Raw genomic sequence first — 144,179 nt, 5'->3', positions numbered from 1 at the left:
GACATGATGCCCTTGTTAATGGCATTGTGGCTTAGTCGGAATCATCATCTTGCATTGATCATGACCTGAATTAGATATTAATAAAATTGAGAATGGAAATGGGGAATGTGCCAAAGAGACAACAACCCGACCATAGAGCAGACAACAGCAGAAGGTCACCAACAGGTCTTCAATGCAACGAGAAATTCCTGCTCCCGGAGGTGTCCTTAAATTAAATCTATACAATAAAGTTTAAGATAAAAGACAAATCCCAGTCCGTGATAGATGTAGATACAAAACAATTTCAAAGATGTATAGTGTACATACAATGTAAAGACTATTTCCTCTTGTAATAGTATAAAAAACATTTGACGATTTTACACTTAACACAAGTATTCCCGGTCCCCCCAAAAAATCACCTATCTAAAACTTTCAAAGAATTGTTTACACTTCAAAAATAGGCAATTCCATATTTTTCATATGTTTTATAAGAGGAAGTGATAATTTCTTTGATTGTATTTATTAACTCGTAAAAGCACTTATATTTTAGAAGTAGAACACACACAAGAAGCTGAGACGAAACGATATTTTCCGTGTTTCTTGTGTAGTTAAGGTTACCAATATAGTGTCTAGCTAATTATTCTTGCGATGCAAAGTTTATGCAATTTTTTGTTTGTAGACATTCAAAAACAACAACATTGCACCCGCTATCCAATTTACCCATAACAGTTACGATTCTTTTCCGTGACGTTAATTAGATACACAACTACAGAACTATTATTGAATGTCAGAAGTTTCAACTGTTCCTAATATATTTAATATTTAAGATTTTCTGAAAGTTAATTAAATGGTGGTTGGTGTTAGCAATGAAGAATAGATAAAAATGGTCCAAAGAGGCGATACACAGAAAATACACATGAAAAAAATGAATGGAAAAACACGCCAAATAACTCAAATGATAAAAAAATTAAAGACCCTAATGAACGGTAAATATTCCATCAATTTTTAAATTGTGTTTTAAATTAATTATTTTTTTCTAGTTTGATTCTTATATAACTATATGATCTTTCATCTTATTTATTCATAGTTGATTATTTATGAACATTGTTTATGAATTTCAAAATAACCAGGAAGAATTTTAATGAATGGATGTTCAGAAAAAAAGATTATTGATAAAATTATATTTATCTCTAATCAGATCATTTATGTCGATACATGTTTATATAATGATACGATTGCGTGAGTTGTGACATTTGCCGGTTTTGGTATAACATTAGTTGTTTTTGTTATGAAGGAAAAATTCCATGTTTAAAAACTGTGAATACATTATATAGGTCCTCCAATATGTAAATACACTAAGTGAAAATTAATCATCAAAAATAAATTGAATTATTATTAAATAAAGTACTACAAGAAACACCTTAAGAAATGTTATGTGCTTATTTGCAACTCTATCTTTCAGTGAGAATAAACGAGTTTCAAAAATCAGAATTAAATTGCAAGTATATTATCTGTTGTCGCTGCGAAGTAATGCATTCATTTTATGTCGATTTAAAGTACGGTTTCATATCTTTGACACATACATCTAAAGTTGTGTGAATAAGTGTGAGAAGATAACAAAGGAATGAAAGGGAAAATAACAAAAATCTAAAATGTGGCAAAAACAAGAAATATTCAACATCAATATACAAAATACTACATACAAGACCGGACTGGAACGTTCTGATTTTTACGGAAATGTAGTTTACTGAGCCTTGAAATTTAACAACGACACAGTAAGCATCTACCTGTCCCAATTCAGGAGGTTGTAGTTTATTGCGGTACATCATATTAATCAGGCCTTTAGTTTTTCTCGTTTGAATTGTTTTACATTTGTCATTTTGGTACCTTTTATAGCTTATTAAACAGTATGAGTTTTACTTCTTGTTGAAGGCGTTACGATGACCTATATTTGATAATTTCTGATACATTTGGTATCTTGCGAAGAGATATGTCATTGAATAATCATTCCACATCTTCTTTGGTTTATATTTGATTCTTAATTCGTTTGAAATCTTTATTCATTAATGAAGACACCTTGAGCTGCAATTCCTCATGCAAGTGAAAACTAAACGTTAATCTTTATTTGCTTGACACCTACTACATTATGGACACAAATTACAAGTAACCGGACAAAACATAGCTAAGCCTGTATCGCAGGCTTCAATATCGCAATTGAGACGTGGGTCATCAATACAAGGTTCTGTTGTAGTTGTCATTGATGTTGTAGCTGTAGTTGTTGTAGCTGTAGTTGTTGTAGCTGTAGTTGTTGTAGCTGTAGTTGTTGTAGCTGTAGTTGTTGTTGCTGCTGAAAAGATAAATGTTTTAGATTACAAATATGCTTCAGACTTGCACCTGTCCTAATTCATGAATCCGGTGTTCAGTTTTTGTCGTTTGTTGGTGTGATTCAAAAGTGTTTCTCGTTTTTCATTTGTTTGTATATTGATTAGACCGTTGGTTTTCCCGTTATAATCGTTAACACTTGTATTTTTTGGGACCCTTTATAGTTTGCTGTTAGGTGTAAGCCAAGGCTCTGTATTGAAGACCATGTATTTGACCTATAATGAATTGATTTTTTGAATTGTGACTTGGATGGAGAGTTGTCTCTTTGGCACTCATACCACATTTCCCTATATCTATCTAACATGTTTAATGTCCTTTTTTTCAAAACAGGGGTTTGCTTAAAATTTTAGTTTTATCAAATAGATCCTTCGAAAACTATCAGTATTACAGTAATTTAAAATTTGACGTTTGAGAAAACAACGTTTTTTTTTAATCATTAGGATGATACGCTTGCCATCTTGGACTACATGTCGTTCTTTAGTAGCTTTAAGATAGGTGTCTCACTATCAATCATACCACATCTTCTAATTATTTTTTTCTTATATCTACCTCCACCTCCACCTTCAACTCCACCGGACTGATTAAGAACCGCTGAAAAAATTACAGACTATAAATAGAGCATTTAATATTATACATGTTATATACAGAAGAAAAACATTAAAACGATTGAAATGTTATAAATCGGTTAATAATTGCTGCTTTACATTACATCCCTTTACACATCATAAAGACAACATTTTTTTTTAACAAAATGCATGTTGACCTATATAAATCATTTGAATATTAAATAGTTGGGTTGATATGCCATCTCCTTTCATGTATAATTGAAGTATAAATTCAAGTGGCATTGATCGCGTAAGCATAATCCTTTAAGGGGATGGAGATGTTTTATAAAAGTTACAAAATAAACATCCTCCTTTGAACATAAGGGAAAACAAAAAATATAATCGTTTTAATTGACCAACATTTTGTTCTAAATCTTTAACTCGCAGGTATATCTGAAACACACTATTAACAATTCTACCTCCCTGAATGCATCCGATAGTGGATACACCGTAAATTGATATCAAATATTACTTGTGACATGTGTGAACACACAAGTATAATTGGCCATTTCAGAATCTTATGCATCATGGGTAGTATTTTCAAAAGTGTACACCAAAATGTCCTGATTGGTTAAAAATGTCATAAACAATTGAAATTTAACCAATGACGTGACCTTATTTTCATTTTGGGGTACGAACAATGAAATTACCCATGATGCTTTAAATTATGAAACGGCCAATTATCAAAGTACGATACACTGTTCAAATTATAAATGACACTTATTTGCGAGCAACAAATATAGGAATGTACCAGTACTCTATATTCGAGTATAAAATTTGATATGATTTGAATTAAAGGTGAACTCTTGACACACATGGCTCTGGCAAGATTTTAACACACAATCTTGAATACTTCTTTGACATACTACTGTAATGTAATTTCAATATGAATAAAGCCTGTCGAGGATTTGAGTCACAAGATGTTAAATTGCATTTCAAGTACATTTCGGAATTAAAAGATTTGTTATATGAAACTGGATAGATGACGTTTTATTGTAAAACTAAAGCTGTAAAAATGTATGTTGTAAACACTCACCTCTTGACGACTGGAACAAGACAACTTGAAATAATAAATAAAAGAAACATTGATTATTAAACGTGCATAAAAAAATAATCAAATGGCATTAATTCAAACAACAGGTAACATAAAACATAAGTTTTTACATTTTTTAAATAGGACTGGAAATTTTTCTGTCTTATCTTATTCATTTGAGAAAGAAAAATATTTCAGAATTTCAACCTACATTTAACAATGAATGAATTTTTAGACCATTTCACTTTATTGAAAAGTGTTAAAAATGAAAAAGTTTTGAAAGTGTAAAAAGCTTTTAAAATTTCGCTACTTGTAAATTGTTTATACTCGTGTATTTATTCTTACTACGAGACCTAATTTGTGGTTGTTTTAACCATATCTTCATACTGTATGTTCGTTAAACATCGACGACAAATATTTGATCATTTTGGTTCAACTGACTGTTTTTTTTTTATATATTATTGATGAAATCTTACTATAAATCAGTAAGTCATGATTATATAATATTTGTTTGAAAATTTATTATCATAAAAACAGAAATAATGCAATATAATTATGGTCAACAACAATAAGGTCACAATATCATATCTCAAGTCCAGAATCTACGTACATGTAACGTAACGAATCTATACAACATTATAGTTGCTGAAATGAGACAAACTGTTTAGAATACATCGTGTGAGTAAGATTTCAATAAGGGAGTTCGCTGCTCAGATTCAAAATAAATAGCTTTCCATAACACTAGTATATATTGACAGGGGATTAATTGAGGAATCAAAAAAGCAACAAAAAAAACACCATAGGGGTCAATGTGCTTGTTTTTTTTAGACATTAGCCATTGGAATTTTGGCGGGTAAACATTCTCTCTTAATTTTTCATTGCTATATCATTGATAAGTTAAAGTTTTTAAAAACCATTAAACAATAAATGGAATTTTATAACACTTTTACAAATGGCTCATAATTATACATGTACAAGATTTATAAAAGAAAAAATGGTGGTCCACGGGCATATTTTTAAGGCATTCTAATGGGTAAAACAAGAGGATTTAGAAAATCTTACAAAAGTTTATAAACATATCTCTGCAGGTACCATATATAATGTAATACGTCAGACGCGCGCTGCGTCCACATAAGACTCATCAGTGACGATCAGATCAAAATAAATATAAAGCCAAACAGGTACACTGTTAAAGAGCATTACGAACCCATAATTCCTAAAAGCTGTTATTAATACGGCTTTGATAATCTATGCCTGGGATAAGAAAATCTTATTATAACATATCTGTATACAATATAAATTATATAATTGATATAGGAATATGTGGTATGAGTTCCAATGAGACAACTCTCCATCCAAATAACAATTGATTAAAGTAAACCATAATAGGTCAATGTACGGCCTTCAACACGCAGCCGTGGCTCACACCGAACAACAAGCTATAAAGGGCCTTAAAAATACTAGTATAAAAACATTAAAACATGAAAACCAACTGTCTAATCTATATAAAAAACGAGAAACGAGAAATACGTATAAATTACATAAACAAACGACAACTACATTAGATTACTGACAGGTACACACATTTGTAGCGGGATTAAACGTTTTAATGGTACCAATCCTTCTCCCTTTTTCTAAAACAATAGTATAACATCACAACATAGAAAACATGTTAAAACATCAATTGGAAGGCTTAACTCAATCAAAAAATGTAAATTAACACACAATGAAGGAATACATTTGATCTGTGATACCTGAATGCAAATACATAGTTAAAAAAAATTATTAGGGACAATGTGTACTAAAAATATATAATTGAAGTTTATGTTTACATATAAAAAAACCCTGTACATATCCTTTACTACTGTAATGATGAATCCTTATTTCACGAACATATGTGATCTGGAAGAATAAACAGTTTGTTCTCCGTGAAAGACACCAGTCAAGTGACAAGTGGGTATCAGCTTATACGTCGAGGTTATTTTAAGATATTAATGTGTCCTAACTTTAAAATGTATGTTAATCTGCTGAATTCAAGGACAATTGTGCATAAATAAATATTAAGTCAACATCAATGAAACAGCAACCCAAAACGGCTACGGCAAAATACAATTTACAACGACGATGCATTTATGTTATATGGCAAACCTGTTATATTATAAAAAATAATCAGTTTTTAATAAAATGTGCGCGAAAAAAAAATTCTCGAAAAAAAATTAGAATTTTTTTTTTAGAAAAAACCCGCAGCGTAATATTTATGTTTAAATAATGATATATTTCTATTATTTATAATTTACATAATTTCTCAGAAATAATACATTGCAAGGATACTAATTATAATAACTAAAATAACTTACACAGTATTGCCAATATCTCTACAAAATTGACGTATTTGTCTTGTTGTATTTGTTGCTGAAGTAGTCCAGTATCGCTAAATAATGGACTGGTCAGGACGGGGTACGGGTAATAAACCTTAGTATATCGCAATGGACATCCACCAGCACGACCGCGACCGACACTTTCTATTGAATCTGCATTAACCAAAACTGTTGCAACAATACTTAAAAGAACAAGTAACAGTAGATATTTCATGTTGGTAATGAATCCCTGGTTAAATAACATTGCCAGACTTAGACATTGTCGGAATCGTGCCTGTATTCGATTACCTACTGCAATAAGTCATTTCAAAAGGCCATGCCTGTTTTTTTTTTCTCTATTTGTTGTTGTTTCTTATGTTATTTTATTATTCGTTTTGCGCTGTAAAAAACCCTGATTGCGTAAAAGTAAAAAAAAACCACACACACACAATATTAATACACCACCATAAACTAATTATAAATAATCATGCATTTTAATTCAATTCTACACGGTATTTGTTCGTGAATTTTATCGAACAAACTACACACTTATATCAGTTAAATTTGAATTAAACTGTGATGTAAATATTTATATGAATTAATATCTTATATCCCTCAGCATCAGTTTTGTTCCAAAACAATTTTCACAAATTTTTGTTTTGATTTTTTTTTATCTTTAGTTATCTACCTGCGAAAGAAAGCAAAACAGAAAAAAACACAACTTTGGCCTTAAATTAGAAGTGTGAAATAATCAATACCATTTACCGTGTACCACTTCAGGACAACTAGTGTCTGATGTTGTGTAATCGATGGTAACCGATATATGTAAAGTTAACACGGGAACGTTGGTTGTCAAATAATAATCAGTAATACGAATATTTCGTATAAGTTTAAAGTATTTCAAATGACAATTAACACTTAGACTATAGCCATACAGTAGAACAGTAAATGAACAAAAGACAAGTAAATCAGAAACATGCATGGATCACGCAAAAACATGCAGGGGCGACACTGAAGTAATGGGAGTTTGCTTCTTGCAAGAAATTGGCCGTGAAAACAATTTGATATGAAGACAAGCCTTTGTTTCAACTTTGTTTTAAAATTTCCAACAAAAGGCTGTTACGGCCCAGATCAATGTTCTTAAGCATCACATATTTTTCTTTCATCTTATTGTTAGCTTTCTTAAATAAATATTTACATATTATAGACTATATTTTTTATTATTTCTTTTTTGTTCAATTTCAGTTTAAAATTCTTTTTTTTTACCATATTGGACTTCTTATTGTGTATTGAATTGAAACACGAACGCGGACCTCGATGAGAACACCTGGATTGAAAGTTTGCAAATGTTCCGACCAATGAAATTCGTTTTACTATGTAACACGAACTTCAACGAAAGCACCTAGATGAAATATTGTGTATTGAATTGAAAAATGAACGCGGACCTCGATGAGAACACCTGGATTGAAAGTTTGCAAACGAACGACCAATGACATTCATTTTGATATGTAACGCGAACTTCAACGAAAGCACCTCGATAAATTATTTTTTTGTACGACAATTAGTTTTTAATTTGGACATTACCGCTAAAATATAGTTAATAAAAATTATATCAGAGCAACAGTGCATAATTGTTACTTTTCCATTCTTGTTTATTTTAATAATGTTTATGTTGATTTCAATTTGGTAGGTAGAATTATATAATATGCCCTAAACGTAAATAAAATGCATTAGAAGTAAGAGAATGTCGACTTAGAGCAAGTCAAGGTCGTAAAACTTAAATCAACCAACCCATCGTTATCGCAGACTAAAATTTATCTCATATATACCGAATATATTTTTATTTATAGCAAGACTTTTTGTACGTCACGGTGAACGACAGCACAATAATCCCTTTACAGAATCGGAACCACAATTCACAATTACCGTAATGTGCTGCTTGTCCGCAATTAACGCTCGTTTCGCGTCAGTGACCGATATTACAATTTGACACAGTTTTAAAAGTTTTTTGAGCTGTTCCTTTATTTGCGATGTTGTACAAGACTTAACTGTTTATTAAATTCAACAAATGTTAACATTATGTTCATTCATTTTATTATTTAACACAACAATGTTTTTATTACAAGCTATTTCATATATCAATATACAGCTAGGGAATATTTGTTGTTGACCGAAACTATAAGATACATCGATTTAAACTATGTGAAAAATAAATAATTTTTGTAAGATACTTTAATTTCCGTGTCTATATTTAATTAACGAGTACACTATAGTAAGACAGAAAAAGAGAAACGGAAATATACAGGAATACCTAAAGTTTGTAAGTCATTGCAATGGACCATACGTTACTTACATTCACAAGTTTTCATAGCACTCAGCAAGTTTTGAAACGAATATGTGAGATAAAGATCTACTGCATTCGGGCAAATTAAAAATATGTTAAACATCTAACTATTTTATTTTTAACAGATTCACAAGTTTTGAATATTTTAAACCGTGCACCAATATTTTATTGTTTTTATTTAAATTCCTTATATATTACGTGTATTGATCATTCATTTGTTTAAATTGTGAAGTATATTACTTTAATAAGAATACACGCATTTATATATATAAGTCGATAAAGTTTGAAACAAATAAACTAAAGATACATCGATGATGTTTTGCTTGAGTGATTTACCTGTTAAAATCTCGGGTCGCAACACGGTTTAAAACGAATTGATACCAGTTTGAAATAGTTTAACGGGGGCGTGGCCTATTTGTTTGACGTAACTTACCGCCAACTTGAATTAAATTGAACGACCGCAAGCGAAGCTATTTGACTGGCATTAAAATGATTTGATATGCATTTAAATAAATTAAAAATGATTTTTAATTTTTGTCAATCTTTATCAAATGACAATTAATTTCATTTAAACAGCGTTAACACGTTTTTGTCCGATCAAGTTAAATTCGGGTTACTAGTGATTGCACATACAAAAAAAAATCAGAATGTGAATCGTCGATTTTAAGATATAATTCTGATTATCATGTTAGTTTAAACATAATGTAGTGGATTGGGAAACAACTTGTGCAACTTATATTAATCCCTTTCCACTTTGCGGTGCGAGTGCTGCCTTGTAGCGGCATTAGCCTACTCTTTTTCAAAATCTACAAGAGTGTCTTTAACGTGCAAGAGATATGGCTCTCTCTTAACACGAGTCAGCCTTTTATCGTCCCCTTCCGACGGACTATCATCGTTTCCGCAAGACCAAACTCGCAAATGGTATCAAGGGAGAGCCGAAAATTGAGTTCCTGAAATTTTCATCCCGAACGGGAATCGAACCAGGAACATTTGTGTTGGTAGTCCGATGCACTAACCTCTACACCACGGCTCTCATTATGGAAAAACGGTCATGTTAGTACGGGCGGCGTATATATCGTTCATGACCGAAAGGTTGAAATCTTTTTAAACAGGTGGACACGTTACAAAACGCTTTTCATCATCTTTCAAAAATTGGTGAAAACAAGACAAATAGAAATCTCATAAAAAACACCCAATTAATTCCCGTGAAAAAATCAATATTATTTTGGTAAACTGGGATCAATCTCAACATTCTTGACATAGACATATGCACATGCAGGGCTCTAAATTCTGTTGATACCTGTATCGGGCCACTACCTGCCATTGTGCAATGTTATGTATTTCGCTGACTGTTTATGATGTCTTTTCACTAAATCCATATGTGTGGCTTGAAGTGTTGTTGTTGATATATTAGTATAAACAATAATATTGGCCTTGGACTGTGTCAGTCTATTATTTGGATGTATAAAGACCTGTCTAAATCCACTCTGTCTTTTGTGTTGTATGTATTTCGATGTATGTCCGTTCTTTTGTTGTGCTGTTACAACCCTGTTACAGGTTAGGAAAGGGTTGGCGCCGACAGACGAGTCAGACCATACCACATAATGTATGAGCCTGTAATTTGTTAATGTGTATCATATTTAATTTTCGTTTATCTGTTAATATATCTGACCGGTCGTTTTCTCGTTTATGCCACTTTTTAGCATTTTGGGTTCTCAATGTTCTTCAACTTTGTGCTTGTTTTTGCTTCATAACCATTTGACCTGAGTGTCACTGATGAGTCTTATGTAGACAAAACGCACGTTTGACGTATCAAATAACAAGCCTGGCATATCTCTAATACCTTTGATAACTATTTACACCACTGGCTCGATGTCACTGCTGGTGGATGTTTATTTCCCGAAGATATCTATAGTCCAGTAGTCAGAACTTCGGTGTTAACATGAGTAACAATTATATGGTAATTTTGATAAATTTATCGTTTGCTAAAGTATGAATTATTCGAAAAACTAAAGATTTTCTTTTCTTATCCTTGTCATAGACTACCTGAATCGTATTTGGCTAATTTTTGGACTATAGAGACTTCAACACTCTACTGTTTACATGTTTTTGTCTTTCCAACTATTTCTATCTGAGCGTCACAGATGAGTCTTATGTAGACAAAACGCTAGACTGACGTATCAAATTATAATCCTGGTATCTTTGATAACTATTGAATTGTTTATCATTTGACATTTGAAAGCATAAAACGATGCAGTGTAGGCATTGAGCGTTGTTTCGGGACGGACAGTGACCTTAAGTTTGTAATTCCTGTGACAGTTGTTTCTCTTGTTGAGAGTTGTCTCATTTGCATTCATACCACATTTTCCCTTTTTATATTAACATCTAAGAATGAACTCGACGTATCACCTGCATATAACTTGTATTCTCATTTTATCAAATCTTCATACTTCTAGAACACCGAGGTTTATGACCTGATAATACATCATTATAACTATACATGATTATTAAAGTCGTGTATTGTTTGGCGAAGTCAAGTGACTCATTCAACATATGCATTTTAGTAATCAATTATAGTATTTTGCAATTAAACAGGTTAATAATCCTTTCTGCTAATCAAGTTGGCATAAACTATTATCAATCTTCCACACTTATTAAAGATAATGAATTAAACTTAAGGGAATACGATGCATTTGTGATCCCATATTGACATTTTACGTAAAGGCTATTATTTGCCTGATTATATCAAATATCTAATATAACAAATATACCTTCATTTCTTAGTTTTCGATTAAAATGACTATCCACATTTTATATATCTGCTCAAAACTCGGATGTGTGGACGTATAGTTTCTTTTCGAAAGAAATACATAATTTAAAAAAAAAAAAAGAAAAAAAAAACACAAGCTGTATACGTATTTGTTAAACTATTTGTAAATTCTGTTTAATATAAATTTGTGCAATTTTGTTTTTCAAATATTTCATACTAATGTGGTAAAAAAACGTCATTTTTTGCTGCATATTTATCAAATTAAAAACAAATACACTATTTACGTTTTTATGAAAATTGGCATACGTAATCTTCTAACGTACATGTAATCAAACTAAATGGCATTATATAACAGAGGGTCCATGAATTCGTTTTCAAATTAGATAAGTTTGAATGATAAAAATCAGTAGAAAACTGAATCTGTACCCGATAAGTCATAGTTTGATGTCGAGAAATAAAAATTTACGTTATCAACGTCATTATACCTCCCTTGTAACTGTATCGTATGCCCTTAATATAGGAAGTTGCAAATGAGAACGTTCAACATTTACATGGTTTACAAGTCCTGAAAAGTCAAAGTATAACACATGCTTATCGTTATCTTTTGTTTGTTTAAAATATATAATTATCACAGATTTTCTAAAAATGCTTTAACATTACATCATATGAATATGCAACATGAATTCCAAATTTTAATTCACAACAACTTATATCATCAAGAAAATCAATAAATACTTATTTGTACTACATAGTTAAACCCATCAACTTGATTACAATTAACCTACTTTGATAAAACATATAAGCTGTTATGATGTCATTAATTCAATATATATTGAAAGGTTAAGTCAAAGCAAACAACAATTTGGATTTTCTTGCTTTTGCTGAACGACATACAAATTCATCTACTTCTAAAGCCTCATCAAAATACTGATATGCATTGGTAATATCTCCTGATATTTCATAACATACTCCAAGTATTGTTTTTGAATCAGATAGTTCATCACTTGAAACAAAACAGTCATCTTCTACTGCTAAAAGTAAATCATTTAATGCCTTTTTCCTGTTAAAAATATCACCAAGATGTTGATGACATAAAAATCTAAGACAAAACGAAATAACAACTGGTGGTTTGTCAATGTCACCGTCCTCCACCTCAAGCTTTAATTCTTCTGGTATTAACGATGAATACCTCATATAACGAGTATTGTTAACAGTTGCTAATTTCATTCTATCAATAAATGTTAATTTGGAATGTACATTTTGTCTGTAACTATTTATGTCTTCTTCCTTATAGAAATCACGATTTAATTGCACCATATCATGTGTACATCTTGGCAGAACATACTCCGTCAGTTTGAGTGTTACATTGTACTGTCCTGTCACATAATAATACGACGCGTACAACAACCAACCCGATACAGCATCTTTCCTAATACCGTCCTTTAAATGTCTATGATAAAGTTTGTGTATGGTGTTACCTTTACATTTTGTATTCGGTGGCGGTAGCATTTGTGCTGTATATTGACTGATCAATCCATAATAATAATCAAATGTATCTGTGATAAATTTAGGCGATGCAAACATTTTCAAAGATTTGACATATTGCAGTGACTTATAACAGCTATGCATGTTTCTTGATGGGATAGGAACTTCACATGCTTTTTAAAAAAAGAAATCTAAAATGATGAACGATTTCTCTCTGTTTGTACTTGATAAACTATGATTTACACTCTCAGCTGGAAATACATTATTCATTAGTCCATCCATTCCACCATCTTTATACTATTCAGAACACTTAGAAGTTTCTTGTTATTACTTTGGTCAACCTTCCCTAGACATATTATGTTTAGGAATAAAATAGTTAGGACAGAAACAGTTGTTTATCCATAATACTAATTTATCAAGACAGAGAAAAAAGCAGTAGAACAATTTGTGTAATTTAAATATTTCAAACTCAACTTCCTCGGAGACCCAGAACAAAGCCGTTTTCAAAAAGTAGGAACACAATGAATCTTTGACGCCATCGTTGGTGTTAATTATACGCTTTAATGTTAATTTGAGTAGACCGTAACATAAGATTTGAGTAAAATTAAATGAATGAACAAGTTGTTTTTCCGCCACAGAGAAAGATAATCTCCATAATAAGTTGTTTTCTGAAGTAGTCCTTGGTCCTATAGGTACTAAAAGACATCCATTATTCACTATTTTGTCAATAACCACATTAGGGGGCCATTGATGTCGAAGACGCGTTACCCACTGAATCGCAATGTAAGGTAAACTTTTACTCTGTAGACAGATTGCCATATCAAAATTTTGATCTGTATCTGAAAAACATGGACCGTGTGATGATATCTGATTTGCTCGAATAAGTTGCCTTATGTTATGAAGAAATCGCTCCACTGAAACATATTCACCGTTTGAAGTACGTTCACAACATTCAGATAGTATGATATAAGTATCTTCTTCACTCTCTACTATCAATCTAAGTCGAGTAAATCCTGGATAATCTTTATCTGGCTCCATAACCAGTGTAGTATGTTGTATTTGGTGCTTGATATTCCGTACATTTTGAATAACGTCTACGTTATCTAAACATAACATTTTATCTACGTCACTACCAGGTAAATCCATTCCTTCTGCCAAGCTTCCGCTTGATATTTGCGTTGTTTTAGTTTCAATTTAATTTTGTATTATATCTATTACGATTAGTAACCGTTGTCTAGTGCGAATATTTATTTCAGATCCAATTGTACAAACTAGACGTTTGTAACAGTAATTGTCCCTCTGAGCATTTCCTGGCCAAGGCAATATATCTTTAAAATATGAATTTATTCATTATCCTAAACATTGTTATAATGTCTTTACAAAATTGATTAGTTTTTTTTTAAATTACATGTCTTCCACTGTTTTTCATTGGTTTATTGTTGTCGAATACTCCTGATCGTTCATTTGTTGTCTCGAGCATTAATGATATTGAGAAAATTATAAATAGTGCTCAGTTGCTCAGATACGCAAAATAATACGTTATATATTATTCTTAAGCTTAATCAAAAGTAATTTATGTGAATTTAATTATGTACACACATTTTCAACAGGTACAATTACTCAGACACAAGTTATCAAGGTGTTATCAGGGGCCTCGGTGGTCTTAGTAGTTACTGCTGTAATCATTAGCCAGTCAACCTTTTTAACTACACTCGTGCCAGTGCACTCGACTTCAATCTTAATTGAATAAGATTGTCAGTTAACATATCTCAGGGCACTCTGGCTTCCTCCGCCAATTAAAACTGGCCGCTACAAGATAGACCAAAAAGCAGTGCTAAAAAGTGGCGTTAACCACCCCCACCCGAACCCCCCACCCCCCACACCAAAAAAAATCAAAGGTCTTATATACGCCTTTTCTATTGATCATAACCATTTTACGTTGCTCATTGCATACATATAATCCCAATATAAGTTTTACGAACAAAAACAAATCTAGGTATAATATGTACACAATTTTAACTCGAATAAAAGTTAGACAACAGTTGTGTGGTGCCACTGTTTATCTATTCTTAAAATGCAATTCAAGTTTACAAATAAGAGCAGATACTTGGAAGAACTAGTATAACATTAAAACAGAATGCTGTGTAGTATTATGTGTTCTTGTTCGTCTCTTTGTTGTTTCTCGTTTATGTACATGGCGTTATCTGCTTATCTTTATGATTTAATGTTCGATTTTATCTAAGTATCTTTTTGATTATTAAGACTTTTTTTTTAAATTGCTTTATAACACCATCCTTACCTTCATTATAGTATACACAATCCTGTAAGTATTCAAGATATTCATTTGAACATTTGTCAGGATATCTAAGGTTCAATATCCACTGTTCGTGAGTCTTTCGTCTGTCTAAGCAATCTTTATAGATTTGTTCAAACTGTCTGATTGTCAGACCGAAAACGTCATTTGATATAACAATCCATCTGTCTAAAGACTTGGAAATAGACGGAGTGTATCTACGCCTTCCTCTGTAAGGGAAACTTTTAACACCATATTTTTGCAGGTACATATTTTTTTTCATTCCATACATATTTTTATCTTTGTCATATTCTTGGTTTCTGGGATTTGGGTCCATGGTTAATCTAAAGAAATACATTATTGAATATATTTATACTTTAATCATGTCCAAAAGTATTTTACGCAAGTTTCACATCATGGTTTGTGTTTAGTTTCACAAATGCCAGTCTTTAAAACAAAAAACTTGACAAACTTGTTAATAAAAGATTATCATATTTGACAATTTTCCTCTATTACAGGTAACTTTTTAAACCATGAATTAGATACAACTAACAAACTATTTTTAGTGTTTAAGATCTTACCCAACTTATAAAAATGCGTATGAAAATAATAATGTGTCAAAACGATTTTAATAAGATTGTGAGATCTTTTGATACATATAAAGTAATTTGATTAGTTCAGTGTCAGGCTATTCCGAAATGCAATGTTTTCTAATTTTGGATTCGCAAATCGAGTGATGCATTTCTATTACATTTTTTTGTTTTAATTTCGTGTCGTCAAATGCAGCCTCTCATGTGAGTGAAAGTGCTTTAGTTTAAGTTTTTCAATATATTCTTCGATATACGGCATTTAAAGAATATCTACTAATTGATAATGCCTCCAACCTAAACAATACAGGTACAATATATATATATATATATAAAAACAATATCTGGAACTTTCACTAACAATTGCTTATGCGTTATGAAACATTTAAATTCACATTCTATTAATAGTAAAATATTTTTTTCTAATGAAGAAAATAGTTGATTTGACCTATTTTTATAGCTAGCAAAACCTCCCACTCGCATTACAGTCGCATATAATTGCATCATATTGAAACCAATGTTTGAATAAAACAATTAAACATAATACGATAACGGGTCAGAAATAGTTGTATTGCAGTCAGCATTGTGTTTAAATCCCTATCACTATAAAATAAAACTATTATGGCAACGGAGTAAAAAATCAATGCATATAGACAAAGCACATATTTGGTAAAAACGAAATACAAGAGTATGGAAATTCCTATAGAACGATGACGCAACATGGTTTCCACTTGCAATTGGGGATCTGACTATATGACTTTATTTTCAACGCAACTTTGAATGTTCAACTTGATCTGCTATTAGGTTTTAACTTTTTGTTAAGCGACACGTATTCGTTTACAAAGTCAATATGATTGGGTCATTGTGTTTAAACATGACCTCGTCAATCACCGGAAACATATTTCAATAGTATTTAAAATTTACACAAGGTCACACAAGTTCACATAAGGTCAAATGGAATAGAATATATTCCCGATCATACATATTTTAGTAATATTGTGAATTTATACAAGGTAACACAAGGACAAATAAGGTCAAACAGAATAGAATTTAATCCCGACTTTACAAAATTCAACAATACCTATATCTAAATAAACGTCGACTATTAAATGGGGACACAATGACATAAAGGGTTAACCCTGCGCTCATAGTTATTTTTATCCGGTTATAATCAATTGTCATAATGCAGCCATTGTCAGTCGGTCTTTGACGACTTCCTTGGAAGTAAACCAATATTGAAACATTACGAAATATGGTCCTACTTTTAAAAAATCAGTTGCGTTTAATACGACTTACCACTGTTATGACAGACTAATTAGCTCATCCATTTCAAAACATTACATTTAAAAATACCTCTTTAGGGATTTCCACTTTCGATATTTCAATTAGCTGTGTACACATGTGACTTATTTATAAATTTGGTCCTGGTATCTATGATGAGTTTATTTATAAGGTCGTTTGAATTTAAATTTACTACAGGTTTTTAACAGGTCGAGAACTCTAGATTTTCTGACGTCAGAATATATTTGCATAGTAATTTCCAAAACACAAGGACAATATGGCCTTGAAAAACTGACCAATCGACTCAATGAACTACAATGCATTGTGGGCTACTACAAGTAAACTACTACGTAAAACACGTGGAATTAGTGGGAAAACAGTCAACTAATACATTGTCTGGGACTCTCATTACCAAAGTTTTTATTTTGCAAATATATTTAATGTAAAATATATAACGTAATTTTCAATTTGCATGCTCAGATTAAAAAAAGTATTGTTTATTGGCCTCACGATTCGACTTTCTTTTTCGCCTTGCAAAAGTAGTTGAACCGGTGTTGTGCATTGTTGTGAATTGAACCGACATTTATTTCACGACGTGACACTATGAAATATCAAATGAAGTGACCACTGTCCAGTAAGAAAATCATTTGAGCTCTTTTAAACCTGTATAATGTCATTCCAAAATCATTTCTGCCTAAAAAAACACGGAAACTTTTATTGAAACACTTGTTTCTGTACTGAATATGTATTTTTTTTTTATCAGGACCTGAACTAATAGTAAGAACATCACGATATTCAGTATGCTAAAAAAAATATGTGTTATGAAAGCGGCAGGGGCGGATCCAGCCTTTTTAAAAAAAGGGGGTGTAACCCTGGACAAAAGGGGAGAGGTTCAAACTACATGTCCCCATCCTAATGCATTGATCGTTCTAAAAAGGGGTCCATCTCCCGGAACCCCCGCCCTTTTGGATCCGCCACTGAGCGGGTACGGTATATAGCTCAATACATATTTTATAGTTTCATCCATCGATAATATCCGTTTGTTGCTAATTTTATCACAAAATATACCTAAGAGGTTTTTTTTTGTTGTTCGGCTGCTGTCCTGTTGACATATGTAAAAAATCTCCAATTTTAAAAGTCTCTGGATCATAGTGGGTGCCATATTACCTATTATTTTTTTCTTTCTAAAACGTGCTTTGTATATAAAAATAAGAAGATGAAATATGAGTGCCAAATGAGACATCTTTCCAAAAAAGACATAATTTAGTTAAGTAAGCAGTCATAGGTTCAATGCTGAAAAGTAAGCTATTAATGACCCAAAAATTACTTGTGTAAAACAATCCAAGCAAAAAAAAAAACAAAAAAAACCCGGCCCAATTAAATATATAAAAGTACAAGAAATCTATTCCATCAAAAAAAATATATTGTATTTCAGTGGTTGTTGTTTGTTTATGTGTTACATATTTGCTTTTCGTTCATTTTTTTTTATAATTAAGGCCGTTAGTTTTCTCGTTTGAATTTTTTTACATTGTCATACCGGGGCCTTTTATAGCTGACTATGCGGTATAAGCTTTGCTCATTGTTGATGACTGTACTATTAATGTTAATTTATGTGTCTTTTTGGTCTCTTGTGGACAGCTGTCTCATTGGCAATCATACCACATCTTTTTTATTATAGATCCAACGCCGCAATTTTAACAAAACATATCAAAATTTCCACCTTGTCGAACATACATATTGATAAAATCATTACAGCTTATTTCCTAATGCATGTAGAGCAACACTTTGGTTAGCTTGCTTTCTTTGTTTGTATATTGTACAAAATATAAAATATACAAGTTAAATTATGCCAGCCCTGTATTCATATATTTAAAAAATATGTCAATCTTATTTTCAAAGCTTGTATAAACAACTATGCAAACAAAGCAAGCAAGCCAACCAAAGTTTTACTTCGCAGGTATGAGAAATCAGCTGTAATATTTTTATTCAGTTTGGCAAATGTCCGAGCCCGTTAAAAAACTAACATACTGAAACTACAGTTGCTGACTTCACTACCTTCAAAACAAAGGGAACAGTTTGGAAGTCCCATATACTGAAATGTGACAAAAAAAATACTTATAGATTTTGTTAACACTGCCATGTATGTAAATATTTCTTCGCCTTTTTTACGAACACAAAATTCAAGGATCCCACATTTGCCGCTTTAATTATTTATACGAACATTTCTGTACTCGTGAATATCAGCATCGGCTGTTATCGACGGCTTACTTAACACTTTTGAGTTTGTCTCATGGCTAATTGTGTTTTTTCGCTGTTGTTTCGTTGTTGTCTCACTCTGGTAGACAAATACATGAAATCTCTGTTCCATCATCAAACATGTTAATGGCTATATATCGGGTAATTCAAACCTTTTTTTCTTCGCATAGAAACAACTCTTCTTTAATCTGAGCATGGAAGTAATACTTTATTTCACGAACTATGAATGAGGATACATAAAATGAAAAACTAAGCGAAATTGTGAATCCCGCATTGCACGAAAAAATGTGTTGTATTTCAGTAAATAACACGTGTTCTTGGTTGATTGTAAACACGTAGTAGTCCATCATGCATTGTGACTCATTTAGTGGATTGGTCAAAAACCTAGGTAAAAATGAATTGCGTCACATGTAAATAAACAATTACATGTGCGAGAACATAAGTATGCTAATTTATGCATTTCCATATAAGGTAGTGGTCCTGACCTGTTTAATCAAGTATGAATCTAAACATAGTAACCTATAAATTGTAAAGTATGTTTAAATGAACATATGTTATCATAGTTTATGACTTTATTCATTATAGGTTGAAAAATACAGGCAAAGTTTAGATGTTTATGAAGTGTACTATATTTTGACTTTAGTGGAACCTTAACCGAAACACAGTAGTTGACAAGTTATTTATGAAAATAAGTGTGTGTATGTTTGCTTGTGTTCATATTTGTACGTGCTGTGAATTATTTTATACAGCGTAGAAAGTTGACGTTTTGGATAAAAATGGGTACACATATCTTGTCATTTTTGTTAAGCTGATTGAATACATGAATTGTATGCTTACAAAGTAAATAGCTATTGCATAATTCCGTAATATAGGATTTCCCCTGCCTTTTTGTTTATAATCATGTTTATGATTAATCCAGAAATATATAAGTTTTTTTACTTTCTCTAATTTGTATACGATTCATCCAATTCCTGACCTAAAGTCTTTATCTATTTTTAGAATTCAACTATAACATCCAGTTCTCTGCTTTCTTCTGGACTTGTTTCTTTAATGACATCACGAAAACATACCTGGTGACTTTACAGAGGGCAAACTAGGCCGACGTGGATACCAGTGGATTATAAGATGTATCCAATCGAGATAAAAAAAATATCAGCTTTTAATTCCGAGCGTCGATGAGGATTCATAAATTTATGATTTAACTATCATGATTGGATAAATCAGATAATCCACCAGTAGTTATGTAAGAGTAATCTGTTCCTCTAATGATCAAAACATTATTTCATTTTTTTTGTTAACCGAAAATCCCATTCGAGTGCCTCTAACATTCCAGAAAATTTGAAATTTCATTAATCGTATTTTGATTGAACCAGTGAGCTGATCCTTAAACTCATTCAATAATCTTTTGAGACCACCGGTAGCACACGTTGATTATTTGGTTATAAAAATAGGTTCGAAAACTTATAAATTGACACAGAATTAGAACACGGGGAAACACGGTGATTTATGATGATTTATGGAATCAACGTATCTATTTATTTTAACAATACATAATTTGTTTTCAGCAGTTTCATTCACTTATCATACCAAAATCTGTACCAATTTGTCTTTGACACGTTTTTTTTTAATCATACGTTTTCAAGGGGATAAGGATTGTACAGGGCGTTTGTAACCAATTTTTCACACGACACGAGCAAACAGAATTTATTGCACATCATTATATTTTGCCCCTCATTTCTATTTAGTGTTCACTTTGTCCATCCGTTTGTCTGTTAATGTGTCTTGTAAATAAAACTTCATGCTAAAAAGCGATTAGCGATGCGTATAAAACCTTATAATCCTGATTCCAAATATTATAATTATGTATCACCATAAAAGTGTTATGAGAGGATGCATGCGTGAGTGGACTTCAACTTCGTACTGCATTTGGCCTTTTTAATATTTTTTTATTCGAGCGTCTTTTATAGACGAAACGCGCGTCTGGCGTATATATAACATTTTAATCCTGGTATATATTATGTATATGATGAGTTTATTCTTCACTACAGCTTACTTGTGTCAAATTCATTTTACTTTGACTAAATGAATTATGTTAACACTTAAATAGATATAGAAAGATGTGGTGTGAGTGCATAGCGCATTTTGAAATTAACGACATTTGATTCTGGATTATATAATATTTCGACAGGTAACCTACTATGTTGTTAGAAATCCTAGTACTTGATCAAGGAATTTAAAAGGAAAAAGGAAAATAAAAAAAAGTAAAAATATAATTGGTTTAATTTTAGGGGAAACTGCTTTCCGATAATATTGTAATGTATAGAAAACATAAGTCAGGCCATTTTCCTCCCAATATTGTATCATTTGTACGTTTGATTTTACTTTAAGTTGCTCTTACTTGACCGATAATGTCCTTCAAAAGGAAAGGTAACTGTCGAAAAAGTTTTAAAAAGGCAAAAAGGCCGGTGATATAAATCAGGACTATTCCTACTGTGTAAAGGGATATAATAAAGTTTTAGTTCAATATCGTAAAATGAAGTAATACTAGAAGCCGTTCGTAAAACATTGGTTTATTAGTCAAGTTAAAAGACAACCTTTCAGCACAGTTTTTAAATAGTGCAAACAAAATTCAATCATATATTTTCTTTTAAATTCTAAGCAACGAAACAAAGTAGATTAACAAAATAAAAATAATCAGCTAAATTAAAAACAAGCCAAAAATAGTTAAAATTGAACAATCTAGGGACTGAACCTTTCTATTATAATATTATAATTGCTTTTTATGGCCCTTATTGTATTGCTCCTTTTTGTAGTTTAAATGTGTGGCTTATTCATTCTAAAATATCGAAAATTTATAGTGGTATCAAATGACTTTTTTTGAAAGGTGGTAAAAGACATTTTGACAACTCTTAAAATTAAGATTATACTATAACCATTTGTTAAAGATTTACTCCTTTTGATATGTTTGTAAATAATTATTATCTGTCATAATAGACATGTTCACATAAGCTAATACTGATACCGTTACTGAAACCGAACCCGAAATCGAAACTAAAACAAAAAATAGTAGTGAGGAAATGGTAAATGTTTATAATGTTCAATCAACCCAACACTTTAACTCAGATATATGGTTTGACATTTGAATAAACAAGATGGATTTTTGCTTAAATTCAATTAACGAAAGCAAAGTTAAGTTCAACGAGTATGTAATACACTAACATGACTAATGCATGTAATATACAATTAAGATGGTGATAACAATTTATATATGATGAACATTAGGGATAAAGAAAGTTTCGTCGAACGGAAGAACTGTTCAACATAGTTCTACCATATGAGCAATATCGCTCCGACTATATATAGTATTGACGATAAACTTTAATTTACAATTGACGAAGACGAATACTTATAAAGGCAAACATTTTATTTAAGTATAATCGTGGGCCTACTGTTTATCTGTATCCGAAGAGAAGGATACGATAAGCTTTTGTGTTTTCGGTAAAACTATTTTCAACTGTTTGATAAACATTTTTTTTAATTTCTGTCTCCAATTTATGTTCTCTCCTTTATCTGCAAGCCCGTTTGATGGTCCCTCTAGGTGTGCTAGGTTTCATTGATGTGTTAAATACATCTCCATGCTCCATCCTCTCTTTCTTTTTCTTTTTGATAAAATAAATTTGCAAAACAAAAACCAGGCATTGTTTTACAGTAAACATCGTTATATAAACTGTATTCATACGCAAGTCATAAAGACACATGAAAGAAAATAAGAAACATCAAATATGGTTTTCTCAAGTCATAACAATGACGCGACGATTTACAGATTTATAGATTCGATCGATTCACACGAGATGTAACCGTTTTCCCGTAAATGTATCGTACTTGGAGACACAATATATCCATCTGAACATTATATTGCAACACTATTAACTGTTCCGCAATCAAAATCTGCGATCAACGGAAATTTTCTAATGTAAAGATTCGTACAAGAAGAGTTTATTTAGAATGATTGAAAATTTATAAAATAAATTATTTAAAAAATTCGGAACGATATTGCACCTATTATACAGGTATAGAACTAAGAGTAGCTCTTTCACTATCATGACGAAACCTGCTTTGTGATTAATGTACAACATAGATGGTTAGTATCAACTTCTGAAATTGTATACTACATGCATTAGTGTATATAATATTGGTTGAATTTAACTTTGCTTTTTTCACGGTGTATATTCATAACGCTTCCTTTCCGATAGAATCGGCGTTTTTGCTTCCTTTCCGATACTTGAACGCTTCCTTTCTGAGTGCCAATGACGACATCGCACAGGATCACGATATTAAAATGAATAATGCTGCCGTCAAGAGGTAAGTTAAATAAAATTATGTAGCAAACGGAACATTTGAATGTTTTGTCTACATTTATACCAAGTTGATTTCATTAAGAAAATAATATAAAACAGTTAAAACCGTTCCAAAATCTCAGCGTCGTTGACGATGACAGATAAAAAATACATTTGTTTGCCCAGAAACTATTTTAAAAAGCATGCAGCATATTGATTTGCAAGCTTTTCATTATATTTTAACTTACCAAATGGTTTTATCTTGTCCAGCTAACCTGAAACATCCGTATAACTCTTTTTTTTTAAATCAAGGAAACACTTCCTTTTCGACAAATCAGTCCCAGCGTCAATTTTGGAAACGTTTACTTTCGGAGTCTAAGGAAACGACGCCTTTCATAATCACGTATAAAATAAAAATTTAGCCGTACGCGCAGGCTAAGAAATAAGCACGACTTTAGCTCATTGTTTTTACGATATAAAAAGTATAAGATATGGACTTTATGACAATGAGACAACATTTCATTAAAATAGAACATGATAAAATGTCACCGTAAATGATCATATTTTCGGCGAGGGCTGCATCTCCAATATCCTTTCTTATAGATAAGCAACATTGTTAGGCACAACTTTGTATTTTGGCATTATTTAAAGAACAAGGGCAGATTATCAATGAAACCTATCACGTGGCATTTCATAGTAAGAGTAAAAGACTAATCGATCCCCGGGGTCTGAATAATGTGTTAGATGTAAGGTGACATGTCTATTATTCGAACTTGTACCTTGTGAGATAGCACGTTGAAATTACAGCCTAGTACAAAGCGGGGTTCAGATTGATTTCTCATTATCATGTTTTCTACCTGAATATCCATCTGACTTAGTTTAGTTTAAAAATGTTTATTCATAGTGGACTGGGAAACAAGCTATTGCAACATATATTAATCCCTCTACACTTTGCATCATACTTGCCACTGGACGTTAAATAACCCTCCATCAATCGTCATCTTGAGACTCTCATTGAAGGTCTAATCAAAAAGTTAAAAAACGTGTTTAATGCTGAAAACCATAAAAAAAAAAAAATACTCAATGCCAGAGGTACATTTTAGAAAATTCAAATCCAATTTAAGTTAAATCATGATAGAGCCAATTCTACATATATTTCACAGCAGTCCATTTTACATAGTCATTTAAGAATACATATAAATAAGTAGATATGATATTAGTGCCAATAAGACAACTCTCCATTCAAGTCACAATTTATAAAAAGTTATTTATAATGGGTCAAAGCCATGGTAAAAAAACAGGGGGTCGGCCTATTCCAGGGCTTCTAGAGAAAAAAAACGAGGGTGTCATTGGCTATGTCTAAATCGGTCTTGTAGAGGGGAAAGAACCCCGCTTCTTTAGTACAAGGTATTGGAGGGCGCATTGTTCGAAAATCTGTAACAAGAGCTCAAAATTTAAAGAAATGGTTAAACAAATCCTAGAGTAAAGGTATCCATGGCCCGCGCTGTGTTAAAAAAACTGAAACTAGAGCTCAAAATTTGAAAAACTGGCAAAAAAACAGAGGGTGGGCTTATTCCTGGTCTTCTAGAGAAAAAAAAGGAGGGGTGTCATGGGTTATGACTATATAGGTCTTGTAGAGGAGAAAGAGGCGTTTTCATCGCATGCATGGAAAGGTTAGAAATCTTATAATATAAACAAAATGAAAACTCCGAACTTATATTAAACGGTCAAGTGTTCTTGCATTCATGACTTTTATTATTGATAAACTTGTTGTACTCGTCGACGCTGTTGTTGTGTAAACTCGTATGCTTTCTGTAATCGATTATAGACATTAGCAAATCTTATTTTGGATACTTGTTTATAATCTTTGTTCCGTCATCTATCAATTCTTTCAAGAATATTAGTATTTCATTAGTACATTGGCATAAAAGGACACTACCATTCAATTGATGTGACTATTTCCTGTGTACATTATCGAAAAGGACGTGTTTTCTGACTCGGAAAGGAAGCAAAAACGGCGATTTTATCGGAAAGGAAGCGTTATGAATATACACCGTGAAAAAAGCAAAATTAAATTCAACCAATATTATATACACTAATGCATGTAGTATACAATTTCAGAAGTTGATACTACCCATCTATGTTGTACATCAATAACAAAGCATGTTTTGTCATAGTGAAAGAGCTCCACTTAGTTCTACAATAGGTGCAATATCGTTCCGATTTTTTTTAATAAAGAGAACCTTTTATTTTATAAATTTTCAATCAATCTAAATAAACTCTTCTTGTACGAATCTTTACATTGAAAAAATTCCGTTGCTCGGAGATTTTGATTGCGGAACAGTTAATAGTGTTGCAATATAATGTTCAGATGGATATATTATGTCTCCAAGTACGATACATTTACGGGAAAACGGTTACATCTCGTGTGAATCGATCGAATCTATAAATCTGTAAATCGTCGCGTCATTGTTATGACTTGAGAACACCATATTTGATGTTTCTTATTTTCTTTCATGTGTCTTTATGACTTGCGTATGAATACAGTTTATATAACGATGTCCACTGTAAAACAATGCCTGGTTTTTGTTCTGCAAATTTATTCTATGGGAGGTGACATCAAAAAGAAAAAGAAAGTGGAATGGAAGATGGAGATTTATTTAAAACATCAATGGAACCTAGCACACCTAGAGGGACCATCAAACGGTCTTCCAGATAAAGAAGCGAAAATAAATTAGAGAGATAAATTAAAAGGAATGTTTATCAAACAGTTGAAAATAGTGTTACCGAAAACACAAAAGCTTATCGTATCCTTCTCGTCGGATACAGATAAACAACAAGCACACGATTGTACTCAAATTAAATGTTTGTCTTTATAAGTATTCGTCTTCGTCAATTGTAAATTAAAGTTTATCGTTATACTATATATTCAGATATAGTCGGAGCGATATTGCACATATGGTAGAACTATGTTGAACAGTTCTTTCTTTCAACGAAACTTTCTTCATCCCTAATGTTCCTCATATATACATCGGTATCACCATCTTTATTGTATATTACATGCATTAGTGTATTGCATTCTCGTTGAATTTAACTTTACTTTTTTTAATTGAATTGAATCAAAACGCCATATTGTGTATTCAAATGTCAAACCATACAGCTGAGTTAAAGTGTTGGGTTGATTGAACATTATACACATTTACCATTTACCTCACTACTATTTTTTGTTTCAGTTTCGGTTTCGGTTTCGGTTTCAGTTTCGGTATCGGTATCGGTATCGGTATCGGCTTATGGTGAACATGTTCATTATGATAGCTAATAATTATTCACAAATACATCAATAGGAGTTTATCTTTTACAAATGTTTAAAGTATAATTTTAAGAGTTGTCAAAATGTCTTTTACCACCTTTCAAAAAAGTCATTTGATACATCTATACATTTTCGATATTTTAAAATGAATAAGCTACACATTTCAACTATAAAAAAGAGCAATACAGTAAGGGCCATTACAAGCAATTATAATAGAAAGCTTCAGTCTCTAGATTGTTCAATTTTAACTCTTCTTTGCCTTGTTTTCAATTTAGCTGATTATTTTTATTTTGTTAATCTACTTTTTTCTGCTGATTAGAACTTAAAAGAAAATAATTATATGATTGAATTTAGTTTGCACTATTTATTAACAGTGCTGAATATTTATTTTGTAAGCTTACAACTCATATATCCAATCAGCCAAACATAATAGCCTATATGTGTGTATCGAATTTTACACAATAATTCATTTTTGCAGAGATGTAAGATAATGTACAGCACGTAAAACATGTACAAGTATGAACACACTCACACATTCACACAAATATTCTCATTCATAAATCAATAGCTTGTTAACAATTGTGTTTCGGTTAATTGAGTTCTATTATTTGGTACAATTCATATGTTACTATATTTAGATTCATTAAAAGGATCTAGTAATTTAAATTTAAACGACCTTATAAATGCGTCGTAGGTGTACAGAACACATTTTAATATCGAAAGTGGAAATTCCTAAAGAAGTATATTCAAGTGTACAGTTTTGAAAGGATTGCGCTAATTAGTCGTTCATAACAGTGGTGAGTTGTATTCAACACAAATGATTTGTTTAGAGTAGGACAATAATTCTTAATGTTTTAATATTTGTTTACCCCAGGTAGTTCTTTCAAGACCGACTAACAATGGCTGTATTTTGACAATTGATTAAAACCGGGTAAAAATAATTATGACTGCAGGGTTAACCCTTCATGTTATTGTTTTCACACTTAACAGTCGATGTTTATTTAGATACAGGTATCGGTGAAATTGGTAAGATCGGGATTATATTCTTTTCTGTTTGACCTTATGTGACCTTGTGTTAATTCACAATTTTATAAAAGTATGTATAATTTGGTATGATCGGAATTATATTCTCTTCCGTTTGACCTTATGTGAATTTATGTGACCTTATGTTAATTCACAATATTATCGAAATATTTTGTATTTGGTATGATCGGGATTATATTCTATTCTGTGTTACCTTATGTGAACTTGTGTGGTGATCTTTTGTAAATTCACATTATTACTCAAATATGTTTCCAGTGATTGACGAGGTTATGTTTAAACAATATTAAAATCCTATTATATAAATCCTTTTTAACTTTGTAAATAAATACGTGTAGATTAACACATGGTGTAAACTTAATAGCAAACAGAATTGAATTTTCAAAGATGCGTTAAAAATAGACATATAGTCAGACCCCAATTAAATCTATGGTTGAAACCAGTTAAATTCTTGTTTCTTGTATTTTTGAAGCATTAGTTCGAAATAAATCACAAACCAAATCCGTTTCATGGAGTTTTTAATGTCAACTGTCAAAATGGATCAAAGATATCAAACTGGGAATTGCATCAATGACAAATCTATAGCATATCATGAACGAATATGGGAAAAGGAAACATATAAGTTAAATATAACTCGAAAACCCTGTCTAAACAAGCATAAAACAAGTAACCACCAGAAAAGAAGTCAACTTGAAAATATATAAATAACACAAAGCTGAAATGGTGATTTACATGTTTTATACCGAATGTGCTATCAGTATTGTCTTTACTGTTAAATTTAAATTAAACTAATTACATGTGACATCTTACATCTTACATATAGCAACGTTACAGTTTTTTGATGAAAAGAACATAGTGGAATCAAGATAATTTCTTTCTATTTTGATAGTCTACGAAATATTATGTACTAAGGGCAAATGAAAGACTTCCCTTATTAAAGCATGTTTTCAACTTATGTATTTATGATTGGTCGGAAGGCGATGTGACATTTGTACGGTATACTGCCATTTTTTCTTTACATAGATTTGCTTATCTACCTCTAACATCGTTTTTTCCTGGATCCAATCACACGATGAATGTCAAAATGCAAGTGTTTGTTTGATTTTACTTATAAAACGCAAAACAAACGGTATTTGTTTCATGACGTCATCGCTCTATGACTTCCTTTTTTTTTGTGAAAGTGAAGGTTTTAAGACAAAGAAGTATCCTTACCTCAAACTATATTTTTTTCTAAAGAATAAAAAACGTGAACAAGTTTTACAATTCTATAAAACTGTTCATGGTAGTGAAAAGTTGACGATCTAGAGTTTAGTAAAAAAAATCATCGGATGATATCAAGACTCTGTTGGTCAACTTTAAAAGTAATACAGGATGGTTTGAAAGCACATATTTAATGAACTCAACGTCATATGTTTTTTATAATCTTAATAGCTTGCAATTATAAATTATTACTATTACTGTTTGGTCTATTATTGGTAATATCCATTTGACGAGACTCGGTTCTTAAACATCACCACTGATCACGTTGTTGCATTATCGTTCTATAGCAAATTCCATACTCTTGTATTTTGATTTTGCTAAATATGTGCTTTGTCATTATGCATTTATGTTTTTCTCTGTTGACATAATAGTTTTTGTTTATAGTGATAAGAATTTTAACACAATGCTGACTGCATCTGACACGTTAACTTACGACATGACTAATTATGTTCAATTGTTTCGTTCAAACATTCGTGACAATATGGTGGAATTGTATGCGACTGTAATGCGAGTGGGAAGTTCTGCTAACTATAGAAATAGGTTAAATCAACTATTTTCTTCATTAGAAAAAAACAATCAACAAGTCATCCATTCGATTGGTATGTTTGAGTTTTAGATTTTAATTTGCTATTTGAATATAAACACTTTCCTTTTGTAATAAATCTGGGAGTTCGGTATTTTTTTTCATTTTACTTTTAATCTGTTAATCGAAAGTGCATTTCAATCTGTTTCATAAGGCATACGCAATTGTTAGGGATAGTTCTAGAAAGGTTGTTGTTTTTTCTATATAAGGTGCCTGTTTTGTTTAGTTTGGAGGCATTAACAATAAGAATGTATTCTTTAAACGCCGTAAATCGAAGAATATAATGAAAACACTTAAACTAAAGCACTTTCACTCACATGAGAGGCTGCGTTTGACGGCACGAAACTAAAATATTTTTTTTTTATTGAAATCACTGGATATGCGAATCACAAATTAGAAAACATTGGATTTATGAACAGCCTGACCCTGGAAATGAACTAATCAAATAACTTTATGTGTATCAAAATATCTCATAATCTTATTAAAATCGTTATGACACATTTTTTTCATACGCATTTTTATAAGTTGGGTAAGATCTTCAACACTAAAGTAGTTTGATAGTTGTATCTAACACAAGGTTTAAAAAGTTACCCGTAATAGAGGAAAATTGTCAAATATGCTTATCTGTTATTAAGTTTGTCATGTTTTTTGTTTTAGAGACTGGCATTTGTGAAATTAAACACAAACTATGACATTAAACTTGCGGAAAATAATTTTGGACATGATTAAAGTATAAATGTATTCAATGATTTATTTCTTTAGATCAACCATGGACCCAAATCCCAACAACCAAGAATATGACAGAGATAGGAATATGTATGGAATGAACAAAATTATGTACCTGCAAAAATATGGTGTTAAAAGTTTCCCTTACCGAGGAAGGCGTAGATACACTCCGTCAATTTCCCAGTCTTTAGAAGGAGGGATTGTTATATCAAATGACGTTTTCGGGCTGACAATCAGACAGTTTGAACGAATCTATAAAATTTGCTTAGAAAGACGAAAGACTCATGAGCAGTCGATACTAAACCTTAGATATCCTGACAAATCTTCAAATGAATATCTGGAATACTTACAGGATTGTGTATACTACAATGAAGGTAAGAATGGTGTTGAAAACAAACTTATTATGAAAGTCTTTTAATAATTTATTAAATACTTAGATAATACTCGAACATTATAATATTAAGACAAACAGACAACCCGATAGTCCGGCGGCTACAAGCATATTTCAGACGAATTGTGCACATCCTGCTACAAGTATGGAATTTGACATAGACTTTCCTCAACTGTTGAAGGCCGTACTTTAACCTATAATGGTTTAATTTTTAAATTGTTATTTGGATGGAGAGTTGTCTCATTGGCACTCACACCACATCTTCCTATATCTCTTTCATTTCAGATAGGGAGGCATTTGAAACAAATGTCTCACTTCCGGTAAAATCCAAAATGGCGGACGTCATACTTAAAACAACCCAATATCGAAGGCTAGTGTGTAAACATGTGTTAGTATCATGTTACTATCCTTATATTTGGTAAAAACATTTCTTTTTTACTACTTTTGGATAAATTAAATAGACAAGATGTCTTCAGAAACCCCTCTTCCGGTTAAAATCCAAGATGGCGGACATTGTAGTTAATTAAATAAGCTTATTTTTAAGGGAGGGTAATTGAAATATGTTTTAAACGTATTGCTACTATCATTTCATTGTGCAGGAACCTTTCTTTGGTGCTTTTGATAGATACAATGTATAAGACATATGTCTTAAAAACCCTTACTTCCGGTAATATAAAAAATGGCGGACATGGAAATATTAATTTATTATTCAAATATTCAACTTTTTTTTAAAATGTATAGAAAATGATTTTATTTTGTTCTGGTTATTAAACTTTTGGCTCTTAGTTATCTAAAAAAAAACACTGATTCTAGCATGGTTTGACAGTATAGATATAAGGTTGACACTTCCGATATAAATATGACGTAAATTGAGTCCTCAATCTATTATTTCGATGTAGAGTTTTTTGTGCTGGTCATTTAACTTTTGGCTTTAAGTTATCCCAAAAACCACGTATTCTATCATGTTGTAAATGTTTAAATATAAAGTTGACACTTCCGGTATAAATATAACGTAAATTTCAAAGATGAGTTCTCAATCCATTTCTTCGATGTAGAGTTTTGGATAGATTGATTAAAACGAAATAAAATCACTATAGTACTAAAACATATTTAAAATTACTACAATTTTCGACCAAAAATAACGATCACTACAACATGCACACATAGCAGTGCACGGGATACCCGATTTTCCACATTAAAAACGTACAAACCTCTGACAAAATGATGAGGCCTCAAAAAGAGTTTTTAAAAAGTTATCCTCTTTATTGCACGGAGTGGGTAGCATAACAGCCAATCCCAAACTCGTCTCCCTAAACACCTACCTAAGTATATTGTATGATTTACATGCTGAAAAAGACTAGACCAAGTTGAGGGAATAGCATAAAAAAGCCTTTCCGTTTGCGCAAATAGTTATTTTCTTGCTTCGTTAACCATGTTATACCCATCGGTTAAGTTTGTGCGATCTTACAGTAAAACCCCGGTGATTTGGTCTGATTAATGATCATTCTTTATGTTAAATTTACATCTTCAAATGCAATCAATGTAGTTTTTTTCCCTTTCAAGCAAAGAGGGAACCATATCACAACAGGTAAAGGCTTGAATAACAATTAGTGTGTCAGGTCACTCAGATCACTCATTGCCTAGTGCATTTGAAAAGCTATTAATAGATATTAATCAAAAGTCTGTTGCCCTCCCAAACACAATCCGTAGTTCGTCTATCCCTTTGTCACGGAGTAGCGAAACAGTAGTGACAGCATTATCATTAACTACTGTTCGAATCATGACTCGTTTATTGTATATATTGTACTGTATTGTATTGTATTGTATTGTTTAAGTTCGTGTTTCACTCCATCAGACACATGCAGCATGATTTAAGGATCTGCCTCTAATTGTGAATTGGTGATGAACTTTAAATACATCACGTGGTGGATAAGATAGAATATCTTGACCATTTGCTGCTATAACTACCATACGCATCCAAGACTTCATTCACCCGTATTTCAGTTACAAGGTAGTTTATTGAGATAAGGACTTAATACCCAATCTGCATACTCGTTAGGCCGCAATTCACAATCGGAGAGCTGATTTCCAACATTTACACAGACTGTGGTATTGTTTTTCACATCCATAAATTCCAAAAACACATATTATTCTTGCCTTTTTTACCCAATCTGTTTCCCTTTTTTTTCGATCTTACAACAAAACCACGTATCGTTTTCAATGACATTAAACTTATCAAATCCATATGGTGATGTTGGCTGGTCAATCATCAATAATGATTCTAAATGCTATAGTCACATCTTCAAACTCCATTCATGTCACCAACGCAGTTCCTTTTCCAGCAAACGTGTTATCTTTTAACGCCTAGTGCATTTGAAAGGTTATTGATTGACATATATCTATTGCTTTTTCCCCTTCCAAATGCAAACCAAAGTTTGGTTTGCCCCTGTGTCACGGAATAGCGAAAGAGCAATGACATCAGTATCGACTGTTTGAGTCATGACTCAGTCAAGTCTGTGTTTCACTGCATCAGACAAATCGATCTTGATTCTAGTGTAAGTCTCTTCGTGTAAACATGGTGCTAAACTTGAAACATCATCAAGTGGTTAATAACACTGAACATCCTGAGCATTTGTTGCTTCAATTATCTTGTACTCAAAATTGTATTGTAGAGCAAGCTGCTGAGAATGAACACTTAAAAGTTCTTTCTCGCTGCCGTCATCTCTCAGAAAACTTTGCCAATCTTGAGAATGTGTTTAATCCTTGATTGGTCTGTATATTCCCTTTCACCTAAATGTTATTTTTGCTTCTTTTAGCAGCTTTTAAACTACCAGTATATGTTCACTTCCGACACTACGTCCACTGTTGTTACAGTTTCAAGGTGTTTCATAACGATTATGATGATTGGGTATTATGTCCTTACCTTAATCATACCTTGAAACTGTAACAAGAGTGGATGAATACTTTAATGATAATGGTAGTTGTAGCAAGAAATGCTCAGGATATTCTATCTTATCCACCACGTGATGTATTTTAAGTGTAGCACCATGTTCACATAAAGAGACTGACAATTAAATTATGGCGCTTGTGTCTGATGCAGTGAAACACGAACTTAAACGAGAAATGATTAACAGTCACTGATGTTGCTGTCAATATTATTTCGCTATTCCGTGACATTGGGGCAGACGAACTATGGATTGTGTTTCAGGAGGCAAAAATCTTAAGATTAATGTCTACCAATGGCCTTTCAAATGCAATAGACAATGAGTTATCACACACACTTATTTCTGATCCATACCTTTACCGGTTGTGATACGGTTCTTTTTTTGCTTGAAAAGGGAAAAAAAATGCGTGGGAGACACTGATAGTATTTGAAGATGTGACTTTAACATAAAGAATGATGATTGATCAGACTAAATCACCGGGGTTTTACTGTAAGATCGAACAAACTTATCAGATGAAGCTAACATGATTAACGAAGCAAGAAAGTCATGTTTTGCAAAAAAGGGAAAGTTAATTATAAGTGAGGCTATTCCCACGACTTGGTCTAGTCTTTTGAAGCATGTAAAACGTGCAATATACTAATGCAGGTGTTTTGTTAGACGAGCTTGATATTGACTCTTATGCTACCTAGTCCAGTCACTTTTTAGGGAGGCCTGTGGGTTTTTTTCTGTCGTTTCTCGGGCTACCTGTCGTTTTTTCCGCGAAATTTGCCCTTTCGAGGCATTTTTCTTCCTTTCAAATTCCGGCGAATTCATAATATCCCATGAATAGTTAACTTTGTAAACTGTAAAATTAAGTGACTAATTAAGTAAAATGAATATATTCATATTTTAAAGATATATTGCCATGGCCAGGAAATACACTGAAGGACAAATACTTTTACGAACATCTAGTTGATACAATTGGAACTGAAATGCATATTCATACTAGACAACGACTATTAATGATAGAAGATATGATTCAAAATTCATTTGCATCTAATGTAAGGCAAATATCAAGTGGAAGTTTGGCAGATGGACTGGATTTACAAGGTAGTGACGTGGATATCATGTACATCATCGTAAACTTAGACGTAATTCAAAATGTATGGGGTATCAAACACCCAATACAACATACTACACTAGTAATGGAGTTAGATGACGACCATCCAGGATTTACAAGACTTAAATTGATAGCAAATAGTGAAGACGAGATTGGTATCACAATATCTGAAAGCTGTGAAAGTACTACTAATGGCGAATATGTATCAGTAAAGGCATTTCTATATAACATAAAACAACATTTAGTAGGTTTACATCAGCTATCTTATCACGGTCCCTGTTTATCAGATGTAGATCAGAATTTTGATATGGCATTTTGCATACGAAGTAAAAGATTGCCTCATAGTGCAATTCTGTGGGTAAGACGTCATCGAAAACAATGGCCCCCCAATGTGGTTATTGAAAAAATAGTAGAATATGGATGTCTTTTAGTACCTATAGGACCAAGGACTACTTCATATAATGACTTATTATGGAGAATTTCTTTCTCTGTGGCAGAAACACAACTAGTACATTCATTTAATTTTACTCAACTTTTATGTTACGGTCTACTGAAATTGACATTGAGGCGTATCATTAACACACACGATGGTGTCAAAGATTTATTGTGTTCTTACTTTATGAAAACAGCTTTGTTCTGGGTCTCCGAGGAAGTCGATATTGAAACATTTAGATTGCTTAAATTGTTTTACTGTTTTTTTCTTTGTCTTGACAAATTAGAAATTTGGATAAACAACTGTTACTGTCCGAACTTTTTTGTTCCTAATCATAACATGTTTCTAGGAAAAGTTGACCAAAATAACAATAAAATGCTTCTGGGAATACTGGATAGTATAAAGTGTGGTGGAATTGATGGATTGATAGATAATTTATTTCCGGCTGAGAGTGGAAATCGTTTGTTAAGTACAAAGAAGGAAACCTCGTGTAATACATGTACGTTAGATTTCTTTTTTTACAAAACATGTAGTCTTTCAGGACCAATAACAAACGAGCATCTTCCTTATAAGTTACTAACAAATGTCGAATCTCTCAAAATAGTTGAAACGTCTCAATTTATCACTGATATATGTAATTATTATTATGGCATAATCAGTCAACATACAGTACAAATGCTACCGCCACCAACTAAAATAGGTAAAACTAACAAAATACAAAAACTTTATCATAGACATTTATATGACGGTCTAAGAACAGATGCTGTATCGGGTTGGTTGTTGTACGCGTCTTTTTATTATGTGACAGGACAGTTCAATATAACACTCAAACTGATCGAGTATGTTCTGTCGAGATTTAATCATGGTATGGCGTATTTAGACTGTGATATCTACAATGGAGAAGAAATGGATAGTTACAGACAACACGTACATTTCAAATTAACATTTACGGAAAGAATGAAATTAGCAACCGTTGGCCATATTCATTATATAAGGCATTCATCGTTAATACCAGAAGAACTTAAGCTTGAAGTTGAAGACGATGAAATTGAAATACCACCAGTTGTTCTATCGTACTGTCTACGATTTTTATGTCATCATAATCTTGGTGATATTTGCAACAGACAAAAGGCATTAGATGATTTACTTTTAGCAGTTGAAGACAACTGCTTTGTTTCAATACATGAAGTATCTGAGTCAAAAACAATACTCGGAGTATGTTATGAGATATCAGGAGATAAGATCAATGCCTATCAGTGTTATGATGAGGCTCTAGAAGATGATGCATATGTATGTCTTTCAGCAAAAGCAAGAAAATCAAAATTGTTGTTAGCTTTCACATAAACTTTTAGTATAATATAGCCAAATAGATCACACCGTGTGTTTATATTTACCATTAACATAAAGCATCATTATTATTTGAAATAAATTATGTACTATCAGCTACTAAGGTACAACCTGTATGTTTGACCAAAGGAGGACTCTATGGGTAAGTCATTGAAGTTATACAGTAATGTGAGACTTAATTGTGTATGTCAAAATTCATTAATAATTTGGAATACATTATAACAGAATTTTTAAGTGTTATACTATATTTAATTCTTACACTATGTTAAAATAGGAATGATTGTAAAAGATTGTAAATGAGACAACTATCAAAATAAAACCAAGTTAAATATGACTACTATTAGTATACCTCAACAAATATATGTGACTGTACGACCATCTATGAGCATAACTAATACCGCTATAAAATGCCCCGAAAAGAGTAAAATATAAATGAAAAACAGCAACAAACAATAACCATCAAATGGACTTCTTCGTTTAATATTTTATTTAGATAATTTCTTAAGTTTATTTCATAAGCCGACCAAATTGCGTTTCGTACAGCATGAACACATTGTCATTTGACAAATTCTTTGTAATTGTGGGACACATTTTTATTAAATCCTGTTAGTTCTGACCATAAAAGAATTATTTTAACTTTCCAACTTAGAACTCTCGGTTAAATAACTTCCTTGTGAGCAGCAAATAATGCAACATAGAAATAGGGTGGGTGAAGTCATCTCTTTTGTCGAACAGATTTGTCTTCAATCGTCCCTCTAACAATTTTGAGTTTCCAGTTTAGTTGGATATCATCATCTGTATTGCGGAAGTAAGGTTAAAATAAACAGTTAATGATAAGGAATATATATAGCCTGGCTTCTGCATAAATCCCCTTTTCTCTGTTGAGCATCGAGGTAGGGTCCCATGATATGGATTAACGTGTGCACTAACATTTCGATGATACAGGGTAGCATATTTTGCCCTATAACACACTTGTCTTCCTTTCATATAAGACTTCAATATCCCAAAAAAGGTCGTTAACCAAATCCAAGTAGTTAACAGGTTTTTTTTATATTTAAGATCGTTTCAATTGATGATAATTCTTTTCAAACGGTCTTGTACAATTTACAAAACATCTGTTGCGATTACTGCGGGAATCATAAGACTGATAATTTTACACAAATACATCTGGTCATACTTCTATGAGATCAAACCTCAAAATGTTTTTAAAGTATATTTTGTGAGATTGCTTGTCACTATATGTAAATTGTAGGAGTTATATGACTTTGGCCAGTGGTGTGCGTTTTGTTTGTTTGCTCTTCTTTTATCCACTGCTTTCATTACTTTTATGAATATATAAAAAAATTGTCGTCGCTATATTCTTCAATTTATTTTATACATTTTTCTTTTTGTTTTTATATATTGATTGTTATGTACATTTTGAACGTTCAATACCAAACTGTCATATTTATAAAGAAAAGGCAGGACACATAGACAATAACCAAACAACTTCCAATTTGATTTAGAGGAATGTATATAATGGTTCTACATGTAAGATATGTCACATGTGGATTTTTCCAGATTATAGTTCTAACCATGGCGGATTTTGTGACGTCTATAGAGCGTACCACCCTTGTAACAAGAAACATCATATCAACGTTTCAATTCTGAGTTGTGTACCACTCTGCGTATGGCGTTTTGTTGTACATGAATACACAGCGTTATACACAACTCAGTAGTTTATTGTACAACTAAACGCACAGCTCCTTATGTGGAACTTAGATTTTAGATAAAAATATTCAAATGTCATAATGTGTTTTTTGCACCAACCAAGTATTGTGCAAATGAAGGGGAATATACTTGTACAATACTGTCAAAGCACAAAAATGTAATATAGAATGCACATACCTATTGAATGAATCGTTTGGGGTTTTTTTTGTTTTTTTTAATAAAAGCTTTTTTTTTCCAGTTAAATTCTAGATCAATGTCTCCAATTTTAAGATACATATAAATGCTAAATCTCGGATTGAACATGTTGTACCTAAATGAAGCTGAACTTGTTTTGAAATATCCGCTCAATCGAAATGAAGACTAGATACTAGTATTCCTCTTATTTAATTTGCACATAAGTTGACTTGTTGTAGGATAAACGCATCCAGTAGTAATGGTGTATTGTAAGTAATTGATCTGTTCTAATGTTTTGATATTATGACCTTAACACCTTGTTTTTAACTAGTATGTGAAAAGTTAAATATTTGACACACCATTACTCAAACAATTCCCACTTATTGCACATGAATTTGCTAAATACGTAAAAAAAAAATTAGGGTTGTTTAGGACAATAAAATAACAACGGCAACGATTTATTCAAATATTGGAAACAATATTAGCATCTTACAAAGATTTACTAACAAGTACTATATAAATGTCATTTTTTTTTTCTTTCTTGGATTTATATAAAATTATCTGAATATGTTTCATAATAAGTAATACCTTATATGACGATTTGTAAAATAGTATAAAGTGAAAAATTGAGAAGTGCTGCCACTATTCTTTTTATTATTTAAATACCTATAAGAAAATGTAGTATTTTTAACATGATAAGTAAATACAGAGAAAATGGGATAAGTATATGTCTGTGTAATTCTAAGATTAATTATCATATTCAGGATTTGCCACTGGACGTTAAACAGCCGTACAAGCATTCATTCAACGGCAGATTTAGCATATTTGATACCACAACAGATATTTTTTCTCCAGTTAACGGCGAAAAAAAGCACGCGTCATATACATTTTACATGTATTGATGGCTTGGGCTATGTTATGTTGAAATAAGTTCACCCATAGGAATTTCAAATTAAGTAATGGTTTACTTAAGTTGGAACATGATAGAACATAATATGGGGTGTCATTCCATTGTACACATTAGTATGTGTGCCAACAAAAGTAAGGGAATAGCGCTTTTATTGCTGTTTTTTTTTTTATCTCAGAGTCACAGTAAGGTATTCGTCAGTGAACAAAACCTATCATCTCACTGACACCTTAGACGGTTCCTGCACCAGTTTAGTGGCATTGATAGCACAGATGATAACGGATGTGTTCCTAATGTCGTAACTTCAATCTCGTACTCCTTTCCGGAATGTGACTAATCGAAAATGATTTGTTACCGGGCTTTTAATAACATAAGCAACACATCGGATGCCATATGTGGAGGAGGAACTGCTTACCCTTTCGGAGCTTCAGAGAACACCCCCGTTTTTGGCGGGGTTCGCTTTGGCCAGACTTTTTTTTTAATTTTGTGTTTTTTGTACTTTTTTTTAATATTGTTCTTTTTTGTCTTTTTTTTTTTGTTTGGCCTTGGCGTTTTCTTTTTATTTTTAACATATTAGTTTTGTTATTCCTCTGGTATCTTTCGCCCTACTTTTTGTAGACTGACAATCACGCTACAACTACGATACAATGGAAGGTTTTATGTTGGTTTTTTTTTAGGTTTTTTTTGTGGGGTTTAGTATGTTTTACGAAAGAACAAACTCGTCTAAGCGTTAAAGTGACAATCGCACACAAATTATGAATAAACCACAAGTTACTAAACACTTATTCATATTGATTCAAATTGCATTGCTTGAGTGCATGAATTTAATCTTACAAAGGGCTCACATGTCTTAGTTTGATATGCACCAAATTATTATATGCGGTTTCATATATCCATTCATTTCGTTAAATGATTTATTCACACATTTATATTCCGAATTTGTTCATTTACCTTTCAATTTTATACACCTACATTACCTGCGATTGAACGCGAACCAGAGAAAGGAAACACCACTTTGGCCTAAACGTAAAAGTGTTAAATAAACCAAACTACTTACCTTTTACTACTTCGGGACATGAAGTTTATGTAGTTATGTAACCGGTGTTGATATCCTAGGTGTACATACACTTAAGGAACATTGAAATAAAATTGATGAAACATAGAGGTGTTTTATGTAAATAGTTATCAAAGGTACCAGGCTTTTAATGTGTTATGCCAGACACTCGTTTCGTCTACGTAAGTCAGGAACATTCAGATCAAAGTAGTTTTTAAGCCAAACCCGTTAATATGAAGAGCATTTAAACTAATATACATATCTTTAATTTGTTTTTCAAAAATTTTGATTTTTAAATGGATACTAGTATATAATAATATCAGATCGATTGTTTAAAGAAGTATATGTCTCATAAATGATAAGTGTGCACAGTAATAAAAATCTAAATTAAAACATCTAATACAGTTAGTTATAAAAACAAATCAAACTTGACGGGAATAAAATGGATGGCAAAAGCATATTCTTTACGACGAACTTAACATAAAGGTTTAAAAGTTCTGACAAGATCAAATCATACACAGTGTATGTACTGGTTCACTATACTTTAATACTCTAAGTTATGCACATCTTTGTGTGTAGGTTTATGACAGATAATGACCATTTACCATTATATCTAAAAGAGTTGATCTTGTACATCTGCTTAAAGTATAATTTTCATTTCAAGAATTGTCAAAATATCGGAATTTTCGGAAAAGGTCATTTTAACATGTTCTATTCAACTTGAAAATTTTAATTCATAAAAATAGATAAATTCCAACTTTCAACTCATAAAAGGGAGCAATAAAATTATTTCAATTAGAAAGCTTCAGTTCTTAGATTGCTTAATTTCAACTCAATTTTTCCTTGTTTTCAAGTAAGCTAATTATTTTATTTTGTAAACCTACTTTGTTCCATTGCTTACAAGTTAAAGGAAATATAGTTTAATTTATTTTGTAGTATATGAAAATTGTGCTGAAAGATTCCGTAAACTTTACCCACAAACGAATGTATAACGAACGACTTCTAGTATTACTTCATTTTGCAATATATCAGTACATGCACTTGCACGGTCATTTGATTATCTCCCCTTATTCAGTGGTAATTTGTGTAAACATACTGTATTTACTCAAACAATGTCAAAGTAAAATGAATTTGACACACGTAAGATATAGCTACGTAGTCCGCCCATTACATGCATGCTTACGATACAATTGTATGGCGATACATAATTATAACATTCGTAATTGGGATTATAAGTCTTTATACGCATCTCTAATCTCTTGTTAATGTGCAGTTTTATTTACAAGACACATTAACAGGCAAAATGACGACCATAATGAACACTGTGTGCAAAAAATTCTGTTTGAGCGTGTCATGTGAGGAAATGGTCAAAAACGCATGTACAATTATATTCCCCTTTCAAAACGTATGATTTAAACAAAACCTGTTAAGGACAATTGGTTCAGATTTTGCCATGAAATAATTGATCAAAATGCTCTAAAAAAAATCAGTACTGTTGGTTGAAAAAGCTAGATGAATTGATCTGATAAATCACTATAAATCACTGTGTTTCATCGTTTTTTAAATTATGTGTCATGTTAACCCTTTTCGAAACCATTGTATAAAACAAAATCAACGTGTGGTTGCCGGTGATCTTAAAAGACATTTGAATGAGTTTGAAGGTCATAATATTTATCAGCTCACTAGTCGAATCAAAATATGCTTACAGCTAGATCTTAATGGAAATGAAAAAATTCTGGAATGTGGAATGCACTCGAGTTTGTGTGTTCAGTCATTACTCTTTGATGTAGCACTTTCTAAACTGGGACACAAGGGTGTTGTTGGGTTTTTGTCAACATGTGATTTTATATTGTATCTTTGGTAACGTCGGCCTATTTATCCCTTCTTAAATTCATCAGGCATGGTCGCTTTTTTTCGTGACGTCACAATAGGAAAATTTAGAGGAAAACAAGAAAACTTGACGTCATAATTGAATTAAATAGAAAAAAATACACACGTCAGAAAAAGAATAAATCAAGTACAAATAAGAGAAAGTGCTCTATATAGAATCATCTTTCTGGCTTACTCATAAAAATGCTGATCCCAACTTATGACAGAAAAAGTCCTATAGCACGGAATATACAATCGACCTTTACTTGGTAAGCGACCAATTCATTCATCAAAACAGCTAAACAAAATAGCCGAAATATGTGTACTTATTGTTATTACACCATTCGTTACCAAATGTATGACAATGTAAAATAATTAAGAGCGCGTACACATATGAACACACACACTAATACACACAAATATTCACATTAACAATTTGCAAAGTAATGTGTTACGGCTATACGAGTTGTATTTTAGTATACTTTAAAGTTGACTATATTTTAAGATTCATACTTTATCAAAAGGATCGAGTCATTTAAATTTAAACGCCAATATAATGCGTCATAGGTTTACAAAATAAATTTTGATATCAGAAGTGGAAATACCTGAAGAAGTACTTTTAAGTGTTCAGTTTTCAAATGATAGAAATGTAAGTTGAATTAAACACTAACACATTTTAGAATATAGGGCATTGATTCATCATGATATATATACATTTAAGTTTTTTTTCAGCGATTAAGTTTACGACCAACTAAAATGACTTTATAATGACAATTTGTTAAATATAAAAACGTAGTTATGACTGCAAGATTTGTCGGTTTTGAACTTTTTATCAATACATTTGTGATACGAAAAAGGTAAGAACTCAAACAAAGAGTTGATCTGTTAGGGGTTTCATATACTTTTCGGATGACAGGATATGGTACACATATGTTCTGATTTGTTTAAACAAAATCCGGTGTGTTTTATTTCTGGTCTTCGCACTATAACCACGTTTGGGGAAACCCGGACCATCAGATCTATTATCTTTCACTTCCTGTTACTGTTTTAAAATGTTTGCAAGGGATATTTAAAACATTTTTTCAATAAACAAACTGGTCAGTAAAATTTGTGATTTAGCTGATTAAACAAATAAGATCAGAATCTTTACACGATGAAATGAGCAAATTTCGTCCTTTTTAGTTATATGAATATAGGAATTGATGCTGTCAACACCAGCAACGTCTTTTATCACAAGGAGGTAGCATCTAAAATTCAACCCTATTTTCAAAATCAGTCTGATTCTAATGTATCCTAAAGTTACACAGAAACCATTGCACCGAAATAAGATAACTATATACAAGTATTGATTGGCCTTGATTTAGAAGAATACATAAAAAAGCAAACTCTGACATATGACTGTTCCTAATTACAATCGTCTTATATGTAAAGCCCATGCGGTCATATGCATGTTTTTACAGGGGATCGATACAAAGTTCAACATGTACGTGTCGGAAAGCTGATACATCGTGATCCTAAATTATGAAAACCCTTACACATCTATTGGAACCATAACTTCAAAATAATTACGATACATGTTGAGGAATATGTCAGGGCCTTGGTTAAACGAGAAGCTGTTGAACTGGACATTTTGTCAGAATGGGTCAAAACAATCAGGTCTCTGATAAAAAGTCGAATTCATAAGTTGAAAAAACTGTGTGAATGATCGATCAAAGTCTATTTTGTCTTGTAAAAGAATAGGAAATAAATGAGTACTCAGGTAATCCCATATACAACACATATCATTTGACAAGTCATTCGTGGCTTCAACGAACATTACATTAATGGGCAAATCTGTGAACTTACTTTGTTAATATAGGTACCTTAGTTTAAAACATTTCCGTAGACACAACGGTACATTACCGGTCCATCTGCAGGTCCTAAACAGAACGAATTGGTCATTGTCAGATGGATTTCAACATATTTTGTCTACAGTGAAAGAAGGTCTTCAGACATGTCAGAAATACTGTGAAACTATTTCATTGCGTATTGGTATTAACCACATATGGATTCTAAAAAATGTCTTCATAACGTCAGGATAATATGAAATGTCAATCCTTTTTTGAAATAATTATATCAAACCTTTTGAATAATCAACCCTGTATACCACCATTCCCAATTTAAAATTGATAAAAATGGAAATAATCAACAATGCTTTTTTAATATATGAATGATAGCATAACTAAATGTTAGGTACCGATTTATTTACTGCCTGAGAATTCAATCATTCTACAAAAAGCCATAATTTAGAAAACACAAGTAACGTTAACATTCTTGGGTTTCAAATGTTTGTCTATGCACTTGTTCGATAGGTAGGTTGTGGGTTAATAATTAAAAAAACCTAAACCTTTCGTTTAATAAACTATGCATTTTGATATGCCAAATAAGGCATATTGTTGTATATCTGTATGTTGAATCCGTTTATATTTATATATATATTCCTCAAACCTAATTTAGGTATATTACATGTTGGAGAACCCTAAAATCGAAACAATTGGTACCTGATATAAACATAATGACAATATGAAACATAAAAATGAAGACAATATTGTCAACTGTAGAAAAAAATAGTTTTGACTCACCACATTATGTTAGGGCAGAAAATGGCCGTCGAACTGCATCATAGTAAAATTAAAACTGCATAGATATATGTATGGGAGATTTATTTCGTGAAACTATTTATTTCCAATGGCTGAAAATTTGAATAAAACTGTTTATTTATGTATGTGCGATTTATCTCATAACTTTTTGATTTTCTTTGATGGAGCGTTTCTCATGAACCGATATGATAGTGACGACCATCTAGCTCTTTTTAATACTGTGAAAGTACTTTTATTCGTTGGGTACCAATTTTCGTGGTTTTCGTGGATGACCTTATCAACGAAATTAAGTGTCCAACAAAATAAAACAACCATTGTCTAAATCAAGCCATGGAAAGATCCCCATCGCCAGCGGTAGTTTTGACTACGATATGATATAGAGAAAATATTGAATAACGCCAAATCTAAAAAGACTTAAATAGCATTCACAGAATTACAACGGCATGCAGGACTATACCCATTCAATCTTTATTAACCTAAACTGTACAACTTTCGATATTTTAATTCTCATAAAAAAATATTTTTGATCGATGAAAGTCCGATTTCCGGTATTGAAATGCTAATATGATAAAGTGTTCATTTTATATCCTCATAGTTCTCGTACATATGGAAAATAATAATTTCATGCTGGGCTTGATTTTGATAAGAATTATTTGACAATGCAAGATATGTTTATAGCGTATGTTTATTTTACTGTTTTCTTTAAATGACATGTGTATGGCCTAATTAACACCTTTGATGGTCTTAAATCTGTTGATCAATTTCGCATGGGTTAATAAGTGTTATCACAACGATTAACACGGGTCAATGTTTACTTTGCAATTTCCTTCAATCCATACTATTTGTAACCTTCATTTCTAAAGGCTTTAATTTTTCTATAATTTTTTTTGTAGAAAACTAAAATCCACGAATGTAAAAACCCACGAACATGTAAATATTGCTCAAACCACGAAAATTGATACCCACGAATTAAAGTACTTTCACAGAAACACTTATATGCCATTAAATTACGAGTCTAAGCTAGGATGCCGAATTCAGCAATTTTACTTTCTTAATTCCTATAGTTAACATTCCAATGTCTGTGCCATTGGCAAGTCAACCAGGTATTTTCATTCAAAATTCAGATGCAATAATTGACTGCTTGCCGCAAATTTGGCGGATATTCCTTCGAAAATGCGTCATGTTTATCAAAGAATGTATTTCGTTTTCAACTCTTAAACAAAATTGACCATGACGATGATCAAAGAATGATTGCCGCTTTTCACCTTAACTTAACAAGCCCTGCATTAACATAGTTTAATTCACTAGAAGCAAACGCACATGGACGCAATTTCTTACAAATTTTTTTTATGAAAAGTACATAGAGGTAAATTGGCAAAGTCGTGTTCCTTGAGTCTGAAAAGTAAAAAAAAAGTTAAAAATTAATGACCCGCAGTTTAACAATATTTTATTGATATCTAAAAAAAAAGTCGATGAACCACAATCACAAAAAACTAGCTCGTAAAGTTCTACTTAAATCAAGAGATTTTTCTTTATTCGATGGCTTGCGTTTTCACACTGGAGCCGCAAGATTTAAGCGAATACAGCAATTTTGTCAGTATCAGCTTGCATTTCCGGTAATATCAGTTAAAACAATTATTTCGCTTTACCACAATTCACCACTTAGAGGCCATGGAGGGATTCAACATACAGTAGATTTGATAACCGAACATTATTATTTTTAAAATTAAGCAGGAAAAGTGTCCGACTTCATAAAATCGTGTCATGCTGGTCAGTGTCGTAACATGACTACAAGAAAAATGAAGAAAGACTAAAGTCAGAATTGTTGCCTTTCAGGTTCCAATTTGTCTTTTTCAAGTTTGGAAATTTAACTTATCGGTCCTATTCCAGTGTCCAAGTCAGGCAACAGTTACGTGTGTACTGCAGTCGATATTTCAGTACGTTTATTTTTACAAAGCCTATACCAAACTTTTACCCAATTACTGTTTTGCATGCACTTTATAAAATCATTACCCAGCTTGGTGTTTATGATACTATTATTAGCGATCATGGATCCGAGATGATAGGAAAATACACAAAAGAAATATGAAGACTTGTATATATCAAACAACAATACACACTAAGTTTAATCATCACTGTTTGGGAACTTGCAAACGCTTACAAAGAACCTTAGCAGAGAGAAAGTGTGTATGGTAGGGAATGTATACCGTGAAAGTTGGCGCAATAGTAGATTTTCTTTTCGCATGGTGTAAGCTATAAATTGTGTTCATTATAAGGTGTATTTAACCATAAGTCAGGAGCAGGGACTCCACTGAATCTAATTTCGTACTGTATAAATATACCACTTTTTAACAAGCACACTAAGATTCAGTAAAATGATATGCTATACTTTTTAAGATTTTGCTGCATCATACTTATGTTGAAGTTAAAGAATAACTAGAATTTAGGCATATGTTTGTTAATATATATGTTTGTGGAATATATCTTAAACAAAATTTGATTTTTTTGGGTACAAATTCAACATTTTTGAAAACGCATTTCAGGACAGCAAAATATCGGTAATGTAAACAATCAAACGCCTATTCTTGTAACTTAACTTGTCAATCTTATGTAAATCTGGAGCAATGACACGCAAGGCTTAACGTCGAATTTTCATCAAATTGGAAAGATCTAAAAACATAGAAAAAAATTGCTAGTTGTATTTCATGAACAGTGATGAATGGTTTGAAATGTAACCTGTCATGTCGGAACGTTGTGAATTTATACCAGTCTATGATTTACCTGTTCCTTGTTTAGAGATTGCGACTTTAAACAACGAACAGTGATGTTAAACTACAAAAAAGACTACCTAATAACGGTTAATAACGTTTTGTCATAATAAAGGTGTTTTTAATGGTTTCTATTCTTAGATTCATCATGAACACGAATCACAAAAACTAAATGACGAAAATGAGAATATGTTTGAAATGAGAAAAATTATATATCTGCAAAAATACGATGTTTGACGTTTTCCTTACAATGGCAGGCGCAGATACACACCATCAATGTCCGAGTCTTTAGACGGAGGGATTGTTATCTCAAATGATGTTTTCGGGCTGACAATAAAACAGTTTGAGCAAATGTATAAAGAATGTTTAGATAGAAGGAACAAAAGAGAACAGTGTATACTAAACCTAAGATATCCTGATAAATCTTCAAATGAATATCTGGAATACGTACAGAACTGTATATACTACAATAAAGGTACGAAATATGTTATTATTAAAACAAGAAAGTCTTAATTGGTGGAAATATACCAAGACTGAAATCAAAAGCTATACATTAAGCCAATTACACACTATACCATGACCAAAGTGAGAAACAACAGAGAGAAACACAAAATACTACAGATTAAATTAATGAAAGTGAAATGTTCACCTTACTGGCAAACTAATTAAACTTGAATGAAAAAGTTCACTATACATCAAAGTCCATGTTCCTCATGGCAAAACAATTTGGTAATAAGTCGCATCCGGTTATACACAATTTAGGATCAGCGAATGGGATGTTGTAAATTGATAACATTGTATATAAAGAAAAAGAGAGGCGACAGATACCAAAAGAACGTTTAAACTCATATGTCGAAACTAGTAGGACAACGCCATGGTTCTTCTCAAAGTTTCATGTTTCTTATTAAATCAGAAATGTTTATCTAAGATTACGATTTTAGTTGAGAAAGACGCTATTCAATCTAATACTTAGTTTTTTAGTATTCGGTAATTAAGAATATCAATAAACGTACAGTGTAGACAAACTAAACATTTCGATATAATTGCACATTAAATGTTATGATTGGTGATTAAATTTTTAATCAGATGTCAAAATATGTATGCATACATCAAGAATCTAAATTGACATAAGAAGAAGAATAATTTGGGTATGTGCAATTGAAGCAGCAAACACACACCACACACATAAAGCAAAAATCATAATAAACGTGCGGTCTTCTTTAATATACAGCGTCTGCTTTATATAGCAACCTCTTATTTGATGAGTGCTGTGAGAAAGGTCACTGAAATCAACGAACCAAACATTTTAAGAAATTATCACGAATCGATCGTCTGCAATTATGTGTCTTTGCCTCGTGTACAGTGTAATTGCGGTCAGGGATATTTTGATACATTAACAGTTATCTGTTATGTAAATTTATTGAGGCTATACTTTTCTCTATGTGATATCTTTACTGATGTGGATTTGCATGGTTTGCAACAGGAGATTCTTTCCTGTTGGCCCATCCAGTGTCGGTTCGGAGTTCATGCGCGTTAAAGGGCACGTGCTTTTTTAAAATAAAAATCTATACACAAAATTTGAAAAAAGCGGTACAGTACTGTTGATTTTCTTTCTAAATTGTGTATAGATATAGGAAGATGTGGTGTGAGTGCCAATGAGACAACTCTCCATCCAAATGACAATTTTAAAAAAAGTAAACCATTAGAGGTCAATGTACAGCCTTCAACACTGAGTCTTGGCTCACACCGAACAACAAGCTATAAAGGGCCCCAAATACATATATCTTAGTATACACATAACTTCAATAAATTTCAACGACGTTAATTATATTCAATAAATCATCATTAATAAAAAAAATATATGAAAATAACTTTCTGAATTGGATATAATAGATATGAAAATATATGGTATGAGTGCCAATGAGAAATCTCTCCACCGATGTCACAATTTGTAAAAAGTAAATCATTGTAGGTTAAAGTACGGCATGCAACACAGAGCTGTGACTTACACCGAACAGCAAGATATAAAGGGCACAATAAATAAGAATGGTATCAAAAATCAAATGGAATATATATTTATCAACAAGAAATATATTGAAGTTTATTGTATATAAAAACGATGTGAATTATAATACTAAAATATAATAAGATGTGGTATGAATGCAAATGAGACAACTCTCCACCAGAGACAAAATTACATAGAAGTTAACAACTACAGGTCAATGACTTCAACAATGTGCAAAGCCCACACCGCATAGTCTAGTCAAATGAAGTCTAAACAAATGAATCAATGGCTATTGTTCAATATGTGTGATCATAATTACATAATTAAACATGTTAAATGCATATAAATTACTTTTCCTTATGCTCAAAAGTACCATAAAATGCAGTGCAGTTAGTGTATCTGAGCAAATGATCATAATCCAAGAATAATTCAACCATCATGAGACAACAATGGACAGTGTGTGGAGTTTGACAAAAAATGAACCAATTAATTTGCAAAAAGATAAACATTTTAAAAAGGAAGGCATGTAACTCTTTCACACATTTGACTTTACAGACATTATGGTTATGGTGGTCTTTTTGAAAATGTTTTACATCTTACCCGTTATTCTATTGATTTTGTATTTACATAGTGTCATAGATCAAATGTATTCGTTCAGTATACATGTATGTTCACTTGTGTTAATATATCTTTTGATTGAGTTAAGCCATGTCAATTGATATTTTATAGTGTTCAGGTAAGGGTGAAGCTGGGTACTTATCAAAACATTCAAACCCGCTGCATTTGTTTGTACCTAACCCATGTCAGGAACCTTATGTTCAGTGGTTGGCGTTTGTTGTTGTCGTTCATAAGTTTTTTCTCGTTTCTGGTTTTTAACATAGATACGACCGTTAGTTTTCCAGTTGAAATTGTTTTACCGTAGTCTTTTTTTTTTTCTTTTTTTTTTCTTTTTTTTTTGGGGGGGGAGAGGGGAGGGGGTTCTTTGTAGCTAGCTGTTCGGTGTGAGCCAACTTTCAATGTTAAAATCCGTACTTTGACCTATAATGGTTTACTTTTACAAATTGTGACTTGGATGGAGAGTTGTCACATTGACACGCATACCACATCTTCTTGTATCTATTATGTCAGCGTTTAGTAAAATGTAGAAATTCATTATTTAAAGACAGATTGCTTTGGCCGGGAAATGCTCTCAAGGACAAATACTTATACACACACCTAGTTTATACAATTGGTACAGAAATCGATATTCGCAAGATATATGTATTTGGGGCCCTTTATAGCTTGTTGTTCGGTGTGAGCCAAGACTTATCATATCTGATATGATGTGGAATTTGGTAGATAATAATAAGACACAAATACCAAGCGGAAGTTTGGCAGAAGGACAGGATCTACCAGGTAGTGACTTAGATATAATGTATCTCATCAATGGCGTAAACGTAATTCAAAATAGATGGAATAGCAAACATCCACAACAACATGTACAACATACTACACTGGTTATGGAGTTAGATAACGAGCATCCAGGATTTACTAATCTTCGATTGATCGTAGAGATTGACACAGAAGCCGAAACTAAATTCTTGATATCTGAATGCTGTGAAAGTAACAGAAATGGTAAATATTTATCAGCGAAGTTATTTCTGGATAAATTCGAGCATTGTTTTGCGGGTTTTTCAATATCTCCACACAGCCCCTGTATAACAGATAGTGGTAATAATTACGATTTAGCAATGTGTCTACGAAGTGAATACTTCCCGTATAGCGCAATTTCGTGGCCAAAACGTCATAGACACCAATGGCCTCCCAATGTTGTAATTGACAAAATAAAAAAAACACGGATGTCTTCTAGTACCAATAGGACCAAGGTGTATTTTAGATAATAACTTATTATGGAGATTGTCTTTCTCAATGGCTGAAAAACAACTTGTATATTCATTTAATTACACTCAGTTTTTATGTTATGGTCTTCTAAAATTAACATTACGGCGTATCATAAATATAAATGTTGATGTCAAAGATTTATTATGTTCTTACTTTCTTAAAACTGCGTTATTTTGGGTCTGAGAGGAACAGGATATTGAGATTTTTCAATTAGTTAGATTGTTTTATTGTTTTTCTCTCTGTCTTGATAAATTGATATTATGGATAAAGAACTGTTACTGTCCGAACTATTTTATACCTAGCCATAACATGTGTCTAGGAAAAATTGACCAACATAACAATAAAAAACTTCATAGTGTACTGGATAGTATAAAATGTGGTGGAATTGATGGATTGATTAAACATTTATTTCCGAATGAGAGTGTACACGACAATCATCGGTTATTAGGTTCGAAGAATGAAACTTCGTTCATTGTTTTAGATTTTTTATTTTTAAAGGATTTGTGGAAGTATCAAACCTGCAACAAACATTTTTCGGTGTTATGAATTGCTGCAATTTGTAGAATCTTTACAAAAGTCGGAATCGTCTAAATTTATCATTGATTCAATTAGACATTATAAGGGCAGACGCAGTACAATGTCTACCACCACCAACAATGATAAGTCATACTAGCAACATTCAAAAGCTTTATTATAGACATTTACAAGACGGTATTAGGACAGATGCTGTGTCGGGTTGGTTGTTGTACGCGTCCTATTATTATGTGACAGGACAGTACAATGTTACATTCAGACTAACCGAGTATGTTTTGTCGAGATGTAAAAATGGTATGGTAAAAATAGGCTGTGATATCTATAAGGAAGAACAAATAAATAGCTATAGACAAAATGTACATTCCAAAATAACATTTAAGGATAGGATAAAACTAACAACTTTTGACAGTGTTTGTTATATAAAGCATTCATTTTTAATACCAGAAGAACCTTCAAGATCTAGTTCACATTTACAAGCCAACAAGAACTCTTCGGTCAGAAAACAACATGCTTTTAGTCAAACCAATAGTAAGAACAAAAACATACGGAGAGAGACGGTTTGATAGAGCGGCCGCCGTTTTATGGAATGACTTGCCAACAGAATTGCGAAACACTGAATCTGTGAATGCTTTCAAGAAAAACATAAAAACTTATTTATTCAGACAGGCTTTTCCACATAATTAATACTCGGACAGTTGTAGACTTTTATACGATCTGAGATTATATTTTTATGTATTATTGCATTTTTATTACCTTTACACTTTTTAATTTATTTATTTTTTAAGACATTTTTCATACCTATTTTTTCCTTTTTATTTCCTTTACTCTTTTTATTTTTGGACATAAAGCTATAAGTCATTTTTTTTAAACTGAAGCACTCCTGTTGATTTGCTTTTAATACTTTTTTTTCAAAATTAGCTAATATTGTTTAAATTTTTTTGATGAATAAGTTTTAATTTTCATATATTTAGTCGTATATTTTTTTTTACGGTTTCTATTTTTATTTGATTTTTAAATTTGTTTATATGTACTTGTTTTATTGTTTTTATGCATTGTAAAGCGCTTAGAGTAAATGTTTATTTAGATAAGCGCTATATAAGCACTGTAAATAATAATAATAATAATAATAACTACAGCTTGTGGTGAAAGAAGAAATCTTTTCTATTCCCCGAGTTTTTCTGTCGTGTTGTCTTAGGTTTTTATGTCATCATCATCATCTTGGTGATATTTCCAACAGACAACAGGCATGGAATGATTCATTTCTAACAGTTAAACACAAATATTTTGTTTCATCACCAGAAGTATCTGATTCACTGACAATACTTTTAGTTTGTTATGAGATAGCAGTCGAAAAGGACAAAGCCTACCAGTGATATGCTGAGACTCTGCAACCTAAATGAATAGTATCTTCTACAGTAGAAAGCAAGAAAATAATTTTTTTTTTCAGGTTTAACATAACATCTTAATATAACGATAATAAAGGAATTCACACTTTATTGTTTAGAAATTACTTAAAATTTAAGCATAATAAATATTTGAAAACTGTAATGTAATTTCAGCTATTAAGATCTCAAGGACAAAATCTCAGGACTCAGGACAGTTTTATCATTGAAGTAATAAAGTGTTCTAAGGCTTAATTGTGTACGGATTATTCATTTAGCATAATATAAAACACAATATTTAAATTTTATGCTACACATACATAATATTGACACTATTACGGAATAAAATGATTTGATATAATTGTCAATGAGACAACTATCAACACCAAACACAAAATGTATACGTAATCAACTATGTCACCGTACGACCTTTATCAATGATCATAATCAATGCCACAAATTAAAGCTATATAAAGCCCCAATCACGTAAATTTGAACGTAAAAAAAACAACGACATAAATTATATTCAAAACAATGGACGAAAAACATAAATGACTGAAAACAACCAACGCTGACCAATGAAGTTAAGAACAGGCACGTATAGAATGTAGCAGGTTTATACATATTTTCGATCGAGAGCTGAATACTCTCCATTACCTAGAACAGTCGTTTAACTGCAGAAAATAAGAAAAAAATGAGAAAAATGAGAAAAAAAAGGACTCGTCACAAAAAAAGCTTACGACACAAATTGCGATCTGAGTGTTCTCACAATCACTTAAATCCAGTTGAAAATACTAATAACAGCATAACGTTTCCTCAGAATAAAATGTCAAGTTATGCACATCAAATGGATTAAGTCCAAACGTAATCTTGCAAAAACATGACCCTTGCATTGCCACAGTTAGAATATCGAAATGATGTTTGAACTTCAGTGCTCATAAATCTATAACAGGAATACAGTTTCATTAATTTCAGTTTATTTTTCATCTTCATTTTTTAAAATAATTATTTTGGGGTAACTCCCAAAATGGGGAGACCAAAAAAAACAACAAATTCCTGATTTTTTTTCTTCAAATTTGCCAGCAATTCATTTAATGTTTTGCAATTTGTATTTAATTTTTCTTTCTTTTCAATTTGTACCTTTTGAAATATTTGGCTTTCAAAAATACGTCAAAAGTTGGAGAGTTGCAAAGTCCTGAACGGAACATCTCATTCAGGAAGATTTCCTTCCGAATTGTAATAATTAATGGTCAAAATTGTGATGTCTCTTGTGTTGATTGGCCTACTTTTTTTCTCTTCTGCCTACAATGAAGAAAAAACATACTTGTTAATGTGCCGATTAAATGTAAATTCTATCATTTACATTGTGAGGACAAGATAAAAAAAGTGATGGTAGGTGGTCATCGTACGTTTAAAATTTCCCGAAGAAATGGGCTTAATGGTACATGTAGGTCTGTACTAATCTTTAACTCTTTTAATAACTACTGGTCAAATTATCATTGTTTTGTATCTTTTATTAAAAAAAAGAAATTAAAGTTGTGTTAAAGTCACAAACAATCTCTCATGTTGTTTCTTAAGGTAGTTCAGGGGTATAGAAAAAAAAGATAGAGTCTTCTTTCGGAACTCAAAATTTGTAGCATGGTTATTGCAAAAACAGGAACAAAAAATGGGGATCAACGGCCATCAAAGAGAGTGTTTTACCTTTGAAAATGAGTGCAAATAGGCTATATGGGTATAATGTGGCCTTTCTGGATAGTTGTCTCATTGGCAATCATACCACATCTTCTTTTAAATATATATGGAAAATGGACATGAAACCTCTTTGGTTGATTTTTTCAAGCAAACAAAATGACAGAAGTTGCTCATTTTTTTCATACTGAAAAGCTTGATGTCTCTAATTTATGAAATTGTAATACAATTTGGGGGTCACCTGTCATCCAAGAGAATTTTTCTCCGCTGTTGCCATGGTAACCAACCAATATAAATATCGGTTGGCATTACATTTTCTGACTAGTCTAATAGGATCTACATATCAGCCAACTGTGGTTACAGAGAATGAGTATTAATGTAACAAATGCAGAAATACGTAAATATGTAACAACCAGTACTGTTGTAGAAACCCTACAGTTTTACAATTCGTTTTACTAGTATCAGTATAGAAATGATACAAGGCAATTATCATTTAAGGGATATATATGTTTGGTGCATTGTTATCTTGTGTAAACAGGATCAGCATATACATGTACTTACCCTTCATGTAGAGAATTTCAGAGAGAATATGTTGATAAGGGTATTATTTCTGGTTATCTTGCTTGCTAACTGAACCGTGAAATAGTTGTTAGGTTCTAGGTAAGAGTAGACTAGTCCGACAGTCCAAAAGAGGGAAGTACACTTTACTTAGTAAAAACTAGAAAGCAAACTAACCAAAATTATTACGTTGAACTGCATACTCATTGAAATCGGCTGTAAAGCGTCCAAATGTATTGCACCAGAGGCATTCGACAATTCATGACTCTTTAGTGAAACTGGAGACCAAATTATTTTAAATCTCAAACCCTTACCAAACCTGAGTTATGCATAAAGAAGCCTATTTAAAACGTCTAAGTGCGAATAAATTAGAAAGCCCAATTACTAAATTCAAAGCCAGAAACGGAATGGGAGCTATGCATGCGGAAGACACATTCTTAAAACTAAAATAAAACATTTTTAAATGTATTAGTTTAATACCATTAAATTCAATGAGAACTATACCCGGAAGTTCGTAACATTATCGTAGTACTGGTAACTCGGTTTGTGATACCGATAAGTACTCATAGTCCTAAAGCCGAACTGTTGCAAAACCCCCGTTTTATAGGGCTTGTTATTGCTAATATTTTACTTTTTTTGGTCTCGCTACATTGAAGACCTGTTGGTGACCTTCTGTTGTTGTTTTTTATTTGGTCGGGTTGTTGTCTCTTTGACATATTCCCCATTTCCATTCTCAATTTTATTATTAAGATTTGAACATATTGTTTATTTTTGCCATGGTGTTGTTAGTAATTTTTAACAGTCTCATTGATTTTTTCTGCCATATCTTGTTTTTATTACAATTAGTCCCTTTTCATGTTGATTTTTTGGGTGTGTTTTTCAGTTTATAACACACCATAAACCAAAGTTATAATCAATAGGTTTAGACTATCAGAAAAAAAAGTGTGGAAAACCTATCCAACGGACATACTGACAACATGTAACTGATATTCAATATTGATTGAAAGACTGACTTTTTGGGAAAATAAGGATTTTGTGTTATGCAATGTTTAACGGGAAATATTTTTGCTTTCTAAAAGACTCTTTTTCGAGAGAATCAAAAACTGTAAAAAGAGATACTAATCACTGAGGTTCGAAGAAGCCTGAACCCTGATGAATATATATTTCTTAGCTATGGAAAGCCATAATCTAACCCTATTTAACATCCTTAAGTTCATTAGTTCTCAAACTTCGTGAAATTATTTAATAACTCCTGTCAAATATGACGAATATGAAAAAAATATCAATTCAAGAGAAGCGGGCGGTGGGAAGTCGTCCTTTCTCTGACTTTTCTCTGAAATATGATAACATCATGTAATTATACCATCATGATTATAAACAATACTATCTAAGAAGGTTGTTCTGCATGTACATTTGAAAACAATTACTTGAATTTTTTGGGGTTCAATTTCCCTTTGATTAACGTCAATTCGTGTCGATAGATATCAAAAGAACATACATCTTCATAAGTCAAGATTTAACTAACAACGTAATGTCTATAAAAGAAAACCAATAGTCAACCCAACTGTTTACAATGTAGATCCGGTTATGTCAAAATCTGTAGGTAACATTCGGCGGAAGGGGACGGGATTGTGCTTACGACGACTGGGGCATATGCATCGTCATCTGTGAAATATACGTTTTTATAACGGTCTCGGAATGGCATCCGTAAAATTTACTTTTTCAGCTTCACCACTAGGAATTCTCGGATGTGTAGCTTCCATGAACGCAGCAAGCTTTTATCGGGGAATTATGTTATGATATGTGATAAAAGCCCTGGCATATCCTTGAGGGTATATCGTGTCAACTGGACAAATGTTTTAAATACGACAAATAACATTTCCTAACTGAAGGAAGGCGGGAGATGACAATTCATCCTTCCTCTAACATTTCTTTGAAATATGATAATATAATGAAATAACTTCAACATGATCATTAACAATCCTTTGAAAGAAATTTTGTCTTGTGGCCATCGAAATGATCCAACACTGACACACCGCGTCGTCATGGAATGACTAAAACTGGTTGTATTCAAGAAGTTCAAACACATCAAACGAATAGATAATAACTGTCACATTTTGGCTTCAAAAAGACACTTTCTTATGTAGAAAATGGTGGATTGAACCTGTTTGTATAGCTAGCTAAACATTTCACTTGTTTGACAGTCGCTTCAAATTCAATTATATTGACAAGAATACGTGAACAAAACAAACAGACTTAATCGAATTAGTGTCATCGTCAGTGTAAATCAAATGTTTGTGATTGATGCATGACTTCACTTTTTAGCATTTTATTTATCATTATTATTTAGTTTTAGGCGTGCTATGATTTTCTTATAATTGTTACTATATATATATTTGTGACACAACAGTAAAACGAAAAGATACGAATTGTTCATGTTTCCTGATTGTTAGTATGCATGTAAAGCGATGCATTGTCCTTTTATTCCATTAACAGTTTCAATCAATAAGTACATTTGAGCTACACTTATTTTTATTTAACAGCCAATATTTTGGTTACATCTTATTTTTTTTTGTTTTTAAATACGATTTTGTAATAACTGGAACATATTCTAAAATTATTAATTCAACACAGTACTTAAAGAGTGTCACTTACTGGTTACGTCCTGCACGTTTTAAAGTAGAATATAACAATCTATGTTTGTGTGTGAGAGGAAAAATTCAAAAACATTCAAAAACATAAAAATTACTTAACACATCGCATACGTGTAGTATAGATTCTTTTGATTTTTCGAGTTTTTGTTCTTACTTCAGGCCAGTAAAATATAGCGAACAATAAATCAGTTACATGTTCAAACATGCTATATCGTCAAATACAAAATAACAAAACGAACCTATGGTATTGATAATTGATAGGTTGGAAGGTGATGAACACGTTAAACAAACAAAAACAAAAATGTTGACTTTTTAAATAAAACAAAACCCGAAAATGTGTTTAAATCTTAAAATCTTGAGAGTTGTAAAACATCATGTTCATTAAGTTAGAAACAATGTTACCCTAAAACATCACGTACAGTATTATCGATTCATAGAGAAGTTATACGCTGGATGAATGTTTTTAAACTCGCTTTTTTGTAATAATAATATTTCACAATAGTAAAGTTTTCGATAAATATTTGATTCACGTTTCAAGACAAAAGATTAATGTGTTAAAGATATTGTTAAAGTGATGCCCTTAATTATTATCCAGAAAAAAGGGTTTCGATTTAACACTTGTCGAGACATTTTTATCAGATATTCCCAAAGGTAAATCATGTAAAACAACAACACTTCACTAACGAACGTATATTTCAATAATAGTTGGATGAATTTCAACTATGTTTTGGTTATAATTTCTTAGAATTATAAAACGATGACGTACTAAAACTTTAGCTAAAGACAGGTAAAGTATAATGAACACAGTACAAGCAGCTAAAACATCTGTTCAATGTCACGCAAATGTGTGATTAATAATACTATTCATACCAGGTAAACCTATGAAAATGTTGTAATTTGACAATAAAACTACTCCAAAATGACCCAAAATGTATTGTTGTGTTGTTTCTTTGTTTTTGCGTCGGTCGGTCTTCACAGATGCATTAACGAATGCAAAGGTAGGTGCCATAATCTTTAGTTAATTTTTGCTTCATATATTTTATTTATACTAAAGGACAATTTATCAAAATAATAACATGCAAAAAGTAAAATCACAAAAATACTGAACTCAGAGGAAAATCAAATCGGAAAGTCCATAATCACATGACAAAATCAAATGTCAAAACACATCAAAACAGTATGGACAAGAACTGTCATATTCCTGACTTGGTACAGGCATTTTCAAATGTAGAAAAATGGTGGAATAAACCTGGTTTTATAGCACTAAACCTCTTACTTTGTTGACAGTCTCATCAAATTCCTTTATATTTACAATGATGGGTGAACTAAACAGACTATAAATACAATAGTCAAAATATGGGTACAGCAGTCATCAAGGTGTAACAATTTTAAAAGGAACAATTTGACAGAACACAAAACACATCTATCTATAAAAACATTCATTGATTCGTAACAACTCCTACATATAAAATTATAGATATTCTAGACCTTCGAAATACCTTTACTTACCTGAATTCTACTGTGAAAAAAAATCTTGAACATGATCAGCAAAAAAATAAATTAGGTTCATATTATGTAACAATTATCCAAAATTGAAATAAATTGATTTTTTTCATGTCTCACCTATTGTTTTATCTTTTAGAAAAAGTCAAACCTGCCTTTTTCGTTACGTTAAAAGATAATCAAAATCTTTCTACCAACACAGTGGTGAGGTTTACACGCGTGAAGACCAACATTGGATATGGATACAATTCAAGAACCGGGATATTTGTAGCACCAAAGGATGGAGTATATGAATTGAATGCAAGTTTCATAACCGCCGGTGATAACTGGCTTAAATTACATTTGATCAAAGATGGTGAATTTATCGCCGGAGGACATGCTCCTAAAAGCCACGCGTCAACAGGGACTATAAATGTTATAATTAGACTACGAAAGGGGGATGAAGTATACCTGCGACATCCTACTAATTTCGGAATAATCTGTGGAGGTGATTACTCAATGTTTTCTGGACATATGTTGTAAATAAGTAGTGTTTGTTAAATCATAAAAATAATCATAGTACTTGATTCATGTTTTTGTATTTATAAACATGAATAAACCATATATAATAAAAGTATATTTGAACTAATTTGACTTTTTGTTATTGGTAATTAGACTGTACTACATCTCCTATCCTCTATATATTTAGAAGTTAAAATTACAACAGAAGGTTTTACACATCAAATGTGTGTAAAAACAGAACTGAGTTGCAATATTGGGGTTGATCAACAACATGCCCAATGACGTAGAGTTTAGAAAATATAGCTTATCGCATGACCTTCAACAATGATCTTAACTCATATCTCAACCCCATACAACCCATTGTCATGATGTAAAACATTTCTTACTAGTATATGTCGGCGCGGTTAATGTAAACAACATCAAACAAATATGATATACAGCAACACATAAAAACCATTGACTACTACCGTGTAGACACATATATAAGCGGATATACGAATAATTGATCACTTTATGGTAAAAGCATGAAACTTGGCACAATGAACGGTTAAGGGGTATAAACAAAATTGATATATAGATTCACGCAAAATCCAACGTAAAACCAAAATGGCCGCCAAATTAGAGATGGCTGACATAAGGTACAGGAATTACAACATCAAACCCTGATGAAGTCTTACAATATACGAGAGTTCAGAATTTGATGAATTACATGTAACACATGTCAATAATATTTTTCACCTGTATGAAATATACAATTGCTCAAAATGACGTCTAAATTCAAAATGGCACCGTAAAAATGTCAAAGTTTAAAGGTACTTATAAATAGTCACTATCAATATTGAATGAAAAATTAAAATTTTTGTGAAACTGTTCATGACAAAATGCATGAGATGTTTACATCGGTCTACAGTATATACAATTTAATCATGTTATTAAAATGGCGCCGTGGAAAATGTAAAAAAAAGTTGGGTAATACTGTTGTATAAATGGATACACAAATAACACAATGAATAAGCAATAACATTGAGAATGGAAATGGGGAATGTGTCAAAGAGACAACAACCCGTCTTTTTTTTATGGACACCAATACCAACGAATGTATTATTAATTATGTAAGAGATGACAAAAACTATCTTACAGTAATGAAATTGACAATACCGTACAAAATGGCGTCTCAGACTAGCAATACATTTTCAGTTTAGTTTATATTTACATGACTTCCAAAAATATATCGATGAAAAATATGCTTTAATAAAATTAACGGTATCAATTTTCTTGCACCAGATGCGCATTTCGACAATATATGTCTCTTCAGTAATGCTCGAGGCCAAAATATTTGAAATCCAAAGCTTATATAAAAGATGAAGAGCTATAATTCAAAAGGTCCAAAAAGGATAGCCAAATCCGTGAAAGGAATCAGAGCTTTGCCTGAGGGAGATACATTCCTTAATTTATAATAATATATAATATTTTGTAACAGCAAATTTTAATAACACAAAAAATCCGTATGTTCATGCCAGTACCGAAGTACTGGCTACTGGGCTGGTGATACCCTCGGGGACTAATAGTCCACCAGCAGAGGCATCAACCCAGTGATAGTAATAAAATTAACGGTATCAATTTTAAAGCTTACAAAGATACAAAACACGTATAATATTTGATTACAATCCCTTAAATTGACAATCATACCTCATCTCGCTATGTTTATTCCTTGTGTAAATAGAGTCCAGATGTCTGTGTACTGAATACAATTGTTCCTGTGGCTCATTTTGCAGGCACAAAAACATCATTATGATGTTAAGTCGAACGCCATCACTACCTTGCAAGGACAATAATGCGTTAGGCGACGGTCAATTCAATGGACAAAGTATTTCTCACAGCAACAGTACTATACCGTCAAGAGTATGTGTTATAGTGAATGAAAAAACATGAATCAACAAAAAAAACAACGGAAAAATGAATAAAATTAAGTTCTTAGCCACAAATTAAACACCAACAGACGACTTCTTGTATACCAGTTGCATATTACCGATTTATAAGATGGAAACTCCTAATTATGCTACTGGCTGTCAATGCTGTCGGTAAATTTGTTTTGTCATATTCCAGAAATCATGTCTTACTTGGCTGTTCATGGCTTTTAAAATACGACATCCCTGGAATGTGCCCTAATAGCTAGAGTGGCGAAACATACCAGTGGAACATTGGTAGTTAAAACATTCGGAACGCCTCCGCTTTCGTCTGTGAAACGGATATTCCAAAAGCGGCCTACAAGGCTCATTAGTGTAAAAGAACAGATTGTGAGTAGTAGTATATATACCGTCAATACGTATTTATGCCCGAAATGATAATGAATTGAAACCCAATATGTTGTGCTTTCAGTTCAAAAGTCGAATTTTTGGTTCAATAATATTTCATCGAGAAAAAGAAACGGATGACTATTATGTTTTTTTTTGTATATACAATGTATGTACATTATACTTTGTAATAAAAATTACAAAATTACAGCTGATAATCCTGCAAACAATTGGTTGTTTTGTCTTTATTAAACAATGAACTGAAAATGTTGAAATAAACTCAAGACACGATTAACAATTTGACAAATCTATAAAATTATAAATGAAAAAGGATTTAAAGTCTGATAAGTATATACAACTATGAAATAAGAAGTACAATCATTTTAATTCAAATATAACGATAAAATGTTAAATTCAATTATTTTTTTGAAAAGAATTATGTACTATTTTGTGGAAATTTCAAATAACCAGTAATATATTATTTGTTTCAATACAGATTTAACGATAAGTTGAAATATATTTCCTACAAGGTTATTTGCTTCGTTGCATGGTAATATAATGAAACGATGTCGTGAGTTGTAACATCTGTCTGTTTATAATATGACATGTATTTCATTGTATAAGTTTCATAGGAAAGAATATCTACACGTATATCCTTGCTAAAAAGCTGATTTTTGTTCAATAGTTCTTCTACATTAAAATATAACAGATACCGATTAATTTGGGCCTAGGGGGAGGTTCGGACTTCTTTTTATCTGGCGAAAATGTGGTTGATTATTTTGGGAATACTGAGGCATGACTGAAACGAACCCCCTCTTCGGCATTCAGTGCACCACCACCTTTAAAGAAGATATTTTGATCCTCCACTGTATGCATAAACAATAAGTGTAAATTCATCAGGAATATTTATCCGGCCAATACAATGCGCATGTCCCTTTACATGTATTTGTACGTGTACTATTATCTTCCTCATAACCAGATCTGGAACCAGAGGGTCGCAAATTTAACATAAGTATAGATTCAAAATGCAAAGTTAAATTGTTTGGCCCTTTTAAGTTGTGTTGCCCTATTAAATTGTGAGGCCCTAACCTTATTATAATTAATGCTAGTTAAATTTATAAAAATAAATTGGGCACGGGCACATATAAATTTGACTTTCTAATAATTAAAATCTGATATTTAAAATGAGTGTTCAGTTGCTTTAACACATGCTTCATTATAAATCAATTATTTTCTGTTTTGAATTGTTTAGACCCAAATCTATCTGGTTTAAAATATGCCATTTAAATATTAAAATAATCACCCAAAGTCTATTTAAAAAGATGGCCATATTGTTTATACTTAAAATTATATGGGTTTGACACTAAGTAACCTGGTTTGAAATTCCTTTAGTCTTGTGTCATGTCAAATTTTATTGAATTCGATCGAAATTCTCTACCATCCTTCGATATTTTTATTCACATATACTATCCATAGGTGTCAGAGGCTTCAAATAATTAAAAGAGGAAAGAACTTAATGATTGAATCATGCATTTAAAGGTACAGTAATTGTTCTAGTTTAAAAAAAAAGTACAAACGAGGGACGGAAGATACCAGATGGACAGTTAAACTCCTAAATCGGAAATGAACTGACAATAAAATGGCTAAAAATTAAAAAGACAAACAGACAAACAATAGTACACATGACACAACAAAGAAAACTAAAGAACAAACAACACGAATCCCACCAAAAATTAGGGATGATCTCAGGTGCTCCGAAAGGGTAAGCAGATCCTGCGCCACATGTGAAAGCTATCGTGTTGCATAAGAGATAATAAATCTGGTAAATAATCTAATTCAGTAGGTCACATTTATGAATAGTAGGGGATTGTAGTTACGACGTAAGTAACATATCCGATATCATTGTGAAACGGTTATTTCATAACAGTCAACTAACTCGTGATGGCGTCCGTAAAATTTCAAAGAGATGATTTCAACTTCACAATTTAGAACTTGTAATTTAATAGCTTTCGTGTGAGCAACAACCCTTTGTCGAGAAAATCATGATAGGATACGCAAGCACGAGAATCTCGTACCAATTTGGAGATATGCACTACATGAGGGGGTCGGACTGACAACAGGTTATGGTTGATCCAAATCCTTCTTTTTCTCCGTAAATCGCAGCTGTGCTGTCTCCTTTATTTCGCATTTCCAATTTTTACAAACTACATCCCAAATTCCATATTTTTGTAACCGCTTTATCCGCCCATGTCCAAAGATTAATTTTTGAAATATTAGTAATTTTTTTAAGTAAGACAAGTTTTTGCTAAGGCCTTCTACCACTACTCTTGCTTCAATAATTATCCACCATTTATACAGCTACATGTAGAACTAGTCGCACTTAGTAAACTTTTATTCCTCCGCTCTTTCTTAGATATTTCATGTATCTATGTCCAAAGTTCTGAAAGCTTACAAATTTAACTAAATATTGATATCGCTGTTTTCAGTCATGGTCTCAACATCAGTGATCTGATTACATGCGACTCCCTGGTGCTACTGAATATGATATTACAATTACTACCACCTGCATATAAATGATATGCGCATTTCAATTGCAAGACAAATAGTCCTATCCCTATTCGTCCAGCAAGGCGGACACATAGCCACTCCATTAAATAAAATATTAAAGAGAATACATTTGGAATGTAATTGAAGTAAATAGTGTGTGCGTGTATTTCGTATTACGTCTTACCGAGAATACATGTACATGTGTTACATCTTAAAAGAAGGGGGGGGGGGGGGGGGGGGGGCAATAGAGGATCTGTTAACATGTTACCAACACATCGATTTTGGCAAAAACAGTTAACAAACATTCTGATTTTTTTTTTCGGGAATGCGTTTGTTTGCATTGTATCACTGTCGCGTAATTTGTCATTTCTGTTATATTCTTTTAGCTTTGCCATATAAGCGTGAGATTTGACTGGCCATACATCAGGTTTAATCCACCATTCTATCTAATAATGTCCTGTACCAAGTCAGGAATATGGAATTGTTATTAAATAGTCCGTGTTTATGGATGTTAGCGTTTGTTGTGTTATAGTTCAGTGTTAATGTTGTTTTCTTTTATAGTAAATGTGTTTTTCTCGGTTTTAGTTTGTAACCCGTAACCCTCAATCGATTCATAACTTTTGAACAGCGATATACTACTGTTGCCTTAATTTCTCAGTGTCATCAACAATGTTTCACTCTGGAATAACAATGACTGAGTGATAATGATAAACGAAACAAAAAACAGTGAAACTAGTACTCTATTGGATACATTCAAACTGCAATTCCATGTATTTTTTCAACATCATAGAATAAAAAAAATAGTGGCGAGTGTGTACTTATGGTAAAAAATGTATAGCCAATCTTTGGTCCCCATTTGGATAATTTGTTTCATAGGAGAAGCTCATATTGGTCATTTTTTTCAGGTGAGCTACAATCTCGTGTTACTAAGTCAAGAGCCTCCTCGGTTGTATTCTAATGTATTCAATGCGTTTCTATGGGTGGACAATGGTATTCTACTGCTGCCATTATTAATCAAAGTGTCATCAACAGTAATGAGTCACTCCGAAATATCAGTAACTAAGTGATTATGATTATCCAAAAACCAATAATACTAGTACTCTGTTGGATACGTTCAAACGGTCGTAACTACAATTCCATGTGTTTTTTGTAGACATCAACGAATTAAATTTAGCAGTGATTATTTTGTAAGGGTGAAATAAGTTTTATGGAAAATCGCTGATAGTCTCTGTTAGTTAAGCACACGTTTTCTAGCCACGTTCATGACGTTTCGGTTTAGAACTAATGCTGTTAAATTAGTATACTCCATTTAGGGAGGAAAAAGAAAACACACACATGATGTAAAACACTAGTTCAAGGCTAAAGAAAACCAAACTACCAAGTGCAGTTTCTTATCAGTAACAAATACTGATTTTGCTTCTAAGAAGTGGGAGAAGATAACAAACATGAACTTTTTTTTTAAATTTGTCAAAATCGACAAATATTGATCGACAATATACAAAATGGAAAACAAAACAAAACCCGTATTAAACATCAATAAGCAAAACATTACAGACAAAACAGAGGATGAAATGTTCTTTTATTCCAAATTTTAATTGAATTATACAGTAATGATAACACGTTGAGCTGCATTTCCTCATACAAGTGAAAATTTAACGTTAATCTTTATTTGCAAGACACTTACTACATTATGGACACAAATTACAAGTAACCGGACAAAATGTAGCTAATTCTGTACCACACGCTTCAATATCGCAATTGAGACGTGGGTCATCAATACAAGGTTCTGTTGTAGTTGTCATTGTTGTTGTAGCTGCAGTTGTTGTAGCTGTGGTTGTTGTTGCTGCTGAAAAGATACATGTTTCAGATTACAAATATGCCTTAGACTTGCACGTGTTCTAATTCATGAAGCCAGTGTTCATTTTTTGTCGTATGTTGGAGTGGTTTAAAATTGTTTCTTGTTTCCAATTTTTGGAATATATTGATTAGACCGTTTGTTTTCCCGTTTGATTGGTTAACACTGGTATTATTTGGGTGCCCTTTATATATTGCTGTTCGGTGTGAGCCAAGACGCCGTATTGAAGACCATACATTGACCTATATTAATTTTTCTTCATAAATTGTGACTCGATTGAGAGTTGTTCATGTTGTTACATTAGCACTCATACCACATTTTCCTGTATCTATCTAACATGTTTAATGTCATTCTTTTTCAAAACAGGGGTTTGCTTAAAATCTATCGAATCAATCCTTTGAAAAACTATCATGCATTTTAAATTTGACTTTTGAGAAAACAACAAGTTTTTTTTAATCATTAGGATAATACGCTTGCCATCTTGGACCACATACTGTCGCCCTGTAGTTGCTTAAATATTGGTGTCTCACTAACAATCATACCACATCTTATAATGATTATTTTCCCATATCTACCTCCTTCTCCGCCTTCAACTCCACCGGACTGATTTAAGACAACTGAAAAAAAATGACAATGAAGCATTCAATGTTATATACTGAGGAAAACATTTGTTATTTACTGAAGAAAAATATAATATTATATACTGAAGCAAAAACATTATAACGGTTGAAATGCAATCAGATATCGAAACTTAATATACATATCATAGTAAAATTAGCAATCACTTGTTCTATTGAGGTACATCGATAAACTACTGATGCCTCAATTCAAAGTATTCAATTTATAAAACATTTTCGTCGTTTTAACAGGAATAAACTCAACACAGATACAGACTTGGGGTATTTGTAATTGTAATCGTTAATCAGCTGTAATTGATAATAATTTTTCAAGTAATCATTGTAATCATTAATCAGCCAAAAAATCTGATTACATGTAAATTAATTTAACCAATTACTTTTCAAAATGCCCTGTAATCCTGAATACTTTATGATTACATTCTGATTGCAATGGAAAAAAAACTTGAACTGTGTTTATGGTAAATAAATTATCCTTTTTGTTATTCTTATTTTATAACTGATTAGCAAGTTAAGAAAGTTTGGTTTAATTTATAAATCATGTTGATTTGATTTGTATAATTTAGAAAAAAATATAAACTGTTAAAGATTTTAAGATGTAAATATACATATTTGGAAAAAAACTGTTATATTTAAGTTATATATTTTTCTTTAACCCTGCATTATAATCTTTTGTTAATATTGTGATTTTTGTCAACTCTGAAATGACAGGTAGGAAACCAATTAAAGTTTGTTTTTATTACAATTTCAAATTAAGTATAGCTGTAGGACAATACATATATGATTAAAGATTAATCAGATATGTGAAATTTTATCTAATTAGCACAAACTAAATTAAAAGTAAGCCAAATATCTTGTTTATAATAAGTAATGTACTTGGACTGGACATGTAAAATGCATTGATTTATAGTACATGTATTTTGTTTACAATCTGTTTAAACAATTATATTCAAATTTTACATAGTTTTTATCTGGTAACTATATTTTCATCCATATTTTAACTTCCACAAACTGCACCTTGAAATACATAAAAAAATATATAGTTTGGAGGAGGTCATAAGGAAAACAGCGAACTCTTTATAAAGCCATATTCAATTGAAGTCAAAATAATTCAGAGATCAATGATGATAAAGTGTAATGGGTGACACATTGTTCCTGTATGCATGTCGTGAACTTTTGTGGTTTATTAAATAGATGAAGTTTAAAGTTATCATTTTGAAATATATAAAACAAAATCCTTTCTAAAAAATGCTATGGTTATATTTAACGTTAATTCATTCACATCATTTAAAATGTCTGTTTTTCTTAGTTCATTGTAATCAGATGTAATCATGATTACTTTGCCAATGTAATCATTAATTTAATCAGAGACTTTCAGAAATAATGTAATCATTAAATTAAAATTTGATTTAATCGTACAAATGACAAAGTAATTGTAATTTAATCAATTACATTGAAAGTAATCGGACCCATCTCTGCACGGATACCAGGCTTTAAATTTTGTATGCCAGACGCAAGTGTAATCTACAAAAGACTAATCAATGCCGCTCAATTAAAACAAAATCAAAAGGCTATCTCCTTTTCCATATGATTGAAGTATTTGATATTGAAGCGGCCATTACACACTTATCCACATTTTGCCAGGTAACTTGTAATACATGTCCATAATTTAGTAAGTGTCTTGGAAATAAAGATAAACGTATTGTTTACAATTATTTGAAAATAATTTATATATTTTTATTCAAGTGTCATTCATATTGATCGCGTGGCAGTATACTTTAAGAGGATGAAGATGTTTATAAAATATATAATTGTATTAATTCACCAACATTTTGTTCTAAATTTTTAACAGGCAGGTATATCCAAAATACGCTGTTAAGAATTGCACATCCATATACGCATCTGTTAGTGGTATTACGTACATGGGGGAAATGTACTTGCCTCCCAGAGACCCATATGTATATTTGCTTAATAGCAACAAAAACACACATAGTTCCATAGAACGTTTATTTCAAAGAGAAAGATGACATCAGATGACAAATATGCACCATCATCATACAAAGGTACGTACCGAACTCTCACGACTAAACTACAAAACATATACGACCATACAATACATATACATAACAGTGAATACATCATGAATTGAAAGCAAATGTTAACTGTGAACACACAAACGTGTTGTCGAAGTACAATCAACCGTTTAAATTATTAATGACAATTTTTTGTAAGCAACAAATATAAGAATGTACCGTACATGTGAAATTTTTGTGTCGAAATATTTTGAAGGTGTTCACTCGAAATGCATGCGTTTAGTTTTGGTGTGTGTAATTTTGCTTCGTTCAATTAACATGATTAATAGATTTACTTAGAAATAATTGTAGTGATCAATATCATTTATATCTGCCTTTATTTACCAATTTAATGACAAAATATCATGAGTTTCTCAAACAGGAGAACAGACAAAGTTAACTGAGTGAAGGAATCGGACACTGATGCAATTGTAAATAATTTAGTATATCATGGTTCAAATCTGAAATCTTAAACATTAATTTTTTTTTAGCAAATATCACATAACATGAGTTGTAATGTAATCATCTCTATTGCAGTACATTTTAATATATTGCCGATCAAGTTGTAGCATGCTTATCGTTATGCCTCTGGCAGTACATGTTAATAAGTTGAAGATAAAGAATAACAGGAGTTTTGCTATTTTAATTACCAATACCAGCTTTTAATCAGCAAGTTTATCATGTCATATTTCTGACTTGTGTAAATTAGGGAGGGGGGATTCTTAATAAACATCTATATTGTGTTTTCTAAACAATTTCAGATAATTGACAATTTCATTTAAATCATGTAGTGTTGTCGTCAATTTATTGCAGGCATTGTTTGCAGATTTGGCTATATGTATAGAATTGTAGGACAAATACAAAAGATAAAATAACATGCATTATTTTCCTCAACAAATAACATTAATGTTTGCTTTAATTTTGTGTATTTAATTTTGGCAATTTCATTAGAAGCAACAAACAAACCGATTTTTTTTTAACCTAAATAACCCAATTTACGGTATATTCGAGTACACAATTTGATATTATTTGAATTGAAGATAAACACATGCAAAACATGGCTTTTGCAAGAATTTAGCAAACAGTTATCATGAATGCTTCCTCTGCTTACTACTGTAATGTAATTTCAATATGAATGAGGCCTTTCGTTATTTGAATCAAAAGATGTTGAATTGCACTTCAAGTACATTTTTAAATTAAAAGTATTGTTATATGAAACTGGAAAGATGATGTACTACATAATATATTTGTAAACACTCACTTCGAGACGCTTGGAATAATATAACTGGAAATAAAAAAAAAGAAACATTGATTATTAAACATGCAGAAAAATAGTGTTTACCTCCTTAAATTAGGACTGGGACAATTTCTGTCTTATCTTGTTTATTTGAGAAAAAAATAATTTCAGAAATTCCACATACATTTAACAATTAATGTATTTTTAAACTATTTTACTTTATCAAAAAGTATTAAAAATGAAAAAGTTTTGAAAGTGTAAAAAGCTATTAGAATTTCGTTTCTTGTAAATTGTATTTACTCGTGTATTTATTCTTACTACGAGACCTAATTTGTGGTTGTTTAACCCATATCTTCCTACTATATGTTCGTTAAACATCGACGACAAATATTTGATTAGTTTGGTTCAACTGACTGTTTTTTGATATTTTATTGAAGAATTATTACTATAAATCAGTAAGTCATGATTATATAATATTTGTTTGAAAAATTATTATGATAAAAAAGTGTCGATATAATTATGTTTAACAACAAAAAGATCAAAATATCATATCTCAAGTGTAAAATCTACGTACATGTAATGTAACGAACATACAACATTATAGTTGCTGAAATGAGACAAACTGTTTAAAAGACATCGTGTGAGTATGATTTCAATAAGGAAGTTCTCTGCTCAGATTCAAAATAAATAGCTTTCAATGACACTAGTATATATTGTCAGGGGATTATTTGAGGAATTAAAAATGAAAAAAAAAAGTTGTGGTCAATATGCTTGTTTTTGTTTTTTTTAGATTTTAGCCGTTGGAATTTTGACGGGTAAACATTCTCTCTAGATTTTTCATAGTTTTATCATTGATAAGATAAAGTTAAAAAAAACAAGAAGATAGATTTTATAACACTTTTACAAATGGTTCATAATTATACATGTACAAGATTAATAAAAGAAAGAATTGTGGTCCATGTGCATATTTTTTGAAGGCATTCGAATGGGTAAAACATCAGGATTTCGATTATCTGACAAAAAATCAGTAACATAACTCTGCAGGTATCGTTTATAATGTAATACTTCCGACTCACGCTGCGTCCACATAAGGCTAATCAGTGACGCTCAGATCAAAATAAATATAAAGACAAACAGGTACACTGTTAAAGAGCATTACGAACCCATAATTCCTAAAAGTTGTTATAAATACGGCTAAAATAATCTATGCCAGGAATAAGAAAATCTTATTATAACATATCTGTATACAATATAAATTAAGTAATGGATATAAGAAGATGTGGTATGATTGCCAATGAGACAACTCTTCATCCAAATAACAATTGAGAAAAGTAAACTATTATAGGTAAACTTTCGGCCTTCAACACGGAGCCGTGACTCACACCGAACAACAAGATATAAAGGGCACAAAAAATACTAGTATAAAACTATTGAAACATGAAACCATTATAATGTCTAAAAAACGAGAAACGGATATACGTATACATTACATAATCAAACGACAACTACTGTATATCAAATTCCTGACAGGTGCAAGCATTTGTATCGGGATTAAATATTCTAAACCTAATCTATTACCAAACCTTTTCCTTTTTTCTGAAACAAAAGTAAGACATCACAACATAGAAAAACACACGTTAAAACATCAATTGGAAAGCTTGACTCAATACAAAATGTAAATTAACACACTATGCAGAAATAAATTTGATCTGCGATACCTGAATGCAAATGTATAGTTAATACAAATTATTAGGAACAATGTGCACTAAAATTATATAATGAAAGTTTACATGTATTTTTGAAATATAAAAAATGTACAGATCCTTTAGTTCTGTAATGATAAATCCTCATTTCACTAACATACTAGGTGATCTGAAAGAATAAACAGTTTGTTCTCCGTGAAAGACACCAGTCAAGTAACAAGTGGGTGTCAACTTATTTTAATATACTAATGTGTCCTAATTTTAGAATTTATATCCAATTGCTGAATTTAAAGACGATTGTGGATAAATTAAATATTAAGTCAACATCGATGAAACAACAAACCAAAAACGGCTACGGAAAAATACAATTTACAACGACGTTGCATTTATGTTATAATTTATGCAAAACCTGTTATATTATAAAGAATAATCAGTTTTTAATAAAAATGTGTGCGAGACAATATTTATGTTCAAATAATGATAATTATCTATTATTTATAATTTACATCATTTCTCAGAAATAATACATTACATTGACTTGATTGATACTACTAATAATAACTAACATAACTTACACAGCATTGCCAATATCTCAACAAAATTGACGTTTTTGTCTTGTTGTATTTGTTGCTGACGTGGTCCTATATCTCTAAATAATGGGCTGGTCAGAACTGGGTACGGGTAATAAACCTTAGTATATCGCAACGAAAATCCGCCAGCACCATCGCGACCGACTCTTTCTATTGAATCTGCATTAACCAAAACTGTTGCAACAATACTTAAAAAAGCAAGTAGCTGTAGGTATATCATGTTGGTAATGAATTCCTGGTTAAATAAAATTTTCAGACTTAGACAGTGTCGGAATCGTGCTTGTATTCGGTTATCTACTGCAATAAGCCATTTCAAAAGGCCATGCCACTTTTTTTCTCTATTTGTTGTTGTTTTGATGTTATTTTATTAATCGTTTTGCGCTGTAAAAAACCCTGATTGCGTAGAAGAAAAAAAACACACACACGGAAAATATTAATACACCACCATAAACTAATCATAAATAATCATGCATGTTAATTCAATTCAACACCGTATTTGTTCGTGAATTTTATCGAACAAACTACACACTTATATCAGTTAAATTTGAATAAAACTATGATGGAAATATTTATATGAATTAATATCCTATATCCCTCAGCATCATTTTTGTTCCAAAACAATTTTCACAAATTTTTGTTTTGATTTTGTTTTACCTCTATTTATCTACCTGCGAGTGAAAGCAAAACAGAAAAAAACACAACTTTGGCCTTAAATTAGAAGTTTGAAATAATCAATACCATTTACCTTGTACCACTTCAGGACAACTAGTGTCTTGTTTTGTGTAATCGATAATGACCGATATATGTAAAGTTAACACGGCAACGTTGGTTGTCAAATAATAATCCGTAATACGAATATTTCGTATTTAACGTTACATTTATATTTTGCAAATACAGACAATTTCATTTTTAAATGGAATACTAAAGAATGTTGGACCTATTGTTCAGGGAAGATTATGTTCTTTAAATGATAAATGTGCACAATCAAAACCTTTTATGTAAAAATAACAAAACATGGTCTGCATGTTCACAGTATAAATCAAACTTCAGGGAAACAATTAAAATAAAATAATCATTTAAGACTTTGTTTTCAAATATTGAATTTTGACTTCAACTTAAAAACATATTTTTCTCGCAAGATCCAATTATACGCAACATATTTACACACAGTGCATGATTTTAATCCACTTAGTTATGTCAATCTTATGTTAAGGTACATGAAAAATAATCATCATTTACAATTATATCATAGGAATCAGTGGTGTTCATCTGCAAAATATATGTTCGCCAGTTTTAACAATACCAAAATATCTTAACTCTTAGTAAGGGAGCAATACACAAATTTAGATCAGAGTAAATGAATTAGAAAGGTTCATTTCTTTTATTGCTTAATTTTAGCTGAATTTTCCCATGCTTTAGATTTAGCTGCTTGTTTTATTTTTATCAACCTACTTTCTTCAATTGCTTAATTCCCTACGAAAACAACACTTATTTTGTGCTAAACAAAATTGTTCAGAAACGATGAATTTAAAATGAGACTAAACCTACGGACGAATGTTATTATGAAAGACTACCCTTTAATCTTGAAAAATAACAGGGTTTATTTAAAAATAAATGGAGTGGACACATATAAGTCATTTACAGAATAGTCTAATATCCTGCATACTCATTATAATATATAAATATAACATTTGGAATCGGGCTTATATGTAGTTATACGCATATGCGGGTGCTAGTTACGTTGTACATTATTTTTCTAATCAAATTGAGCATCGGGTGTGAACAAATGAAGAAACGTCAAAAGTTGCACTTACAGCAGTACTAGATTTTTCAGATAATTTTAAAAACAAATTTATAAAACTATTAACTGATTACCAAGATATAGCTTACATCCATTGTATCTGAAATTTGCAGTATGACACAGGATTTGCATTATCTACTGACGGAGATCTTTATTTATATATATATATATATATATATAAAGAACACTTTCTGTGTTTGACGATTTATACAAAATTGTCCATCACTTGATAAAATATGGAGATCTTTTAGTATATATCGATTTGCTTACAGAACAAGTGATAAACTCCCAGGTATAATTCAAAGTTAGTTGGTCCTTTCATGTTTGATAAGTGATAATAACTGGATCGTGTGTCATCTGTATCTTAAATTGCTCACACTGTTAAGTATATTCAATTATGTAAAACCGACGGTATATTGATAATCCCGAAGTGGAAATCGGCATTATTTTGGCCGTTGCTAGTGTCTGCTGACACCGACAAGTGTGTTAGTTAAGTGTACGATTTTGTTGAGTATGGAACTTCTTACTTATTCAACAGAGGATCTGCTGAGAGTTCGGTTTATGATAAAAACAGGTTCATTTCAATTGTGCGTGCATTGAAACTTGATGGCAAATATTTATGAATGAATTTTCAGTGAAAATGTCCTTTTTCGAACCATGCCGCACTTTGTTTTTATATAGTGACTATATATTGTAAAGCATATATGTGCTTTATTTGCGGACCTGACAATTTGTGTCACGGACCTGGCGAACTTTTGCATATAAGAATGAGCGATATTAGTTTTCATAATACGCACGTTGGACAAGTTGGAATTACAGTTCATAATCATGATAATAGCAAAACCGATTTATACAGACAAGATAGTATAGTAATGATACCAAGAACGAAAATGCCGACTTGTCTTGTTAATTTTGTAAAACATCATTGTGACATGGCAGGGCGAAAGATTAGTGCATTGGAATACAATTTTAACGAAAATGCCAAAAACAAATAAGTGAAAGACAGTATTGAAAAAAAGGCTTTCCATTTCGAAAAACCGTGGCATCTGATATGCATTATTCCGCCTTTTGTCTCGACTGGATGCTGCAAACCTACATCCCATAGAATATTTGTGTCATTTTGCCTTGTATAAAAAACAAAAGCTTTATGTTCGGTTAAAGCCGTGGAAAAGAATGAAAATATAATAAGAAGGTCGTCCTCCTTCAGTCGTACTGGATTCATGATTACTTATTTACGGAACATAAATGACTGCTATACTACCCTACAGAATGACGATTTTGGAAATGCTGTAAAACTTTAAATAGAGCAGGAATTAATATAGCACTACCTTCTATCTGGGAAATGACGTCAGAAAGGCGTGTACAATTGACGATCTTTTCCGGTGAAAGACATGATTTAAGAAATGACGTGTTTCTTTTGAAAATCTTTTCTATTCTACATATTTTGGTACACTCTAATTTTTATATTTTAATTTTATTGTTCATTTTAACCGTTCTTTATTTTTTGCACAATATTCTCTACTCTCCAAAATCTCGTTGAATACTATACATTTTTTCCCGTGCCTGAGGGAGATATGAAGATTTGTTCACCCAAGAATATTCATATTTTACGAGGGTTGCCCGATGGACATATGTATTTGTGTTTTTTGTCTATCTGATGAGTTAAGCATTTTTCAACTGATTTTTATAAGTCATTCTTATGTTGTACTGTTATACCACTCTCCCAGGTAAGAAGAGGGTTGGGATCCCGCTAACATGTTTAACCCCGCCACATTATTTATGTATGTGCCTGTCCCAAGTCAGGAGCCTGTAATTCAGTGGTTGTCGTTTGTTTATGTGTTACATATTTGTTTTTCGTTCATTTTTTTACATAAAAAAGGTCGTTAGTTTTCTCGTTCGAATTGTTTTACATTGTCTCATCGCGGCCTGTTATAGCTGACTATGCGGTATGGGCTTTGCTCATTGTTGAAGGCCGTACGGTGACCTATAGTTGTTAATGTTTGTGTCATTTGTTTTTTGTTGTTGATAGTTGTCTCATTGGCAATCATATCACATCTTCTTTTTTTATATATGATTTATCGAGGGTGAGCAAATCTTTATACAGTATCTCCCTAAGTCTAGGAAAATGAATGTTTTATTCCACTGCCTATGATTTGTTTACTACCTGAACTTATAAAAATACAATTTTTGTTTCAAATCCACTTGTTTTTATAATTAAACTCGATATACACACAGATAAACAGTATTGATCAAAACTTAATTATTTGAATTTAGACTTTTAGCTTGAACGTCTATAAATAAATTTGTGCACGATAATCATTTTTGCTATCGATATTAAAAAAAGAAGTTCAAAACGTTACATTAACCGCGCGTAACGTCGCACGATGTTGTCCTGACATTCCAGAGGGGAATATGATACTTCGAGGGAAATATGATACTCAGAGGGGAGTATGCAGATTTGTTTAATGTTACCTGGGAAAGTCTCAACCAATCAAATATTGATAAAACTATTAACATGTATAAACAGTGGAATAATATATATATTTAGCAACACTGGGCTATATCTATGTGTAATTAAGTGACAAAATAAGATTTGTAATAACAAGATTATTATCAGCAAAAGCAATAGTGCATTTATAATGTTTTTCTAATTCCTATCGAAATAGATATCAAATTTGAAAAAAATATCAAATCGGAAGGTTAAAGGGTTCATTAATTACGTCAATTTTACATAACAGTTATGTGCCCACCAGAATACGGGGAAAGTATTAAAATGTTAAAACCGAAACGTCAGAGATTCTAAAGTGAGAGGAATACGTTGATAATGTAATAGTTGTAAATATCAGCGGCATGCTGAGATCTGCAATATAAACATGAATGTTTTTTAATTGTCTGATAAATTATAAAGTCGAATTGGTAATGCATCTGGTCACGTGTCAGTTCATAAAGCAATGAATGATGATTGGTTGCAAGGTCTAGGAGGGTTTTCTCTACTTCCCTTACTATGGTTTTCTATTGGATAACTGATATCTGATAGGTTTGTGAGTTAATACAGGCTTGCTAAAGAATCAAGATTACATCAATAAATGAATTACATGCTGCCTTTTGGTGATTTCCTTTAATCTGTAAGCATGGCTAAAGAGAGCAAAAAAGTCAAACAAAAAAGGCGATCACGAAAAAGATCTTCTTTCAGAAAAAAAGAAAGATAAGGATTCACTCTCTCGAAAGGAAAACATCAATTGAAAAGGCACATGAATATGTTCAAATTTTCACGACTGAAAAAAAAACCATAGACGATGAAATTTTGTTACTCAGAAAAGGACATACCATCTCCCTTGACGAAATTTTCAAAACTTAGTATTAATTCAGATTTCAATACACTCGCAAGACATGTAAATATAAATTTTGACAAGGGTGATTTAAAACGTCATTCCTTTTTAAAAAATTACGCATTTGAACCGGAACTTAAACTTAAACAATGCAATTGAGACATATCAAAACTAATATTGAGATACATAATTCAACATTACAAAAAGCACGCCATTATCTCACTACGCTTGAAAAAATGGAATGTATTGCTTGAATCGAAACAATTTTTTTTTTCGAAAAGCAGATAAAATAAATCCACAGTGATTAAAAAATAAAATATAAATGAAAGACTGAGGAAACTGAGTAGTTACACTCTCTTCATAGAAATTACAAACTGATATATTGGAGACAATCCAAAAATCAACTATTTTATCTTTGAAATGCATAGAAAAGGGGTCATGTATGAAAACACATTTCCATATTTTTCTGCCTAAATTGTACAAACTGGATCCTGAACAAATAGAAAGGGTGCAACAGAATACTACGAGGCATGAAAATGTCAGAATTCAAGGGGGCCACTTGTTTCATTAGCTGGTACTATCTTAGAGAGAATAGGGAAGTATTTGGAGAAATTCATGCCTCCAGCAGTAGTACAACAAGAAACACGTTTAAGGAACATAGATATTACTGAGAAATTGCAGGCACACATGTTTTGTTCTTCCTTGGCCTGGATTTTAAATCCTGCTGCTGATAATTCGTGACACCGAATCGCATTGCAATATGCTCGACGCTCTATACCACTCGACCTTCTACCCTGTACAGTAAAAAAGCTTGTTGTGGCCAGATGCTACATTTCCTCGTCAGTTTTTATCTAGTGTCGAAACACACTGAGTAAATGACATATACACGTATATCAGTTTAGCTACATGGTGTGCTAGTGACCTAATATACGATATATACGGGGTCAGTATATTCCATATGGAGTGAGAGCGATTATGTCAGTAGCTCACTGTGTATCGAAATTATCTTACCGACTATCTTTAAGTGTAGTATATACGAAGTCTTCCATACTTAGTATTTAGAACGTACCATTTTTCTACACAAAAAAAAAACCGACAACAATACCAACTGGTTAGCTTTACATTTGTTTTATGAATTTAATCATTACATCTATCATTTCTTTTTTTCGTCTGTTGATTTAACGGACGCCATCACTAAATTGGTCGACCGTTATGGAATAACCGTTTCACAGATGAAATCAGATACTTATGTTTTGCATATAATGATAATAATAAAAACAAGTCTGATGAGGGTTTTCCGTTTTACCACTGATAAGATTTTCCGATAGCGTCAAAGAATAACACAACAAAATATGCAATTCTGAATAAAATGGAAACGTTATATGATTTCAACAGCGAGATTAAAAATTTTGAAATATAACTCATGCAAAGATTTAAATTATAATAATCATGATAATACGATAAGGTCTTATCAATACATGAATTGGTACAAAAATAAATCAATGTAAAACAGATTATCAAATTTCTGCTATATCCTAATTATACTAATGATAATATTGAGTTATCTCCCTTACAATTTTTTTAAGACACCAGTTGTTATCTCCCATGTCTAAATTGTCAAGGCGAGTCTAAGAAAGATAACTCAAATTTGTCACAAGATGTAAGTATAATTATGCTGTTTCATAATATTATGGAATTTCCTATTTGCCTCGACTGATATACTCGAAGCTCGAATCCTCATATGGAATTTACTGACCCCATATATATGTTATATATATATATCGTATTAGGTCACTAGCACACTATGTAACGAATTAATCTTACCGACTATCGTAACATGTGGTATTTAGACTAGTGTCCTATAAAAGTGGACAAGTCTTCAATGTTGTAAGTATTATGAACCAACTACTATAGGTCTATTCATAAACACATGCCAACACTAACAAATTGTTACCTTTAAATGTGTTTTATGGAATTTATTTCAATCGTTCATTTTCCATTTAATCGTTTGTTAAAAACCTTTTTAAAAAAATGTTCTCAACGCCATGTTGTTTGTATAAAGGGACTTACCACCATTACTAACCTAATATGGAACCCTCCTAACCTAATATTTAAAATACACGGTCCCAACGCGGTTGCTCTTAACCAATCATATTCTTAGAAATATTAAGGAGGTAATATAATGTTTAATACATTTCTTCCGTTTCAGATAATATGCATTCCAATCGTTAAAAAATGACTATTTAAACACCAAAAGCAACATCGTGAAGAACTGCAACGCAAGTCTTCAGTGGAAAATGTTGTGTATAGAACTGTTTATGACATTTAAAATGCCAAGGCCCACTGAAACTTATTCCATTTGTAGAATGAAATAGAAAGACCCAGTATGGATACAAATATCATGAATATCTCGTTTAAGGAGCAATGCCTGAACACAATCTTTTATTCAAAAAGATTGTTTTCTGATACAGGCGTGCCAAGGAGTTTGGAGCCTGCTAGTCTTATAAAGGTGTCCTGCGTACAAGGAAACCATTGAAATAAGGGTTCCAAGTGGAAGAATTAAATTCACCCCTTTAAAATTTTACGGAGCCCATAACATTGATAACAGTAAGATTACTGTTACTGTTCGCTGCCGATTAACAGATGACCACTGATTTTTTCCAATTGTCGTTTCCTTAATTTCTGCTCCTTTTTACTGGATTGTACATCATGGAATGAGAACTACATGCATCACCGGGTGTATGAAAGCACAAGCTACTCAACGGTGCCACATTCCAGAGTTCTTTACTTAAGTGTTCCCCATCTTTATTTTTCCATTAAGTGTTTTGAGCAATGCTAGTATTGTCATTTGACAGAGTATTTGATGAAATTAATAACATTTGATATTAAAAAAGTCCCCAGTCAATATCTTCACGCCTGAAGAAAAAAAAGTGTTTAAACATTGTTGTAGTTATTGGTTTTGGTAGGCGGCTTACTTATGTAGTAATTGCGCCTTAAATTCATATAACATAAATATTATGTATATATACATGATATACTTTCAGTCCTTAATCTATGTTTAGTATTACGTTTTGGCGAGTAATTATATGAAACTTTGACGAACATGGTTGACTGAGTTACTAAGTAGAGAGACGATAAAAAAAAACACCACATAACAGAAGGTACATGTAATAGGAAAATGAAAAAAAAGCAAATGTAAGTTCCTAATGAGATGTACATTATGTAAGGGATATAAGCCGATAACAGTCCATTATGTAAAGTATTGGATAAGTCTGATGCCGCAGTCCGAAGACCTGTTCAATATTTTACAGAATGGACTGTTAGAGGCTTATATCTTACTTAAAACATTGTAAAACACGTCGAAAAAGGCAGAACAAAAGAAAAAGCAAGCAAAGATTTGTTTTTATCAAGTATGAAAATTGTTTTGTGAATAAATTTCTTTACATTAAAATATACCCTACAGTACATATTGGCCCCGTTAAATAGTAGCTCAACCAACAAAAAAAAAACGAAAAGAAAGTACAGCTGAAGGTAAATAAACAAAAAAGAAAGTACAGCTGAAGGTAAATAAACAAAAAGAAAGTACAGCTGAAGGTAAACAACATGTATTACAACATGACGAATAATCTTAGGGGATACGTATCATGATGTTTGCATGCGCAAGGACAACTCATATTTTCCGCTCATAGTTTCTGTGATAATCCTTAAATACGGTATGTGTTTCAAAATGGATAAAGTGATGAAAGTATATTTCAGTGTAAAAATTAAGAAAGATATGTCGTTATTAGTGATTGTGTTTTTTCAAACTTTGGATTAAAATCAAATGTGTCGACAATAGACACTATTTATTAGCACAAACACATTTACATTAAATGGTTATGGCATACAAAATGAAGACAATAAATTGACAATAGTTAAATTGTTTATAATTATATTAGAGTGACAGTGGTATTCACAGCGAACAAGAAAAAGACTATAAATATCAACAGTTAACACATTATTAATGTTCATGAACAATTAAAAAAAAGAACACACACAAAAATTAGGTTGCATATTAAAAGAAATACAAGTTTTACAGATGTTCTCAATAAAAAACAATAATTAATATACTTTATGGTGATTTTTATAATGACTGGTAGACTGCTTTTTAAAAGTGCAGTCAAATGCTTCAGTGTTATAGCAGACTGCAATTTAATAGAATTGAAATTAAGATTTTTATTTATATTTTGTATATACATTGTAGGTATCCCTCAATGATTTATAGCATGGACAGGTTGAGAAGAAATGGTATTCATCCTCAATTTCTTGTCTGTTACAGGATATTCAGAATCTATTCAGATACATTCTTTCAGTGTGGATTACAAAGCAGCTAATAATGGCACGTTAGATATATATATATATATATATTATATTTCAAAATGTATTCCTCTTCTATTACTTTCTACTTTCTTCTGTTTTTTTTTGTTTTTCTAGGTCAATGAGAAATAAAAGAATAGCATATGAAGACAGGTTCTTGTTGAGCCATATCGAGTGCACCGCAGTCTATTTTATTTCAAATATATAATTAATATAAACAAATTAAGAGATAAAAACATGCGATCAGTTATATTCTTTTGTTTGAATTTTCAAAAGACTGTTATTGTTTACCCAAACGGTACCACCTGAATACCCCCCTTTTTCTGTTTTTTTTTTCGTTTTACACGGTCATGTCGCTCTTTTTTCGTTTATTTGTGTATTGTGTTTTTAAATGCTACCGAAACGTAATTTTGTCTCAATTTTCTTTTGAAAAAAAAAATATTTTATAAAACAATCACTGCTTACAAAGTGTGAATCGGACACACGATTGGTTTGCTTGACCAGATAAAATGCGGTAATGTCTTTTCTATTCTGCTTCTCATATTCATCGTCGTCCATAAGTGAAGTGCTGCAGGATACGGTTTATGTTGTTCATGGCCCTTGTTTTGCGGTATGATCTATCAAATTTTAGAAGCATTACTTTATTACTTTTTTTTTTCATTTTCAGGTAGCACAATACAAAATTTTATTTACTTCCTATCTCTAACCTTTGAAACGCTGTAACTTTCTTATGAATTTATAGAAAATAATAAAAGAGGTATATATATATAGACAAAAGATTAATCTTATAAATAAATGCAATAGTTTTATTATGCAATCATCATGTAATCAATTATTATGTAATTAGTAGCAAAATCTGGGTAAGTTCACTTGAATGAATTTAGCTCTATCATCTCTTTAACTATACAGACATATTTAATGAAATCTTAATCAACACATCAAAGGCTTCAAAAGGGTGTCTCAGATTGTCTCTATGGTATTCCATTCTCTCATGAATCTCTAATTAGTGTAAACATCCTAACCACATAAAAGGAGATAATGTTTAATTAGGCGTAAAATTTGTTCCATACATTCTATCTGAAATCTGAGACACGATTTTGTAGATAATGGCCATAGGAACAACATATAATAAAATCAACCCTCTAGGGATACCTATGCAGAAGCTAATTTCATTTGAAAGTGGAAATTTGGTGAAAAATATTTTAGACACAGTTAACATTATAAGTGGTTACAAAATTGTTGCATAATACTAACATTGCATTAATTTGAAAGAGTAATCTGTTAGCTATCTACAACTACCACTTTTATAAATTTTCAAGCATTATTAGGAAAGTTACAGCATTTTCAAACTTAGGAGTTGGAGTCATAATTGAATTAGTCCTTACAGAGACAACCCAAAAAAAATGAGACAAATGGCTGTTTTATAAGTATTGGAAGTGTTTACACTCAATTTGAAAATGATTTTTTTTCCTCAAGAAACCGTTTTCATGGGTCACAAACTTATGGTATAGGAAGGAGACTTTAATAAAATGTTTTTTTTTTAACTGTCATTTGTTCTTTGGTTGTATTTTTGTGTACATAATGACAAAATTGGGGTAATTAATATGTTTTTTTTTTTATTTCAGTGATTGAACTATCATTTACCTGTAGGAATCAGTTATGCTAACTTTAGCGGTCCTATATTTTTAAGAAAGAGGAGGGCTATTCTTAAAAATATTGGACAGCTAAAGGTGACATAATGGTTTCTTACAGGTAAATGATAGTCCAATCACTGAAATAAAGAACGGGTAAAATAATAGAATGACGTCACAACAATGTTTTAATAATTGGTATCATAAAATTGTTTAGAAAATTTATCTTGTTGTTCACCTTTGTGTAGTCTGTGATATTCTTATAAAATTAGAGGCTCTCAAGAGCCTGCGTCGCTCACCTTGGTCTATGTGCATATTACACAATGGACACAAAATGATTCATGACAAAATTGAGTTTTGGAGATGTTGATGTGTTTGTTGATCTTAATTTACTGAACATTCTTGTTGCTACAATTAAAACATAATGCCCGTATGAGGGACAATAAATCACTGTGATACCCTATTGGTTTCTAAATTAGTTTATTAAACAATCTGTCTCCTTCTTATATTTTTCAGCAAAATAAAGTAAAAAACAGTGACTCAATGATATTGCCTTTTAAATTTTCTTTTCATTCCAATGAGTAATATCAGTGCAAATATGTTTTAAGAAAACACCACTCCACTGTCAATAAAACTTGTCGTGCTTGTAAGGACAATTTAATTGTGATGACAGATTGTTGCAAGTGAGATTTTAAATATCCTTTGCCTTTATCTAGCTCAGAAAATAATGGTTTTGTAATCCTTTTTTTCTGTACACAGTTCATTATACAGGTCTCTTTAGTCTTCTTGTATTTTTAAGCACAATAAAGTCGAAACAGTGACTCAAAAATGTCAAAGATATTGTCTTTTCAATTTTCTTAATTTCATTTCGTCAAACTTGTCATGCTTGTAAAGACAATTTAATTTGTGATCATTGCAATTCTTGCAAGTTCGATTTAAATTTCATTTGCCTTTATCTAGCTCAAAATCTTTTTTTTGTAATCCTTTTTTCTGTACACAGTTTCTTAAACAGATATTTCTCCTTCTTATATTTTTCAGGCAATTAAAGTGTAAAACAGTTACTCAAAGTTTTGAAATATATTGTCTTTTCAATTTTCTTTACTTTTCTTTAGTTCCAAAAAGTATTAAAGATAAATTGGAAAAAGTTTCCCATTGTTTTTAGAAAACCAAATTCTACTGTTAATAAAACTTGTCAGGCTTATTTTATTTGGGATGATTGTTGTAAGTGAGATAAGTGGGAACAAGTTTTTAAGAAAACACCGTTCCACGATCAAAATGGTCAATTAAACCTACCATTTGTGATGATTGTTGCAAGTGCGATTGAAATTTCCTTTACCTTTATCAGCTCAGAATATAATGGTTTTTAATCCTTTTTTTCTGTACACATCCTAACCAGAATAATAGATCCAGAAGTTAATTCCTATGTTCTGCTTTCATTATATCAAATATTTGAGTGTATTGTATATATGCGAACTCATATTTTCGATATCTTGAGATTTTTAAACTTTAAAGAGTATTAAAGATTACACGTTTTATATACAAACAGGTCTATTATAGAGGTATTCAAAATAACTCTTGAAATAACATTTTGGACTAGTTGATTTTTCATTTCTTTAGCCTGTTTAGGTCTGAAATTCACTATTTTATTGAAAAACGCGCATATGTGAACAACAACGGCTTGCCATGATATGAGTATGAACTCTATTATTCTAAAATTAAAAGGTCAACGCAGTTTCGTTTACTTACACTGTTACAGTATAACACGTACAATGTATTAATCACAGACATGCAAATGTTTAAATTGGGATCATGATATATGACCATATATGATAATAAGATAAGATAAGATAACAGAAGATATAAGATATTATATGTTCGAAATTAGATTACCAATATTCCAAGTCATTCAATGATGCCAATGACCGAAGGCGAAAGGCTAAATAATCGGACCCCATATGCATGGAAATGAGATATGTTAGCATGCGGCTCTGAAATCTCTGATACCGAGTATGCCAAACGTTCATATATATACTGTAAACCAACTTATTTTCGCGACTTTCGCGAGTAGAAAAAAAAACGCGAATATAAATCGTCTCGAAAATGTATAGCTTGGATCTTTCATTATTAAACTACATCAGGTAAATTACAAAATCGCGAAATTAAATTGGCGTGAAGTGGACAAGAAAGGCTGTAACGCGAAATAAAGTATCCGTGAAAATAAGTTGGTTTACAGTAATTATTTAAAACGAAATGATACTTTTTCTTATGTTCTATTTTACGAAAGATATCAGAGACATTAATTGTCATCCTGCTTTTTTTTTTGACAAAGTGTCTCTCAAATTCTTGTCCTGCCTTTTTTGAATAAATTTCATTCTAGCCCAATAACAAATCAAATTGTATAGCTCCCTTATATATAATCTTATTATGAAATCTAGGAAGTTATTCACTTACATTCTGCCAACACTTAAAGTAGGAACTATTTCTAGGATTTGTAATGACTGTGTGGTAAATAATTTGTGAGGTGGTGTTTGATTTGCATGTTCCTACGAATAATGTAATTTAAATATAATTAAACACGATGCATGGATCCGTTTTCGCGTGTTCCTAGAGGCTAGGTTCCAGGTGTTCAAACATGGCAACACGGCTCTCAGTTCCTTTTGTTCGTGTTCATTGAGGCTGGGTTGGACCGTCCATACCTGGAGGGGTTGGGGGTTACGAACGGGGTCTTTTTTTTAGTACAGGATTTCTTATTTAACCGCTTGAGAAACAGTCTAGAACCTAGGTCTAGAACAGCATCTACTTTATACGGTATAGAACAGGGTATATATTTTCTGAGCGTGTCTAGAACAGGTTATGTTTTTTTCAATATTTCTGTTTAAAATAGGGCATTTTTTTCAATGTTTTCTGGTTAGAACAGGGTATGATTTGGAAAGTGATGCGGCACAGTTATACCCGAAATGATAGTCAGTAACCCCGGGGGTACTTAGTGTTTAAACACGGGAACTAGGCTCTCTGTTCCTTTTTTTCGCTTGTTCCTAGAGGTTTGGTCCAACGTGTTTAAATAAAGGAATTAGGCTCTCAAGTCCCTTTTCGCTTGTTCCTAGAAGATAATTCCCATTCGTTTGAACAGAAGAACTAAGCTCTCTATTCATTTGCCCCTTTTTCATAGAGGTTAGGTCCAACGTGTTTAAACAAAGGAACAATGCTCTCGAGTTCTTTTTTGCTTGTTCCTAGATTCCCATGTGTTTAAACATAATCATTAGTCTTTCAATTTTTTTTTCGCGTGTTCATAGAGGATAAGTTCCGCGTGTTTAAAACGGAGTAATTAGACTCTCAAGTCCTTCTTGGCTTGTTCATATAGGTGTCTGTTTGTTCATTCAAATAACTGTTCAGGATGTTTAGCATATATTACTGTTAATGTCTGCAAGTTAGTAGTTTACCTTGTGTTCAGTTTCTCAAATAGCTACCTTTCTGTTCATATCAATAACCATGCATGGGGAGTTAAATTGTTCAACATTTGTTACTGTTAATGTCTGCGAGTCATTGTATGACATTATGTCCAGTTTCTCATATATCCACTTGATTGTTGATACAAAATACCACAGAGAAATGTTCAGCATTTATTACTGTTGATGTTTGTGTTTCAGTATATGACTGTTTATCCAGTGTATAGCCATTTGTTTGTTTGTACCAATACTCACGGGGAATTGTTGGTTGTACGGGATGTACTGTAAATTTTTCATGTTTATTGTGACATCTGGTCGGAAGGAGGACGTTACATCTAATGCCTCATGAAGAGAAAAGTGTCATGCTCTCTGCACTTGATAAACACACCACTGTATGAGGGGTCTTTATGTAGCTTTTTGAAAGGCAAAAGTTTCTGTCACTATCCAGTTTACCCACACAGTACAAGTGGTAGTTGAAATTTACCGCCCTTCATCCCCACTCAGCCCTATTACAGGACATACCTATTGTGTGTATTGTGGATTTGTTCTTGTCCTGAACATTCATGAACTGTCCGCCACTGGAAATTAAGGTACCAACAATCAATTAATTTCAAGGTTAAGAGCCATGATACTGTCATCATTGTTAAAATACCTGTTTATGTAAATACATGCTAAAAAAATGTCTTTCTTTGTAATTTTATGTTTTGTCAAGAATGCAAAGTTTTTATCTTTTTAAGTATTCTAAAAAAAAATTAATTTCCTGCAAAGCCTAAATTTAATTTTTTTAGAAGCTTAAGTTTTAGCTTTTGTTCAAAAAAGGAACCAGATAAAATTTGAGCTCTCTAAGTTATTAATTAATTCAAGCTGAAAAAGTACCACATGATTCATTTTATTATATTTTTGGATTGATGGAGATTGTACAGCAGAATAAAATAGATTGCTCATTTGGGATTATCTCTTGTCCTTAGTTTAAACATATTTATTGATAGTGGATTGGGAAACAAGTTTTGCAACTTATATTAATCCCTTTCCACTTTGCGGGTGCGAGTGCTGCCCTGTAGCCTGCTCTTTTTCGAAATCTACAAGGGTGTCTTTAACGTTCAAGAGATATGACTCTCTCTTAACACGGGTCAGCCATTTATCGTTCCCTTCCGACGGACTATCATCGTTTCCTCAAGACCATACTCGCAAATGGTGCCAAGGGAGAGCCGAAATTTTCATCCCAGACGGGAATCGAACCAGGAACCTTTGTGTTAGAAGTCCGATGCACTAACCACTACACAACGGCTCTCTTGTCCTTGATATATATTTAAAAAATGTAGAGACATTTTTGTGTGAGCTTTTTCATCAATGTTTGGATGGAAGTAATATAAAAGAATAAAGATTTTTTTAGCTTTTTACAAAATTCTTTAAACAAACTAGAAAAGGGACGATTTTTCGTTCCTTATTGTTAATTTTTCATTTTTAGATGGTGATGTTCCTTTGGCACCATCTTACGGTGTTTATATTTCACAGCTAGTTCGCTATGCCCGTGTCTGTTGTGATGGTTTGATTTTAACGAACGTAATCTATGTATTACTGGTAAATTGTTTAACCAGGGATATTACTTAAAACCTTTACTAAATTTTCCATAGATATAAAGATTTGGTTTTGAAGTTTGGTTGTACCTTATTTCAAACGGGATAGCACATCCTCATTTTTACGGAAATGTTGTTAACTGTACCCGGACATTTATAAATAATCCTTGTAAACTCATCGCTCCTGTAAAAAAAACTTATTCTAAAGGGTTACCGATTCAACTCTGTAATAAGATCATTGAATATTGTTTTTATTAATATATATATATTGATTTTGTTATCAGTAAATTAAAAGCAAAGTAAATATTACTAGTATGTATATACATATACACATTCATGGATCTACAATCTGTCGATACCTGTAACTTCGCATTGCACAAGGTCATGTTTTTTCTCTGACTGTTTGTGACGTCTTTACACTAAATCCATTGGATGTTTGATGTATACGGATTGATAGTTTAGTCTTAGATGTATGATTTTTTATTAGTTGTTAGTGGCTTTGAACTAGCTCTTAGGTAACTGCGAGTACTCTCAGATCTGTCCATTGTGTCTTTTTGTTGTCGGGATGTACAAGTACCCGGCCAAGTCCACTTGTATTTTTGTCCAAGTTAAGCTTTTTTCAACTGATTTTTATAGTTCGTTCTAATGTTGTACTGTTATACCACTGTCCCGCTAGCATGTTAAACTCGCCACCTTATTTATGTATGTGTCTGACCCAAGTCAGCAGTCTGTAATTCAGTGGTTGTCGATTGTTTATGTGTTACATATTTGTTTTTTGTTCATTTTTTAAAATTTTTTGTATATACAAATAAGGCCGTTAGTTGTCTCGTTTGAATTGGTTTACATTGTCATATCGGGTCCTTTTACTATGCGGTATCGGCTTTGCTCATTGTTGAAGGTCGTACGGTAACCTATAGTTGTTAATGTCTGTGCTATTTTGGTCTCTTGTGGACAGATTCCATTGGCAATCATACTACATCTTCTTTTTTATACTATTGAAAAAATCAGACAGTCTCAAAATATCAATCCACACTTGAATATTCCTTTATAAAAAGCTTTCAATGTTTTGGTCCTCAATGATCTTTAGTCACATTTTTTAAAATTATTTAACCAAAATCGTTATACCAACTAAAAAGTAACAAGTGAAATACACATCTTCGAACGAAAACAGATGACGACTATATTTTTTAAACTATAAAAAAAACATATAAAGGAAAAGAAAACACACGTAACTGAACAATCGTCCTCAACATTAACATTGCTCAGACTTTATTATAATGTGAAATGCATTACTTAATAAATTTCAAGCTTCATCAGAGTATAAATTCATAACAATACTCATGTCTGCCACGCCTTTTCTTGTAATTTTAATTATGATTCATGTATCGACCTGTCAGTGAATACATCCAAAAGTTCAAATGTAAGTGTAAACACTTGATGGTAATGAATAATAACATTCATGATCTTTCAAATTAAAATACAAATAAGTCCATGGTGTTTGGTTACCAATGAATCACCTGTCCATAAAGACAAACACAGATTTGAAAAAAATCACGGTCGCAACACAACCTTAAACAATGGAGACAACTCGTGCAGTATAGTTAGCCATGAACGACTAAAAATATGTCAAACTGTTAAGCATTTCAAAATATGAAACTACAGACGAGAACGCTAACCAACAGACATTTATGGTTGTTCATGATTATACAAAACAAGACTAAGTAAATCCAACAAAAGACAAATTACCATTTATAAAATTAAACATGATTTTTAGGAAAAGCATGAGTGATAACCACTGCACCTTCAGACTTAGCATATGTAATATTTCAAGGACCCTCACTGGGTACATTTTAAGCAGTAAAAAGTACTAGGCAACTAAGTTTAAAAACAATTAATATATGCTGATAAAATAAATGTGCCTTTTAAATACAAATTGTTTTTTTTAATTAATAATTTCTCTATCACAACACTGCACAAATAAAACAAAAAAGAACCCTCAACAAAATACTATTACTATAGTAAATTTAGTTTGAGGTCCTTTGGTTTGCTGTATTTTTATTTCCAAAGTCTTAAATTAAATTACCGATAAACGATACAATATATTTATCCAAAGTCGTTGTTTTATATATATGTTTTACTTCTAAATATAGCAAGGATACAAAGGCGCAAGTTCAGTGCTGGCATACCTAGGTATTTAAATCAATTCTTAGTATTAATACAATACGATAAGGTAAAACATGATGTCATTTGTCTACTTTAAAGTTCAAACACACTATGTTATTATCATCTTTGTCATATTCAAGGTTAAATTGTTTATTTCTGTACTTTTAAACTGACAAATATTAAGACAGAATAAGATTTAACTTGAACATTTTAAATGACAATAATTTTGGGGTTCACATTCTGTATAATTATGTTTTACATGTTTTATGCGTATTCCATTGAAACTAGTATCGAAGTTGAAATCATATTTTGGTAAATTTGGCGGACGCCATAACGTAATAGTTGACCGTTATTGAATATCTGTCCAAAATTGACGACGGCTATGTTCCAATTGTCTACGATTCCTTTCCCTTTTCTACTGAATGTGATTTTTCGAATTTATATATATAACCGGTTGTGTACTTACATTAGCAATTCGATGGGTGGCACAAGTGAGACAGGATATGTTTATCTTCCCAGAGCACATACGATCACGTCCAGGTTTTGTATTTTGATTTTTGTTTTTTGTGTTCTGTTGTTTCTGTTGTTTTTGTTGTTTGTCTGTCATTTTGTTTTCCTTTTTAAGCACGGCGTTGACAGTTTATTTTCCACTTATGAATTGGAATGATTCTTTGCAATTGGTATTCTTCTATATATGTTGTTGTTGTCACCTTTCACTATATTGCAGTATATATATGCTTAAACCCTCCCAAATATATTCAGGTGTTTTATTTTTGTGCTCTCCAACTTTCTTTTATAAATAAGTTAAATTTTAGATACCTATATGTTTGGTTATAAAAAACATCCACCAGGATATAGCATGTATAGTATTAGTTACAAAAAATGTTCCATCTATAATGTCCTATAATCATAATAATGTATGTATTTTTTCATCAACAATTTAAATATGTGATGGGCTGAGATTGCTTTTAACCCTATTTTCTCAGTACATCCAAATGGCATATGCTGATATCATAGTATTGTGGAAAATTGCAGGTGTTTAATTTCCTCTAATAAGTTAGTTCTCACTCAACCGATATTGACTGATTGACGGAAAGGTAACCTGTTGTAAAATTATTTAATATGGATTCAAAAGTTGGTAATATGAAAATAGTCTATTCAAACTGGAAAAAACAAAGGTTTCCATAGTTGAACTTCATATGGTCCCCAGTAAATGGATGTTGGTATTGTTTGGAATTGTTTAGCTGTCTCATTGATGTTAACCAAACATTAGTTTTATTTATCAATAATAGACTTTTGACGAGGTCAATACATAATACTGGAATTAAGATTATATTGATCGAGGACAGAGTCCGAGTGTCAATATATTCTAGCAGTTTCATATATTACGTATTGACTGAGTGAAAGTCCTTGATTTTTATATATAACATATGTAAATAATGTATTAGGAAAATGGTGTTATATCTTTAATTCTATTATATTTTGCAAAAATATTAACAGGTTATTGTAAAAACACAACATTCTTGTTGCACAAGCTTTGTTGTACTCTTTGCGTCTGCATTTAACATAAAATTCTTGAAATCGCCTGATACAATGTTCGAGTGCTGGGGCGCTTCATCCATGGTTTTTATGTGTTACGTCATGGGGGTCATAAATCTAAAGGTAGTAATATTTCTTTTATACTGACTCTCAATATACCTATAAATAGAAACATAGTGTCAATATACTTAAAATCAAGGCTTCAGATACATAAAATAACAGATACAACACGGGATCTGTTTATCCAATGAAAACAGTAGAATGCTACACCATATAATTATGTAATATTAATTTATATCGTTATTTTCCAACAAATAATACACTTTTCTGATACAGGTTTGTAGATGTGTGTTGTTAAGTAAACCACCGATGCTCTTGTCATCCACGCATTAGGTAAAGCGTTTAAGGATCATGAAAGTCGTAAAATAACATAAACCCCGTGGATAAAGTTTTAGTATCGCGAGTTATTAATATTGATCCAATAATTCAATGAGATTAAACTAAAGCAATGCAAATTGAAATTATAAAAAAAATATTATAAGTCAAATGTACATTGTATAAAACATCAGTCAATGTACAAATTTAACAAACTCTGAAGGGTAAAATAGTTTTCATATCAGTTGTACTACGAATATCACAATGCCTTAATATCACTGTTTAGTTCAAGCATCATTGTAAATATAACGGAATTTGACGAGACTGTCATCAAAGTGAGAGGGTTAGCGCTTTAAAACCATGTTTAATCCACCATTTTCTACATTTGAAAATGCCTGTACCAAGTCAGGAGTATGACAGTTCTTGTCAATTCGTTTTTGATGTGTTTTGTTATTTGTTTTTGCCATGTGATTATGGACTTTCCGAATTGATTTTCCTCTAAGTTCAGTATTTTTGGGATTTTACTTTTGGCTAATGTTTGACAGTTTTTTGCTTCAAATGACATTCGACACATTAATTGACCACCACAATTTTGGTTAATTTTGGGATTATAAATCCATATGTAAATGTATCCTTTTCTAATGCAATTGTTTAAATAACGGAATGTACGTTCAAATTGCAGTTAAACAAGATACATTTTTTGAAAACTGGTAAAATAAGTAAAAACTTGAAGGTTGTTAAAAAAATTGTTTGAAACACCTCGAATTTATTCTAATATCCAGATATTAGATCGTAAATATTAGTTTCAAGACAAAATGGTGTTTTTTAGGGTCAGACTTATGCTTTTTCTATTGTAATACACGTAAGTCGGTCAGATGTGTATATTTAGAGTAAGGTCGTTTGTTTGGATTGGAAATACCACTTTATCAACTTTAGTCACAATGTCATTCTAAGAACTCGTTGTTTTTTAATTACATTTTACTTCTAAAAATAACACAAGTACACATAGTTACTATATAACCAAGTATCACTTATAGATTGCACACAGCAAGGTAAGACATACAGCTTATTTGTAAAATGTAAATTTAACACCATAATATACAATTCATTTTTATTTTAAGGATATACCAAGTTAAGAGCTACACTGATGACGATAATGCAGATATAATTTGTTTACCCATGTAGTATTCTAGGTTAACCTATATATTACATAAGAATATTGTTGTAGATAACAATTCATATTTTGAGTGTATATAAAGTTCCTGATGCCTGTTGTACCGTTTAATGATTTATTTATATATATTTATATATATGTTAGCGGCAATAAGTGAAATTAGGCATTAATCTTAAATCCTAGGCAATAAGCTAACGCCTAAACATTAAGTTATTGCCTGAAATTTTCAGGCATTAAGCTTATTTCCTGAAATTTGATGATGATTATTCATCCTATTGCCGAACATAATTTTAGGCCATAAGTAAACTCTGGATATGCATATTTGGTGATTATATTACATGTATGAATATACATCCATTTGACAGATCTTCGAATTTAGTATACTTAGTTTATTTAAAAGAAATTTTAGAAGTGAAAAACAGAATTAAGTTAAACTTTTTTCATGTTTTTGTGGCATTACAAAATATTAAAAAGATTTAAAAAAAAAAGTGATTGTATGCAATTAAAAAAGGGGAAAGTTTCTATAAAATAATCATAATATTTATTTGTAAATTTGTACACTTCACTAGTCGAGCTGATTGAACTGGTCAAAAGTAGACACAATTAAGATATTATATTTTGCTCACAACATTTTCCAGTTTTTTGTATTGGATAAGTAAATGTTCTTTGTTAATAGTTCCACAACTTGTGATAACAAAATGATTCTACCACAAATTTCCATTCATTTTTTTATATTTTAAAATAATTATTTGATGCGTTTAAATATAAATAACATATTTTATTAGTGTTTTTTTGTACCGATCTCTTTGGGAGAGTTATCTCATTGGCAATTATACCACATCTTCTTTTTATATTTAGGATGAAACTGGGCTTTGTAGTTTTGTATTGGTAAAATTCTTTTTTTGTTTCTTCTGCTCATACATGTATTCAAACGTATGTTAATTGCAGTAATAAACTAAAATAGTTGAAGTACTCAGTATTTATATGAAAGATGCACGAGATTTGACTTTGAAGTTTTAAGTATGAAACCGTGACAATTCAAATTCAGCTCCCTCAAAGCATATAATGATTTTACCGATTATATATTTAATTTGAAATATTTACAATTAGTTTGTGCAATTTTTATTTAAAACGTAGTTATAATTTTAGACTTATGTTTTGTTTCAAAGAGTTTAAATTAAAATATCAAAACTATTTTATTACCTTTAATTCAAAACTAATAGTTATTTTCTAATAATTAATCTTTTTGTTTAATGAAAGTTGTTGTTGAAATTTGATACAATATTTAAAATTTTTTATTTGTTATTTTCTTTTACGCCAATACTTGGGACAGCCGTTAGGACATCCTAGCTAAGATAACCCTCAAATAGCTTCGATGCGCATGCTGACACATGTCGTAAGTCGGTCCTAATTTTATCACAATTTCTGTCCTAAGAATATCTTATAGGACCGACCTCAATAGGACAGTTTCGATAAACATGCCACAGTTCTTATAATGTTAGTATGTAACAAATACATTTTTCTAGCCAAATGTCACAAAACAGCAACTACTTTGGATTCGTTTTTGAGCATGATAATAAAAAAATGCCTCTTAGTAAATTATTCGCTAAAGATGTATATTCACTTTTTATCGATCGGGGAAGTATTTCTCCTATTTCACAACAAAGGTGGGAAGAAAGTTTTAATATAGAAATTAGTGACGAAAAGTGGAACAATATTTATTCACTAGCTTTTAAATGTACTATAGAAAACAAACTACAAGCTTTCCAATATAAAGTGTTACACAGAATAGTCTCACATAATTATCTCCTTGAAAAATTTCAACTTTCATTAACTAATGAATGTGCCAGTTGTAAAGAAATAGAAACTATAGAGCATACATTTTTTGAATGTATAGATATTAAACAATTTTGGAGAGAATTTTCTAATTGGTGGCATTTAGTTTTTGCAGTAAAAATTATTTTTGAATAAAGACAGTGTCATTTTTGGTATATTGAATTCTGATAACTTAGTTTTAAATTATTGTATTCTACAGGCAAAGTATTTCATTAATTATAATTAGACAGACTGTTTATATCTGTGCAAGCATTTCTTAAATGTTTGAAAGACGTCTGGAGATATTAGAATATTTATATCTTTCTAAAGACAAACACGAGTCATTTGTCGACAGATGGGGGATTTATGGAAGTTATTTAACTAAATTTATTCTTGATATGATCATGTATATTTAATGTATTCCAAAGTATCCTTTAAATGTATCATATACTGAGTATTCACATCATTTACTTGTATATTGTTACTATGTCTTATTGGAAAAATATCAATAGTATGACAATGCCATGAATATAATGTCAATCACTTATGTGTTGTAAAAATGCATGTATGCAGTGTAGTTTGAACAACAAAAAGATCAATAAAAAAAACCCTAAAAAAACAAATACATTTTTATTTAAATGAATAAATTTCCTGTATCTTCTTTTATCTGCATTTATATTTCAGGCATTAAGCTTAATGCCTGCACACATTTTGCAGGATTTAAGCTTAAATCCTAGAATGTAAGACTAATGCCTAGCATCATTTAGGCAATAGACTCACTGCCTAGGCGTTAGCTTATTGCCTAGGATTTAAGCTTAATGCCTCATTTCACTTATTGCTGCTAACATATATAAGTATAATGATATTGGAGGGTTTCTCATTTAAGTTAATACTTTGCTTGCTTTAATAAAATGTAACTGTTAAAACAAAATGGAACACAAATGTTAATAGAAAGTAGATCTTAAAATTAATGTAAACTTTAATTCATATTTGACCATGTTATAATTTAAACTTTAAGTCATTTAGCATATACCATGTATACGTGTAAATATCATCACGTATACCATGTTATTAGAATACTGTTCTCGATTATACACTACTGGTATGATAAAACCCTTTTTAAAAGCAAGAAAAGAATGTTTAAACAAAATTATTAAAGGATTATTTCGTGTACCGAATACAAAAATATTGTAAAATACCTTATTTTCAATTGTTTGATGTAAAATACTGTTTGTATCCTAGTGCTTAGTATTGTTTTTTTAGAACAATTCTATGGCATTGAAGCATAATTATACACAATACCTTTCGACGAACTCGATATTCAAGGTATTCACTATTTGGATTTTAATTCTAAAAATAAATCATAAGTGCAATGTTAAAGGATAAATTTGCTGAATTAACAGGTATTGCTTTGACCTTCTTAATATAATTATTATGTGACAGCACGGACAAAGTAAGACAAGCTGTTCTTTTAAAAAAAATACTTTTATACCATCAATCTTTAAATAGTAATCTGAGATATCTTATATGTTGATACAAAAAAAAAGATCAGTATATAACTAAAGAAAATTTGAATAGTAAACTCACCATATATAATCGTTAAATCCAATGCATAATAATTATATTTAGACGACACACATCAAAACTATACCCGATAACGCCCATGTGAAAAACAGCACATATTGTGCCCATTATTAATGGAAACATGGATCATACCGATAACGGAGTTGATTCCGGAAAAAAATAGTACTATGAAAAAGAGAACAAGAAACACAATATAATCATAATAATGTATGTGTTATCACAATATTTTATCAAATATATTTTGTGAAATGACTTATGTTATGAATACTAATATTATGAAGAAATAATATCTTACCAAATAGTGCTTCCCTTAACTATTAGGCAAGCTAGCATGAGGGATACTAAGTCAAAGCTGTACACTTAGTAAATTGTAACAGCAAATATGCAATAAAGATATTGTTACGTTAAAAAAACAAAAATTATGTTGATACAAAAAATATCTTAAAAAAACAAAAATTATGTTGATACAAAAAATATCTTAAAAAAAAAAAAAAATATTTGAAACCAATCATTTACTTTACAGGAAGACGATATATTCTAAAAAACGAAATATATGTGTGTCTAACGCATATCTTTACTGTTCATCTTCATATTGTTTTGTTTTATATTGCAATTGTAATTTAAGATGTTCATCAAATGATTGGATAACACGGTGAATATGTCATTTTCAAGGTATGCCGGCAAATGATGCTTTTGCATATGCAAAACTTATTTATGTTATATGCAAAACTTATTTATATTATTAAACGATTTAATTGATTGTATAAAGAGTATCAACTTCTAGACACACCATGCTGGAAGTTATGTACAAATAGTGAAACGTAAAATGTACAATACAGAAATTCGCTAAATGCACCATTTTATGCTCTATGAGATTTTTTATAACATCAGTCATACATTATGCAACTTATCGCAACAACTATTGTGTTATAGATGTATTCTTCTTGAAAGATTGGGTAACTCTTTTTTCTGTCTAGGTTCCTGAAATCTTATTGTTACTTGATTAGAAGGGAAAACCTGATATTATCAAGATTCTTCCTTTGTACATTGTAGTTGATAGAAAACAGGCACCATTCTTATGTTTGTTTTACAGTCAGGGTATAATTATTCTTTTTATTTAAAAAAAAACAGTACTTAGATGTATATCATGTCGGTTCTCATCTAGATCTGTTTCGTTTGTAAAGATAGTGTAAAATTCAAATGTTATATAAACAAAGTTGAAAAAGTTGTATGTTGTCAAGATAAGACGTATTCCATCACGGGTTTATTTCTTAAAAACCTAGATGATAACCTCTTCCATAGGTAAGTCTAGAAAGTAAAGAACCCACAAGAACTTTAATTTTTCTTTAAAAGTCGTATACATTTCTGCATATTCTGATTCGTTTCATGTAATGTATTATTTCTGTTGTAAAACTTTTAAAAACTATATTTGATTTAAACATGCTGATGGGTTCCTTCATTAAGTTCGACAGTACTATTGTGAATCCTATCTCGATAAAAGTAAACAGTAATTCGATGTGTTAAAATTTCCTGTATTATTTGTTTTTATAAAAGTTAGTTTCTTTCTTGTCTATTTCTATTATCGCCATGAATATAATCGTTACTTTCTTTTACGTGTTAATTTTTAAAGTCGCTCTCAAACTCTTTCTTACGTACCTTAGTTACTAGTGATAATATTTAACAATCAGATAAAGGAACTTGGTAAATCTCAAACATGACAGGACATTATGGTTAGAATAAAAGACAAAAACTATTAATTAAAGCACAGTATTGCTAAAACTCAAAGAAAAGATACAAACTAAAATTGAGACAAGATGAGGTAAAGAGTACTTCTTATAACCGCGTTTCGAACGCGGTTGATCCTGATTGTTACTCAGTTCCTGTTCCTAAAAGTTTCCTTGTTGGAAGTATACTTCCGATGAAAAGTTGAATCCGAAATGTCTGAATTGTTGCAATGCAGACAAGTCTGGTTCAAACATAAATGGTTCAGATTGAAAAAAAAAATCCTATTTTAACTCTACATAACTTCTATTAAAAAGTAAAAGTTATCCTATTATGTGTGTTTTTAACAGCAGCGGTATTTTTTTTAAATATCTACTTCAGCTTTACTTTATCTTATATTTTATGTCATTTCTATAGGTAACCAATCGATATCAAGTTAAACGAAGTAATTTTCAAATAACTGTGATATGGATAGTCTACAAGTATTAGTTCTTTTTGCAGTAAGTATGATTTTCTCATGGTTATTTAACCATCATAGGTTATTTTATTTCATGATTGATTGCAAAAAAAAAAATTGCTGGTGTAGGTTATCCTTCTACTAATTCCGGTAGCCCAGTAAATGTGATGAACACTTTCAACTATACTCCTGAATGTAGATGCACGCATTACCAATATACGCCACCTACTCTCAATGATGTCTGTGTCAATGACCTGCTGCCCTTTACACAAAAAGTGTTTGGTATTTAGTACATTAGCTCGAAGCTTTATTCATTATCCCTGTCAAAACTTTATGTTCTTTACAACTGATATTTGGAAACCACGGTCATAAACCATCAATCAAACAAATACACTATTACAGCTACCAGTTCGAATATTGAAAGTCGCAGACTTTAAAACTAGTTCGTTTTTGAAAAATTGTAAAGGAATAAAGGTCTTTTTTTTAAATTCTCCTTTGCCAATGCACTAAAAGACTTAATTCTATCAACTTTGGAAATATCCTTCATTGTACACCAGTTCACTGGAAAATATCTAACCATCTTAAAGATCAGTCTTCACCGTTTTTTTCTTAAATATATAAGATATTGTCTTTGAAATTTTCAATTACAAACACCTGTTGCAAGATGTCAATAATGACGATGTCAAAACCATATTAACTCTCTGTGCACCTATTTTTGTAAAGTTGATATTTACTTCATACATTTGTCATTTGAGACTGAACTTCTTATTAACAACGAAAAAAAAACCACGTAACTGAACCTTACTATTTGCTATATTGATGATGATCTCTCCCTAAATATTAAAAATGTGATGACTATGTCATGTATGTGGAACGCATCTTTTTCACCAAATTTGAGATAACGAATACAAGGGAAACAGTTTAAAACATAGGTGTCCATCAATATAATACAATTGAGAATAGGGAATATGAAAACTAATACATTTTGATCAGTGTATCGTGACTAATTCATTGTGAATATATAGACAATAACTGTTTAATGTCCTTAAATATCAGCTGTACGAGGATAAGAAACAGGTGTAATGCGAACACAACTGTTCGCTCGCAACAACATGAACAAACAGAGGCAGGATTCCTGTAAACTATATATCGCTTCGTGTTATCTGTACTCTTATAATAGTATAGCAGAAAAGTCGATTGCAGGATAAATATAAACAGACAATCATTAAATACTAATAATGATAATACTACAAAAACTTGTATATTGCACTCCTTATTTCTGTTATTGGCAATGCTAAATATTTTATATCAATGGTTTTTTTTTTTTAGATATTATTCACCGATGTAATATTGGATGAGAGCCCATCGGATAGTGAATTGGAAAACCAATGTGTTCAACAAACCAATAACCATGAGTCGTGTGATTCTAAGGATCAGAAAGACGCTTCGCAGTTAGGTAATAAAGGTACATGATGTTCTCAATTATAACAACACATATTGTAGAGCTAGTTAAACGTACATGTATGAAAGAAGTGCATGCTCAAGGTGATGGGGCTTTCTTCACGGCTTCACTGGGTATCTAAGACGTAAATTGAAATAGTATTATATTTTTAAAATCAATTTAAATTTGAACTCTGTATTAATTTATTGCAGCTTTAATCCTGATGTGTATAAAACACAAAAACACTTTAAGAATATATAATCATCTACAACAATACATATGATAACAGAAGAAAAAAAAACAACGATTTAAACCAAAACTCATGTCTTTCTCAACCAAAGTTATACAATTTAGATAATAAAACGTAAAAACTTAAAATGACAGATTATGTGTAAGACCATTATCAAGTAATGAAGCAAATATTTCTACATTATTTGACAATGCTCAGCAAAATACTATTATTCAAAAGGATTAACAAATAACACGGCGGAAAACATCAGACATTATAGCAGGTTCAAAATAATATCTAGCACTGTTACGGGTTAAATTTGTATTTCACTTTACATCTGTCTGTCTAAGAAAGTAGCTGATGGTAAATATCAACAAATTATAAATTTATACCATATAGAGGTAATACATCTGTTTACAGTTGTCCTCATTTCACTGATTAATGTCAAAATCCGTACTGTTAGTGAGATGTTAAAATAGCATAAAATCCATGCCCATATTTTCGTTGCGAAATCACTAACATCACTTACATCCCTACCGTTCATTGTCACGGTGGCTCATTTAATAAATTAGTTATTTTAAACCAACCAAAGGAGGATAAAACAAAGAGGAAGTGCTCGCTTTAGCTTGCAAGCACAACAGCTGTCAACCAGCTCTCATTTTAATACAACAATGAGACTGCTTTGAATGGATTGAACAATAAATAACCTAGTTTGCCTTCTATGCTCTCAAAGCCAATACACAATGACGGACGTGTATTGTTCGTTCTGCATCTTTATCAAACGCTAGAATCAAAACTGGTCGATTGCCCAATTAAGTTCTTTTTGGTGGAGTAAATTCACAGCCAAAATTTCCGATATGTTTCGTTAAGGCATGCTCAGTTTGATTTGTAGGTCTTTGGACACAAGCTCATTAAAATATTTTCATCGTTTTGAGGTTTTTTTTATGCAAATGTGTTACAAGTGATAATTTTTTTTAATTGTTTAATTTTTAATGTACAAGTTATAACTGAATTACTTAATAGAAAAACGAGGGGACACATGCTCTTCTTATTTGATTTATATGTATATTTGCCTGTAACTTAACCGACCTTCTTGTTTAACTGTGATTAAGTGAATTTTGATTATTTTCGTCAAAATTGCATTGTCTGCATTATTTTTTTATCTAAATCCATGGCCATACATACATTTAGTCTTAGATACATGATTATTTTAATAAGTTGTCAGTAGCTTTGAACTGGCTGTCAGTAACTGTCTTTTTGTAATTGGGATGTACAAGTACCCGGCAACGTCCACTTGTATTTGTATCATTTGTATGTTTATCCATCTGATGAACTAAACCTTTTTTAACGGATTTTTAAAGTTCGTTCTTATATTGTACTGTTACACCACTGTCCCAGGTTAGCAGGAGGGTTGGGATCCCGCTAACATGTTTAACCCCGCCACATTTTGTATGCAAAAGTCTGTCCCAAGTCAGGAGCCTGTAATTCAGTGGTTTTCGTTTGTGTATGTGTTAAATATTGGTTTTTCGTTCATTTTTTGTACATAAGTTATGCCATTAGTTTTCTTATTTGAATTCGTTTACGTTTTCATTTCGGGTCTTTTTAAATTTGACTATGCGGTATGGGCTTTGCTCATTGTTGAAGTCCGTGCGGTGACCTATAGTTGTTAATTTCTGTGTAATTTGGACTCCTGTGGAGAGTTGTTTTGGTCTCTTGTTGAGAATTGTCTCATTTGCAATCATACCACATTTACTTTTTTTTATATACACGTACTCATATTGAGGACGCATGTAATTCGGTAAATGACATAATATATGTTGCATAAAATTAAAATATTCCGTAATTAGTATGACTATGTCAAACACAGTACCACCCCTTGGTCGCGAGCGCTGATACTCTTACATTTCCCAATACAATGTAACATTCAAAAAGACTAAAAAGGTTATATATAGTTTTTTTTAATATAGATAGGTCTATGCATGTGGAAACAAAGATCAGGAATGAGATAATGATAAATTATAAATGCATTTTTTTTAAACAAATAAGGCCGTTAGTTTTCTCGTTAGAATTGTTTTACATTGTCTTATCGGACCTTTTATAGCTGACTATGCGGTATGGGCTTTGCTGTTGAAGGCCGTACGGTCATCTATAGTGGTTAATGTCTGTGTCATTTTGGTCTCTTGTGGACAGTTGTCTCATTGGCAATCATACCACATCTTCTTTTTTTATATTAGCTGTATTAAGAGTCAGCATAATACATTAAGTATACAGGTATATAACTAAAACATTTTATAAGCTCTAACTAGTTTTCAACCAAAATATAAAGCATAACAGTACAATATTAATACGTATGAAAACGTTGGTTTCTATCAAGTATTGATGGGATTGTGGTCATCTTACGAAAGCATTTTGAATTTATAACTTCCTAAAACAGTTCTATAAAGGTAAAACAAGATGCATTTCGGATAACTGCATGTTCAATTACTACTTTTCCACGGCAATCAATTCGCTGACCGTACAGCATGTTGGGATTTCAATTTTTGACCTTTTATTCATAAATCGATATAATGTAGAGCATCGATTTTTGGATGCGGTAACATTTTTTTTTTATTGAAAAGTATTTTTTTTCCAAAACACAGGCCCGAAAATCCTACGAACTATTAACCAAACTGATGTGACCTAAATACGCACCAACTCATCATTGCATGGAAAAAATCCATGTTAGGCCTAGTACTAAGTATTTAATGTACAACTTTTTGTGTAACGTTCGATGTGTACATAACCACATACTAAAAGCCAATTGACCTTTTTAAAATCATTTTAATGAACTATAATGTTCAGTATCATCATCAAGAATTTTATATAATTAAAAATACACATTTTATTGGAAATAAATGTTTCGAATAAAACAAAAATATTTATTTATTCATATGATGAAGACATGATCTTTCAATCAGTTTAATTGAAGTCTGGAGCTGGCATGTCAGTTAACTGCTAGTAGTCTGTTGGTATTTAGGTATTATTGTCATTTTGTTTATTTTCTTTGGTTACATCTTCTGACATAAGACTCGGACTTCTCTTGAACTGAATTTTAATGTGCGTATTGTTATGCGTTTACTTTTCTACATTGACTAGAGGTTTAGGAGAAGGGTTGAGATCTCTTAAACATGTTTAACCCCGACGCTTTTTGCGCATGTCCCAAGTTGGGAGACTCTGGCCTTTGTTAGCCTTGTATTATTTTTAATTTTAGTTTCTTGTGTACAATTTGGAGTTTAGTATGGCGTTCATTATCACTGGACTAGTATATATATTTGTGTAGAGGCCAGCTGAAGGACACCTCCGGGTGCGTGAGTTTCTCGCTTCATTGAAGACTTGTTGGTGACCTTCTGCTGTTGTCTGTTCTATGGTCGGGTTGTTGTCTCTTTGACACCTTCCCCATTTCCATTTTCAATTTTGTTGAAGGAAAAACCTGGATATCTATGTTTAATCATTGTATTATCGCATGATCATGTTGGATACATAGATGAAATATTCAATCTTAGTTGCATTACCCTGAAATTCAGCATATTCTATGAAGATCAGCTGATCCTGATGTACAAAAAACAGTACATTTAAATAGTTGTTTATGATTTTCATTGAAATAAACAAAAATGATCTCTTAATAAATCCAAACGAAGCTTTATGTATCTTTACTATTAAATGTTTTTTTTTATTTTCATCATCTAGGGACATTAATCTGCATCCTTTTAGTGATACAAAAACATTATGATCATGGCATGGTTCTGCACCAATGTAAATTAAATGGCAGGGAAAAAAAAGAGAACCAATAATGAAGTAATACATAAAATGCGCGAGAAGTAATTTGTATTTTTTGATTAAATATGTCTTTATAGGGGTCCGCGTTTATCGCATGTCAATATTCGAGAAGCTGGTTTTACATCCAAATTTTAATTATATATGTTTCGTGCAAATAAATAAATTTACTGATCGATTGCTGACAGTTATCACAGTAATATTCACATAACTTATTTGACGTTTCTGACTTATGATATTAGTCTTCGCTCACCGATCCAACATCGATCGGTCAAACATACGATAAATATTACTTACCGATCAGTCCAGTTCCTATCAAACAGTAACGCCTAATGTTGCAAGTACTGTACGTCACAAGTTCTAATGATTTTAAATTTCTTGTGTTTGAGAATTTATCAATAATTAATTTATCTTTTCTAGATTATTGGGGTTATCCAAATTGTTTTGCTGGTAGACACACCATTGTTCATCTTTTTGAATGGAAATGGTCAGATATTGCAGCTGAATGCGAGACATTTCTTGGACCACATGGGTATTGTGGGGTACAGGTAAAATTAATTTGTAGAGAAAATTAATACCAAAAAAACAATTTTGTCACTCAAGATGATCAAATACGGTCTATAATTGATATTAATGAATAAAGAGATTTTAATGTCAATTAAACACCTACTCAGCAAAACTACAGCATATGCAGGTCGACAAATATATACGGCAAAAAGAAATAACCAATGGAGAGTACATGTTTATTATAATACTACTGTGTGCATCCTTGTTGATATGCTTTTTCGTAAAAGACGGCTGAACATTTTATTAGAATCGACGGTTTTGAAATCAGAACTGATATAAACTGCATTTTAAAGTGTGATAGTAATGTGATTATTAGGATCATAATGTTGAGTACTCTTTTGCTTCTTTGTTTATCAAACTATAATTTTAATTTTTCGCCAGTTTTGTGTGAAATTTGAATGTGTTTATATTTTAATTCATAACTTCAAGCGAACATAAATTATTTATAAAATAACCTCAACACCTTTGTATGGAATCAGCTCGCCAAACAGTGTGCAACAAAGCTTTAATTTTATTAAAGGCAAATGAAATAAAATAAATGTTCGACTGTTACTGTATGCCTAAGCCGCTGCAGGTAACAACAACAAAAAACAATCTACAAAAATAAAAACAATTTTCATTATGTAGGCAAATACATACTATGAATCAAATTAAAGATTCTGTTCTTTCACACATTATTATATACATTAATTAAAAATAATACAAGAAAAAAAACCGTTAAGTTGAAACTTTACTGTACGTGTCGCCGAATGGGACTCTTGTGATTTTGTACTCGAAATTCAATTTTGTATTGACAAAAGTGAGTTTTGTTCAACAAAAATGAGTTCAGTTTAACAAAATTTGTAGCATACTACAAATTTAAGATTTTGTCATACAAAATTATCTTTCAGTGGACAAAAGTTACTTTTGTCATGACAAAATTCATTTTTGTAACACAGACTTTACTTTTGTTACCTAATTTTGTATGCAAATTAGTTTAGTTTGGATTCTGTGAACTAATTTGCATACAAAATCGACTTTTGTGACACAAAATTGACTTTTGTGAGACAAAATTGACTTTTGTGAGACAAAATTGACTTTTGTGAGACAAAATTGACTTTTGTGAGACAAAATTGACTTTTGTGAGACAAAATTGACTTTTGTGAGACAAAATTGACTTTTGAGAGACAAAATTGACTTTTGTGAGACAAAATTGACTTTTGTGAGACATAATTGACTTTTGTGAGACATAATTGACTTTTGTGAGACAAAATTGACTTTTGTGAGACAAAATTGACTAAATTAAATTTTGTCTCACAAAAATTGACTTTTGTGAGACAATGTTGACAAAATTGAATTTTGTCTCACAAAATTGAATTTTGTCTCACAAAATTGACAAAATTGAATTTGTCTCACAAAAGTCTATTTTAACTCACTAAAATCAATTTTGTCTCACACAATTGACTTTTGTGTTTTAATTTCCAAAGCAGGTAACAAAAGTCAATGTTGTATGCAAATAAGTTTATATTTGCATACCTTTTTGACAAAATTGACTTTTGTCATGACAAAAATGAATTTTGTCTACAAAAATGAATTTTGTCTACAAAAATGAATTTTGTCATTACAAAATTGAAGTTCTCATAAAACTAGTCTGTATCACATAGTTTTGTAAGACAAAATGATTTTGTTATGACAGAATTGAATTTTGTACAAAACCACAAGAGTCCCATTCGGCGCCCCGTATACTGCACCAAAAGCGAATCTCGAATGACAATATCTTAAATTCACACAACCGCCAAAAGTATAGCACGAAATATTTGAATTGACTTTATTCAAATATTATGGTCAATTTCAACTCGACCAATGAAAAAGATTTAACCTATTATATACTTTCAACACTTGTATAATAATAAACAAATACACGTGGTAATGTTTAAATACCGGTGTACATTACTTTAATAAATATATTCATATTGCAGTCATTAAATAAATAAACACCCTTATCTAAGTGTTATACAATTAAACCGTGTAATCATATGCAGGTATCTCCTCCAAATGAAAACCGTGTTGTGATATCACCACATAAACGACCCTGGTGGGAGCGATATCAACCTGTCAGTTACGAAATAATCACCAGAAGTGGTAGTGATGCTGACTTTACTGATATGGTGAAAAGATGTAATAAAGCTAATGTCACGTGAGATAATTCTTATTATCAATAAAGGAAAACATCTAATTGTGTTAGAATTTTCATTTTTTATGGGTTTTACCATTGTTTTGTTTTGGTGATTTGAATTGCATTTTGATAGACGACAATTGTTTTTGTCTTTTTTGGGGGTTTCTTATTTTCAAACTTTATTTTAGAATTGTTAAATCGTCATTTTTATATCGTTTGTAGTTTCCATCTTATTTCATGCATTTTCTGTCTTTATCATATGTTTATACTGTACCAATACAGATAATGATAATGAGGAAAAGATTATTCGGCAAAACATTTTGTCCTGCCCGCTAACAAATAGTATACATATCCATAATTAAAGTTATATTTGAAAAAAAAAATACAGACGTGTAAAACATCAACATAAACCAAACAGATGTTTAGATTCGATCAAACGATCGTTAACAATATATTTCTGTCCAGATTGATAAAAAAGAAACATACCAGAGACTAATATCGAAACATTTCTTTCATTGTAGAGCGTTTATATAGTTTATATAAAAATTGATAATGTTTCATTATATAATAATGCTAAACACACATAAGAACATTTCATGAAGATAAACATACGTTTTTTTTACAATGATTTATATTATGTCCACTAGTAAGGGACGCTTAATCTAAGGTGTCATGTTCAGTGAGTTTCACGCTTTTTGGACGTTAAAGATCTCCAAAAGCTCTTTTTTAAGTGGTCAATACGTGACCAGTGGTTTGGCAAAATTATTTCATACTGATTTTGGCTTTGATATATTTTTCTGAACTTTATAATTGAACTGTTTAGAAACTTGGTTTTCATGAATTATCATACCTCCCGTTTATATGGCAATGCTAAAAAATATCGTTGAAATGACACACTGCAGGACACATAAACGGAAGACAACAAAGAAACGCATAAACGACTTATAAGGTAGTACGTTACGAACATTTTAACCAGAATACCAACATATTCCGTAACAACAGAAGACTCTACAAACAGTGATGTTTTTGTGACGTCGTTATACTCTGGAAAGTCATACCATGAAATTGAACCAATTAGAAATTCATAATTACTTTCACATTAAAACTGGTTCTATAGATAAACAAACCTCTACTGCTACTATTATAAGTTAACTTCGAAACCAGTCTTGGCAGAAGTTAACTTAGATTTAGACAACTCCCATCTAACCAGACCTGATATCAAGTTCACTTTTAAATGGTCTGCTCAAAACAAGGTAGTTGGTAACCAGGTCACGCTGCATCGACTTTTTCATACAATATTTCTAAACGTCTTTGTTCCTTGAAATAAATATTAAAGATTAATAACACATTTTTGTAAATAAAATGCGCATTAATTTATGCTTGCTATGCAAATTTCTCTGTCATCTGTCCTTTTTAAAAATGAGAATGTGTTAAAATGTTTACGTGGAAATTCAATATATATTTCAATACATATCAACTTTTTAAGTTGTATATACATGTATTCTATATCAAATGTTATAAATTCTGATCTGTTTCAAAATGTATCATTTATCTTATAAACTTGGTTATCAGTTAAAGTCCAAACACATGCAAACAAACCTCATAATGACAGCAATCACGGTATAACGTTACGAATATTACTCATGATAATAGTCGTCTAAAAATCAGAATGCCCACATTACTTATGTTTTTTTCTGCGCCAATTAACAAAATTGTTTGACACTATTAACAAACACTGACCATGTGCGCAGTTTGTTATGTACATTGATATGACCGCATAATAAATCAGTAGTTTTTTTCTTGTACATGTTGTAGGAGGTTGTCTTGTATAAAACAAACGACAGCAATAATGGAACATAATGACTACATTCTTTCTGCTTCAACTGAGAACACAAGCATGTCCATTTTTTTTTTGTAAACATTGACTCTTTACCAAAAAAAATCAGAAGTGTATAACCTCAGGCTAACACGTACAACTTAATCATTTGACTGCTTTATCCAACACTGACCATATTTGGACGATGTTGTGTAAATTAACATGGCAGCATACTAATTCTTATGTTTTTTTCTGTCAGGATTGATTATGTATGGCAAATGACAAATGACAACACATTTCAAGATGCTTATACTATTTTAATCAATTTTTTTAAGATTTGCCATTATCAGGGGTCCTTCTGTCAAGTTCATGTTATAATCTTTATTTTTGATATAACTCATACAAGCAGGTATCATTCACCTATGTGTTTGCTATATGCAAATACACTAGATAAATGACAGTGGCTAGTTCCTTGACCATTTCTTACCTTTAATTACCATTTACTACTTAATAGAGACTATTTCGGTTAAATGATCAAAATCATTTAGTATCCAATTGGTCGACTGCATTAAATATTTCGTGTCTCATTGACTAAATACATGTTTACTGTTTTGTATCATAAACTAACAAATTGAACGTAGAATCATATTCAAAACAGTGTGGTCCTGGCCATTGATTGACGACCTAAATTATCCCATTGACTGGGACAGATTAGGTGAACGTTTGTCTGTAACGACCATTGCTCACTTCTTACTTATTATAGAATTTAGACTGTGGGGTCACCAAAGGTTCTTAACGCCTTTAATAATAAAATAATTCGAAAAATTATTCAGGAATAACCTTTATGTTTTTTTTATATTTATATTATTGATATAAATCAACACATCGTATTATTCCGGATTCGTTTTTCGAATTGCTTTATTTAGGTGTTGAGAACCTTTGGTGACCCCACAGATTCAGTGTCTTTAACAAGTACATAGTGAGCAGTGATTGTTACCGACAAACGTTCACCTAATCTGTCCCAGTCAATGGGATAATTTAGGTCGTCAATCAATGGCCAGGACCACACTGTTTTGAATATGATTATATTATGATTGTCTCCAATTACGCGTCTGTCAAAGAAAACTAAAAAAATATTACGTTATTGTAACGAACAATACCAAAAAAATCCTCTTTAACGCATTGTCAATCTCACTGGATTACATTGATTTGCTTGACGTTGTGATTCTCGTTACTCCTTCGACACACTTGATCTTGAATTCGTTTCGTAATAAAAAATAAATAATAGTATGTGCTGAGTAAACTTCTCATTTTGAATATAGTCATGGACTTCTTAATATTTACATTTACATGGTTTTAAAGAATGTGTTGAACATATTTTCTGTCCCCCAAATGCATGCAACCGAGGGGTTTATACTTTCGTTTTTCTTGCATTAAAAGCATATCACATCAGGTACATATACAACAACACAAATGTGACATGCGTTTCATTTTATAGTTATATTATTAACCACAATCACGCGACAATAACACGCGTTTAACTAAACTTTTACTTTTCGGTATTATTTGTATCATAATTATGCTAAGTGTCATGGTTATCTTTTACATGTTTAAGTTATTTATTAATGAACATAAAACTAAAACAAATGATCTTACTTTTCCATAGAATATATGTTGACGCTGTAATAAACCATATGACTAAAGAAGAAAAACAAGGCAAAGGAACTGCCGGGTCTTCATTTGAATTTTCTGATAAAGAAATTAGTTATCCAGTTCCTTTTTCATCAGAACATTTTAACGGAGAGGATAAATGTAATACTACTGATTTATGTATCCATGATTATAAAAATAAATACGAAGTGCGAAACTGTCGTCTACAGGGCTTGGCTGACTTAAATCAAGAGAAAGGCGATGTTCAAAAAACGATAGCAAAATATATGAATGAACTTATCTCAAAAGGTGTTGCTGGCTTCCGGGTGGACGCTGCCAAACATATGTGGCCCAAAGATTTAAAGGCTATTTATAAAAGACTTGATAACTTAAAAATAGGAAATTTTCCTGACTCCACGAAACCATTTATTTTTCAAGAGGTAATTGACATTGGCTCAAAAGACGAAGCTATACACGCTTCGGAATACACAGGCATTGGATGTGTTACAAATTTCATTTTTGGAATTAAACTTGCAGGAATCTTCAGAGAGAAACATAAGGCACATGATGCAAAATGGTTAAGAAACTGGGGCGAGGCCTGGAGCATGCCAAAAAGTACAGATGTAGTCGTATTCGTCGATAATCATGACAACCAAAGAGGACATGGCGCAGGAGGTTAGTCAAAACAACATTTTTTTTCTCTTCCTATTCTTTTTAAATATGTTTTTTTTTCAGAAAATGTAGCGTTAACTTCTGCGTTTTGGAAAGTACCCAATTAATTTTTGTTTTGTTTAACCTTTTAAATTATTGGGTAATTTGGCACAAAGAGGAAATGACGTTGATGTTACAAATACATGTACATATTATGATAAGTTAAACAGCCTTCAAAGCCATAATCCTGTAAGATCAGGCATATTATTATCCTTGTACCCCAATAAGAGGACAAGAGTGTTTAGTCCTGCTCGACATGCTATATATAGATAGTTGTCCAACAGTGTTGTACTTAAATAGTGATTCAGAAATGATTTCTTTAACAAAATACATGAAGCCGTATTATTTCAAGTAAAATCACAAAAAAAGAAAGTTCAAAACGGATCACATTTACAAATCAAAAGCTCAAACACCTCAGAAGAATGGATCCCAATTGTTACATTTCTTACTTGGTACAGGCATTTTTATGAAACAAATGGTGGATAACATATGGTTTTATAGATAGCTAAACCTTTCAATTGTTTGCCAGTCGCATACAATTCATTATATTAATAATGATTTGTGAACAAAACAGACAGTCAGTTTACTTTTTTAAATTGTTATTTGGACGGAGAGTTTTCTCATTGGCACTCACACCACATCGTCCTATATCTATAGTCAGACAATATCGGTAAAAATATCAACAGCCAACATTGTGTTATAATTTTTATCACTATAGAACAACAAAATATGAAACAAAGAAATTATACAACAAGATTAGCAGGTATTATTTATGAAGTTGATACGACATATTGATCAACAAGATCTTGGTACCTTCCGATTAACTTAGAAAAAGGCAAGAAGTTATTTGACATAGCCTTCATCAACTTTCTGCTCAGACATTGGTGACGTTTTACAAAGTCTGAGTAGCAGCTGCAACCTCTTGAATACGGAATAAGTTGGGAAATGTATGTCTCATATGTGGTTGGTATATCAATTGCTACTGATTTCAGGGAAATAGATAATTTCAAATTTAGAATTGTCTCGTTATTAATAGATTCTGGCACTGTGATGAACGGGTATGCTTGATTAGAGATAGAAGTCTAAAATCGAGGCGGATGAAGTCGTATCTGTTGTTTCTTTAATTCCTAGTTATGGATGATATATCAATGGACCCCCATCATTAAAGTTTAGATGGTTAATGGAAAGAACATCATAAATATGTATAAATGACTAGGAATCTTTCATCTTCTTGTTTTTGACAACGGCCTGAAGTTCTCGAGTCATATACATCAGGAATGGGTTTAATTTAGAATACATTTGCCCTTAAATGAAACGTGATAAATAATTGTATCACTATGTTTGTGTGATTTGTTTTCTGAATTAACAATGGCCCAAGTATGCACCATGAACAAATCTAAGTAATATATATTATAATTCTGTGTTAAGTTTTTTAGGTAGTGATTGTTTGAAATAAAAAGATACCACAGATACTGTCGAATCTCTTACTAATTGCAAAAGTTCATAATTATTATGTATATAGTCCATGTGTTGTCTTTGGTTGTTGTCGGACATTATTGTTGTCTAAATAACTTTATCTATAAAATTTAGTTCATTGTTGACCCTACTGTTATCTGAAGTTGTCAACGATATTTCCTTAAAGTAAGTGTCTGCATGATTGGTAATAACCGATCTTCTATACTAAATTATACTTTAAATATCCATATAAACTTCCTCCAAAAATTGCCCATCATAGATACCAGGTTTACAGCAGACGAGAGTTTCGTCTGGAAAAGTATCTCCTATGACCAAGAAAAGTCGAAACGAGCAACGAGGGTTGAATTGTTCGAAAGGTTTTGCAAATATACTGTTAACGTTATTACTTTGATTTAAATACGAAATTAATTCCATTATAAATTTGAAGGAGGTGTCTTAACTCACAAAGATCCTAGATTGTATAAAATGGCAACCGTCTTCATGTTAGCCCACCATTATGGATTCGCAAGAGTGATGAGCAGTTTCAGTTTTGACAGGTGATTATAAGTATTATAAGTATTTATTCTTGTGTACTATTTAACTGATATATATAAACATAATCACGTTATGATTGTGAACATACACTAATGGGAGGTTGTGTTCTTTGTTCATTTCACTCAAATTGTGTATTCACAAATGACCAGACTACGTTATAGTAAACATGCATCCAAACCGTTTGTCCGGTTTTGACTTCACAACTTTTTTTTTATTTATCTAAAATCTGATTTATTGCACTATTACTGTTATAATGAATACCATGTCTACAGCATTTGACAGGGCACCCCTGTAGTGTTAGTTTTACTGAACAAACCGGGAGATTGTTCAGTAAATTGAAAATTAAAATAATAAATGGTTAGATTTACATTCTATGTACAAATTTATACATATTATGTATACATACAGATTACTACAGAAATTAATTCCCGGAAAAAATACATTCGTGAACCGCTTTGACTTTGTATATATGCTAGTTGACCTGGTCATGACCTATTGATTAAGGATCACACGATGGAGACAAGTTAACAGGCGAAGCAGGTTGTATATATTTTAATTTGAAATATGTAGGTGTACATACTTGGTTGCGAATCGAAGTAATTATATTAGTTTATTCATTTATGAATATGTGATATATTAAATGAAGGATGCTTCAAGGATAAAAGGGGTTTAATCTTTTATCCACAACACGTGGCTTTAATATTAAATAATGTTGAAACTTCACAACTTCTAACAATATTTGCTTGGTTCGAATGAATCATTATTCCTTTTTTTTTTTTTTTAAGAGTGGTACAGACTATAATAAGTTTACTGCCTAAAAATAAGGTGAACGTGTTATTCACATACTATTAGTAAGGAGAATTAATGTTTCTTGTTGATTAAATCAATGCTTTAAATCCAATGAAACTAATGGTGTGTGATTGAAATTTGTTAAAGTCTTTATATTTTTGTAAACAGGTCAACACATATATTTTGCACTATTTAATAAAAATTGAACAAACAAAACATACATGTACTTTGAATATAGTCAAAGCCAACAGGACAAAACGAAAGAGCCAGTTCTTTAAATAAACCGGCATGACAGTCAAAACAAAGACCATTCATAACCATTGTTACCAATTAAAAACCAAATCTCGACAATTTAAAATCTTTCTTTTTGAGTTATTTTGATTTCAACAATAAATAGTTTTCTATGTTTAATTAAGGAAGACAAGTTAATCCGTCCGGTTACCAGAAATTTGGATTTATTTTTGTTACATCACTTTAAAATTGATTCTGGAAAATAGAAAATTCTTATTACTTAAACATGAAAATAATGCAAGCATAATTTAAATTTATAGTTTAGTTCGACATGTTCGAGCTTGATCTCAATGTCAAGGTCATTAAGCAAAAATATTTAACCCAAAAGAGCCATTGTTTTGTCTATATATGGTGCATGAGCTATATTAACATACAGCTTATTTTGAATACAAAGTACAGAAAACTCCTATGTAATGTCAACAGACCCTTTAAACCTGGAAGTATGTTTACGACATGCCCAAGTTAACTTTACAGTAAAAGATTGTTTGGGAGATACTACGGTGTACTACGGTTAAAACGGTGTCAGATTAAAAAAGGATATTTACTTTTATATAATAATTTCATACTAAACAGCTTTTCCGATAAAGGAAATGTCATTTTCGGTTTCATAGATTTCGACATTAAATTATTTTCTATATCCTTTTCTTTCTAATGAGAGATACTTTTCTGCTTCAGGTTTGCAGAAATCGACTTCTGGTGTTATTTTAAGGTTAATGATTTTTTTGTACTTTTCCTTTAATATTTTGCAAAAATAGCTACATCTGGTTTACACAATGTCATTTCTGGTTGATATTTTTCAAGATAATGTGTCACAGAATCCTTTGCAAAAGACACTATGAATTAATCATGTATCAGAATAATTTATATTCGATCCACCTTCAATTTTTGTTTAAGAGCAGTAACTCTTTTAATAAAACATCATATCACTTAGGACTAAATGTACCGATAATTTGTTTGTCTTAACGTCCAAAAAATTTAGCATCAGATCTTGCATATTTAGATTAATATATATATTTAATAGTATGCACATTCATGCAAAGAGCAACATTTAGAAAATGACCTTGATCTGTAACCTTTACATCAATTTCTTGTCATTATCTGTAACAGTTGTAAAGAAGGTCTTTCCATTTTTGACGATATGTTTTGATAAAAATATCCAGCAAAAAATGTAATTTCCATTGTCAGATGATAGCTAACTGTGCGCTGATTCAAAAAAAAAAACAACTACGGTTTATACACACTTTTGTTTGAAATAGGGAGAATCTTTGCTACTTTCGGTTTAGAAAATGTCCAATTTGGAAGAATATGATAGATTCTTAAAATATATGATTCTGTGTTGAAGCACAAAAGATACTACATCCCGTTGCACAAGATCATATGCAGTTGGCTTTTTCAAGGTCATATAGGTTACAATGTAATGAAAAAAGTCTGATGAATTGATGATGTATAAATATCAAGGTAAATCAAAGGTCAGAACAAAGAACGTCTTGATTTATCTCTGACATTCACCCCAATTTTAAGTTAATGGTAATACCTTATACCATTATTAAGTTATATTAACATACGTCTAAATTTTATCATGACAGAGATGAAAAGTTTTAAAGATTATTGCTTTGCTTCGAATAAAAATGTCCAAATACGACAGATCACAAATAACAATTTTTTCAAAATCTTTTGCCGATATATATGTAAATTTCTTATAAGAGGTATTGACCAGCAAAATTTAAAACTTCACAAATGACCTTGCTTTTTGGCATGACCTCATTTTGTAGTTTGCCGAGGACCTTAAAATAAGAATACTCTAGGTCTCCATTTTTTTATGTTATTGGGCTACTATTATATTTCACTTATGTTGAATAAATTAAGGGAAACATTCATATCGAATGTTCAGATTGTTGAAATTACTCTTGACAACCTGAAGATGAAACGAGCAATTTGGTAATATAAGTGTTCCAGACCGTATGGGTATTTTGACTGTACGCGTACGGTCTGGACCGTATGCGTACTTTTTCAAAATACTCATACGGTACGGTCTGACTGATATCAAGTTTATTAGATACAAATGCATAAAACAGATCAGCATAAATTAACTCTCAAATTAATATAAAAAAGTTCAATGGTAATTGAAATAAAAACTTTATATTTTTACTATTTCAAAAATTCACGCTAATTAAATCTGTTAAATTCTTGTATAATGCATGTCGATCAGTAATACATTAATTGAATTATGATCACTGAAAGCGAAGATATCGTAAGTACACATTTATATTTTTTGTCTATCTGATGAGTTAAGCCTTTTTCAACTGATTTTTATAGTTCGTTCTTATGTTGTACTGTTATACCACTGTCCCGGGTTAGGGGGGGGATCCCGCTAACATGTTTAACCCCGCCACATTATTTATGTATGTGCCTGTCCAAAGTCAGGAGCCTGTAATTCAGTGGTTGTCGTTTGTTTATGTGTTACATATTTGTTTTTCGTTCATTTTTTTACATACATAAGGCCGTAAGTTTTCTCGTTTGAATTGTTTTACATTGTCTTATTATCGGGGCCTTTTATATCTGACTATGCGGTGTGGGCTTTGCTCATTGTTGAAGGCCGTACGGTGACCTATAGTTGTTAATGTTTGTGTCATTTTTTTTTTGGTGGATAGTTGTCTCATTGGTAATCATACCACATCTTCTTTTTTATATAATGTGGAAGGACAATTGTTTTAACATATTTAGCAACTTTACAAAAAAAAAATGTAAAAGCAAAGGAACATGCATGAACTGCAAACATGTAAACGTTAAAAATATTACGTTACTTGTGGAAGCAAGTGTCACCTTGAGCGAGAATACCAAAAAAGGATTCAGATATATGATTAAACAAATATTTAATTTCAATTGTTCGTTTGTTCAACCGTACGCGTATGATCGGACCGTACGAGTATACGTATACGGTCCGTACCATACGCGTACGGTCTGAATACTCATGTGGTCTGGAACATAAGTTTGTCGTGATATTTCACACTACTGCGCACCTTTAAAAAAGTGTTTTGGAAGTCAGTTTCAAAATCGTACAATCTGTTCGATATTATATATCAATAATCTAAGTATCATCTTTTCAAACAGTAATACAGCGGAGAAAAAATTATTAGAACAAAAACAAAACGTATTTTCACAGAACAGTGGAAAGACCTTATTATATCAAATACCTAATAATAACAGTTTTCAGCTGTCATGTATTGGTATTTATGAGTTCGTACGCAATTCTGTACTTATATATGTTTTGAAATACAGATCAAATGTCTTATCGAAAACAAGATCCCGTTACTTTTTTTGTTAATTAAGAAATGAAATTTTTGAGTCTTCGTTAAAATAATGTTGTAGTAAAACAATTAGATCAAGATGTATAGGATAGTACATTATAGACAAATAAGTTACCCTTGTTTCCAAGATTAATCTAAATAGCAACAACTTCAAAAGAGGGACGAAAGATACCAGAGGGACAGTCAAACTCATCAATCGAAAATAAACTGACAACGCCATGGCTAAAAACGAAAAGGACAAACAGACAAACAATAGTACACATGACACAACTTAGAAAACTAAAGAATAAAAAACACGAACCCCACCAAAAACTAAAGGTGATCTCAGGTGCTTCGGAAGGGTAAGCAGATCCTGCTCCACATGTGTTTTCAACTGTTTCAAAACTGTTTAGTATTGTACACACGATTTGTCAGAACATGACGACTTTTGTTTGTATTGCGAGGTAATATATGACATCAGCACATTGAAGCTGGTGGACTTTTTTTTAGCTCCTTTCTGTAAACATTTTAAAGATTTAAAACTCTCGATTATTGCAACCCACCAGTGTGGACACTGGATCAGATTTTTGTAAACCTTCGAAACACGTTAGTCAATTTTCAACGAGGCATTATATGCCTTGCGTTTACAACTCTAGATAACCTCCTTTTTTGAACCGATATTACCGGAAACTACAAAATATTAAATGTGAAACTATTTAAGACAATTGTGAAAATGTTTTGTTAATCGTTGATTCTTTATAAAGCCCCGACCAAGGACCTCCACATAACGAAGATATGTCTATTAAGGATGTTATATCTGGATCAGACACAGTTTGTGGAAATGGTTGGGTATGTAATTTGTATTTAGAAATATAAATATCCTATTTTGTGTTATTCAAAGATGAAAATATATGACTTGAGCATCAACATGTTATTTACAATTTTTTATTTCTATATTTGAAAACGAAATATTTTTCTTTAATTGTGCCCGTGAACATTCGACATTTATATGTAGATATTCTTTTCTTTCATTTTTTGATGCAGGTTAATCCAGAAAAACACGTTTCAGACGCATGCTATTTATATGGATAATCTTGTTTTTGAGATATGCAAGTTTGGAATTTACAGGTTTCATGTAAAAACACAACATGTCTGAGTTCAATATTGTTTTAAATATAAAGTAACTTTGAGACAAACAGCAATACTGTCATCGAAATTGTTTGGCTCGTGTCCCTTGTTTAACTTAGTTATTAACCTTTAAGAAAATCCCTAAAATGAACATTGGAAGCAATTCAATATTTGTGTAATCATACATTTATTAGAAATGCAAAGATATTATATACACATGGAAAAAGTATTGCAACACCTTGATTTTTTAAAACTTAAAAAATCAGCCTCTTATAATTTCGGATGGAATATGATAAAATATTTGTAAAATAGTATTGAAACGTAGTTAATGATATTAACATTGGCATTAAAACGAACAAGAAATATATGGAAAAATTTCTAAATTACTTTTGAGATGATTGTTAACATCATGGTTGGTCGTTAAACGCGCAAAAATTAGTGATTTGTGCGCATCCTCCATTCAAACGGATAACCGCACCTCAACGTCTTCTGATTCCTCCCATAAGTCGACTCATTTGTTGCTAAGTTAGCAGATACCATTCCTGACGAAGGGTATTGTTTTATTTTTGACGTGTTTGAACTGTTCAACTTCAAATCTGGGATACGATCGGGCCAAGGAAAGTAAACCGAATAACATTGGAACAATGGATCTTCCTCCATGGTGCTAATTACCAACTTTGACAAGCTATGCAACATATTGGATACGGACAATTGTGTGTCTGTTCGTAGGGAATGGTCCCCGAAATGATGTTATCGCCCGATAACTAGTAGCGATGATCCAACCTCGAACAGTTTTTTGTTTAAAGGCTCCTGTATGGTCATCACTATTTGTTTTAGGATAGTTTTCTTTGCAATGTGTTTCCTTCAGACCAACCTTCATTATGCTTGATTTTCGCTAGCAGATTTTATAAGGGATCTTCTTGATCTCGGAAGGTCTTTAACATCGTTTGTTGCCTGATTTTTATTCTCAAAACGACTTATAGTTGAATGGTGTTGGCCAACAATACATGCAATTGTCACAGCGACATACCTGCTTGTCTTACGCTTATTGTCTGACATCTTGCTGCAGTTATGAGTTGTGGATGACTAATTACAAGGTGTCAATCACATAGCTTTATAACTTTATAAGCATGTTCATTCAAGGTGTTGAAAACAATGAGGATAAAAACGTCTGTTTTATTATTTACGAGTACAGTAGCTGCATGTGCAGTTAAGAACTTATCGAGTCGATATTTAATGATTAAACACAGGTGATATTTAGATAATGTTTAACTAGTTCTATTTCAAGAAATCATATCACAAAAAAAATAAAGTGTGTTTTTTTTAATCTGAATTTTAATTTGGTGTTGCAATACTTTTTTCCATGTGTATATATATAAATGTATATGTTACATTAGTTTTGAATAAGGAATTCACAAACTATCTGAATTGATTAAGTTTTTTAGCCGTATGTAGATGATTGGGTGTATGAGGCATCAGTAGAACATATGGTTAAAGACCTACAAAAAAGGCATAGCAAACTCTCATTATTACCTTCTTTAGAGCCACAGTCTGTAAAAATATTAAAATATTAGAGAAATTATCTATTTTTTATGTCAAATAAAAAGTTGAATAACAACGTATTATGTGTCTGTGAGTTGGGATTTAAAAAGGTAATTTATCGACATTTTATCCTCAAAGATAAATGAAACAAGAGTTTCTTATACCAATTAAGGTAACTTATTCTAATATATATCAACGATATGAAAGTCCAAACCGTATTTTGTGTCCATGGTTGAATCCATCGGTATGTCAAAACGTCAATCTAATTAATCATGTTAATGGAGTTAGGCTTATATTATGAAATAAGGTATTTTTTAAAATCATATTTATAATGTTAACATGATTAAAAGTAATGGCTTGAAAATATAATTAATTTCTTGCTAATATCAAATTTTTATTTTGTTTATTTCTTCATATATATGTTAATACAAAGTGTTACATGATCGTTTTTTGTGGGAGAAGGAGTGTATGCTGTACGTATGCATGGTATGGTTGTGTTTGTTTTTCGAAGTTGAAAATGAAAAATACCAGAACAGTGACAACTCACTTATGTATATTAATAAATACAGTTGTGTTAGTGCTTCTGTATGTTTCGTTCAGATAGTAGCACAAAATAAGACAGAAGTTGAATATGTTTGCCCTTTTTATGTATATATTGCCATGTACAACATGAACATCACTTAGTCGTTCTGTTCTAAAAGAAGTAATATCAACATTAGTCAATAGATTGCGCTTCAAAAATATGCATGTGGTTACTATGGTTTTAGCGATTTTTTGAAGATGTTAGTGTGACTTTGAGACACATTTAATAATCATTGATAGAAATACCCTTTATTTTGGAAAAGACCATGTTATGAGTGTGTGTGAATAAACTCATCCCAAATACAATGATGGAAATTTTATATTTACGACGGACGCGCGTTTTGTCTACAAAAGACTCACCAGTGACGCTCGAATAGAAAAAAATGTTAAATAGGCCGAATAAAGATCGAAGTTGAAGAGCATTGACGGCCAAAAATTCCTAAAAGTTTTTCAAAATACAGCATTAGTATTTCAAAAATTCAAAGATTTGTTAACAGTTGATTCATAATGTGATGAATCATAACATAGTATTATGCTAATTGTCACGACTATGTTGTTGTGATGCAACATCCAAACATAATATTCTGCTACTGGCCAACAGCTTTAGGATTTGTTTGTTTTAATCCTATGCATTCTTCATTTGACTGTTTTCATACAATGAAATTGTACTTTGTTTTTTTTTTACGTATTTGACAGGTTTGTGAGCACAGATGGCGTCAGATACACAACATGGTGGGTTTTAGAAATGTTGTCCATGGAACCGATATGGAAAATTGGTGGGACAATGGTAATAACCAGATAGCGTTTTCTAGAGGAAGTAAAGGATTTATTGCGATAAATGCAGATAATGTTAACCTTGAAGCAAATTTATATACTGCACTCCCCGAAGACATTTACTGTGACGTCATATCTGGCAATTACGAAGATTGCATGTGCACTGGAAGAGGGATACACGTCCGTGGTGATGGAACCGCGTATTTCCATATCAGCAGCAGTTCAGAAGATCCCATTGTGGCAATACATATAGGTATGTAATCATACAGTTTATAGGCTTTTTCAGACAATAGTTTCTTGTGACTTGATAAATTTTTCAACGTTTTACAACATGTATTATACTTCCTTGTCAGTCAAGTTAATGATAGCAAGAACAAATTATTATACAAAGTTAATATTTTTGCAGGTGCCAAAATAGGAAGTAGGAAGAAAGTTACAACATAAGGCAGAAATGTATATTTGCGGACTAATATAGCATGTATTGTCCTGTAAAACCCCGAAATAGAAATGTATTGTGTTTGCGAAGCCTGGATGACAGATTTGGTCCGCGGATTCATACAAATTGCATAATTAGGCAATTTTTGTATGATATTTTAACGTAGTATAGTGTTTTTTTTTATATGTCTTTGTTATTATTTTCTTTAAAATTTACTGTTTGATCCCTTTTATTTGGTGATATTCATTTGACGTGGCTTTGTACATCCCGGCATTGTGTTGTTTATGCTATCTTTCATGTTTACTAATGTGCTTTGTTCGTGTGACTTTTTTTTTCATTGATATATAATTATGCCGTGGCTATGTGCTTAAACATCCCGCCATTGTGTTATTGTTCTATTATTATTTGAGTAATCTTGTCCCTTATATTTTCTTAAGCTTTGTTTATATGCCCTTTTTTCGTGTCTGTGATACACAATGCCGTGCCTCTTTCATAGAAGAAATACACAATACGCATATAGACAAGCGGCAAGCAAGACATAGCAATCTTCTAATTAACATTATGCAGAAAACAAACATAAAAGAACTATAGACAATATTTTTTTCACACTGTGAACGACAAAATTGTTTTATATCTCTACCGGTGTGACGTTTACATTCTAACTTCAAACGCACAATTCTACGTAAAAGTTAATGGTAATCTAACCATTCTGTCCCAGGACTTTAAATCTTTCAATCCTGTATTGGTGAATTTAGAATACATAAATCAATTTAAAAAATGGAAAGCAATAAATGATGTTGTTTAATTTTATGTGTGCTTTTTAGTGCTTCTTTGTGAAAAAAGTGTTTGTTTTTATTGTGATTAAGATTTAACACAATGTTGGTTGCTATATCCATACTTTTGACATTTTTACTAAAGAAGGTCATTGTTTTGTTCACGCATCGTTGTCAATGCAATGGAATTTGACTCGACTGCAGTACCAGGCAGAGGTTCAGGGTTATAATACCAGGTTAATCCAGCATTTTCTACATTTGAAAATGTCTGTAGTAAGTCAGGAATATGCAATTTGTTAATCCATTTGTTTGATGTGTTTAAGCTTTTGGTTCTGTCATTTGATAAGGAATAATTCATTTTGAATTTACTTTTAACAATAATAGATTTGAAATACATATTGTACATCTTATTATATGTAAAACGATTCCGAATTGATAGTTTGTCTGTTAAGTATTGGTTTTTTTAAATAATATATTGATAACTTATTATTAAATGATGTAAGCCAATCAGTTCTAATACGAATAAATCAGTATGCGCAATACTGAAAACGTTCAACTGTCGATATGAGTTAAGATATGCTGACAATTGAAAATAAAAACTGTTTTCTTTTGAACATTTACATATCCCTAAACATGAAAGACTTTAACAGTTGTCTTATATAATACCATGTATATATTTGGAGGGTGCGGAATTTTTTTCCTCGGCGTGACATGATATTTTAATGCAAATATTTTATAGTCCTTTTTGTTTTTAATTTTTGTTTGCCTTTTTTCAATATATACCAGGTTTGATAGGTAATGAGGTATGCATTTACATTTTCACTTCTGTTTCCGTACTATGAATAAAAAAATACTTATATATATTTCCGTATTCTATAACTGTAAACCTTTTAACACAATTATTTTCATTTACCTATGTACATTATTTCATTTATCCGCATGTTATCCAAGGGTTGTGATTGTCTTTCTGATATCGTTTAACATCTTGACCCTTATTTTATTGATTTTGCATAAATTATGTCATAGATCAAATTTACATATCCAGTGTATCATGTGTATCACTTGTTTGTATTAAAATGTCTTTTGAGTTAAGCCATTTCACTTGAATTTTATAGTGTGTCTTTCTGTGTTGTGATGTTCACTTTTGTTTCAGGTAAGGATGGAGGCTATTACCTATAAAATGTGTAATCCCGCTGCATTCGTTTGCACCTGACCTACGTCACAGGTCAGGTAGTTGATGTTCAGTGGTTGTCGTTTGTTGATATGGTACACAATTTTTTTCGTTTTATATAGATACATGTATGACCGTTCGTTTTCCTGTTAAAATGGTTTTTACACTAGTCATATTGGGGCCCTCTATAGAACATGCTGTTCGATGTGAGCAAAAGGCTCCGTGTTGAAGACCGTACTCTGACATATAATGGTTCACTTTTGAATGGAGAGTTGTTTCATTAGCACGCAAATTATTGTAGTATGACTTTTGCACGGATTTTCATAACGTTATAATATATGTATATAAAAAAGAAGGTATGGTATGATATAAATTAAGGTCAGCCCCATATCTTGACTTTCATCTAGAAATTGACAATGCGGGTCGGTTGAAATCAAAACTTAACGAAACAGAGATGATTCAGCTTCCCAATTGTGGACTTTTTATTTCTATGTAGCATCATTCCTACAGCGCCTGCATACGGAGTATATATCTTCGAGGTGATACTATTTTCCCGGGCTTGTGTGCCCCATCATGATTTACTAGGTAGAGTGTTTCTGCTCACAAGGAAGCTATTAAACCAAAATTTCAAAATAGGGAAGTTGAAATCATCCCTTCATAAACTAAACGGATGCCATCATGCGTTGGTTAACCATTTAAGAAATTATTCATGGCAGACGTAGATTTGTTTTCATTTAACCAAGGGTTGGGGATTTATATTCGAACATTTTACCCTGAGCGTTAACATTTTTTACTTATATTTTTTCTTCCAATGTAATTTCATTCGTTCTGAGGCGTGCAAGAAGCCTTAAAACGCCCGGTATTTACATTTAATTTGTTTGTTTACGGAAACAAACATATTTGTGACGTCATCTTGATTCGTTGCCATGCCAAGACTAGAACATCATTTCGCGAAATTTTCGTTTTGTACCATGAAAAATAAATTGAAATGGATTGATTTGTTTATTTTTCTGTAGAATATAGATAAATATATTGTATCCTAATCTTGACCTTTTAAACTGGTGATTTTGATGTCAAAAATTGAGAATATTTTGCAATATTAATCAGTTGGTCGTAACGCGGAACAGCCGTATTTGTGTGTAACTGCATTTACGCTAAAGATAGATATATTGCGATTATACTGGTTGGCGTTATATGTTGTCATATTAGAATATGGAATACCCGTTTCACGGATGTTATCGAATGATCTTTATTCTCATAAACCAAACACATAGTTACAGAGAAGATATTACAATAATATATATAACATATATAAGATATATCATGTGTGAAATACAAAGTTAATAAGATAAATATTTACACAAATGATACATAAACATATAGTTATATTAACCAGGAGGATAGACTTTCACAGACATAGATTTAATAAATCTACAAAGTTTCTCAAGTTCAACAATATTTTGGGTTGAACATACTTGGAGTTTGATTACATTTATATTATATCGGATATGTTCCTTACGTCGTAACTTTAGTCCTCTCCCTTTTTTTCATGAAATTCAATGTGACTTTAAATACCGAATAAGACTATTTACCGGGTTTGCCTAGTCTTTAGTTTTCTATGTTGTGTGTTATGTACTATTATATGTCTGTATTTCTTTTTCATTTTAAGCCATGGCGTTATCAGTTTCTTTTTGATCTATGAGTTTGATTGTCACTCTGGTATATGTCGTCCCTCTTTTATAGCTGTATTGCTATACGTACCAAATAACAAGTTTAAATGTTTAATTTTTAACATTGGTTGTCTAATTATAAACGTGTAACCCCTGATTCACATTTATTTGCACTTAGTCTAGTTTGAAATAAATCCTCATGTTGTATTAGCTTTTAGAATCTGTAAGTACTCTGAGATCAGTATTTAGTGGTACATGTTTATTTTGGTTGTTAGGTCTTTAAGTTTTTCTTGTCGATGTGATGAGGCAAGACCATTAAACGTGAAAGGAAGGTCAATACGATTTTGACGCTGATATTAAATACCAATAAAACTACAGGCGTTAGTGGGGACCATCTCAAGACGTAAAGATAATCATTCATTATAGTTACCTGTAGGAGTTTGTTTGGCAATGCTGAGATGATTTAAAAAAAAAAATAGTAATAATTTACTCAGCAATACACGGACGAGGATCCAGCAAAACAACGCGATCCTTAGTCTTAAAATTGCATTGCTTCATAGAAGTGATCGATTTGGTTTAAGATTGTTAACGTTGTTCCCCCATTTCTTACTATTTTGTTGAACAACTACAAGGAAAATCTACAAAGTGATCAACATAAATGAATTAAAAAAAAACACAGGAATCAAATCATATTCGAATCCATTTTATTTTACTCTACATTAATCTTTGATAAAAAAAACTCGTGTATTTGAAATATATTTAATATATACTTGTCATGTCGTGGACTTTCTTACCTTGTATGCGGGTTGGGGGTCATACGGTGACAGAGTTCCAGACATGTATGCCATTCGGTCTCTGATAGAATAATACCACATCTCCTTATTTTATATCATTTTATAGAATGGAGAAATGTGCTACACAGTAGCGTAAAATTCTAAACAATAAACTAAACTAGAAATTTCTGTACTTGACAAGAATGAAATATAAGCGTTTTCAATATGATTATCTTTATACTTTTATCTAGAAGTGCAATGTTGAAAAGCGACACTACCTAATTTTTACGGTCATTTTTCTTTGTAAACTTTTATCAGTAAGTTATCCGAAAAAGAGGTTGTCGAATTAAGTTTTAAAATATTAGAACGTTTGGACATTACGAAGCACGAAAGTTTTTTTTTTAATATTACGGCTTCCTTCACAAACAAAACAGAACACCAAGATTAAATTGAGATATTGTTAAAAGTGACGTAAAACTTTCATATGGAGAAGTTTATTTTATTATATTTTAGTCAGGAGGATATTTCGAAGATGAGAAAATTAATTTCCACCTCCTGCAAAACAAAGACTGCTAACTTATATCGATTTCCTTCCTTTATTTCGCCTAATATACACTCCGTCTTCTAAATCGAACGGTTTATAGTGGTGGGTGAATGGGTCTATCCGTCTGTTCTTGCATCCTTCTGTCTATGCAATGCATTCATACACACAAAGAAGTAGACAATACAATACGAATCGCATATGGCTCATTAAAAGTGTTTTTGTTTTGTTTTTTAACATTAACACGATGCACAGTAAGACACCCTAATTATAGAAATAGCACTGTATCATCTTGTGTGCACTATGATCTTTTTTTTAGTATAGATATAACAGTGTGCTCAGATAAGTGTTTTTTTTAGTCCACACATACGTGTTTCTGTATCCCTGACGAAAAATGCATTCTATTTATTTTTTGAAACGAAAACAGGACATATATATGGAGACAAACTGAGTCATTCACCTATCCAACATATTATATTTATATCACTTAATGTATATATTTGGACTTGTGGCTGTAAAATCCGTCGTTCCTATTCTTTTCTTTAGATTGGAATCTACGGTAGCCGATAGTTTCGTGTCGTATCAATCACAACACAAAGTAAACTTTTTTACAGGGGAATACTTTTCAATGCAATTACATTTTGAGAAAGTCCCCACATATATTATGTATCTGTATTGATATTTAACATCGGCGCATTATTTACATCCCTTTCCTATCACGTCTAATAATCACCTTGTTTTTTTTCATATTATAGTCTTTTTTTGTGCCGTTTCACAACTTTTACAGAATATGGGAATGATAATTATTATTTTTCTCTTTTAATTTGTCTTTTTAAAATGGAAATTTGGGAGGAGTTCTAAGCAATCGCAATCCCATTTTCCTCCACTTCATTCCGTAAATGCTTTGTAAATTGGAAAAAAAGCCGAGTAGTGACTCATAGTTTCTGACAAACACGTCTTCGTTCTTTATTTGACAACACTGCAATAAATATTAATGAACCCGTTATCGTGAGCTACCTACATACATGGTAAACCTTCGCAACAAGATGAACACACATTTCAGGAGAGTACTTAGCTAAGTGTTTTTCTTTTTTAAACAAACAATGTTTAAAGATGGCTGACGTTCAAGTCTCCTCAAGTACTTTGTTCAAATACATATTTTTAAAGTTTGTGTATCGTTTGTGATTGTAAATCAATTGGAGGTTAAAAAGGGAAATAACAGTTAAGATGAAAACTGTATTAACTGTTCACAGTTTTTACGCGAATCTGCACTTATCTTAAGAAGTTGATTTGAACTCCAATAGGAAATGATGAATCAATTAAACGATACATATGTCAAGTACTATGATTCATGATGATAACAAAGTTAATTTATATTTATAACATATATCCGGAAATAATGGAGTAATCTTGTCCAAGGATTATACCGAAACTACGTGGATGTTGCAGGTACACTTTGCCACCTCTTTGCAACCGCAATATTACATTTATAGTACAAGTTGACGCAAGGAAATTAGGAGCATGTCCTCTCACAATAAGTTCTCCATTTTTGATCAAATTATGTATATTGAGACCTTCCTGGCATGTAGTTTACATCTCCTGAGCCGTAGGCGAATGAGATATAAACCCTTAACCGGAAAGATTACATTATGTACTATTACTGTGAATATATACTGACATCTCTGTGTAATTATCCAAACAACAAAACTCGACACATTTGTTATCTGTTATATAAGTCGTTATCGCATCTAAGAATTATTTTCCATATTCCTGAAATTAATGATAAGAAACTAAAATTTAAATAAGACAACGGAACCTACCTTCGCATTCAGCACTGCATCTTTGAAAACCGACCGTCGTAAAAACTAACAAGTAACACACAAATACATTTGGATCCATTTTGAAGTCGTCAGTTCTTCAAATCATAACAGTTTCATATCTTTACTTATTATGTAAAGTATAATAATTTACAAACTTGCGTGAAAAGTTTTTTTTCGTTGCTTTTTTTTCGATATTTATACTACTTTTTGTTTCTTTAGCTCATATTTTTGTTCGTTTTTTCGAAGAATTGATAGCAGCAAATCATGTGGACATCGTTTTTATTTCAAATTAAATAAAATAAAAGTTTGTCAATAAAGCAAAATAAGCATTTGCGTGTTATCTATGTAAGTGTTTAAAATAAATACCTTTTATATCTTGTTAATAGTTAAAGGAAGCTTTATATCAAAATCTGTCAAACATTTACATTTTGAATTGAAGTATAAATTCATTTTTTTACCGAAAAACTTTACAAATGAGAAATATTATTTCATCACACAAACGAGACTAACTTTAAATTAAATTCATTCCCCCTCCTCAAAAGTAAAAATATTATTTACAAAAATGAGGCAGTCACGTCTTGGAAAAAAAATTACTGCACTCGATCACTTTTGATATTAAAAATAAAATAAAACACAACTGAAGATTGTAGTGATTATAGAACTATAAAACTTTCTCAACTAAAAGATGAAAACAACATTTAAACAATATTATTATGTGCAATCGTACTTTTTTTCATTATAAACAAGTGGGAAGAATCAAACTGGTGAAAACTAATTATCAATTCAGTACAATCCCTACATCGATAAAAATAAAGAAATGGAAAATGAATTTAAGCAACTCAACACTGACCAAAAGGCCCGTAAAATATAAAGTTGAAATATTGAACACATGATGCCCTTCTTAATGGTATTATGGCTTTGTCGGAAGCATCATCGTGCATTAACGCATTAAATGACAGAAAAATTTTCGTAGAGAAAATTGAAATGCAGTTCACTACTTATTATGAACTAAAATATAAATTAAGTAGATATATGAAGATGTGGTATGAGTGCCAATTAGACTCTCCATCCAACGAACAATTTATAAAAATAAACCACTGTATGTCAATGTACGGCCTTGAACACAGAACCTACATGTAGGCTCACACCGAAGAGCAAGCTAAAAAGAGCCCCAAAATTACTGGTGTAAAACAATTCAAACGTGAAAACCTACGGTCTAATCTATATAAAAACGAGAAATGAGAGACGTATGAACTACATAAACAGACGACAACTACTGTACATCTCATTCCTGACTTAAGACAGGTGCAAACATTTGAAAAATCTATACGAAGTTTAGGATAACAAATTGCATTCCGGCATTTGAGTCGACATTGCACTCAGTAAATATCTTTCGAGTAAGCTATTTTCAGCTTTACTAATGATTCTGACCTGAAATAGATATTGAAAAGATATATTTTAAAGTTTAGGATAACAAATTCCAGTCCGGTATTAGAGTCGACATTGCACTCAGTAAATATTTTTCATGTAAGGTACTTTCAATCTAGATTAGTGCCGTAGTGATCATGGATTGACGCAGAGTACCGAAAATGTTTGTCAATTACAGGGGAAAATATATAAATTAACAAGTTTAAACATATGTAATGCACTTAGAGTCCTTTGCTGATATTCACAAAACAACTTAAATAAAAATATCCAATCGTCCGTTCGAAACAATCTTAATTCATGTAATTGTAGTAGCCTTAAGTTTCAACTTGAATTTAACAACTCCCTCTCCTCTTAATGTACTTATGGATAATCACGTTACAGCAATACCAAATGTCTGACGAATAACATCAATAAAAAGTAATAATCTACATTATTTGTATTGCTGGAAGACTGGATCACAGTCTTTTATTTTATGGATCGACATTCCATTGTTCAATAGATATAGGAAGATGTGGTGTGAGTGCCAATGAGACAACTCTCCGTCCAAATAACATTTTAACCATTATAGGTCAATGTACGGCCTTCAACACGGAGTCCAGGCTCACACCGAACAACAAGCTATAAGGGGCCCCAAAGTTACTAGTGTAAAACCATTCAAACGGGAAAACCAACGGTCTAATCTATATAAAAAAGCGTTTCAAGTTTGTTTTCGTTCTTCTACAAGTGGTCAGAAAAATTTCAACAGAAATTTGCCGAGAAGTTCGACAAACTGTATTGCAGCATATACATATGATGCATTACTGAAAATTTCAAAAATCGCTATTTGCAGTTACTGCATATATATTTTTATAATTCTCGAGACAAAAAGTAAAATAACAAATAAGTACAACGAAATTGCAAACTCTCAAACATGAGTCCATTGACTTCCACAATATTAGTATGCCCGAAGGGCATTGTGGATTATCATAGGTTTGCTCTTATTTTGAATTTCATTAAAACAGAACTATATCATTTACTTAAATTAGATAAATGTTATTATAGATAACTGTGTATTCCAAGTGTTCTAACAAAACTTACCTTTAACCAAAAATAGCAATTGTATCAGCAATCAAAGACGGGCATCATAGCTATTTTGAAACCACATATCCAAAAGGTTGCGTGAAATAGATGTGGATACAAAACAATTTCAAAAACTGTTGTGTACATACAATGTTAAGACTTCTCCCACTTGCAATACTATAAAAATATTTGACGATTCTCCACTAAACATGCTAAACACAAGTATTCCCGGTCAAAAAAAAAAAGTAAAAAAATCTCCTAAAGCAAGTTTTTATCTATAACTTTGAAAGAATTGTTTGAACTTCAAAAATATCCAATTCCACATTTTTCAAATGTTTTATAAGAGGAAATGATAATTTCTTTGATAGTATTTATAGACTCGCTAAAAGCACTTATAAATTAGAAGTAATACACACACTAGAAGCTGAGATGAAACGATATTTTCCATATTTTCCTGGTTTAGTTCAGTTTATCAATATAATGTCTAGGTTATTATTCTTTCGATGCATTTTTTTTATGCATTTTTATGCTTTTAGACATTTAAAAAAAACAACATTGCATCCGCTATCCAATCTACCCATAACATATACATCTTTTTTTGACGTTTAGATACACATCTTCATGAACTAATATTGCATTTCAGAAGTTTCAACTTTTCCTTATGTATTTAACATTAAGATTTTTTGAAAGTAAATGAAATGGTGGTTGGTGTTAACAATAAAGAAAAGGTAAATGTAGTTCAAAGAGGTAATACACAGACAATAAACATGTAAAAATAAAGAATGGAAAAACACGCAAAATATCTCATATTAAAAAGAATTAAGGACCCTAATGAACGGTAAATATAAAATGCTTCCATTAACTTTTAGATTTTGTTTGATATTGATTGTTTTTCCTAGCTTGAATCTTACATAACAATATGCTCTTTCATCTTATTTATTCATAGTTGATTATTTATGAACTGTTTATGAATTTCAAAATAATCAGGAAGATTTTTAATGAATGGATGATCAGAAAAGAGATTTTTGAGAAAATGATATATATCTCTTATCATATCATTTATGTCGTTACATGTTTATATAATGATACGATTGTGTGAATTGTGACATTTGTCGGTTTTAGTATAACATTAATTTAGGTTTTTATTATGAAGGGATAAATTCTATGCTTAAAAGCTATGAGTACATCCAATATGTAAATACAATAAGTGAAAATTAATCATCAAAAAGTTCAATTGTCATTAAATAAAGTACTACAAGAAACACCTTAAGAAATGTTATGTACTCTATCTTTCAGTGAGAATAAACGAGTTTCAAAAATCATAATTAAATTGCAAGTATATTATCTGTTATCGCTGCGAAGCAATGCATTCATTTTATGTCGATTTAAAGTACAGTTTCATATCTTTGACACATACATCTAAAGCTGTGTGAATAAGTGTGAGAAGATAACAAAGGAATGAAAGGGAAAATAACAAAAATCTAAAATGTGGCAAAAACAAGAAATATTCAACATCAATATACAAAATACTACATACAAGACCGGGAATGAAACGTTCTGATTTTTACGGAAATGTAGTTTACTGAGCCTTGAAATTTAACAACGTCAAAGTAAGCATCTACCTGTCCCAATTCAGGAGGTTGTAGTGTATTGCGGTACATCATATTAATCGGGCCTTTAGTTTTTCTCGTTTGAATTGTTTTACATTTGTCATTTTGGTACCTTTTATAGCTTACTAAACAGTATGAGTTTTACTTCTTGTTGAAGGCGGTACGATGACCTATATTTGATAATTTCTGATACATTTGGTATCTTGTGAAGAGATATGTCATTGAATAATCATTCCACATCTTCTTTGGTCTATATTTTATTCTTAATTCGTTTGAATTCATTATTCATTAATGGTGACACCTTGCGCTGCAATTCCTCATGCAAGTGAAAACTAAACGTTAATCTTTATTTGCAAGACACTAACTACATTATGGACACAAATTACAAGTAACCTTACAAAACATAGCTAAGTCTGTACCGCACGCTTCAATATCGCAATTGAGACGTGGGTCATCAATACAAGGTTCTGTTGTAGTTGTCATTGATGTTGTACCTGTAGTTAATGTAACTGTAGTTGTTGTAGCTGTAGTTGTTGTAGCTGTAGTTGTTGTAGCTGTAGTTGTTGTTGCTGTTACTGTAGTTGTTACTGCTGAAAAGATACATGTTTCAGATTACAAATATGCCTTAGACTTGCACGTGTTCTAATTCATGAATCCAATATTCAGTTTTTGTCGTATGTTGGAGGGGTTCAACATTGTTTCTTTTTTCCATTTTTTTGTATATTGATTATACCGTTTGTTTTCCCGTTTGAATGGTTAACACTGGTATCATTTGGGGGCCCTTTATAGATTGCTGTTTCGTGTGAGCCAAGTCTCCGTGCTAACACTTTACCTTGACCTATTATAGTTTACTTTTATAAATTGTTACTTGGACGGAGAGTTGTCTCATTGGCACTCAAACCTAATTTTCCTATATCTATCTAACATGTTTAATGTAAAAAAAAATCAAAACGGGTTTGCTTTAACATATTTAATGATTTGTTTTACCAAATAGATCCTTCGAAAAACTATCAGAAATTTTTAAATTTATTATTTAGAATACAAAAGTTTTTTGTCAATTATTAAGAGGATACACTCGTAAAATTTGTCATCTTTGACTACATTTTTCATCCTTTAGTTGCTTGCAGATAAGTGTCTCGCTATCAATAATACAACATCTCTTCTAATTATTGTTTTTCTATATCTACCTCCACCTTCAACTCCACCGGACTGATTTAAGACCGCTGAAAAAATGACGAAACTACAAATGGAGCATTTATTTTATATACTGAAGAAAAAAATTATAATGGTTGAGATGGTTGAAATGAGATCAGATATCAAAACTTAATGTACATATCTTAGTAAATCACATTTTCTATTCACTGTTGACAAGCGAATGATGAGAACTAAAAGAAAGATGGGCACATTTATGTAAAAACAAAGAAATTAAGAGGGGAATATTTTAAGGGATTCTCCTCCGCCATATTTGGATCGTGGTAACTTCATTCACCATCACCAGCTTGTCAACAGTGATATTGCGGTACATCGATAAACTATTGATGCCTCAATTGATCGTATTTGATTTAAAAAAACATTTTCTTTGTTTTAACAGGAATACTCAACACAGATAACAGGCTTTAACGTGTGTATGCCAGACGCAAGTTTCATCTACAACAAGACTAACCAATGACACTCAATTAAAACAAAATCAAAAGGCCATCTCCTTTTACATATAATTCGAGTATGTATTCAAGTGTCTTTGATCCTGTAAGCATAATCCTTTGATGGGATTGAGATGTGTAAAATAATTGTTACAAACCGAACATCCTTTTTAGCTTTGTACACAAGTGAAACAAACAAATATAATTGTATCAGTTGGCCAACAATGTTTTCTTACTCGCAGGTAAACCTGCAACACGCGTTTAACAATTATACCTCCCTGAGACATCAGTTAGTTGATTCACCCGACAATGAGAGCAATAAATAACTGTGAGCACACAAGTATAATAAACTTTTGAAATTATAAATAACACTTTTTTGAAAGCCACAATTATAGGAATGTATCGGTTTTCGAGTGTACAATTTGATATTATTTGAATTAAAGATGAAAACATATAACACATGGCTCTCTCACGAATTCAGCACACAGTTATCTTTAATACTACTTTATTCTACTTCTGAAATGTAATTTGATATGAACAAAGGCCATCGAGATTTTTGTCACAAGATGTTAAATTGCAGTTGTAGTTTAAAGTACTGTAATTTCAATCTAGAAAAGTGACGTATTAAATTGTAAGCTCTAAGATTTTATATTTGTAAACACTCACCGGCAGAATACTGGAATAAGACAACTTTAAATAAAAAGAAAAGACAACTTGATTATTAAACATGCCGTTAAATTCAAAATGGCTTTAAGGATAAAAAAAACAACCATTACGTCTTTAGTGAGGATTGGCATACTGTTTTTTTTTTTATCTTATTCATATGTAAAAATATCAGAATTTCCATAACAATGAGACATTGAAAGATATTTTAGAAATATGTTATTATAAAGTAAACTGAAAGAGCTTTGAGTGATAGAGAGAGCTAGTAGCACTTGGCTACATTGTACAAGTTCCTGAATCTATCTGAAAGGATACACATCAATAAAACAACAACCAAACGACGACGGCAACAAACAGTCTTTCAAAATTACATTCAATTTTGATAGTATAAGCCTTTCATCTCCCGGATACAAAATGTTAAATAACAATCATATAAGGCTACAGCGTTACACTGATGTTCAAATACTTTTCATTTTGCAGTACCCAATGTTTACATCATAGACGAATTTAACATCGATTAAAATGTAAATCAAAATTACTTACACATTATTGTCAATATGGCTACAAAATTGACCAATTTGTCTTGTAGATTTTCTTGCTGGAGCGGTCCTATATCGCTAGCTATTGGTCTGATCAGGACGGAATAAGGGTAATAGATAAGAGTATAACGCACCGGATATCCGCCCAAACCTCTGTGTCCGACGCTATCCATCCCCCTTCCATTCACCAAAATTATAAAAACAACAATCAGAAGAACGAGAAGCAACATATGTTTCATGTTGTTAACGAATTCCTGGCTAACTTTCCTTTTCTGACTTGGAAAGTGTCAAAACTGTGTCCGTTTTCGGTTTCATACAGAAATTAAACATTTGAATAGGCCATGCATGTTTGTTTTGTGTGTTTTATCATCATTTATATTTGTATTTGTAGAGGTTTTTGTTGGGTTTGTACGTTTTGCGCCAGAAAAAAATCCTCTGATCGTTAAAGTGACAACACACACACATTATGTATAAACCACAATTAATCAAACACTCGTTCATTTCAATTTCAATTTGCATTGCTTGTGTACATGAATTTAATCTTACAAACGACTCATGTACACGTGTTTAATTTGTAGCAAAGTGTTTTTGTGCGCTTCCAGATGGAGGAGCTTTCTATATCCATTCGAATTCAAATCTTCAAATGATTAACTCACACATTGGTATTCCGAATTTGTTTATTTACCTTTCAAATTACAGTCACCTACCTACGATTAACGCGCAACAGAGAAAATAACACCACTTAAGCCTGAACGTCAAAGTGTTAAATGAACTAAAACTTCTAACCTTGTACTACTTCAGGACATGTAGTTTATGTAGTTATGTAACCGATGTTGATGTCCTATGTGTACATATACCTTAGGAACATTGTAATGATAATGACGAAATATAGACGTATATTATGTAAATAGTTTTCAAAGGTACCAGGCTTATAATTTATTACGCCAGACACGCGTTTCGACTTCATAAGACTCGTCAGTGTCGCTTAGATCAAACTAGTTAGCAAGCCAAACAAGTTTAATTTGAAAGCATTCAAACTGATAAGCATTTATCTTCAATCTTTTTTTTTATGCATATTGATTTTTATATTGATACTAGTACATCATAATATCGGATTGGTTATTTTCGTGTGTAAGTGTCTCTTAAAGATAAACGTGCGCAGTTAAAATAATTAACGTAAAACAAGTTACGTATTTACTGGTTAACTATATTTGAATCATCTTAGTATATCCTTTTATGAAGGTATGAGACAGATAAAAACTGTTTACATACATATTCCTTTTTTGTATAAATTAGACCGTTGGTTTTCCAATTTTGTTGGACCCTTCATAGTTTGCTGTTTGGTGTATGTCAAAGTTCCGTGTTGACGACAGTACTGACCTATAATGGTTTACTTTTACAAATTATGACTTGGGAGGACAATTATTAAATTGGCACTCTTACCAAATCTTCTTATATCTATATTCAAATCAGTTGATTTTGTACATCTGCTATAAACAAATTCTTCATAAGTACGAATACCAAAATATATATTACCACCTACAACATGTTTATGAAGTCATTTAATACAACTATAACATTTTGATTTAAAAACAAAGATAAATTACAAATACCAAATCCAAAAAGGGAGCAATACAATTATTTCATTGAAAGTAAATCAATTAAAGTTGATAGCTATATCTTAGATTACTTAATGTCAACTGATTTTTTTCCCCACTTTTTAATTTTGGTTACAGTCTTTGATCCGTTGTATTCATTTTGTAGTATATGCAAATAATGCTTAAAGTCTTCTCGACAAACGTATGAATTACGAACGACTATATGTACTAGTATTTCTTCATTTTACGATATTACAGTACCCGGACATGTAAAAAAACACAATTGAGTATCTCCTCTTACACAGTAGGAATTAGTGTGAACATAATTTAGTTACTCAGAGTAAAATGAACTAGACATCAGCAAGATAAAGTTACGCAATCCGCCCATTGCATCCATGCATGCTTCCATTACAATTGTATGGTGATATTTAATTTTAATTTATAATATTTGGAATCGGTATTATAGGTTTTTATACGCAACACAAATCGCTTGTTAACATGCAGGTTTTTTTTTACTAGATACATAAACAGACAATCGGACGGATATGGTGAATTATGTGTACAATAAAGTCTGTTCGAGCGTGTTGTGTATAGAAAAAAATATTATACTTGCACTGTACAATTAAAATCATCTTTTAAACGTATGATTAATACAAAACCTGTCCAGGACCAATTAGTACATATTTTGCCATGAATTTATTGATTACAATGCTTAAAAAAAGTTCTGTACTGTTGGTTTAAATAGATAAATTGATCTCATTAGTCACCATAATCACTTTGGTTCCCATGTCGTTGATTTTGTGGCAATTTAACGCTTTCCCCATCTATTATATAAAAACAAATACCCATCGTGTAGTTACTGGTGATCTCAGAAGATGATTGAATGAGTTTAAGGGTCAGAACATTTATCAGCTCACTGGTCGAATCGAAATATGCTAACAGAGCATAATGAGATTGACAACTTTCTTGAATGTGAAAGACACTCGAAAGGTATTTTCGGTTAATCCAAAATGAAAACTATTTTTTTGATCATTAGAAAAACAAATTATTACATAGTTACTCGTGGATTATCGGATTATCCATCGAGGCTCGGACTTACAAATTGACATTTATTTATCTCGATTGGATTAATCCGATAATACACTGGTATCAATAATATTTATGTATCTTCACACACGTGATCACACTTGTAAAGACGTTTTATACGTCTACCCTTATTTTGTTTACGTATGGTTACTGTTTTGATATATCGAATAAGATATGTTTTAGCAACCACTGAATTTCTTGAAAAACGCTTTTTTTATCGTTAAGAGTCTAAAACAATCTTGATTTTAAATTTACACTTTTTTCCAAGAAGTTAAAAACATAAGGAACAACATTGAGCAAATATGAAAGAGATTCCAAAGGGAGAAATTGAGGATTTTATGTCTAGCGAGACAAAACTGTATTCAAATGTATTTGTATTCCCATAGTCATAGATGTTTCAAGTGTACATCTTTTTTTTATTGACAGACACAGCTTTAACGGTTTAACGCTTATACACAATACGATAGGCACATATATGCCCAGTCATTAGAAGTATATGTTGCATTTAGGTCATAATTGAATTAAATAAAAAAAATACTACAGGTCAGGAATAGGATAAATCGTAGACAAATTAGAAAAAGTAAAAATGCTTTTTTTTAATATATTTCTGGCTTAATCATACACATGCTAATACAAAAGAAATGACAAAAGAAGTCATATAGTACGGAATGATTTACATTGTACACATACAATTCGTGTATTCAATTAGGCAAACAAAGAAGCCAAGATATGTGAACCCATTATTACCACAATACGTCAACTTTCTAGGGCGTATACAATAATTCACAACACGTACAAATATGAACACACTCATACATACACACAAATACTCGCATTAATAAATGAATAACTGTGTTTCGGTTAATTGAGTTTTATTATTTGGTACAATTTATAGGTTACTATATTTAGATTCATACTTCATTGAAAGGATCTAATCATTTAAATGTAAACGACCTTATAAATGCGTCGTACATATAGGTGTACAGAGCACACTTTAATATCGAAAGTAGAAATTCCTAAGGAAGTTTATTCAATTGTAAATTTCCAATGGATTGATATGAGATAAGTGTTGTGACAAAGCAGTGGTAAGTTAAATTAAATATTTGTTTACTTCCGGGGATTTCAAGACCGTAAAATGGATATATGATGAAAATTAATTATAACGGGGTAAAAATGATTATGACTGCAGGGTTAACTCTCAATGTCACAGTCGATGTTCATTTTAGATACATTACATGTAAGTATCGTAGAAGATGGAAATATAGAGATTATATTCTATCCTTTGTAAACTTGTATGACCTTTTATAAATCGACACTGTAATTAACGTATATTTCAAGTGATTGACGAGGTTATGTTTAGGCGTTGTCAGTTTATTTTCGATTAATGATTTTGACTGTCCCTTCGGTATCTTTAGTCATTCTTTCAGACATTATTATGCAATTATACATACTCATTTCGACATTGAAAAAAAGAGGGGCGAAATATACCAGAGGAATATTAAAACTCATAGATCTAAATAAACTGACAACGCCATGACTATGAAAGAAAATGACAATCAGACAAATAATAGTACACCAGACACAACATAGAAAACTAAAGACTCATTAACATGAACCAAACTTAAAAATAGATTTAAATTATCAAAAAAGTATAAAAACCAAATGGAGTAGAATTTTCTAATGAAAATCCTTGTCCCCAATTTATGATGGATCATCTAATGACACTTTTAAGAACAAACTGTGCGCTTCTCCTTGCCAACCTCTATTTTTTTCCCATAAGAATCGGAGTTCCTTCAGACACTTGTCACAAACAAGAAGACCAAAGAAGCCAGATTATTTTATTATACTTTCAGATATATTGATGATGTCCTTTCCATTTACACCCCGATTTATTTTTATTGAGTTCAGTTAATAAATCTCAGTATCAGAATCTATGTCAAACGAGACGATTTTAGTTCTAAAATTATAAATTTCCCGCACCTTAGTAGCAATATACCAACTTTATCTGCATATTGGATATACATTTCTCAAGTTATTCAATATTCATGAGCTGGCAGCTCGTATTCAAAATTGGTAAAACGTCACCAGTGTCTGAGAAGAAAGTTGATGAACCAGGGATATGTCAAAGAACATCTCGTCCATTTTCTAAAAAGGTTCATCGGAAGGTATCAAGACCTTGTTGATAAAAATTCCGTATCAACTTCACAAATAATACATGATGATCTTGATGTACTGATTCTGCGTACTGATGTTGTTTATCAACGAAGTGTTATATTGTTCTTTTATAAGTCTTTGTTCTATTATTAATATTAATTTTACCGTTTGGTTTGTTTTCTGTGATACCCATTTGACGTGGCTCGGTACTTAAACATCCCGTCAATGTGTTTGTAAAATCTTTCATTTTTGCTGGTGTGTTTTGTATATACGACTTTTTGTGTTTCTTTGGTTCTTAAACTGTGTCTTTGTACTCTTAAAGATCCCGTCATTATATCATTGTTCTATCATATGTCATTATGTTATTGTTCTATTATAAATTTAAGAATACCTTGAACGACAAACGACAAAATTATTTTACTCGTGTAATGTTATTAACCATATGTTGATTCATAAAGATTCTAAAGAATTTCTGGACAATTTGGATCTCTGTCTATTTCTGAAATTAATTCTAACATAACTAGATTTTTTTTACCCTGTATTCTACCATTCCCAATGTGAAATTATAACTGTTTTGAATAGACACTAAACGACAAAACTTCTTCCTATGTGACGTTTACATTTTTTCGGACGTCAAGACACGCGAAGCAATGAATGTGTTTTTAATTTGATAGACGGTTTTGTGTTTTTTTGTAAATGAATAAAATTGAGAATGGAAATGGGGAATGTATCAAAGAGACAACGACCCGACCATAGAAAAAAACAACAGCAGAAGGTCACCAACAGGTCTTCAATGTAGCGAGAAATTCCCGCACCCGGAGGACGTACTTCAGCTGGCCCCTAAACAAATAAATACTAGTTCAGTGATAATGAACGCCATACTAATTTCCAAAAAGTACACAAGAAACTAAAATTAAAATAATACAAGACTAACAAAGACCAGAGGCTCCTGACTTGGGACAGGCGCAAAAATGCGGCGGGGTTAAACATGTTTATAAGATCTTAAACCTCCCCCTATACCTCTAGCCAATGTAGAAAAGTAAACACATAACACTACGTACATTTAAAATTTAATTCAAGAGAAGTCCGAGTCTGATGTCAGAAGATGTAACCAACGAAAATAAACAAAATGACAATTAAAAATAAATAACAACAGACTACTTGCAGTTAACTGACATGCCAGCTCCAGACTTCAATTAAACTGATTGAAAGATAACACAATGATGACTGCTGTACCCATATTCTTGACTTTTATTTGTAATTTCTGTTTTGTTCACGCCCTGTGATACAATTGAAGTTAAAATCATGCGTTTAATAAATATACACATATAATTATACAATTCGTAAACAATTTAATAAATGTGTTATCAAAACATGACTTTAACGATTTTAAAGTTCGTACTAATCATATGTTTAGGACGTCTGAGATTGCTCCTAGACACAATTTAAGAAAAAAGTAAAATCACAAAAAAAACTGAACTTCGAGGAAAATTCAATCGGAAAGTCCGTAATCACATGGTAAAATCAAATGACAAAACACATCAAACAAATGGACAATCACTATTATATTCCTGACTTGGTACAGACATTTTCAAATGTATACAATGGTGGATTGAACCTTTTTTATAGCTCTAAATCTCTCACTTTTACAACAGTCTCATTAAATATCGTTATATTGACAACGATGCGTAAATAAAACAGACATACTGAATAAAATAGTCAAAATATGAGTACAGCAGCCATCACTGTGTTACAATCTTAAAACAAACAATTTTACAAAAAAAGCACATAAACGATTATAAATCAAAGTATGGTCTTTAATACGGAGCCTTGGTTCACACCGAACGACAAGCTATAGA

The 144,179-nt window shown here is 31.5% G+C and overlaps 2 protein-coding genes and 1 long non-coding RNA gene across 3 annotated transcripts; 2 read left to right on the top strand and 1 right to left on the bottom strand.

Moving 5' to 3' along the window:
• Positions 1-2,087: 2,087 nt before the first annotated feature.
• LOC134690330 (uncharacterized) lies at positions 2,088-3,023 on the bottom strand. Its single transcript, XR_010101910.1, has 2 exons — positions 2,911-3,023; positions 2,088-2,326 (listed from the first exon to the last, which is right to left on the bottom strand). It is a non-coding gene; the product is annotated as an uncharacterized LOC134690330 (long non-coding RNA).
• Positions 3,024-23,711: 20,688 nt separating this feature from the next.
• Positions 23,712-36,841, top strand: LOC134690000 (uncharacterized). The gene is made up of 3 exons (XM_063549971.1): positions 23,712-23,734; positions 30,666-31,003; positions 34,860-36,841. Exons 1-3 carry the CDS (start codon positions 23,712-23,714, stop codon positions 36,839-36,841), a joined length of 2,343 nt encoding a protein of 780 aa, XP_063406041.1.
• A 14,451-nt stretch (positions 36,842-51,292) lies between these two features.
• Positions 51,293-124,603, top strand: LOC134689999 (alpha-amylase-like). The gene is made up of 9 exons (XM_063549970.1): positions 51,293-51,781; positions 101,904-102,030; positions 106,478-106,605; positions 108,646-108,800; positions 112,262-112,920; positions 114,860-114,968; positions 120,098-120,182; positions 123,282-123,612; positions 123,766-124,603. Exons 1-9 carry the CDS (start codon positions 51,293-51,295, stop codon positions 123,801-123,803), a joined length of 2,121 nt encoding a protein of 706 aa, XP_063406040.1. The 3' UTR covers positions 123,804-124,603.
• The last annotated feature ends 19,576 nt before the right edge of the window (positions 124,604-144,179 follow it).

This window comes from Mytilus trossulus, chromosome 11, assembly GCF_036588685.1.
Source record: "Mytilus trossulus isolate FHL-02 chromosome 11, PNRI_Mtr1.1.1.hap1, whole genome shotgun sequence".
NCBI classification, from domain to species: Eukaryota; Metazoa; Mollusca; class Bivalvia; order Mytilida; family Mytilidae; genus Mytilus; species Mytilus trossulus.
This window is presented reverse-complemented; position numbering and strand designations above follow the sequence as displayed.

Coding starts and splice junctions, on each gene's coding strand:
- LOC134689999 (XM_063549970.1), top strand. CDS start 51,293: ATGTGGAATTTGGTAGATAATAATAAGACACAAATACCAAGCGGAAGT. Junction 106,606..108,645: donor ATGGGTATTGTGGGGTACAG/GTAAAATTAATT, acceptor AATCATATGCAG/GTATCTCCTCCAAATGAAAA. Junction 112,921..114,859: donor AAGAGGACATGGCGCAGGAG/GTTAGTCAAAAC, acceptor ATAAATTTGAAG/GAGGTGTCTTAACTCACAAA.
- LOC134690000 (XM_063549971.1), top strand. CDS start 23,712: ATGAATAATGCTGCCGTCAAGAG. Junction 23,735..30,665: donor AATAATGCTGCCGTCAAGAG/GTAAGTTAAATA, acceptor TTATTTCTTTAG/ATCAACCATGGACCCAAATC. Junction 31,004..34,859: donor TTGTGTATACTACAATGAAG/GTAAGAATGGTG, acceptor CATATTTTAAAG/ATATATTGCCATGGCCAGGA.